The 144,179-nt window shown below is 41.3% G+C and overlaps 4 protein-coding genes, 1 non-coding gene and 1 pseudogene across 9 annotated transcripts; 5 read left to right on the top strand and 1 right to left on the bottom strand.

The window, feature by feature from the left end:
- Nucleotides 1-23,587: 23,587 nt before the first annotated feature.
- Nucleotides 23,588-23,747, bottom strand: LOC119802404. Its single transcript, XR_005283416.1, has one exon. It is a non-coding gene; the product is annotated as a U1 spliceosomal RNA (small nuclear RNA).
- A 4,360-nt stretch (nt 23,748-28,107) lies between these two features.
- Nucleotides 28,108-44,093, top strand: LOC119801935 (zinc finger protein 120-like). The gene is made up of 3 exons (XM_038312720.1): nt 28,108-28,199; nt 43,707-43,833; nt 44,029-44,093. Exons 1-3 carry the CDS (start codon nt 28,173-28,175, stop codon nt 44,091-44,093), a joined length of 219 nt encoding a protein of 72 aa, XP_038168648.1. The 5' UTR covers nt 28,108-28,172.
- A 572-nt stretch (nt 44,094-44,665) lies between these two features.
- Nucleotides 44,666-47,167, top strand: LOC119801752 (annotated as a pseudogene).
- A 7,671-nt stretch (nt 47,168-54,838) lies between these two features.
- On the top strand, nt 54,839-72,266 carry LOC119801885 (zinc finger protein 431-like). Its single transcript, XM_038312624.1, has 4 exons — nt 54,839-54,969; nt 69,459-69,585; nt 69,780-69,840; nt 70,607-72,266. Exons 1-4 carry the CDS (start codon nt 54,967-54,969, stop codon nt 71,901-71,903), a joined length of 1,488 nt encoding a protein of 495 aa, XP_038168552.1. The 5' UTR covers nt 54,839-54,966; the 3' UTR covers nt 71,904-72,266.
- Nucleotides 72,267-80,942: 8,676 nt separating this feature from the next.
- On the top strand, nt 80,943-93,357 carry LOC119801887 (zinc finger protein 431-like). 2 transcript variants are annotated; one of them, XM_038312628.1, is made up of 5 exons: nt 80,943-81,076; nt 89,598-89,724; nt 90,118-90,178; nt 91,490-91,728; nt 93,256-93,357. In XM_038312628.1, exons 1-5 carry the CDS (start codon nt 81,050-81,052, stop codon nt 93,339-93,341), a joined length of 540 nt encoding a protein of 179 aa, XP_038168556.1. In that variant the 5' UTR covers nt 80,943-81,049; the 3' UTR covers nt 93,342-93,357. The 2 variants fall into 2 exon arrangements, with proteins under 2 accessions (XP_038168556.1, XP_038168555.1); XM_038312627.1 differs by lacking the exon at nt 93,256-93,357 and having other exon boundaries at nt 91,490-92,939.
- Nucleotides 93,358-102,753: 9,396 nt separating this feature from the next.
- LOC119801886 (zinc finger protein 431-like) lies at nt 102,754-135,955 on the top strand. Of its 4 annotated transcripts, XR_005283313.1 has the most exons (8): nt 102,754-102,888; nt 116,575-116,701; nt 116,893-116,955; nt 117,841-118,142; nt 124,274-124,400; nt 124,481-124,541; nt 125,442-127,587; nt 135,707-135,955. XR_005283313.1 is itself a non-coding variant. In XM_038312626.1 (6 exons), exons 4-6 carry the CDS (start codon nt 118,041-118,043, stop codon nt 124,543-124,545), a joined length of 294 nt encoding a protein of 97 aa, XP_038168554.1. In that variant the 5' UTR covers nt 102,754-102,888; nt 116,575-116,701; nt 116,893-116,955; nt 117,841-118,040. The 4 variants fall into 4 exon arrangements, 2 of the variants coding, with proteins under 2 accessions (XP_038168554.1, XP_038168553.1); XM_038312626.1 differs by lacking the exons at nt 125,442-127,587; nt 135,707-135,955 and having other exon boundaries at nt 124,481-124,545; XR_005283314.1 differs by lacking the exons at nt 116,575-116,701; nt 116,893-116,955; nt 117,841-118,142 and having other exon boundaries at nt 102,771-102,888.
- Nucleotides 135,956-144,179: the final 8,224 nt, after the last annotated feature.

The following is a 144,179-nucleotide window of genomic DNA, read 5'->3' as shown; positions in this document are numbered from 1 at the left end:
GAGGCTTGCAGTAAGCAGTTGAGGTTTCTCTCCGGCTGGCTAGCCTCTCCAGGTTGAGGTACTTACTAAAGTGACACCAAGAGACCACACAGCCTCAGAGGACAGGAGAAGTCATTTTGGCTCCGGGGACAGTTACAAGAGCCTTTCCCCTGTGCACAGGGTAAACACAGAGAGTTACCCTGTGCCACGACTTTCTGACTGTCCCCACAAAGAGCTTTGTGCAGCTCTGCGGTAGGAGACAGGCAGGCTGGAGGGTTGTCAGAGCAGCCAAACCACAGCACCTTTTCAAACCGGGCACATCAAACATGGATTTCTGACAGGGTAGAGATCTGAAACCTTTGTTCTGGAATTCTCTTGGGGAAGCCATGCTCTACGTCCAGCGCCTGCAGAGGCTGGCTCTTGGCTCCTGTCCCTCCAGCTCTAAGTGCAGTCTGATCCCAGGTCCTGGCCCAGCCCTGGAGATGGGCAGCCTGGACCTTCTCATCTCGGAGAGGAGTGTGAAAATTAGGTCATTCTGTCGAAGGAGAGCTGGAATGTTCTCATGAGCAGAAGGTGAAGACGTTGCTTTCTTCTTAATATCTTTTCCTGATAGATTTCAGGCTGTGCTTGAAGGAAGAAGAAAGAAAAACAAACCAAGATAATAAAAGCACGAAAGGTTCTCAATAATTAAATTGGGAAAAGTAAAATTTTAAAATGAATCATTTGAGCTGATCTCTAGCAGCCTGGAATATAAATACACATGTAAAATATGAACACAGACAGCTCTGGAAACCCCTGATATTTACTTACAGCTTATTGACCACATGATGCCACCACATGAAGGTCTGGTAGCTGACAGAGCCCACGGATCTTACAGAGAAGGTTTACCTTGTGAAATCAAACCCCAGGAACCAGTGAGGAAGAAAAGTCTTTGGTGAGGGAGCCATGCGAGGGCAGTCCCTCCAACTGTCCACATGGTTCTTAGCACAAGGCTATCCAGAGTCTTACCTGGTGTAGTAGGAACTTAACACATATTGAATGGCTTAATGAACTTATTTATTATAGTGAGAAATGACAGAGAATCAGGTAGATAAGAAAAAAAAAGTATTTTCCAGTGTACATTGGGTGAGGTGTGGGAAAAAAAAACTCCAGGAGGGGAAAAATAAACTTCTCAAAACTAAATATTATAAATCCCAAAGAAGTTACTTTTACCCTGAATCACACCAAATCATGGGAAAGAGCACTCTTCCAGAGCAGTGAGTAGGTGATCTGCAAAGAGACATGGGTAAGAGCTCAGGAAATTCTGGAGGCTTCAACATACCACACAGAACAGGACGAGCCAGCAAGCGGGAAACAAAGCAGCAGCATCTGGAGACCCCACCGGGCTGGAAATACTTCTCAAGAAATCAAAAGGTAAGATGACAACAATGACAGCAATTGTTCAGGAAATCACAAATCAAGTTACGAAGAAAATCTCAACAGAAATATTACAACCCGGTCTTTGCTCACCGTATAATAAACCTGGAAATTGCTAACAACTAAAACCAAGAATCCGAGGCTGGAGAGATGGATTGCTGGCTAACGGTCCATACTGCTCTTTTGAAGAACCTGAGTTCAATTCCCAGCACCCACTTCAGGGAGATCATAACAGTCTGTAACTGGCTCCAGAAGATCCGGTGCCCCCTGCTGGTCTCCTCAGGCACTACACTCCCATATATAAACACACACAGACAAACACACATACACATAATTTAAAAAAATAACAAAATATTCAAAAAAACAAGCACACATAAACGTTGTGACAGGTAGAAACGTGAAGGCTGCTACCAAGGACTCATGGACAAAGGGGGAAAGACAGACTAAAGTTAGGAACCTATGTAACACAGTGGCGCGGAGACCACGGCAGCAGGTGGACCGGGTGCAACCGATGACAGGAATCGTCTTGAATACTCATCGTAGTGGGATACGGGAATGTCACTGGGAGTGGACTTTGAGGTTTCAAAAGCCCGTGCCAGGCCTAGGGTGTCTCTTCCTGCTGCCTGCAGATCAGGCTGTAAAGCTCTCAGCTACTGTTCCAATGCCCTGTGTGTCTGCTTCCTGCCATGATGAACATCGGCTAACCCCCTAACATGATGAGCAAGCTCCAATCAGATGCTTTCTTTGATAAGAGCTGCCTTGGACATGGTGACTCTTCACAGCACTAGAGCGGTGGCTAAGACAGTGGGTGTGTACGGGTTACATGGCCAACATTCTGTTTAAAATGTGAAGACTGATGTGCTTAAGAGATCCGTGAGAAAACTGTTTCAACGTGTAAGTTTCTAGCTTCTGAAACGTGCCCTGTCTTCTAACTTGCCCAAGATGGACGACTTCCCAGATTATTTGGGCTATTCTTGAAACTGCCTAGTCTTGTACGCTTTCTTAACTGCCTCTGCGGTTCTTTAAGATAACAGGCTACAAGCTTAACCACTCGTTCTGCTTCTGTAGGAAAACGCTTACTTGCTCACTTCTGAGGCATCTGTAAGACATCTGTTACAAAAGTTTGCTCTATAGCCAGGCAGTGGTGGTGCATGCCTTTAATCCCAGCACTTGGGAGGCAGAGGCAGGCTGATCTCTGTGAGTTCTAGGCCATCCTGGTCTAGTGTGGGAAGCCCTTCTGTATATGTGTTGCTTTTATTGGTTAATGGATAAAGCTGTTTTGACCAGTGGCTTAGCAAAATAGGCTTAGGCGGGAAAAATAAACTGAATACTGGGAGAGAGAGGGCAGAGTCAGTGAGAAGCCATGGAGCTGCCAGAGGAGAAAAATTCAAGCTGCCAACTGGAACCTTGCTGGTAGGCCACAAGCCTCATGGTAAAATATAAAATAATAGAAATAGGTTAATTTAAGATATAAGAGTTAGTCAGAAATACGCTTAAGCTATTGGCCAAACAGTATTGCAAATAAAATAGTTTTTGTGTGATTATTTCGGGAGTCTGGGTGGCCGGGAAATGAACAAGTGGCCTCTGCCAACACTGGTCTACAAATGAGGTCCAGGACAGCCAGGGTTGTTACACAGAGAAACTCTGTCTCAAAAAACAAAATTAAAAAAAAAAGTTAAGTTCTGCCTGCATGTAGGCAGGATATGTATTAACTTGACCCCAAATGTGGTTTTGCCTTTATAAACCCCCAACTAACAATAGCTCAGGGGTTATACTTATAGAATTCCAATTCTCAGAAGTGGACCTGGTGCCAGAAATAAAAAGCATCTTGTTTGTTAATATCATTCCTAGTCAGACTGGTGAATCTCTGAAAGATCGCAGATCTATAACACTGTCTAGACACACATGTGGAGGTCAGAGAACAGCTTACAGGTGATAGGTATATAGCCCTGGTTGCTTTCACCATGTAGTCTCAGCTGGCCTGAATTTAATATGTAGACCAGGCTAGCCTCCAACTCACAGTTTCTGCCTCCCAAGTTCCAGGATTAAAGGTGTGTGCTACTGTACCTAAGAACAATAGTTTTTTTTTTTCTTTCAAGATAGGGTTTCTCTGGATAACAGCCCTGGCTGTTCTGGAACTCACTGTAGACCAGCCTGGTCTCAAACTCATAGAGACAGACCCACCTCTGCCTCCCAAGTGCTGTGATTGAAGGCATGCACCACCACCTGGCCCAAGAGTATTTCTTCTAAGATTAGAAGCTGTCACCTGAAAGCTCTTCCAGAAGCATAAGCCATGCATTTAAACAAGAAGGGGAAGCAACAGACGGTGCAGTAAGAAATGTGAAGTCGCCAAACCGTTGGACAAGATCACAGGTCTGTAAAATTCTAGATGACGAATGATCAAGCTGACTCAAGCAGTAAAATAATCCAGCAAATCACCAGACTATAGGCCACCATAAGCACACAAGCAGCTTCCACACACACAAACAATAGCCAGATAGCTAGCAAAACCATAGCGAAAATCTATTTACAGCAGCAGCAGAGAAGAGAAACTATCCCAGAGTAAATGAAATCCAGAGACGCACAAAACCACTATGAGGAAAACATTTTTAAAAACTCCTCAAAAGAACTAAAGAGGAGTGTGAAGGGTGATGTCATTTGTCCTTACGTAAGAGGACTGGCAACATAAAGATGCAGCGCTTCCTAAGTTATTTTATTAACGAGGGTTTTTTGGTTTGGTTTGGTTTTAGTTTTTGGTTTTCGTGGGAGGGGTTGTTTTGTTTTTTTGATTTTGGTAAGACATTCCCAATGGGAATGCCAACAAAGCTTATTGTTTTTTGAGCTAGACGAGTTTATGCGAAGCCACGCAGAAATAATAAATATGCAAAAACAGACGGGACTCTGAAAAAGCTGCATGGGAAACTAACTGTGCCAAATATTAAAACATCGTTCACAGTCCCTTGAATTAGAACAATATATCTCTGACACACTCACAGACACACTGATCGTAGGAAAGAACACAGTTAGGGAGCAGGCCTTATGCAGTTAGGGAGCAGGCCTTATGCAGTTAGGGAGCAGGCCCTATGCAGTTAGTTAGGGAGCAGGCCCTATGTAGTTAGGGGGCAGGCTCTATGCAGTGAGGGAGCAGGCCCTATGCAGTTAGGGAGCAGGCCTTATGCAGTTAGGGAGCAGGCCCTATGCAGTTAGGGGGCAGGCCTTATGCAGTTAGGGAGCAGGCCCTATGCAGTTAGGGAGCAGGCCCTATGTAGTTAGGGAGCAGGCTCTATGCAGTGAGGGAGCAGGCCCTATGCAGTTAGGGGGCAGGCTCTATGTAGTTAGGGGGCAGGCTCTATGCAGTGAGGGAGCAGGCTCTATGCAGTTAGGGGGCAGGCTCTATGTAGTTAGGGGGCAGGCTCTATGCAGTGAGGGAGCAGGCTCTATGCAGTGAGGGAGCAGGCTCTATGCTTTTAGGGAGCAGGCCCTATGTAGTTAGGGAGCAGGCTCTATGCAGTGAGGGAGCAGGCCCTATGCAGTTAGGGGGCAGGCTCTATGTAGTTAGGGGGCAGGCTCTATGCAGTGAGGGAGCAGGCTCTATGCAGTGAGGGAGCAGGCCCTATGCAGTTAGAGAGCAGGCCCTATGCAGTTAGGGAGCAGGCTCTATGCTTTTAGGGAGCAGGCCCTATGCAGTTAGGGAGCAGGCCCTCTGCAGTTAGGGAGCAGGCTCTATGCTTTTAGGGAGCAGGCCCTATGCAGTTAGGGAGCAGGCCCTATGCAGTTACGGAGCAGGCCCTATGGAAATTTACTGTTATTCCTGTCAGTGGAGGAAAAAAAAAAAAAACAGCTTTTCAATAAACAGCACTGTGACAACCAACTAGTCATTTGGAAATAGATAGATCCTGCTGTTATACTATACACAAGAATAACTTCCCAATGAATCAGGAGACTCAGAAACAAGCAATGAAATGGCCGAAGCTCTCTTTAAGCCGTGTATAGGTGAAAATACTAATTAACTTTGGAACACAATATTTGAAGTATGTGTCCTAGATTATAGTGAGAATGGCTTCCTAGGGGCAGGAGAGATGGCTCAGTGATTAGGAGCACTGGCTGTTCTTCCCTTGTAGTCAGATTGGTGACCACCTTAATTGTCATCATAGAACCTTCAATCAGCAACTGATGGAAGCAGATACAGAGATCTATGGTGAAGCATCGGGCGAACTACCTAAGATCAGTCCAAGAGAGGGAGGAAGAGTAATACAAAGGGGTCAAGACCATGATGGTGATACCTACAGAAACCGCTGACCTTCAGTTAGTGAGAGCTCACTGACTCTAGACTGATAGCAGGGGAACCTGCATAAGACCAAACTAGGCCCACTACTGAATGTGAGGGACAGTTGTGAAGCTTGGGCAGCCTGTGTGGCCACTGGCAGTGGGACCAGGATTCATCCCTAGTGCTGGCGTCTAGGAGCACATTCTCTTTGAGAGAAGCCTTGAAGTGAAGTGTCAGACTTTGTTGACTCCCCATGGGAAGCCTGACCCTTTCTGAGGAGTGGACGGAGGGGTGGTGTGGAGAAAATGTGGGGGGAAGTGGGAGGAGGGGAGAGAGTGGGAACAGGGATAGCTATGTAAAATGATAAAAGACTGTATTTAAAACAATCTTCATCTAAAAAGGAAAAAAAAGAAAAAGAAAAAATAGTCTATATGTTCAAGAAGTAAAGAAGTATGAGCATACTAAAGACATGGAAAAAAAGAAAGTCAACTTGTATAGTTGGACTTTCCTTTATGATCCCCCCAGCCTGTAAATAATGATACAGAGACTTATTATTAATCATGAAAGCTTAGCTTTAGTGTAGGCTTTTCCCCAACTAGTTCCTATAACTTAAATTAACCTGCTTTTATTAATCTGTGTTCTGCCATGTGGCTCAGTTACCTTTCCCCAGTATGGCACGTCCACCTTGCCCCAAGTCTGCGCTGAAATCTGCCTTTCTTCTTTCCAGAGTTTTCTTTCCACCTGGGAGTCTCACCTAAGCTCTTCTGTCTCGCTATTGGCTGTTCAACTTTTTATTACACCAACCACAGCAACACATTCACACAGTGTATGAACATCCCACAACATTTCCCCCTTTTGCCTAAATAAAAAGAAAAGGTTTTAACTCTAGCATAGTAAAACTATACACAATAAGAACAATTATCAGGTAAGAAGTACACTCACAGTGCTAGTCCATTTGTATTTGGCAAAACTGGAGAAAGGACTCTGTTATCTACCATGTCCTGATGAGTTCAAAGTTTATAACTAAACCATTTTCTATCATAATTTGTAATAACAGCCTGAAAATATCTTTTTAGACCTTAAAATATTCTTATATAAACAACTTAAGCTTTTATGTCTCTCAACCTTATATACTTTATGCCTCTTTTGTGAATTTCTTTTCTGAATTCAGTGATAAGGAAAACTAACTATAACTATCTAGGCTTCAACCTTATCTTATTTATGGTTTCTATTGCTGCAATAAAGCACCGTGACCAAAGAGCAGGCTGGGGGAGGAAAGGGTTTACTAGGCTTACACTTCAGCATTACTGTTCATCACTGAAAGAAATCAAGACAGGAACTCAAAATAGGGCAGGATCCCAGAAGCAGGAGCTGATGCAGAGGCCATGGAGGGGAACTGTTTAATGACTCGATTCCCCTGGCTTGCTTTTTATAGAACCCAGGACCAGCAACCCAGGGATGGCACACCCATCAGGGACTGAGCACCCCCTTCATTGATCACTAATCGAGAAAATGTCTTACAGCCGATCTCACGGAGGCATTTCCTCAGCTGATGCTCCTTTCTCTGGCGACTCTACCTTGTGTCAAGTTGACACACAAAACCACCTAGTACAAATTCCATCAGAGACCTGAGAAGGATATACTACTACCTGAATAAAGTGGAAGTACAGAGCAAGCAACTTCCAAAACTGTAGAAGTGACAGAGACATCTGACTGCCTAGACAGTCACCCAAGTTTCCTCTGAAACATTGGGGCATCCATCCTTGGCCTACCAGCCTAGATTGTCTGCCAGACTTTTTTTCTGAAGCAGGAATTTTTAAAGGACTGTCCTATCTTGTCTTGGAAAAGGTTGGTAGTTGCATTCTTTATCAGCCAGCTAAAAGCTAATTGCTAATATGAAATTAGTACGGAACTTTTGTTTATTTGGGTTTTTTTGTTTTTTGCGACAGGGTTTCTCTGTGTACCCCCAATTGTCCTGGAACTCCCTCTGTACACCAGGTTGCCCTCGAACTCACAGAGATCCACCTGCCTCTGCCTCCCAAGTGCCGGGATTAAAGGCGTGCGCCATCACCACCCGGCAGGACACAATTTAGTATTTGAGCTGAGTTCCAATTTTTGCATGAAAATCTGTCAGCGTCTTCCTCCAGCTGTGCTTTAAGTTGAATCCTACCTGAGAACCAAACAGAATGCTAAGGTGTGTTGACATTCTGAAAACACAGTGTGGCAGACAGAGCAGAGAGGAGTGCCACCCACTGTGTGGTGGGGAGACCACAGGAGCTCCTTGTCCCATGTGAGCAGCAAACCCTGGGCCTCCCTGCAGAGGAGCGAGTGAGGCCCACACGGTTGGGGAGCTCCTCCTGAGCATGTGCGGCCAATGTGTCTGAAAATCTGCCCTCTGTGGATTAGTACGTGGAAGATCTGAGAGCCTGGTGTGTCACCAGAGTTCTTTGTGGAAAGCTTTTCACCACAATCCTTTTATAGAAAGACCTAGTTGCTAATTGCTTTGTTCCTGAGGTTTCCTTGAGTCAAAGCATATCCACAAATACTGTAAAGGCCGGTTCTGGAGTCACCAGAAAATGAAAAGCTACCAAAGGCCTGCAAAGCAATGTCTACCGCACATGACACTGGAGGCCGACTTCCAAATAGGTCCCTCTTTCCTTCAACACAGAAACTTTCGTTACTGTGAATTTCCAGGAACAAACCTTTGTACTAATGTGAGAGGGAGGGGTGTGAGAAGGAGCCATGGGATGCAATTGTCTTCTCTTGGTGGCAGAGGCCTGGGTTTTTCACATTATGGAATTTATGATTTTCCAGAATATGTGATCCTTAAGAGTGGCATACCACAAATGTGGCATGGTGGCCGGGGCCTTTAATTTCATTAATTTTAATTTAATTATTTTAATTTGATGTCTTCCCTTTCCTAGGAGGGAAGACAAGAGGGCCAAGAGTTTGAGGTATTGCTTAGCTACATAGGGAGTTCAAGAGCAGCCTGGGCTGCATGACAGTCTGTCTCCAGAGATCAAACAAACACGATGTACCACTGTTTGAGAACATTCATTTTCCGACAGGTGCCACAGTCCGGGCTAGCATGGGCTAGCATGGGCTAGCGTGGGCTAGCTGGGTTGACGATCACTTGTGTCACTGGGATTGCATTCAGGCCAGACTTTCTTATCCCAGCTTCAGCCATTCTAGCTGGAGTTTGAATCACTTCAAACATGACACTGTCAACATCAGCTTGTGGGGGGGGGGGGGTTGAACCTAGGCCTCAGGTAGGTTCTTTAGGGGCACTGAGCAGAGGGGTAGAGTAAAAAGCAGGAAGGTCTATGATATTTCCCTGGATGGGGAGGAGTAAGGCAGGGCATAACAGAAGCAGAGAACCACAGGTGGATCCAGCATATCACGGATTACAGCTCTCGGGAGACAGAGGCAGGAGGATTGCTTGAACTACAAAGAGACCTAGAGTAGGAAAAAGGCCTTAATTCTTAATAGTCGTTTTATTTTTAGTATTTTTGATTAGAACTATGTCTATCTGGGTGTTGCTAGTGCACATGACTGCAGGTGCTCTCAGAGGCAACACATGTTATATGCCCCTGGAGCTGAGTTCCAGGTGACTATGAGCTGCCTGAGATTGGTGCTGGGAACTGAACTCAGGTCCTCTGGAAGAACAGTCCATGCACTTAGCTGCTGGACCATTGCCCCAGTCCTTAGTAATTGAGACACACATGGGGCTCCTCACGGTGTCAGGAATTTCAGTTTTTAAATCCTGTGTGTGTGTGTGTGTGTGTGTGTGTGTGTGAGAGAGAGAGAGAGAGAGGGAGAGAGAGAGAGAGAGAGAGACAGAGAAAGAGACAGAGACAGAGACACACAGAGAGAGACAGAGACAGAGAGAGAGACAAAGAGTTTATGTGCCCTGTGTGTGAGTGCAGGGTCTTGCCAGGCAGAAAAGGGCACTGGACTCCCTAGAACTGGAGTTACAGACAGTTGTGAGCCACTATGTGGGTGTTGGGAATTGAACCCAGGTCCTGTGGAAGAGCAGTCAGTGCTCTTAACATCTGAGCCATCTCTCCGGCCCCAAGGGGGCTGTATTCTTCTTGTCTGCCAGACTCAGTGCTTGCTTGCTTCCGGAATCTAAATTTAAAGTATCCTGAGCATCATGTGACTCAGTCATCACACCCTCCAGAACTGTGCTGTGCAAGCCGTTGATGCACATCTCAGGCCATAATTACACCTAAACTATTTATGGTTTAAAGCAACTCCAGAATGCTTTAAGGTCTCGTGTAATCCAAAGGACTTTGTGACCACGTCGAGCTTGTACTTACTGGGTGCTCACTCTAATCTTGCCAAGTACCATAAACTCTGGATAAAGTGATTAGAGACTTCCGGTCCTTCAACCCTCGTGTTGACTTTGCTAGTGTTTGGACAGTTGTCTCAGAGGGCAGCTCTGCTGCTTGGGATGAATTCTACCAGCTACTGTTCTTGCTGACTGGGGGTTAATTTTTAATACAATGTAACTTGTAAAATGCACACCAGGAGATCTGAGCATGGGTGCTAACGGCAGCTCCACTCATAGTGGTCCAAACTTGGAGCAACCAAAATGGCCTTCCGTAGGAAAATGGAAATTACGCTGTGGTCTTTCCAGATGGTGGAACAGAACTGAGTGTTAAAATAAAATGAGCTACTGAGCCATGAGGACCTCAAGTGGACGTTACTGAAGGAAAGAAGTCACCTGAAATGGACAGACAGCACAGTTCCCACTGTGTGACCTTCTAGAACACAGTTGCCAAGAGTAGAGTTGGGAGGGTGGGGAAAGTTGAGCAGGAGCAGGTGAATCACAGTGGACTCTTGGGGCAGTAAGCCTACTCCATGCCGAGCTTCATCATGGTGATAATAACAAACCATACCACTACAAATCTATAAAACCCCAGATGATGTGCTGCTCCAGGAGTGGTTCCCTCCCTCTCTGCAGGAGGGAAGACAGAGCTCAGGATGCTTCCGCCCCAGCAGGCAGCCAGGACAAAGGAAGAAGGAAAGTTAAAAAATAAAATAGAACCTAACGCTAAGGGAGCGCCAGGTGGAGCTTAGCAGCCCCAAAGCCCTAGCAAGCTGCTCTGCTTCTAGAAACTGAATTTCTTAGCCCACAGACAGCCAGGTCGCAATGCCCCTTGTAGGAAGAAGTTATAGAAGGAGTCAAGGGTCTGTCACCCTGGAGAGAAAGACTTTTTCCAGAGAGCGCTTTAGCAACGGCGCCTTTCACTGAAGCCATGAGAGGTGGCGGAGAGCGGTGGCGGAGAGCGGTGGCGGAGAGCGGAGGAACATGACGGCCGCTGGGTTACAGTCCCAATGTCCAGATGCGCTCCTCTGAACCCTCGGCATCTGCTGATGGACCGTGAATGGGATCTCTGCTCTTGTGTATCATCTGTTCTATGAGGGTGAGAGAGGAAGACAACACCTAATTATCAGGAGGGAAGAGTCCTGGGAAAAGGAAGGGGAGGGAGGAAGAGAGGCCAAGAGTGGAGAAGGGGCATGTTGGAAATGAAATACACTTTTACAGAAATCAAAGCAAGAGGAGGAAGAGGCAGGAGGGGGCAAGTGCAGCCCCCAGGGGAGCTGGGAGTTCTATCGCCCTCATCTCTGTTTTCTTTTCTTTAATAGTAAACAGTGGTCCATCCAAACAGAAAACAACTGAGTGCCCTCTCAATCGGTCAGTTCTTTTGCTATCATTAAATGCCCTTTGCTTATTGATTGTGATTATTATTATATTAGGAACTCGCATTTTTCGAGAGATGCAGCTGCAATGGCAACGTTCGGACACTAGAGGGTGCAATGCTCCCAGGCCAACGGCTGCTACCTTTTTCACAAAGCACCTGCTGCAAAGGGCCGGGCTCTGGGCACGGGCACAATTTAACACTGGCTGTTATTATGCCCACCAGGCTGCCTCCATGCCAGAGCCTGCTGCGATGCCTGCTGTCCTTATTCCTTCCGGAACAACTGAAAATAAATTGAGATACAAGCAGCTAGATCAAGACGCCCACAAGATGAGGTCGGTGGCGGGTGGGGGTGGGGTAGGACTAATGCTCCTGCGGAGGGTTGGTATTCTCATCAGCATGAAGGCTCTCCAAATTAACTGGCCAGAGATTTCTGAGGCTCCACTGCGCAGGTAAGAGTGATTACACCATCGACTGTTGGTTAGTCCCCTCTCATCACAACGTTGACTTCTTTGGCAATCAGGTCCCATCTGAAGCTACTTCAGGGTCCCCAGAAATCACTGGATCACAGGTGTTGCTGGTACAGTTGAAAGAGGCTTATTACAACCTACCAAAGTCTAGGTACCAAAGCTCAGGAACTTCCAAGGGTATAGGAAGTTCTGGGCCAGGAAATGGCGGTGTGTGTGTGTGTGTGTGTGTGTGTGTGTGTGGTGGCGGGAGAACACAAATATTTACTTTTTATTATCTGACAATAACATAGTAACAGTTTACTTGCCACTATTTTGAATGGTCCAATAAAGTGAAGGTCAGTAAAGTAAAACTTACTGTTGACTTTATTGCTTTATTAAAAAAATAGTATAAGCCGGCAGCCCTCGGAGATCCCGTGGATCTGTGTCTTGCTTCAACAGTGTTTGAGCGGAACAGACCCGGGGCCTCCCTTCGTTAGCTTTCACGGCTCCTCATCCTCTCCAGTCGCAGCCTCTGGGACCATCTCCTCGCCGCCTTCAGCTCCCAGGACCAGCCAGCACCGTCTCTTTGCCGGTAGCTCCAGACTACATCTCAGCAGTGACCTCCCAGGTTCGTCAGAATTATTCCACCGAAGTGGAGGCTGACGTGAACCGCCTGGTCAACCTGCACCTGCGGGCCTCCTACACCTACCTCTCTCTGGGCTACTATTTCGATCCGGATGATGTGGTTCTGGAGGGTGTAGGCCACTTCCGTGAATTGGCTGAGAAGCGCGAGGGCGCCAAGCGTCTCTTCAAGTTGCAGAACGATCGCAGAGGCCGTGCATTCTTTCAGGAAGTGCAGAAGCCATCTCAAGATGAGTGGGGTAAAACCCAGGAGGCCATGGAAGCTGCCTTGGAGAAGAACTTGAACCAGGCCCTCTTGGATCTTCATTCTCTGGGCTCTGCTTGCACTGATCCTCATCTCTGTGACTTCCTATAAAACCACTTCTTGGATGAGGAGGTGAAGGTCACCAAGAAGATGGGCAACCACCTGACTGGCTGGGCCCCAGGCGTCTCTGGGTGAGTCCCTCGTTGAGCGGCTCACTCTCAGCATGACTAGGAGGCCTCTCCTTCAGAGGGGCTCCCACCTCTGCTCTACACCAGCCGGCCTCAAGACCTTCACCCGAACCTCTCAAGAAGCCACTAGGCAGATTTGCAACATCCTGGAGGTGCACACCTTTAATCCCAGCACTCAGGAGGCAGGGCAGATATCTGTGTTTGAGGCCAGCCTGGTCTACAGAATGAGTACCAGGACAGCTATGGTTCTGTTACACAGAGAAACCCTCTCTCTCTCTCTCAAAAAAAGAAAGGAAAAGAAAGAAGAAAGAAAAAGAAAAAAGAAAAGTATAAAAATGAATAACATCTATATCTATGGCTCTGGATTCAGCAACCCCTTCCTCTCATCCCCTCACCTGCGACTGAGAAATTTAGAAACTTAAGACAGGAGGGCCTTCCTGGAAGCTCACACACGGCTTTCTCTCTGGTGTGACCAGACTCAGACCCAAGCAGATGGAGGAGCCCCACCTGCTCCCACAGAGCAGCCAAGGCCTTTCCTAAACTGGGTAGACGTCTGTTCAGACTGGTTTGAAAAATCCCAGCTCATGGAAGTCCCAGGGTCCCCCAGAGGGATACAGGGGCTTTGGCAATTTGGAAACCATTATTGTGTTTGATGATATAGCACCATGAAGGAAAAATTCCTTCACAAGAAGTGAAGTGCTACAGAGACACCAGGCGGCAGGGAGAAATGTCATCGTATAACACTTGCTCGTGGGGGCTGTGCTCGATACTTTCCTCATGGCTGTGACTGAATACCTGACAAGGACGGTTAATAACAGAAGGATTTACTTGGGCTCATGGCTTGGTGATGTAGGCAGTTGTAACAGGAAAGGCGTGGTGCTAGGCTCTCTACTGGGTCCACCAGGAGACACAGAAAGGCAGTGAATGAGACTCCCGGTTCACTCTGCACCACTTAATTTTTTTTTTTTTTTTTTAAAGATTTATTTATTTATTTATTATGTATACAACATTCTGCCTCCATGCCAGAAGAGGGCGCCAGATCTCATTACAGATGGTTGTGAGCCACCATGCGGTTGCTGGGAATTGAACTCAGGACCTTTGGAAGAGCAGGCAATGCTCTTAACCACTGAGCCATCTCTCCAGCCCCCTTAATTTTTATTTAGAAACTTTTGTTTATCTATTTATTTATTTTCGAGACAAGGTTTCTCTGTGTAACAGCGCTGGCTGTCCTGGAACTAGCTCTGTAGACCAGGTTGACCTCAAAATCACAGAGTTCTGCCTGTCTCTGCCTCCCAGTGCGCCACTGCCTGGCTTTTATTACGTGTGGTGTGTGTGTGTGTGTGTGTGTGTGTGTGTGTACATTCACGCATGTGCCATGGTGCATTTTTTAGGTTTAAATGACTTGTAGAATTATTTCTCTTCTACCACACGGGCCCGAAGGACTGAAGTCAGGTTGCTAGGTTAACCAAGGCTTTATGCACTGACTTTGCTGCCCACCGCCCTTTACTTAGTCTGAGACTCCAGCCTGTGGAATGGTGCCACTCCCATTTAGAGTGAGTGAAAACTGCCTCACAGACAGATACAGCACAAATGTCATTACTGACTGTCTTAGTCATCTTTCTATGGCTGTGATAAGATACTATGGCCAAGACAACTTCCAGAAGAAAGTGTTTATTGAGGGTTTGCTTACAGTTTCAGAAGGTTAGAGTCCATGACCAACATGTTGGGGGCCAGGGAGTAGCTGGCAGGCATGGCAGCCCAGCAAGCTTGCAGATCGTTAGACCTGGTTTGGAGAAAGGAGTTCGGGAGTTCCCCAGAGGTTAAATAAGCTTCTACAGAGCCTATCATATTCTAACGCTCTTGCTTATGTTGCTGGATAATTAAATGACATATGGGGTAATGCTGCCCCCTCCTGGACTATCTGGAGCATAACTGACAATTTTTTGTCCCTCAGACAATAGGCTTGTTTTCTCTGAGCTCGCTGCCCAACCAACACCTGTGGAACTATTTGGAAACAAATTTTTGCAAAGAAATTGACTCTGTGTGGGAAAGTCTTTGATTACCGCTGTGACCACTTGGCAAGTTATGACTCTATATAGTTTCTATTTCATTGTGCTTGGCAGAGGTTGGGTGTGCATCCCCTCAGGTTCTTCAGTCACTCCCAGTCACCCCCACCCCCTTTCCTGTAGAGTCATTAGTAATAGCTCACCTTGATTCTGATGGTAGCAGTCTGAGGCTTTTTCTTGTGCCAATAAATCTGGCTAAAGGTTAAGCTATTTCTTTTCATCAATAAGCCTCCAGTTCCTTGGAGGTTCTCTGTTTTAGGTGACCCTTGCCCTAACATTTCTTTTTTTTTGTTTTTTTGTTTTTTTGTTTTTCGAGACAGGGTTTCTCTGTGGCTTTGGAGCCTGTCCTGGAACTAGCTCTTGTAGACCAGGCTGGTCTCGAACTCACAGAGATCCGCCTGCCTCTGCCTCCCGAGTGCTGGGATTAAAGGCGTGCGCCACCACCACCCGGCGACCCTAACATTTCTTATTCCCTCTCTCCTGTTAGCTTTCATTTCAATTTATGCTTTTTTTTCTGATTTCGTAGGTTGTAAAGATAACTTGTGGATTTTAAATCTTTCCTGGTTTTTTAATAGAAACACGTTAGGACATAAATTTCTGCTTTTACTGTATCACATAAATCTTGGTACATTGTAGTATGTTTGGCACATCTCTAAGCATTTTATTATGTTCATGTAATTCTCTGATATTTAAATTCTTTACAGGAGGTGGGAAAGTATGTGATTAGTTGTTATTTTCTTGTTTTCTGAGGTAGGATCTTCCTGGGTATCCCAAGTTGGCATTGAACTCATGGTTCTCCGTCATCTGCCTCACGACTGACGTTACAAATCTGTTACTTAAGAGTGTCTTGCCAGGGATAGTGGCACATACCTACAGCCCCAGCACTCAAGAGGCTAAGTCAGGAAGATTACAGGTTTAAAATCCATCTTGGCTACATAGCAAAACCATGTCTCCAAAAATAAATAAAAGTAAATAAGTAAATAACCAGCAAAACAACAACAACAACAACAGAACCAGAAACAGGCACTAAGAGCGTCTTGGTTCATTTAGCTGCAGCAAAACGTGAGACTAATCAAATTACACACAACCCAACTTCATTTATCACAGTTCTCGGGGCTGGGGTTTTGGCATCTGGTGAAGGTCTGTAAGTTTCTTTGTAGTTTCCAAGATGGTTTTGCTACCTCCTCCGGCTGGAAGGAGCACTGTGTCCTTAAGAGGTGGGAGAAGATGATTATGTCCCCCAGGGTCGTAACCTCCTAAAGTCTCCACCTATTAATACTACCATATTGGGGTAGGGAAGATGTAATGGTCTACATAGCTAGTTCTAGAGCAACCAGGAGTACATAGTGAGACCCTGCCTCAAAAGCAAAATGAATAAGTAAATAACTAAATAAAATCCATACTTACAAGGGGGAATGCAGCTCAGTTGAACATACAATTTCTCCTAGAAAATGTCCCACATACTCTTGAGGGAAGCATATTTGTTCAGAAAAGGTTCCCGAGCACTGAACAGACGACTCAGTGGTTAAGCACAGGTTTTTTGCTCTTCAGGAGGATTTGAGTTTGATTCCCAGCCCCCCTGTGGTGGTTACAAACATATACATACATATATATATATATATATCTCCTGGGGAGCTGATGCCCTCTTCTGACCTTCGTGAGCACCAGGCATGCAAGCAGTATACATACGCATATGCAGACAAAACACCACACACACATAAAATGCATAACTCTAACAACAATATAGTTCCATTTTAAGATTTGGGAGTTTTGTGTGTTTCATTTAAAAATAATATATACTTACATTCTAGGATTTGAAATAGTAGTAGGCTTTTGTTAAGATACATACTTATTCATATTAAAACTACTTCATAACCATGAGCTCCTAAAGGTGTGTGTAACCTGGAGCCCTAGAGTGAGGGTTTGTGTGAATCATAATTGCATTTTAATGCTGTTGAATGTGAATAATGGCAAATGGGTTTTCTAAAGCAGTTCCCATAGTACACTATGATATAAACCACATTAATAATTAAAATCAGTGTTTAATTTTTAAAAGAAGAATATAAATGGAAAATATCGTGCATTTATAAATTCCCAAACATAAAAGAAGAGAAAGATTGATTAAATTGGAACTATTAACATTAATAGTCAATCATCTTATGCAGGATTTAGAAGTTTTAAAACATAGTGGATTAAGTTTAGTCCAAATCACAAGACAAGACCAAGATTCCTAGTTCATAATTTTCTTGTATTCTAGGCTAGCATAAATATTTTTGCTCTTTAATGATGTCCTAGTAATTTGTGAACAAAAGGATATTTGAAGATATTTCATTTTTAAATATTAGTGTCTACCCTTTATGTGTCAATACCCTGTGAGAATAAAGAATAAAGTAGTTTTTTTAAATTTTATTTATTTTTTATGTATACAATATTCTGTCTGTGTATGTGCCTGCAGGCCAGAAGAGGGCACCAGACCTCATTACAGATGGTTGTGAGCCACCATGTGGTTGCTGGGAATTGAACTCAGGACCTTTGGAAGAGCAAGCAGTGCTCTTAACCGCCGAGCCATCTCTCCAGCCCCCAGAATAAAGTAGTTTTGAAAACAAGCCCCCAAAACATAAAAGGTAATTTCAGAAGCAAACCAAGAAAGCTAATCCTCTACCCTTCCATTGAAGAAAATATGTAAAGATGCAGAAATGAAGATAAACGACAGAGAATATATCTCTGTGGAAACTTCATCATGGTTTTTATGTTGGAGTAAGCTAGCCAGAAGAGGGGTAAAGAAGAGTGTTCAAAAACTTTTAGGAAGACATGAAGTTGTTTGTCCTCAAGGAGAGCCACTACCTTATACCTCTGAGGGGCAAAAGCCCACAAAGGGAGTTCCCACTAATGTGAAAAGTAAAATATTTGCCCCTGTGTGCTTATGTCTGCAGTTTTGCAGATGGCATCAGGAAAGAGGAATCCAGCCTCAAACATGCCCTGTACCTCCTTCTCCCCCTCACTCCTAGGAACACCTTGCCTGTCGCCTTCTAAGTTGTGCAAATAAATTAGACTATGGAAATAAAATTTCAGAAGGTGTCCATACTTTTAATATAAGTCAGGAGAACTGATCAAGATACAGAGAATAAACAATAAAGGCTCCTGGATTAGTTGCAGACAACATGAATATAAGCAACATGTTTGTGTACTTTAGATTTATTTATTTATTTATATGAGTGTGCTGCCTGCATTTTGTCTTTGCACCATGTGTGCGTGTTGCCCATGGAGATCGAAAGAGGGCATTGAATCCCCTGGAATTGGTCTTACAGATGGTTGTTAGCTACCATGTGGATGCTGTGAATTAAACCTAGTCCTCTGCAAGAGTAACAAATATTCTAAACTGCAGCTCCCTCTCTCCAACCCCCAGAACAAATGTTTGATATACAAATGATTATAGAGTATAAGCCAAGATATCATAAGTTGAAGGAAGTGTTTGCCAACTTCCTGGAGCCCAGGCATCATCAGCCTGCCAGCTCTGTACCCTGAAATTCAGAGACCATATAGGCAGGAAGAAAAGCAATAGGAGGCAGGCATGTTGGCACCTGCCTCTAATCGCGGCCCTGAGGAGAAAGACAGGTGAGCGTCCGAGTACAAGGACACCCGGTCTCAGTTAACTTGGAGGAACGGAAGCCATGCGAGTGTTTTAAACTGGTATGTACTTTTAAGTCTCTTACAAAGATACTTTATATTTAATCCAACCCTCGTTTAAAATAAGTTAAGATGTTCTCTACCATTATCAGTTCTGCCGTTAACCTTCTATTGCAAGCAGCTTTTTCTTCTTTCTGTCTTTTTATGAGTGTAAATCTTACCTGTTGAGTTGAGAGCCAGTGCAGTCAAGCTCAGACCCAGCCCTCCAGGCAGATTCTATACTGTAGTTATAGCTGATAAACAGGCCTCAACTGCTCAGAGATCTGGGGAATATGGCATTTAAATATCTAACTATAAATATAAAAACCTTTTCATAACAAAAAGAGATAGCTTGGCTCCTAATAGCAGCAGCACTCTATATCCTCCAAAGAAGACAGAAGCCAAATGGGCACAGAACAACATCCATCCGCACTTTGCTTCAACTGCCAAGCCCTGACCACTGGGAAAAATTGCCTTTCATCTAAATGGAAGATCTCCAGACAGTGGACAGAATTGCTGGAATTGGCAGCCTAGCTGCTCAGGTCAAGGTAGGTTTGTCTTCCTACAGATTTCTTAGCCCACAAGGATCTTCTGGAGCCTGGCAGACCCTGTGCTAAACAGCAGAAGGCAAATACGACCCTCGGTGACCATGGAGGACCCTGAAGAGTAGCTCTAGGTGCCAACCAAGTAAGTTCTCTGCTGTCTTTTAACCAATAACCCGAGTAAAATTTTATCCTTCTCAAAGATCTCTGATTCAGTTTGACAGCTGAAAGGTTTTGCCATTTAAAAGGACAGCATCACCAAATTTTAATAAGCTGTAAGTTAACAAAATTCTCTCTCTCACGCTGCCTTTCATAGTCTTAAAAATACTTTTTTTTATTATGTAAAAATATCTGTCACAGTCATTCTGCTAGTGTTTAAAACTTATGTTTTCAGAAACCCCCAAAATTCTTGTGGGTTCCAGTGAGCCAAATTAAAAGATCCACCTTAAACAGATCAGATACACCCCCACCCTCAATTCCCTGGTCCTAAAATTATTTTTCCTAAACTTAACTTTGTCCTGTGTTCTATTAATACCTTAAATAAGTCTAAGAGACACCGGACATTTCCATACCACAAACACTGTACAGGAGCAAAGAGACCAGCTACTCCAGGATGTGACCAGCACTCAGCCTTCTCAGGTTTCCCCCAAAGATGACACCTGGTCTAACAGTGAGTTACAGGGCTGTCCAGTTAAACCCTGTCCAGCTTTAATCTGGGTCAAACTGTTGGTAGCAGCCTACAGGGAATACTCAAGAAGTTCTTTGTGACACTCACAAAATAAAACAAAAGGGGGAACCAACACAAAAGCAGGTAAGCTATTGAAAATATTAACAGTAAAAGTCTTAGACGAGGCGGAATAAAAATTCACTGTAAGCCTCTGATTCTTTAGTCTTCATTACAGATACGTCATATTCAACTTTCAAAAGCTAATAAATTATAAACATAATATTAAGAAAAAACTTCCAAATTCCAAATAAAAGCATACATGCTCTCAAAACCAGATGTGAAATGGATATCCTAGGTTTTATGATAAAAGACATAAAAGGGTGGGAAAACATCACCGTATCACAGGGCTCATCTCTGGCACTTCTTTTTCTGTTTTAATTGTTTTCATTGAGCTACGTAATTTTTCTCTACTCTCCTCCCTTCTTTTCCCATACCTAAGACCAGTCCAAGAGAGGGAGAAGTGATAATATGAGCAAGGGGTCAAGACGATGATGGTGATACCCAGAGAAACAGCTGACCTCAGCTAGTCAGAGCTCACTGACTCAGGGCGGATGGCACGGGAACACGCATAGGATCAAACTAGGCCCACTGACTGTGGGTATTCTGTGGGTCACTGGCATTGAGACCAAGATTTATCCCTATTGCTTGAACTGGCATCTCTGAGCACATCTTCTTTGGGGGGATACCTTGCTCAGCCTAGAGACAGGGGTGAGGGGAGGGCCTTGGTCTTTCCTTGATGTGAAGTGGTAGAGGTTGTTGACTGCCCAGGGGAAGCCTTACCCTTTCTGAGGAGTGGATTGGTGGTTGGGAGGGCTGGAGGGAAGGGAGGAGGGGATGAAGTGGCCTGGGGAAAACTATGTAAAATGAGAGACGATTGTATTTTTTAAAAAATTCTTAATAAAGATAGATTCATAACATTCTCATTGTCAGTGTTGTCTAGATCTGAAAGAGCCTATAATTACAGCGTAGGCTGTGCCAATCTATGTCTCCCGTCTGGTTTTCTGATTTTGGAGTATACAAAGACTGTCTGACCTATGCTTATTATTCTGTTTTCTTTGAATTTTTTGCCTGCAGAGAGACATTTGATTCTGGGGGCTGCTGAGCTAAACCAACACTTTAAAGGTATTTAAGAATTTAGTCTAAGGATATGTTGCTTTGGAAAAGAGGCTCTGTTTTTGTTTCCACAGAAGATGAGGACCTGTGGGTTCCTATCAGGCTAGTGTGGTTTGATAGAGCAAAGCTCACCAAAAGGTCTCCATGAATGCTAAAAGTACTTCACCCAACCAACCACAGCAAGCAATTTGAAGAAAACAATGCCCAAATTCCCAAAAGGATTCTTTATAAATGTCTGTTTTCCTTTGCAGGAGGATATGCTATAGGGATGAATATTTTGCATTGGTATGGATCCTGGTCTATATACAGTTTTATTTATTTATTTTTAAAGATTCTCTTGTTTTTTAAAGATTTGTTTATTTATTATGTACATAATGTTCAGCCTCCATGTATGCTATATACAGTTTTACATTTGATTTTGTTACACTGTGTATATGTTTTTCTGTTTTTGCTTAAGGTATTATGTTTGTATAGCTCATTTAAAGACATAATGTATAGTTAAGAAATAGAGATTAATAGATCATCATTTATAAAAAGCAAACTTATAGTCATGTTAGTAAGCTTTTGCAGGTATATAGAGATATATTTCAGTTGAATGGATAATATTCAGCACTCCAAAATCTTCAGAATAAGGCCTTTAAAGGTTTTAAGATAGGCTTATCTGGACAGTGGGACATGTCTGCTTCTGGCAGCACCATTTACTTTAGAGAGGTTGATGTACATTGAAGATGTTCCATGTAGTTGCCTACATTAACTGAATTAGCCATCAAAATTCCAGAGATTTGCCTGGTGGTGGTAGGGCGCTCCTTTAATCCAGCACTCAGGAGGCAGAGGCAGGCGGATCTCTGTGAGTTCAAGACCAGCCTGGTCTATAAGAGCTAATTCCAGGACAGGCTCCAAAGCTATAGAAAAACCTGGTCTCGAAAAACCAAAAAAGCAAAAATATATTCCGGGGATTCCTTCAGCTCTCTGGATTTTGCATCCAGTGTGTGTTGAGCCACGTCATCAGTAGCTATGAGGCAGGTTGCCCCTTGTATATGAGAAACATGTACATTGGTTTGCTAAACATCCATTTTGTGCTTTTTTCCTAATTAATATTTATTGCAATGATAATATAATCACATCATTACTTTCCTTCCCTTTTCTTCTCCAATCTCCTTTCACAGACTCACCTGTTCTCGTGCCCTCCTTTTCATTAATTTTTGTTTTTCTCTCGATATATCCTTAATATAGGAATACAAGCAGCTCAGTATAATTTTACATGTGTCTGTATGATCTCAGGACTGGTCGATGGTATTAGATAATCATTGAGTGAGGTGCTGCCCTGGAAAAGACCGTTTCTCCTCACCTCGGCATTCCCCACTTCCCCATTGTTCTTTACATAGATTTGGGGCCCCAGGAGCTTTGTACCTTGCGTGGTTTTGTGTCTGTTGGTGTCGTCTTTGTTCAGGTCATCTTTAAGCAGTCATGTTAGGATCAATAGATGTAAGTGCTCTCACCTTCCTGGGAGATGCAGCCTCACAAGGAAATGTCATCTCCTTTCCCTCTATAAGTATCGGAATTTAACACTCTTGTATTTCCAAGCTGGTTTATGTGAATTTAGATTAAGAAAATTTATATTAATAAATTTTGAGTCATATGTTAATGCTTGAATATAGGATTTCATACCAGGTGTTGGGGGAGAGAGAGAGAGAGTGATGGGGGAGGACAGGGAGAGAAAGGGAGAGAGATAGAACGGGGAAGAGAGGGAGGTAGTAGTTACCACTTCAGAAGGGGAAGAGAAAGAGAGAGTGTGGATTGAGCATGTCCACGTTTTAAAGGCTGCCTAGGACAAGTGCACAAGGGCTTTCATGGGTTTAGCTGCCTCGTGCAGAGATCACGTGACTATGCTGCAGGTTTGTCACTTAGGGCTCGAGGACCCCAGGTGGCTATGTAAATTGCCTGAGCACTTGATGGCATGTGCTCAGCCAGCATTTGGTGTGGCTAGATATTTTTGCCAAATTGCTGGATGATAGAAATCATAACATACTTGACAGATGTTTATCTCATTAAATCGTTAGCTTTTTACCAAGTGCAGCCTTCTCCCCTGTTGCGGTCAAAGGAAAATGGTGCAGTTCCCAGAGTGGCTGCAGCAGGCCACGAGGAGCTGCGGTGGTAAAACGCTGCATTCCTCCAGTCGCCCATGGGCCACGAGGGCCAGCGGGTCCCTGACAGGGAGCCTCATGATGGATGAGCAACAGAGACATGCCATGCAGAGAAAGTGGGTATCTATTTAGTGGGTTATGGAAGGGAAAAGGGAGAGGGAGGGAGAAGTAGGACAGGGGTGAAGGAAAGAGAGGCAGGAAGAAAGAGAACCGGAAAAAGATGAGGGGGAAAAGAGGAGAGGGGATAGAGGCAGACGCTGCCTAGGGAAACAGACACAAAGGAAGGCGCTCAGGCTGAAAGCTGAAGGAAGATCTGCTTGCCTCCGTGGAAGGGGAGAGGGAGTGGGTGGACTTTCCTCTTAAAGGGACAAGACAGACCATTGCATCCCTCTCCTAATAAATTTATAGAGATCTGTGTTTTTTTTTCTTTATTTATAGTCGAGGGAGATGCTGTCCCACAGGACCACAAATTATGAGTTGAGATTCTTGCATTTTGGGGAAATCATACAGATTAGAACATCTTGGGTGCAATGGATAATAAGCCTTGCCTTTGGAAAATCACCTGTGTGATCACAGTGTCTCCGCTGCCAGATAAGTATTGAGTGCTGTGTGCTGTGTGCTGTGTATTAATCCCACTGGGTATCTGAAAACTATCTGAAATTATTATTTTTTTATTAAAAATTTTATTAAAAATTTCCAGCTCCTCCCCTCCTCCCATCTGTCTGAAATTATTGTGTTCTGTCATTTGTTGCTTTCTTCAATCAGTCAATAGCAAAGACACACTCTTGACCAAGTCATATGGCCTCTGCTACAGGCTAGATCCACAGTGCTCTCTCAAAAGGGATTGCTTACCCCACCTAAGACGGTTTTCTCAATTATGGCTTTCCCCAGACAAGCATAGTCAGCATTGCCATCCTTGCTGAGTGGTACTGGGATAACAGGAATGATGTAAGAAGTAGAAACAGTGAGCACACAGGAGAGGGACCAGGACTGTGTGCAGTGCACTCTATTAAATCAGAACTACTCACAGCCTTGAGTGCTTTGCTAGAACTCACTCGGAGTCCTGCAGCAAATGACTTCCATAGGTCTCCCTGGGGCTAACAAGTTTCAGGAAACCCCAGGTACTTATCATTCCTGAATGAGAGAGCTCTTCCTCATCCTATGTGGTCCTGAAAAACATTTGTGGACATTTTGCTACCAAGAGAACCCTATACTTCTTCATTTTAACTTCCTCTGCCCCTCTCCAGTTATACCCCTCCCCTCTCACCATCTCCATCATGTCTGTCTTCCCAGTGGACAGCATCCTCTCAACACAGGCCTTGGGACTAATGTGACCATCCTGCAGGATCCAGGTAGACTTCTATACCCCGGGGTTGTTCACAGTCTTTAGCCAGGATTAGGTATTTTTCATTTGATGTTATTTCTTTAACAAGAATTAGAGAATAAGTAAGGTTGTGGTGTATCTAGCTTGGAAGTGGTTGAACACACACAGTTTTATTCCCGGCACTCAGGGGGCAGAGCCAGGCGGATCTCTGTGAGTTTGAAGCCAGCCTGGTCTACCGAGTGAGTTCCAAGACAGCCAGAGCTACACAGAGAAACCCTGTCTTGAGAAAAACCGAATAAACAGAAACAAATTAAGAACAGTAACGAAAAACAATGTGAAACAATGTGACATATCTCTAGTTCTTATAACTTCAAGTCTCTGAAAAACAAACAAACCACTAGGGGGTTACAGAGAACGGCAACAAATCTCCCTTAGAGACCCAAGAAAAAAAATAATATTAACTGTGTAAGCAGGAAATGTAAACAAGCAACTTCCAAAAGGTGTGAGTAATGACAGACAGCTGGCTGCCTGGACAGTCACCCAGATTTCCTCTGTAACATTGAGGCATCCATCTTTGGCCTTCAGGCATAACGTATCTGACAGACTTTCTATGAAGCAGGATATTTTGTGTCCTGTTTGTTCAGTTAGGACAGCGTACTGTCAGAAGTTGAGGCAGGGGAATTTTCTTGCCCAGGGGCTTACTTTTGTCACAAAGAAAGTGAATTCCATGTGGAGCTTCTTTGATGCCCATGATCTTCTCTGAAGTAGATTGGTGCTGCCAGGAGCAGATATGTCTTCACTGTCATAACAAAGAAGAACCTAAGTAATTAAAACATCTTAAATGTCACATTCTGTAGATCTCTGAAGTGTTTGAAGATGACGTGTCTATCTAAAATATATCTTTGACCTTGAAAATATACTTAATGTGACTCTATGCTCTATGTGATTAACTACTAATCTGTATTTCTTCATTATCCTATGTACTTGATAATAATAAATTTCAAGGATAACAAGTTTGTATTACATTTTTAAATGAGTTATAGGGGAACAATACTTTGAACAAGAGTAGATATGTATGTACAGTATGTTTTAACAAAATTAATCTCAAATTTGTATTAATATTTATAATTTGTATACAATATACAAAATCCCAATCCAATGTAATTCTTTTTAAAGCAGTTTTGTAGTAGATTCTATGATCTACATTTATATCTTTCCTATATACTCCCTTATTTTTTGAAGTAGTTTCAACAATCTTCTCTTTCATCCTATCATATCTATATCTCTTTTCCTCCTTTTTCCTTTTATTTTATTTATTTATTTATTTATTTATTCATTTATTTACTTATTTTTGAGACAGGGTTTCTCTGTGGCTTTGGAGCCTGTTCTGGAACTAGCTCTTGTAGATCAGGCTGGCCTGAAACTCACAGAGATCCACCTGCCTCTGCCTCCCAAGTGCTGGGATTAAAGATGTGTGCCACCACCACCTGGCTTTTGTGTTTTTTCAAGACAGGGTTTCTCAGTAGCTATGGAGCCAGTCCTGGAACTCACTATGTAGACCAGCCTGACTCAAACTCACAGAGAACCACCTGCATCTGGCTCCTGAGTGCTGGAATTAAAGGAGTGTTCCACCACCACCAGGACTTTTTCCCCCCCAAAACAAGATCATATCTGTATCTTTCCTTTTTTTCTTTTCAAAACAATAACCTTGAATCTAATTTCCTTTGTTTAGCTTTTTCTCTGACCATTACCCATAACAACTTGTAACCAATACATTAAACAAAGACAAACATCCATAATCTATGTTTTGGGAATGTGGGCAGAGTTTTCTGGGCTACATTCTGCTGACTCAGGGCACTGATAATCTTGCGGGAACAAAAAGAAAATTTAAGATTCTGGTCAAGTCCTGACTGGAGTGTTGTGTAAGGCTGGGTCATCCCAGTCAGCAGTCTTGAAGCTCTTCTGGTTGTAGACCTCAGAGGACACTGCAGCGGAGATGCTCTAAAACACTGGATCATCTGGGCCTTCTGCCACCATTATAGATTTTCCAAGGGGTTCTTCTTGATCAAACATTATTTTTCTTAACCAAAAATGAATCCACATCCTCTCATTTCCTGAGGAAACAAAAGTAAAATCTCTTGTCCAAAGTAACATTATCTTTTGACTTAAATTTTGAAGTCAAGACATTTTCAAAATATATAGGTTGGATTAATCCACAAGCATTTATAACCAAATGTCTCTCAGCAGCTGCTTTTCTTTCCCCAGCAGTCAAACAATTCGAAGACAACACAGTAACATAGAGTATCCAGATTCTCTATGTATTTTCCATGTTTACATGGAAGTTAAGCTGGGGTGGATGGGAGCTGGGTACACTAGTTTTTCTCACAAACCCAGATTAGGTTAGGTTTGGTTTCAGCCTTGGCCTGAGCCAGTAGCTAAAATGTCTCAGGCAAATAGTTTTTTGTGAACTCATGCTCCAAAAAGTTTGGTGCCAATTGAAGCACAATTAATCAAAACTCAGAGACAGAAACTGGGGTTCAACCTGAAGACCCAAAAAGCAAAGAAGCCAGCAACTGGCTCTTACCTCAACCTCAGTCCAAAATGGTGATCCTGCCTCCAGAAATCTGAAAATGAGACATTTTGTTGAGAGTTGTTTCCTCCTGTTTTATATTCCTCTCTAGGGCTTAAAAGCAGGTACCACCACTATTAAAGGCATGGATCACCTGGTTTCTATAGCAACTACTGTGGGAACATGTCGTTGTGGATACTGGGATTAAAGGTGTGTGTTACCATTATCTGTTCTGTATGACTGATCAGTGAAGGTGTTTTGTTCTCAGATCATCAGTCAAACTTAATTTATGACAACTGAAATGCCACTACAGTACTCATAAAGACAGGCTTTCTAGCTTCATTTTCTCTAAATATTCAACTTACACTAAGACTACACTTTTTAGAAAAGACTTTGTCCTGAATTATAGAAGAAAACTTCAAAAGCAATGGAGCCATCATCCCGCTTTCTGGTGGGAGGCAGAGCTATCATTTCGTTTTCTTATCTGGTCCCTGCGTTTCTCTCCTGTTCTCTGAAGAGCCTGTGACTCACGGGTAGAAAGTTCCTTCCGTTCACCTGACTTCAGCGTGAAGCCTCAGAACAAACATCTCCTTTTGTGTCCTTAAATCTCTTTTTAAAGTTGTTAATATTCCCGGTACCCCTCCACTCAAGGGACAGGGAATCACTCCACTCCACATTGAGGGAAGGGCTGTGTAAGCTAGTCATATTGTGTCCATGGGGAAGAAGGGGACGTGCCTGTGGATGCGGGAAGATAGCGGGGCCAGCAATTGTAGCCAGGGACAAGTGCCATTGAAATAGACATCTCTATGAATCTGGAAAAGGGCTGGGTCTGGGGTGGAAGGCGGGGTCAAAGACCTTTGCGCTGTGTTTGTAAGCAGTAAGTAACGCTGAGAGTGTTGCTCTTGTCACTCAGGTCTCGCTAGCCAATCAGAGTCTCCAGGCCTAACTGCCAGTCAGAACTGTACACTCTCAAGCCTCACTAGCCAATCAGGGCTTCCAATCCTAACTGCCGGTCAGAACTGGTGTAAGGTTTTCCGGAAGCCGCGTTGCTGCTTGGATTGCAAAGGAGCCGGCGCCAGGGTTTTAGCGTGCTGTTTTGCACGCGCTGATGCCCGGAGCTGTGAGAGGACCATGGGCGAGCAGGAAACCCACGACATGGTGAGCATGGGATTACTGTCCCCAAATGGGGCAGAACGGATGGGGAGGTTCAGGAGCAAGTTAGTCTGGTCTTTCCCAGGGCTGTGTGGAAATCGACATCCCGATTGCCGGCCCTGTTGAGTTCCCACATGGTCCATGCAACTCCCAGGACTCAGACACAGGCCTCCTAATAACTTTGTTCTGTGAGCTACATCTGTTCAGAGCACTGGGAGCAGGGAATTGCATATAGGAGCTTACTTGTCGTCCACAACACCGTGATTTTGATGCATCTGTGAAAGGCAGATTGCCAAGCCGGGAGAGGTTTCTCCAGTATCTTCTAGAAGGACGGCACTTTTCATGTAACTTCCATTTGCGGTTAATTTGGTGGAGGTTGTAAAAGGCATCTCATGTGTTGGGGAGCACTCCACTTCTTAGCTGTGATGTAGAAGAATTGAGTTGGTTGTATAAAGGAGTTACCAATGTTTAGGAGCCAGTAAGTAACAAAAAGTAGAATTTAGCTGAGCGAGGGCTGCCTCTTAAAACACCCCAAAGATAAGTGTATGCTATTCAGACACGAGAGAAATCAGAAATCTAGGGTATTTATTTCTTCCACCTAGATTGTTCAGGTATTTGGCTCCAAACTCTTACAAAGGAGACACCTGTGACTGAAAATCTGCCCATCCCTATCTCAAAAGAACAGGCGTCTAAGAAGCTGCTCAAGGAGGTGTGACAGGGTCGCAACCTAACTGGTGGTGGCTTGGTCTGCCCTACAGGTCCAGTTTTCTCCTTGAGAGAAGCATAGTTCTGAGAGATGGCAGGATGACACCAGGGGACAACTGTTTGAAAAGCAAAGCACTGCTGTGTGAAGGACTGGTCTGGTTGAACAAGACTTTCATTTATGACCTCAGGCAGGGAGGAGAAACATTCTTCCTACAAGGAATAACAGCCTGAGTTCTAGGCCTTGGAAACTTTGCCTAAGGCCTATATATATTGAGAAAAAACAGAGTTTCTTTTCTAAAAATAGGAATTTAGAGCTGGTACTGGTCTGGAGCCAGGGCTTTTGTGGAGGGTTCCTTTAATCCCGAGAGCCAAGGTCTTCCCAGTAAGTGCAGCTGTGGTTGTCAGCCCCAAGGCCACTGTAGTTAGTCAGCAATGTTCTTGAGACCCTCTGCGTTTCCCTCATCCACCAATGTTTGACTCCTTCTCCTGAGTTTGTCTCATTTTCTGCTTTCTGCTGACTTCATAGCAGCTCCCCATTGCCTTCCATTTCCACCCTAGAATAATAGACAAGATGCTCTTCTTTTTAAGGAGCTCACTTGGCATGAGACACAGCTTGTGCCAAACCTTCCTTGCCAGCCCTGCTTTTATCCCTCCCACCTTCTCCTTTTCCTGTCGTTCTCATTCCCTGGCACTTTCCCCTCAGGACCCCATCACTGAAGAATGACGTGCTGTATCAGGTCACTGGTGCACTTCAGAAATATTTCTGATAATGTCTTTCTGTGTAAACCTCCCATCTGCCTAGGTGACTGGACTTGCAGTCTCCTGTCCCTGTCTAAATTGTTCAGAGTGTAACCTGGAGCATGACCCTAAAAGAAACTTAGGGATGACGGCATATGTGGAATGGAAAATCTGTCTATGCTGCTCCTCGTTGAGCATTAGACAGAGATAGATGCAGGCTCTCATTACAGAGAGTTTTCTTTATTAATTTCCTAGTTGTGTGGAGTGATTTCTCCCTGGGAAGACCTAGTAATTCTAGGGCAACTACATTTCCAGCCTTTTACACATGTGTTTCTGTGACAAGAACTATTCCACCGTCTCAGGTCTCCTTGATTTCAGACTGTTGCACTCTAGGGCAATGATCTTATTGTCCTCAATATTAACATCTAGAATTCCTAACTTAAATGCATGCACCACCTCAGAGATTTAATATTATCCATTGAGTCATGTAGTCAACTGTCTGTTGTAATTACAGGAAAAGGGTTTGCCTGTGGAGCATGGCTTCTGCCTTCAGGCAGAATAGGAGAACAGTTTATTGTGTACACCACAGGGAAACCGGGCAGCCAGTCAGCTGCTGGAGTCTCCGTTTTGAAAAAGGCCCTGAGTGTGGCAGGAGGAGTTAACCTGTAATTTCCCAGCACGTGGCACTTCATGTCATGTGAGAAAAGACCGGCCACACTGCTGGGTGTACAGTTTGGGAAAGTTACCTTGAGTCAATGAATATTGAATTTGCAGTTAGGGAACTCTCCTGTGCAGATCTGCTCAGTCCTGCTTCACACATTTACGTCAGCCCAGAGGTTTGAGAAACAAGCCTTGAGTGTTTGTAACTCTGTGTGTCAGGTTACAGATCTCAGCAGCCACCATGTGCGTATATATAGTCAAGAACAATCAGCCCCTTAGTAATGGCCTTCCCTCTACTAGGATAGGACCTACCCCTTTTCAAAGTCAGTATACCTCAGTTTTTAATGTTACAATACACTATTTTATTCTTTAAATAAGTGAATTGACCATTTATTTTTATATGCATTATTGCTTTTATCTCTATTTGTTTCCATTCTCCAACGTTTCTTTTTTTTTTTTATTGGCTTTTGGTTTTTTGAGTCGGGGTTTCTATGTGTAACAGCTCTGGCTGACCTAGATCTAGCTCTGTAGACCAGGCTAGCCTAGAACGCACAGAGATCTGTTTGCCTGTGCCTCCTGAATGCTGGGATTCAAGGCAAACACCACCCCTGCCAAGCACCAAATTTTCTTGATCATTAAAAATTTCATTCCCTGTTTCTTAAGTGCTACTGGTTTGTTTCTTTCTGTTGAAAACATATCTCCTGTAGCCCAGGCTTTCCTGGAGCTATCACGTTGAGAATTTCTTTGAACACTCAATCCTGCCTCTCCTGCCCAGTGCTGGGTATACATTTCTGCAACTCCTTCCAGGCTGGGCCTTGACTGGTCAGTGAGTAGGGTGGGAGACCAGTGAATGAGTGTCCTCCACTCTCTCTGACTTTTCCTGGGGAGTTACAAATGAAGAAGGACCTGTGTAGGAACTGAGTTCACTGATCAGTTTTGAAGCTGATGCAGGCACATCCCAGAAAGGGAATGGCAGGAAGGAGGGGAGAGCTTTCCTGCTTTGGCAGTAGTTGATATTATCAAGGTGGATGCTCTATGATGTCCTGAGTTGCCATTTTTGGGGATACACAGACTAGGGCAATCAGGAATCTGGGTAAAGGACTTCCTTATCGTGTAACCAAATTACTGAAGTTATACGAATTCAACTAAAATAGAGGATCTTGGTAAAAAGTTGTGGCCCTGCCTGATAGGAGTGTTATTTTCCAGGTTTAAGATGCACAGGCTGGGAAGAAGGGTGCTAGTAATCCTTGGTGTGCTCTCATATAATTTGCTAGTCTCTGATCCTAAAGTGTGTTTCAGCTTTTTGAAATAATTATTTATGATCAAACTGCATAACATGCAGAGTATCTTTCTTGCCTCCAAGCCATACAAAGACCCCTCACTGTTTTCTAATCCATGGCCTCTCTTGCTTTGACAATAGTCACTGTTTGAATGGAACCTACGTTTGGCTGCAGGACTTCCCAGTTAAAAAGCAAAGGGTTGGCTGCACTGGACACTGGGTGTGTAATATGATTTGCACACAAAGGACCCTGTGCCCTGAACAAGGAAAGGAAAATGCTCTGGGAGTATAGAAGAATATCTACTTGTTGAACCCAGCCAGGACAAGCTTAAAAGAAAGACCACAAACTGAGACTACCCAGGCACCACCCAGGAACAGGCCATCCAAAGGAAATTCCTAACGTTCCAACCATTGTCCGTAGGATCACCTGCCAGCACACACACACCTCTTTTTCACCAGGACGCCCCTAGACAAATGTCAGCCAATCAGGGGTCCTGAACCTTAGAAATCCCTTGACCACCTTTGCTACTGTAAAAATCCAACTGCAACTGAGCTCAGAGATCTCTGACCACTCCAATACCTTGGACACGGGGAGATGCTGAATTTGCAAACTTGTGTAGAATAAAGGCTCTTTGCTTTTTTTTTTTTTTTTGCTTTGTATTTTTTTTTTATTTTTCCATTCAAAAATTTCCACTTCCCTCCTCCCATTCCCCTCCTGCTCCCCCACTCCCCCTTCTCCCTTCCCCTCCCTCCTTAAGAGAGAGCAGGGAACCCTGCCCTGTGGGAAGTCCAAGGCCCTCCCCGCTACATCCGGGTCTAGGAAGCTGTGCATCCATAGACTCGGGTCCCAAAAAGCCAGTATATGCAGTAGAAACAAGTCCCAGTGCCTTTATCAATGGCTTCTCAGTCAGCCCCCATTGTCAGCTACATTCAGAGTCTGGTTTGATCACATGCTCGTTCAGTCCCAGTCCAGCTGGATTTGGTGAGCTCCCATTAGAACAGGCACACTGTCTCAGTGGGTGGACCAACCCCTCATGGTCCTGACTTCCTTGCTTGTCTTCTCCTTCCTTTGCTTTTACGTGCAAAACTTGGGTCTCCTAGTTGGTTTTGGGAGTTCTCCATGATCTGGACATAACATACTAAAATACAAACTTTCCAGATAGGGCCCTGCCTGCTGGGTTGGGAGGGCAGAGCTGGGAAGACCTGTGCTGTCTGAGCCATTTGATCTCATCCAGTAGGGGAGAGCTGATTATTATGAGACCCAGTTGTGCGGCCCAGCTAATGAGGGACTCTGGCAAGGCTTAGTATTAGGAACATTGGCTTGCAGGTTTTTTCCAGGATTCTGCTGTGCTTTGACTGTAGGGAGTTGTGAGGAGACCGCAGTCACGCCGCGGTGAGTGTGTGGTGCTCAGCACAGGTCTGCTGTTCTGTCATTTCTGCTGGGGCTTGGATGGAACCTGAGTCAGCTTGTGGGTGGGTCTGCTGGTCCTTGTAGAGACCTTGGCAGTGAACCTGCCCTCTGAGCCTCCCTGTGTGGAAAATCCTGGGGAGGGGGAGGCTCTGCAGCCTCGGCATGGGAGGGTCTGATGCTTGTGCTATCACTGTCCAGTGTGCACACAGACACTGCTTGTGATGTGCGGTGGGAAGATGAACTGGAAAAGGTAAAAGCCTGCTTTCTAGAAATTCTGAGTGTTGAATTCCACTTTCAGGTTTGTCCTATACATGATACAAATAATTTAGGAACTGGTAGAAAGAGATGATGTGGATCATCCTTCAGCCGTCCATGATTAGAATGCTTTTGTCTTTCTGCCACCACCAGCCACCATGGTGTGATTTGGTGAAGTTCACTTCCAGTGGACAAAGGGGTTTCTGTTCTGCAGAGATCTCTCAGGTGTCCATGGTATTGTGCAGGTCAATAGAGCAGATTCCACATCTTGTGCCACAATCCCTGTGGCAGGAGGCAGATTTTAAATTTTTCTTCTTTGTTGCTTTGAGATTGGGCATCAGTGGGACGGGGTTTACCTGAAACCACAACAAGCCATAAGGGGCTGCAGAGCCATAGCAGGGGATCACCTCCTGCAGAGAGAGCTTTAGAGCATGGAACAAATATCAATGACTGGAGGTCAGAAACATAACAGTGTAAGGGTCACCTTGAGTTAATTTGTAGAAGTTGTGAACTCTGTATTTATTTAATTTCTATACACATGGACTCACAGAGAGCTGGGTAAGATTGGTCAAGACCACACTTTTCCTGGCTGAGCTTCCTTTGGTCTCTGGATTAAAAAATGACTATATTTCCCTTCCTTTGTTCTTGGCTATTTCTCTCCACCTGCTTTATTCTTTCATAAATATTAAAAACGTTCTTTTTTTTAAAAAAATATTCTTGATAGGTGTAGCTTTGTTGTAAGCATAGAAGTCATATTTGCCAATCTGTGTACTGGTGTTTCATAATCCCATTGAGCACTCTGTTTCCACTGTGAAGGGGCTTCGTAATTAGCTTTCCTGTTATAACTTGTTGGGCATTGTCATTGGATTGTCTTCTCATGAAGGTGCAAACTTATATTGATGGATCGTGCTCTCGATTATCATTTGCTTCTTTTCTTATTTATTTTTGATGTTCTTGTTGTTTTTAATCTGTGAAAGGCTTTGGTTTATTGAATGAAAACTGTTCCGTGTCTTTGAAGGTGACTCAGCACATATTCTCCTCGGGGATGACCTGACCTCAGATACCAACAACCACATTGGGAAGCTCATACTATCTGCTATTCAAGATCCCATTGATGTGACACCACCACTCTTGCAGGTCACCAGTGTATATGTAGAAGATGGTCTGTCTCATACACAGACATACACAGAAAGCAGTAGTAAACTTGTTTTCAAAAAGCGCTTGTGACTTCTAAAGCAATGAGAGTAAAACGAGATGCTTTAAGTGCATACTAATTTTAAAAAAAAAAAAATCTGTTATCTTAAGTTTTGTTTTCAGAAGTTTTCATTTCCTTACTCCGATGCAGGCCACAGGCAATCTGTCTATCGTAGGACACAACATGGTGTCTAAGTGATCCTAACAGACATGCTTTTCTTTATCACAAGAGCATGAGATCCTTTTAGTAGTCAAAACTATTTTCTAGAAACTTAAAGCATGAGAAGGCTTCGAGCAAATCTCCAGTTTTGGTGGGACAACCTCCTTGCCCAACCACTTTTCTATGATTGGTAAAGGAGAGAGAACTGAGTGCACGGGGTGAGTGGTGGCAGTGATTAAGAGTTTGACTTTGATTGGAATCTTACAGTTCTTGTTTAAGGAACCATAATATATATTTGTAGGTCTCTCTATGTCGTTTTGTCTGTGGTACTATATATGTTGTTGATTTTAAATAGTAATATAATTATATATTGTTTGTTTTCTGTAAAATAATATACCTTTACCAATTTTGTAGTCATACTATTTCTTGTTATGAATTTCTTGAGTTTTTGTTGATTTGAGCTCTTTCTGTGGATAGCCAGTTATCTCTTCTTGAACTTAGAGGCATGCATCTTCCCATCTCCTGGCATCTCAGTTGTTGCTATCTTCATGTTTGAGTTTTTGCTGCATAAGTGATTGCTATTATTAATTATTAACACGTGGATTTTGAATCTTTAAAACCTCGTATACTGTTGTCTCTTTGTCCTAATTAGCCTCAGCTGTCAAGAGAACATCAACTGAGCTTGTGCCCAATCAGAATATCTGGTTACAGTGTCTGAGAGAGATTGTGTTCATTCTGATTGATGCAGGAAGGCTCTTCCACTGAGTTGGCAATATCTCTAAGCAAGTGGGTCTGGCTGGATTAGAGAGCTAGCTGAGCTAAGCAAGAGAGAAAGCCAGGAAAGCATGTTTCCTCATGTTTTGCCTTCAGTTATTAGCTTAAGTTTCTATCCTGATCTCCCACAAGGAGGGACTGTGACCTAAGGGTATCAACCACATAAACCTGTTCATTATCTGTGTTGCTTTTGGTTAGAGAATTTAATGATGGCAACGGAGAAGAAAGCTTGAACAAAATGTAGCTAGAGGCCAATTGTGCAATACATTGGCCCAAATATTTCTATTTCTCTCTACATTCTGAGAAAGTGAGTAAGGCAGTATTGAAAAGTAATGGGCTGATTTTTGGATAAAATATTACTTCTATTAGATGGTTATTACTGGTGAGTCATTCAGGTCTCCAATGAAAAACACATGGGCATAGAAAGAAATGAAAAGTCTGCATTTTGAAAGACAAACATGGTATGTATTCACTAATACGTGGATATTAGACACAAAGCAAAAGATAGCCAGCCTACAGTCTTCAACATGAGGACAGGAAGCAAGGAGAACCCTAAGAGACATACATATTCATAGATCCTACCAGGAAGGGAAGTAGACTCGATCTCCTTTGTAAATTGGCACAGTGGGGGAGGAAGGAAGGTAGTAAAGGAGTTGGGAAGGAGGAAAGGGGACCATGGGGAAGAACATGCAAGATTGGAAGTTTGAGTTGGGTGAAGGACAGAGAGGGAGAGCAAGGAGAGAGATACCTTGAAAGAGGGAGCCATTATAGGGTGGACGAGAAGTCAGGCACTAGGGAAACTCCCAAGAAACCACAAAGATGACCCCAGCTAAGAAGGTAAGCAATAGCGGAGAGGGTACCTAAACTGCAGTTTCCTTGTAATTGGATTGATGACGACCTTAATTGTCATCACAGAACCTTCATCCAGTAATGGAGGGAAGCAGATGCAGAGATCCATAGGTAAGCACTGGGCCAAACCTGGAGTCAGCTGATGTAAGCAAGGATATCAACAAAACCCTGCATAAAAAGTTACAATAAGATCGGGACCAAGCCCTTACATAAGCCATGGACAAAGCAACCTAGTATGACAAAGGGATTCCAAGAGTAGGCAAAAAAGTCACAGACAGCCACACCCACTGTTAGGAGTCCTACAAAAACGCCAAACTGATTTGGGATTTCCCTCTGTATGCTGTGAATATCATTGGTTAATAAAGAAGCTTCTTTCAGCCTATCCCAGGGCAGAATATGGCAAAGCAAGAATTGTAAGCAGAGGAGGAGAGAGTAAGTAGGTGGAGGGAAAGAGGAGCCATGTAGCTACTGCCGGAGACCACATCAGATGCCAGAAGGAAACTTACCACTAGGCCACAACCACATGGTGATATACAGATGAATAGAAATGGGTTAATTTAAGATATGAGAGCTAGCTAGAAATATGCATAAGTAATAGGCCAAGCAATGTTTTAATTACTACAGTTTCTGTGTGGTTATTTCAGTTCTGGGTGGCCAGGAACCAATGAGCAGCCTCCACATTCACCGAGCTGCACAACCATAACATAAATGCAGACAACCTTGTTCTGACCCCTGTAGTCTCTGACTGTTTTTTCTTTCTCTGTGAGACTCTATGAGCCCTCCTTTGTTGATTTTTTTCTGTGTTAGAAAAATTTTCAATGATCAATTTTTTTAGAAAATGTTCTCTGGGCCTTTGAGCTGTGATTCTTCTCCTTCTATTTCTATTTTCTTTGGTTTGGTCCTTTCATTTTGTTCCTACAATCATTCTCTACTTCCACAGGATTCCTAGAGCTCGGGCTAATATTTGGGTAAGGGTCTGTGCATGTGCTCCCATCGCTGTCAGAAGAAACTTTTCTTGTGACTGTTGGGCTAGACACCAACATATGATTATAGCAGAATTATCGTTACAGATTGTTTCATTGGTTTTTTTTTTTTCCCCTCGGTCAGTTGTATCTTGCTTCTACCCTGACTCACTGAACCATCCAAAGCCTGGGTCCTGGCCATCCTGGCAGTGTTAGGTATGGGCATTCTCACACGGCTTGTGCATTTGACCAGTCATTGGTTGGCCAGTACAGAAGCTCTGAGCCATCATTGCCCCAATATAACTTGCAGGGAAGACAAGTTAAGTCAAAAGTTTTGTCAATGGCTTGGTATCCAAGTCCCATCACTAGGAGCCTTATGCGGTTACAGAAGAAGGCTGGTTCAGCCTCCATAGTCTTGATTCCTAGGAGTTCTCACTAGGGCCACCCTCATAGCCCCAGATTGTGTGCACTGCACTGGTTCCATGTCCTCCACTGAAAGCTCCACTTCCCAGTCATCTCCCCTGTGCGCTCCACCTCTGTGCCTTTCTTGCTCACCTGACGCCTCAGGTTCCCATCCCCACCTGCTTCTAATGCATCCACACAATTTATTTCCTCTTCCTAGGGAAGCCACACATGTCCCCTATAATCCTTTTTGTTTCTTAGCCTCTCTGATTCTATGGCTTGTACTGTTATCAATGTGATTGTACCTTGTGGCATGAGTTCTAATAGGCCTCAATAATAGTTGATTTATGCTTTGGAATGCCCTGTTTATAACCCCTTTTTGGGTGACCTTGTTTACTGCAATTGAAACATTAACATTTTAGGGTATTTTGTTTTTGGTTTTGTTTTTTTTTTGTTTTTTTTTTTTTTTTTTGCTGTAGATCTGAATGAGTCATCAGTAATACCTTCCAACATATTAACTATTGCATTTAAGAAATTAGTCCATTATTTTTAAGTATGCTCTTTTAATTTCTAGGGGATAGGCAGAATAAGAAAGATTTTGGACCAAAATATCACACAAATGGCCAATAGCTCAAACTTTTATGGAGTCTATCTAGTTCTGACTGAAATCCCATGATTTCTATCTTGACTTTCTGCCATTACTCTCAATTCCCCGCCTTCCTGATCCTGAAAGAACAGTTAATTAAGTTCTGCATGCAGCTTTCTATGGTTTTTGCCACCTAAAGTCTTGATATCTGCTACATTTTTCCAAAAGGCAACATTTGGGAGCTCTACCTAGGAACAAATTCTCTCTCTCTCTCTCTCTCTCTCTCTCTCTCTCTCTCTCTCTCTCTCTCTCTCTCTCTCTCTCTCTCAACTTGCTTCTCTGTTGCTGTGATTAAATCTATTAACCAAAGGATTCTAGGGGAAAAACTGGATTATTTAGCTAATTCTATCAGGTTATAGTCTTCCATTTTGGGAGTTTAGGATATAAATTCAAGCTGGTCACGAAAAGGAGATTCCATGGGCAAAGACTGTTTCCTGGATTTCCTCTTGCCTTCTCTCTGTCTCATGCTCAGATAGCTGCCTTTTCCATTCCAGGCTTGTAGCACAAGGGTCTTCTGTTTTGTTTTGATTTCATTGGTTAAATAAAGAAACTGCCTTGGCTTATTTTTTTTTTGGTTTTTCGAGACAGGGTTTCCCTGTAGTTTCTAGAGCCTGTCCTGGAACTAGCTCTTGTAGACCAGGCTGGCCTCGAACTCAGAGATCCTCCTGCCTCTGCCTCCCGAGTGCTGGGATTAAAGGCGTGCGCCACCGCCGCCCGGCCTGCCTTGGCTTTTTGATAGAGTCAAAAATTAGGTAGGCGGAGTAGACAGAACAGGATGCTGGGTAGAAGGCAGTCTGGCAGACGCCGTGGCTCGGACGCCAGTTAGACTCATCCCGGTAAGCAATAGTCGAGTGGCGATACAGATTATTAAAAATGGGTTGAATCAATATGTAAGAGCTAGCCAATAAGAGGTTAGAACTAATGGGCCAGGCAGTGTTTAAATGAATACAGTTTCTGTGTTATTTCCAGGGCTAAGCTAGCCGTGCGGGAGCTGGGTGGGACGAAAAGCAGGCCTGCTCGCCTCATCACTACGCAAACATTCTCTTTAGATCATTTTCTTGTTGTTCAACCATATTTGGTTGTTCAGGTCTTGCTTTTGTAGGGTTTTTAGGTTTTACTGGTATTGTGTTGCTCTTTGTGGTGTAGCGTGTGATCTTACCTTGTCTACTCATCTTTTCCTCTAGTAGGTGTGGTTGGTGCTGTCTGGGATTCTGTTGAATAATCTTCTAGGTGCCAGTGAATCCACAGCTCAGATGGTTGTTCCTCGTGGTACAGTCAGTGTCACAGTTCTAGTTACCCCGTTAGTTACTCCTGTTCCTGGAGATAGCTCGGTGCGCCTGTACTTTCCTCTGTGATGGAGGAGTGTTTATGTGTTACTTTCATTATTAATAAAGAAAACTGCCTTGGCCCTTTAAGAGAAAATTAGGTAGGTGGAGTAGACAGAACAGAATTGTGGGAACAAGGAAGTAGAGTGGGGGAGACGCTTCAGGCAGTCGCCATAGTGAGTCTCCATGCTTCTCCTCTCCGAGATGGACGCAGGTTAAGATCTCTCCTGGTAAGGCACCCCTCGTGGTGCTATATAAATTACTAAATATGGGTTAAAGCAAGATATGAGTATTAGCCAATAAGAGGCTGAAACTATGGGCCAGGCAGTGTTTTAAAAGAATACAGTTTCCGTGTAATTATTTCGGGTGTAAAGCTAGCCAGCGGCGGGTGGCCGCCACTCCGCCGCTTCCCACTACAGTTTGGCGCGCCAACGTGGTGACCAAATCCACGTAAAAACCTGAAAAAGCTTTAAATAAAGGAGAGAGAGAGTTTAACACGGCTTTTTGCTGTTTGCCTAGACATGCTGTAGAGAGATCTCCTGTTTCCACAATAGCGGCACAAAAAAAAAAAAAAAAAAAAAAAAAAAAGCTGAGTCATTTTAAAATGCAGCTTCCTGCGCTGTGCCCAGTGCAAACTCTGGCTATAAAGCATTTCAGTGGCTTTTATGGACTGGATGTTTGTGTGCCCGCTGGGGATCGGAAAGAAGGTTCTCTGAGACCATGCTCTGAGGCAGGAGTGGCTCCGGCTCTGCTCCGCCACGCTGAATTGTGCTGACCTCAGGCAGGAACTATCGTAATTACCATGATAACAGCGCAGTTAAGGTTTGGACTTGGCTGTAAACAGGCAGTACCGTATTACCCCTACCTGGTGCAACTTAAGTTTTTAAGAAGTGCATAACCTTTTAAGAAGTGCTCCTGGATAGTAAAAGAATTACAGATTCACAAAAGGACAGATTCAGACAGAAAAGACTTTTAAATGGGTCACAATGTTGGATGACTGTACGTAGGCTTGAGAGAGGAAAAAATAAATATATAGAGAATAAAGTTAATGCCTTAAAATAGGGGTAAAGTCTTTAAAGAGACAGAATAAAGTAAGTGATAGAGTAAAAATAAGCCACATAAAAATGGAAAATTCACAGAGAGTCTGGATTATGTATTTTATTGTATTTTCTTTGAAATTTTTGACTGTAAAGGAGCTAAATACAGAGAGACATTTCATTATATGGGCTGCCAGTCTAGACCAGAATGGACATTTTAATGGTATGACTTCAGGATTTGGATCTAAGAACATGATGCTTTGGAAAAGAATTTCTTCTTTTGTTTTCACAGAGGACGAGACTCTGTGGATTGCTTCTATCCCAATATGGTATGATAGACCACGCCCTCCTGAAAGGTTGCTATGAACATCTTCAAAAAATTACTTCGCTCAACTGCCGACTGAGATGAACCTGGCAGACAGGTTATACCATGAAAGACCTAAATAACAACGCCCCCATTCAGCAGGAAGCAGTTTGGAGAGAAATAACTGCGCCCATTTTCCCGAATATTGTTTATAAATGTTCTTTTACATTTAAAGGGGGGGATGATATAGATATGAATAATTTGCATTGGTATAGATTTTAAGGTCAATTTTGTTATATGTATATGTATTTCTGCTTTTGATTAAGGTATTGTGATTGTTCATTTAAGAATGTAATGTATAATTAGGAAATGTAGGTTAATGGATAATCATCAATAATAGTTAAGCTTGTAGTCATGTTATTAGATTTTCTAGATATGTAGAGACATATTTCAGTTAGATAGACATTCTTCATATCTTTCAAAGACTGCAGAATATGGCATTTAATGTTTTAATAACTTAGGGTTTTTCATGACAATGAGACACGTCTGCTCCTGGCAGCACCAATCTACTTTGAGAGGAAGATGGGCATCGAAGAGGCTACTTATGGAGTTTGTTAGCCATTTGGGCAAGAAACTGCTCTTGGCTGGACTGTTCCATAAACTGGACACAAAGAACCCGCAGAGAGAGGACTGCTGAACTTGCCTAAAGGTGAGATGGTCTTTTGGGGTTCCTGATTCATTAAAGAGTCTGCGAGACGTTCTGCAGGACACAGCAGAAAGTGACTGAACTGTCTTTGGAATTTCCTGCTTCATGAAAATGTCTGCTGGATACTTATGGGCCTGTAGGCTGAAGATGGATGCCCCAACAGTACAGAGGAACTTTGGGTGACTGTCCAGGCAGCGAGTTGTCTCTGTCATTTCTAGAGTTTTATAAGTTACTTATTTCTTGTTTACTTAGGTAGCATTATATCCTTCTGGAGTCTTTGATGGAGTTGAAGAATAAATAGATAGTTATAGCTTTCCTTAGTTATGATAAAAGATAAAATAGATTTAAATATTGTAACTGTAATACTTGCTTGATAACTGTTTTGTTACATGTAATTTTACTATGTTAAAGTTAAAGCCTTTCTTTTTTGTTTAAACAGAAAAAGGGGAAATGATGGAGGAGTGTTTATGTGTTACTTTCATTATTAATAAAGAAAACTGCCTTGGCCCTTTAAGAGAAAATTAGGTAGGTGGAGTAGACAGAACAGAATTGTGGGAACAAGGAAGTAGAGTGGGGGAGACGCTTCAGGCAGTCGCCATAGTGAGTCTCCATGCTTCTCCTCTCCGAGATGGACGCAGGTTAAGATCTCTCCTGGTAAGGCACCCCTCGTGGTGCTATATAAATTACTAAATATGGGTTAAAGCAAGATATGAGTATTAGCCAATAAGAGGCTGAAACTATGGGCCAGGCAGTGTTTTAAAAGAATACAGTTTCCGTGTAATTATTTCGGGTGTAAAGCTAGCCAGCAGCGGGTGGCGGGACGCAGCCCCGCCGCTTCCCACTACACCTCTGCTCCCTTGGAGTTTGCTGTTGCAGGCCTACTTTGGCCTAGGCTGCTGGCTTTGATCTGTTTCTGTAAATCTTGGTCTGGATCTCCTCCTGCAGAAGTCCCTGGCTTGAAGTTGGCCTGTTCTGGTGGAGATCGCTGACTCCGGATCTGGTCATTGGCTCAATCCTGATCCGCTGTGTCCTGGGACTGGGTTTGCTCCTGGCTTCTGCTCCTGGTGGAGCTTGTTCTCTCTGTGTCCTACCTGGTTCCGGTAGAGATCGCAGACTCTGGGTCAGGTCGTCGGCTCAATCCTAGTCTGCCAGTTCCAGGACTGGGTTGGCTCCCAGGGCTGGGTTTGCTCCTGGCTTCTGCTCTCGGTGGAGCTTGTTTCTTCTGGCCCTCTCTGTCCCAGGAGTCTCTGTTTCCTAAGGTTTTCATCTGCCCATTTGTAAGTGTTTAAACATGCAGTGACTTCTAGTAAAATCTTAATGATGTTACAGTTAAAAGTAGGGCAGTTAGGGTTTTGGGAAGATGAATATAGAACTCATTGTAGTTACATCAGTAAGACCTTCTGAGTCTTTCTACTTTTTTTTTTTTTTTTTTTTGTTTTTTTTTTTTTTTTGTTTTTCGAGACAGGGTTTCCCTGTAGTTTCTAGAGCCTGTCCTGGAACTAGCTCTTGTAGACCAGGCTGGCCTCAAACTCAGAGATCCACCTGCCTCTGCCTCCCGAGTGCTGGGATTAAAGGCATGCGCCACCACCGCCCAGCAGTCTTTCTACTTTTTGTTTGCCTTTTGACTGACCTTTGCATGGGAGACATGGTCTTAATATGTACTTCTGGCTTTCATAGTACTGACTGCATAGACTATACTGGCATTCATCTCTAAGGCAGATTTACTTGCCTCTGACTTCTGACTGTAGCATTTAAAGGCATGAGCAATATACACAGCCTGTCTATTTTATTTTTCTTTTTTGTAGTTAATAATTGTTTATACAGTGTCTCTAGTACTCTGTACAGTTGATCTGCTTACTTGTCTGCTTACAATTGCTTGTTTAATAGGCATTTCTCTTGCAAGGTGATACCCATTCACAAGATACAGAAATGATACCTTTTATTCAGGTTTCTTCCAAAGTGACTTGGTAATTACATTATAATGTCTATTTAATTGAATAAGTTTAGTGAGTACCAGGATTATATGACTATACTGTCAAAGAAGTGTACATTTTCAGTGTTGTCATTAACATACTTTCTGTTGTACACATGTATGGGTCATTTCAGAATGCAATAACCTATGATGATGTGCATGTTGACTTTACTTGGGAAGAGTGGACATTGCTGGATCCTTCACAGAAGAGTCTCTACAAAGATGTGATGCTGGACACCTACCGTAACCTCACTATCATAGGTAAAACTGAACGTTCTTTCATGTTTTTAAATAAGGGGACAACTGTTCCTTGGTTTTTGAAGTTTTTCTGTAATTTGATTGACAAAGAAGAATGAGGTGCATAAATTAGACATGGTTCTGAGGTACAGTAAAGATAGTAATTTAAATTTTGCACAAATTTCCATAATATATCATACATTTTCTACTATATTGTAGGATACAGTTGGGAAGACCATAATATTGAAGAACATTTCCAAAGCTCTAGAAGACATAAAAGGTAATTATCATGTGCAATCTGATAAAAATATGCCTCAGAAGAAATTGTAATGTGTCCTGGAGTTTTTACACTAACCCATAGTGTAAATAAACTCAGCTTCATGTTGATTGATGTTTATTAAAATCTCACATAACCATAAACCTCAATTTCAAGTAGGTGAATTGCATATCCAAGGCATTCTTTTAAGAAAGAAGACCAGAAACAATAACTTAACAGATATCACCACTCGAATCAGAGCTCTGTAGAACTGCCATACCATTAATTTTCCACCAACCATATTACAAACCTTCTAATAAGCAAACAGTCCATAGTAAAGATAGTGTTACTCATAATCTTGACTGTGGCTGTGCTAGTTTACTGAGATGGGCATTTATAATCAAGAGTCAAGGAGCAGTTGTTAGGAGAAGCTCTCCCTTCTGCAACACATGTCTGGACCTGAATTTTGCCATTTTCCTACAAATACGTGAAAAAATTTCATATAGAAAAAAATCTATAAATGGGAACTCTTTAATAAAGTATCTTTCCATCATAGACATTTTTAAAGGTACAAAACAACCCAAAATTAAGGGTAACAACATGAGTGTAAACCCGGTAATAAAACCTTAAGATCTGATTCCACTTTGTAATTGAACTAAATTGTGAAATTTATTTATAGAGATACAAAGATCAATGGTTTATTGAAAATGGTAAAGCTCTTACGTGTCTCAAATATTTTTGCAGGCCTGAAATAAATCATACCGAAGAGAAACATTCTGTGTATAATCAGTATTTTAAAGCTTTCGCATATGACAGAAATCTGCAACGGACTAAAAGCACACTTATTGGAGAGAAATCCTATGAAGATAATCAATGTGTTAAAGCCTTTGCTTTTAACAAACATCTTCAAAGGCATGAAAGCACACATACTGGAGAGAAAACCTGTGAATTGAATCAATGTGGGAAATCCTTTGCTCATGACAATGCTCTTCAAATACATAAAAGAACGTATCCTGGGGAGAAACCCTATCAATGTAATCAATGTGGTAAATTCTTTGCTTATCACAGTGCTCTTCAAATACATGAAAGAACACATACCGGAGAGAAACCCCATAAATGCAATCAGTGTGGCAAAGCTTTTACACAAAAATGTCATCTTCAGAAACATGAAAGAACACATACTGGAGAGAAAACCTGTGAATTGAATCAATGTGGGAAATCCTTTGCTCATGACAACGCTAATCAAATACATAAAAGAATGCATCCTGGGGAGAAACCCTATCAATGTAATCAATGTGGTAAATTCTTTGCTTATCACAGTGCTCTTCAAATACATGAAAGAACACATACCGGAGAGAAACCCTATAAATGCAATCAGTGTGGCAAAGCTTTTACACAAAAATGTCATCTTCAGAAACACGAAAGAACACATACTGGAGAGAAAGCCTGTGAAATTAATCAATGTGAGAAATCCTTTGCTCATGAAAGTGCTCTTCAAATACATAAAAGAACGCATCCTGGGGAGAAACCCTATAAATGTAATCAATGTGGTAAATTCTTTGCTTATCACAGTGCTCTTCAAATACATGAAAGAACACATACCGGAGAGAAACCCTATAAATGCAATCAGTGTGGCAAAGCTTTTACACAAAAATGTCATCTTCAGAAACATGAAAGAACACATACTGGAGAGAAACCCTATCAATGCAATCAGTGTGGCAAAGCTTTTACACAAAAATATCATCTTCAAAAGCATAAAAGAACTCATACTGGAGAGAAGCCTTATGAATGTAATCAATGTGGTAAAGCTTTTACACGAAATTGGCATCTTCAAAATCATAAAAGAACACATACAGGAGAGAAACCCTATCAATGCAATCAGTGTGGCAAAGCTTTTACACAAAAATATCATCTTCAAAAGCATAAAAGAACACATACTGGAGAGAAGCCTTATGAATGTAATCAATGTGGTAAATCCTATGTTAATCCCAATGTTCTTCAAATGCATAAAAGAACACATACTGGAGAGAAACCCTATGAATGTAATCAATGTGGTAAATCCTTTGCTTATCACAATGTTCTTCAAATACATAAAAGAACACATACTGGAGAGAAACCCTATGACTGTAATCAATGTGGTAAAGCTTTTACACGAAATTGGCATCTTCAAAATCATAAAAGAACACATACTGGAGAGAAACCCTATGTATGTAGTCAATGTGGTAAGTCCTATGCTTATCACAATGCTCTTCAAATTCATAAAAGAACACATACTGGAGAGAAACCTTATGAATGTAATCAATGTGGTAAGTCCTATGCTTATTACAATGCTCTTCAAATGCATAAAATAACAACACATATTGGAGGGAAACTCTATGAATGTTATCAATGTGGTAAAAACTTTGCTTATCAAAATGCTCTTCAAATGCATAAAAGTACATATACTGGAGAGAAACCCTATCCATGTAATCAGTGTGCTAAAGCCTTTACATGTTGCAAGTATCTTCAAATACATAAAAGAATACATACTGGAGAGAAACCCTATGAATGTAATCAATGTGGTAAAGCCTTTACATATCGCAAGTATCTTCAGATACATAAAAGAACACATACTGGAGAGAAACCCTATGAATGTAATCAGTGTGGTAAAGCCTTTACACAACAAGGTAATCTTCAAATACATAAAAGAAAACATACTGGAGAGAAGCCCTATGTATGTAATCATTGTGGTAAATCCTTTGCTTATTACAGTAATCTTCAAATGCATAGAGGAACACACACTGCAGAGAATCCCTATCAATGTAATCAATGTGATAAAGCCTTTGTACAACACAGTAATCTTCATACACATAGAAGAAGATATACTGAAGAGGTACCATATTAATATAGTCCAGTGGTAAAGCCTTTGCATGGCACAGTTAACTTCAAATGCTTACAAGAACATACTGTACTGAAACCCTATGACTATAATCAATGTGGTAAGGCCTTTCCTCCCACAGTGGTCTTCAAGTGCATGAAAGAGCACATACTGGAGAGCCATTGCATTGATAAGCAATCTTCAAAATCATCAGAAAAAAAAGTTGTACTGCAGAGGAACCCTAAAAATATAGTGAGTGTAACAATGTTTTTCACTTTATAAAGCATTAAACCTTTTTGTGTATAATCAATCTGTTCAAGCTTTTGCTTATTACAATAGTCTTTGAGTGCATATAAAAAATTGTAAGCATATTATTGTAAAGTATTTGGTAAGCTCTTTATCCAGCACACTTACACTCTTACACAAAAGCACATTAATTCTTTGGAAGTAGTTGACAGTGTCAGTAATTGTTCAAGTTCATGATGTCATTTTTTATATTTTTATATATTTTTGTAGTTTGCCTCTGAAAACTCATGGAAAAAGTCAATTTATTAATTTATGAAGCTCTGTGTAGGATAAAAGGTCCAACGAAAGAAACATGCCCTGATGCTGAAACTAGAACCAGTGAAAGATATACATATTGACCCTAAAATCAAAGCCAAGAAACCACACTTGACCCCTGAGCTTGAAAACATGCAAACCTTGTGCAGAGAAACCAACCAGGCCCTGAACACAAAACCTATCAATCACAGTATGAAATCCAGCCTATCTCTGAGCTTGTTTTTTCCCTGGAAAATCTCTGCTCTTAAGACTCCCTGTTTCGAGGCCAGCCTGGTCTACAAGAGCTAGTTCCAGGACAGGCTCTAAAAAAGCTGCAGAGAAACCCTGAAACCCTGTCTCGAAAAACCAAAAAAAAAAAAAAAAAAAAAAAAAAAAAAAAAAAAAAAAAAAAAGAAAGAAAGAAAAAAAAAAGACTCCCTGTATAAGCCTAGAGCGTATACATCCTGACATTTTCTAATCTACCAGAGGCAACCACTCCTGCATTCATACCTCCAAAATAAATCCCTTGAGCTAGTTTTGGGTAAAGAACTTTTTCCTGACCAGAACAGAATCCTTGCGTGGTTATCTCCCTTATAGAGCTGAGCAAAGAAACTAGGGACATCTCTGATGGGAAACCCCTTGTGGGGCAGTGCAGAGAAGCAAAGGATACCTCTGCTGGGAAACTCCATTAGGGGAACGCAGCAGACACTGAAACTTTACCCTGGATCCAGAGCAAAGCACTACGTTTCTTGGTTGAGAGAAGCAGAGAAATAACACTTGGGCATAGAACTGAGTAGAAATGAACAACATCTCTGCTGGGATGCTTGCTGGGGAAGCAGATTATAAAAGTGATGGGCAAGCCTTCTAGGAAACTCCGTTAGGGGAGTGGAGCCGTACAGCCATGGAATCTCTGCTGGGGAGTTCTCTTAGCAGAGCGGAGTGGAGCCCAGCTCTCATGGCTCTCTCTCAGAAAGGAGCAAGATTCCCACACGATGCAGGGGAATGTCCCCCATCAGAACACAACTTCAGGTATGGCCTGACTTCCTGACGTCAGTATTCCTTTCTCTGCACAGCTTTAAGTAGCCAGGATTCCTTCCCTTTACAGTTTTATGTACAGCCTGACTTCCCCCAGCCAGGGTACATTTTTTTGTCAGCATTGCAGGTATTTTGGATACTTTCCCTCCATAGCTTCAGTTGTAGCCTGACTTCCCAATATTCCTTTATCCTCACAGCTGGTGCAGAGCAGAAGTAAATGCAGAGATATTCAGAGATGGTAAATATTCTGCTTCCTCCCCTAGGCTGGTGGCTTAGCCACCCTGCCTCTGTTCCCAAAGACACATTTGTCACCAGAACTCTTGTTCATTTAGGGCAGAAGACCAGAGAGGAAAGAGAAACCAAGAAACAAAACACCCATATAATACAGACAATTTCAGAAACTGACACCTGAACCTAAAGTCACCTCAAACCCAGATGGCTAAATGCCAGTGTTAAGAACACAATCAGTAGAAAAAGGCAATATGGCATTGCCAGAGCCTATCTACGCTACAGCAACAAGACCTGAACAACCCAACACAGCTGAGACACAAGAAAACACAAGTAACAGAAATGTAAGAGAAATGAAACAGAAACACAGAACAGTGGTAGGAAGGCCACTTGTTTATTTCTAGCTGCCCGGACTCCCAAAATAACCACACGGAAACTGTATTAATTAAATCACTGCTTGGCCATTAGCTTAAGTGTATTTCTGGCTAACTCACTTCTAAAATAAACCTATCTCTATTAATCTGTGTATCACCACGAGTCTGGTTTACAGGGTAGAGTTCCAGTGTTTCCCTCCAGCAGGGCTACATGGCTTCTCCTGACTCTGCCTGCTTTCTTCCAGCATTCAGTTTAGTTTTCCCCGCCTACCTCTCTGTTCTTCCCTGCTATAGGTCCAAAGCAGTTTATTAATCAATGGTAATAACAGCATACAAGTAGGGAATCCCATATCACAGAACAGCATCAGGAGTGACATTCTGTGAATACTGGACCCAGAATCCTTGATTTTCCACACACTTATATACTTTACTCCAAAGGGAGGGAGGAGGCAACAGACCTCATTAACATGATATAAGGAATAGTCTCGAAGTCTCAGGTTCAGGTGGAATGCATCTACTTCCACACCCAAATTACTGATTAACCACATCCTAGATCAGGATCTCCTGTTTGTAGCCCCGTTTGTTGTCAACAACCTTGAAAGAGTGAGAATCAGTTCACACTCTCTGACCTCCAGTAGATCTGGCTCCCAACTGTGGTCCCTCAAACATATCTTCCTGAGATCTGCCACACTTCCTGCCACACAAGAATGGACCAAACCTCTGAATCTCTCAGCCAGCTCCATTAATTGTTCTGTTTATAAAAGTTGCCATGACTATGTTGTCTGTCACATCAAGAAAACACTACTAAGGCCGTATGTGATCAAAGTCAGTAACTTTTCATCAAAGGAGGACGTAGCAGGGCAGAGGATCTTAACATACCCCTCCATTTCTTTTGTGACGTAGCAGGGCAGAGGATCTTAACATACCCCTCCATTTCTTTTGTGTCTTAACATTTTCATTTTTTATTAACCAGGCCTCTTTGACATATTTGATAGGTTCATTCTTAGATATATTGTTGAAGTAATTTTGAGTAAAATGTTACTATGATGTCTTTCACAGCAAACTTGTTATTGGTATAGAAATGCTACTCTTTTTTAAGAACATTTATTGTATTAGTATTATTATATCTCTGAAGTTTTATTTTTATATATCTTCCTGTTTTTAAAATTTTAGTAATATTGGCTTTACAGATGGAATTTGAAAGGGCTTCTGTAGTTTCTAGTGTTTTCTTTTTTTGTTTTTTGGTTTTTTAATATTTATTTATTTATTATGTATACAATATTCTGTCTGTGTGCATGTCTGAAGGCCAGAAGAGGGCACCAGACCTCTTTACAGATGGTTGTGAGCCACCATGTGGTTGCCGGGAATTGAACTCAGGACCTTTGGAAGAGCAGGCAATGCTCTTAACCACTGAGCCATCTCTCCAGCCCTAGTGTTTTCTTTTTTAATAATTTAAGGATTAACTCTAAATCTTTGAAAGCATGGTGGGATTTGGTGTGATTCTATATGCACCTGGAATTTCTTTAGTCGGAAGACTTTTTGTTACTATTTCAATCTTCTCATTTGTTATGGGTCCATTTTAGGTTGTTGATATCATTTTTGTTTAACGTTTTGGTAGTTTTGATGGATCTGGAAATTGATACATGTCTGTTATTTTTTCCGAGTTTCTAGAAAATATGTTTTTAAGTAATTCTGACCACCTCATTTCTTAGTTATTTTTGTCCTTTCCTGTATGTGTGTCTGTGCAATATGTCTATACAATACCTCAGGAAGCCAGAAGAGGGCACTGAATCTCCAGGGATGGGAGTCACATACTGGCGTGAGCACCATGCAGGTGCTAGGAATTGAAACCCAGATCTTCTGGAAGAGCAGCAGATGTTCTTAACTCTGAGCCACCCCATAATCCTGAGAACAAAGGTTTTGAAGTCATTTGTTTATTGTGTTTTGAAATTCTTGGTGTTTATTGTAAAGATTCCTTGTTCATCTCTTTCCTTCTTTTAGTTTGTTGAACAAAGGTCTGTGCCAAGTTAAACATGACATTATGGTGCCAAATGCATAGCTTGAAGCACAGAGAAGTCAGTCACATTGAGAAGTGGAAGAAGGATTGCTCTCACTGTGAGAACACTCAGGATCAGCAAAGTCATGGGGAATTTAATATCCCCATGTCAGGAGCAGCAAAAGGTACCGTTGCTAAATGCTTGTCAAAAGAAAATGCAGTAACTGCATATCTTTAAAGATGAAAATACAAGATCTCTTGAGACAAAGAATAAAATAGAAAAAGGGAAATTTCCCAGTAGAGAAAAAGGGAAAGTAAGGAAATCTTCCCCATAGAGAAGATGGAAGGAAAGTAAAAAAAAAAAAACTTTCTCAAAGGAAAAAGGAAATGATTAATCAAGAAAAAAGGATTTTCCTGGTAGAAAGGCAGAAAATATTGAATCAAGGCCTAAAGATTAAAAGGCCCAGGAAAAGAAAAATGAATGAAAGAAAAAAGCCTCTTCCCTGTAAAAATAGAGGAAGCAAGCCAGGCGGTGGTGGCGCACGCCTTTAATCCCAGCACTCGGGAGGCAGAGGCAGGCGGATCTCTGAGTTCGAGGCCAGCCTGGTCTACAAGAGCTAGTTCCAGGACTACAGGGAAACCCTGTCTCGAAAAACCAAAAAAAAAAAAAAAATAGAGGAAGCAAAGAGGCTCTTTTTTTATATAAAAAAAAGTGAGAGTAGTTAAGAATCGGAGCTCTAGCTGAGCAGTGGTGGTGCACGCCTTTAAGCTCAGCACTCAGAAGGCAGAGGCAGGCGGATCTCTGAGTTCGAGGCCAGCCTGGTCTACAAGAGCTATTTCCAGGACAGGCTCCAAAGCTAAAGAAAAACCTTGTATCGAAACTCCCCCAGCAACCCAAAAAAAGAAAATATAAAAGCTTTGTCTTTGTTTCTATCTTTGTCTCTGTCTCTATCTTTCTCTCTCTCTCCCTCTCTCTCTCTCTCTCTCTGGCTAGAAAGGTCTGTCAGCAATGAGCTTTGACATCTAAATTAGAAAGACAACAGCTGTACCTTACTGCTGCAGTCTGAGTGAGCTTAGTAAGACAAGAGCATAAAATTCTGTTGTGTTTGCTTAGCTTTGGTTAAAATTTTGTTGCTATTGCTTTTCTTACAGTGGGAATAACTCAATATTAAAGGTCTCTTTATGGGAAATGTTTTTCTTTTTCCCTAATAGTCGGAATAACATATTATCAATGGTCTCTTCATGGAAGTAAAAAGAATTTTAAAGAAGCCCAACTTCTAGGAAGTACAATTGAAGTTGGACATAAAGTATTAAGTCAATGCTATTTACATTTCCAAACATATTAATCATTCATTGTATAGATGATTTTCTCTTTTCATTGTCTAATTAATATTTACATAAACATTTGCTTTTCATAGTATTGAACTAAAAGACCAAGGTTGACAATTTCAAACAATATTATTGGGTGTGATCCTGTCTGTTTGTCATTACTAAAAATTTGACTCTGCTCTTTAAGTTGTTTCCTAAAAATTCATGGTTAAATTCTACAAAAATGTAACACCAAAACATACTGGGTTATGAAGTTATTAGTATGGCTACTAAGTTCAAAGCTCATAGAACTAACCTTTTACTGCTAAAGAAGTTACAGAATTTCTCCATAAAATGAAATACAGGGAAATTGTTTGATACACACTGTTAATAATTGGCAAGTTGAATTAACACATTACATGGGATTTATTTTAAAAATCCTCTTTTTAAAATTTTTATCAAAATGCTCCATAAATTTTGCATAAAGATGCTTCTTACAATTCTATAGAGATTGTTTTAAAGCTAAAGAGTTTACCTAGTGGGTTATGGAGCGGGGAGGGCAGAAGCAGGGGGGACAGAGAGAGAGGCAGAAGCTGCCTCCACAGAAGGCAGACAAGAGAGAACAAGCTGGAGGGGAGGCAGGAGATCTACTTGCCTTGACTGATGATTGGAGGAAGAGGTTGCGAGTGGGCGGGGCTTGTGTCTTAAAGGGACAAGTTACCCAGGTGACAGACCAGGCCAGCAGATTACAACATTCATGATGAAGATCAACAGGGTCACTGAAGTGCTGGAATGATGTCAACGTTCCTGTGAGCATGTGACTTCTGCAACCATTGATAGGTTATTCAATTTCTTAAGATTTCCACAAATCAACATGCCTTCCGATGGTGTAACAAAACTAATGGAAGATCCCTCTGTGTTCAGATTGTTTGGTCTTTTGTGACTCAACTTGACTAATTGTATTCTGATGGTGTGGCAAATACCATGGGCAAATGAAACTTTAGGGGAAGAAATATATTTCACTTTCAGGTTACACTTGCTGTGCTGATAGAAGTCAAGGTAGAAATTCTCACTCAGGGACAAAGAAAGACGGGAAGCATGGAGTTGCTTATAGTTATCCTTCCTTGCCAGACTCAGGTCTAGCCAGGATCCTCATACAGCCCACGTCACTAGCAGGAAGGGAGATGTGTATGGTTAGTACACAAAAGTTGTATTTTATAATGCTCATGGTCTTCACTCAAGGCTCACATCCTACATTCCTAACTATTATTTTAAGCCTGTCTCCCCAAGGTTACTTACCTGTGAAACATATCTTAGCAGAATGTCAGGTCCAGTCTCTAAGAGAAGATGATGTCTAGAATGTTAGGATTCTAGGAGACATGCTCTAGACACAGGGCAGATCAAGCTGGTATATCTCCAGGTGGACATAGCAAAGCACTTTTCTAGGTCTTTGCTTGCCTGAAGACCAGAGTGTGAAGCTAGCCACACTGGTCAGCCATTGAGGCCAAGCAGTGGTGGCACACACCTTTTATCTTAGCAGCCACAATAGTTTGCCATAGAGGCCAGGTGGTGATGGTGCATGACTTTAATCCCAGCCCTTGGCAGGCAGAGTCAGACAGATGTCTATGAGTTCAAGCCTACCCTGGGGTACATGAGGTTGATCCAGTCTAAAAGAGAAACAGAGCTCACACCTCTGATCCCGGCACTTGTGATCAGATGACTTTAGTGCAGTGCAGTGTTTCTGCCTGAGACAGTCAGTCATTTTGTTTTCTTATCTGATTCTTTTGTTTGTTTGTTTGTTTTCGAGACAGGGTTTCCTTGTAGTTTCTAGAGCCTGTCCTGGAACTAGCTCTTGTAGACCAGGCTGGCCTCGAACTCAGAGATCCGCCTGCCTCTGCCTCCCGAGTGCTGGGATTAAAGGTGTGCGCCACCACCGCCCGGCGTTATCTGATTCTTGTGTGTCTCTTCTTGATCTCTGAAGAGCCTGTGTGTCAGGTAAAAGGTACCTTCAGTTCACCTGACCTCATAGTGAAGCCACAGAACAAACATCTCCTTTTGTGTCCTTACATCTCTTTAAAATTGCTAATATTCTGCGCACCATTCCACCTGTGGGACAGGGAATCCCTCCACTCCACCTTGAGGAAGGGCTGTGAAAGCTGTTCCCACAGCACCCGGGAGGAAGAAGCAGACGAGCCTGTGGAGTGCAGGAAGACAGCGGGATTAGCTATTGGAGCCAAGGGCAAGAGTTATTGAAATGAAAATATCTGCCTGTCTGGAAAAGCCTGGGTCTGGGGTGGAAGGTTGGCTGAGGAATCAACTTGCGCTGTGTCTTTAAGCACAGGGTAACCCTAAGGGCGGGGCTCTTGTCACTCAAGCCTCACCAACCAATCAGTGCCCCCAGGCCGAACTGCCAGTCAGAAGTCGTGCAGGGCTCTTCCGTGGCCGCCGCCGCTCCTTTTGGGCTGCAGAGAAGCTGGGGCCCGTGTTTTCTTTCGCCTTTTGTGCTGCGAGCGCCGCTGCAGGAAGCTGTGAGAGAGCCGCGGGCGAGCCGGGAAGCCACGACATGGTGAGCGAGGGGCTGCTGTCCTCAGATGGGGAAGATCGGATGCGGAGATCCAGGATCCAGCGTGGCGGGTCCTCCTCAGGGCCGGGTGGGAATCTGCAGTCATATTCCGTGTCCTGTGAACTCCCATTCTGTCCCTGCTGCTCCCTGGACCCAGGCACAGTCCGGTGAATAACTTTGCTCTGTGGGCTGCAGCCGTGCAGAGCGATGGGCGCAGGGAGCTTTGTGTGGAACCGTGTTTGGAGTCAACAAAACGCGCTTTTGGTGCAGCCATGGAAAGCAGGTTGAATCACTTAGAGAGGCCTGGTTTCCCCAGTATCTTCTAGATATTCAGTACTTTGCGTTTAACCTGTACATGTAAGGCTCATTTACAGTTAATTTTGTGGAGGTTGTAAAAGGCATCTCGTGTGTTGGGTAGCGCTCCACCAGTTAGCTGTGATGTCGAAGAGTAGGATTGGTAACATAGAGGATTTAATCGTCATTAGAGCTAGTAAACCTCAAAAAGCAGGAAATAACTGAGGAAGGGTGCATCTAAAACACCCCAAAGCTAAGTATATGCCAACCAGGCCTGGTAGAGATGAGCATTCTAGGGTATATAATTGTTTTTTAACAGGATTGTCCAGACATTTGGCTCTAAACCGTTACAAAGGAGACACTCCTGACTGTCAATCAGCCTCTAGGCCCAGTCCCACATGAAAGAACAGGCTTCTAACAAGGAGGCGGCACTCCAGGGTGAAAACCTACCTTATGGCCTCATGTGCCTTGAAATTCCAGTTTTCTAGATGAGAAAGGCATAGCTCTGAGAGAGGGGCAGTATGACACCAGGTGACAATTTGAAAAGTAAAACACTGTTAGTTGTGTGGAGTGATTTCTCCCTGGGAAGACGTAGTAATTCTAGAGCAGCTGCATTAGCAGCCTTTCTCTGCTGGTGACTCGGGTGCCTTGATTTCAGACTTGCACTCCAGGGCGATGACTTTGTTGTCCTCTGTTACATCTCCAAAGTTCTTAAATGATTGCACCACCTCAGAATTTTAAAATTATCCATTTGAGTCATGGAGTCGGGGTTGACTGTCCATTGCAGTTAAAGGAAAAGGATTTCCACGTGGAGCCTTCGGACTGGAATAGGAGGAATAGTTTACTGGGTACACCACAGGGGGAAACAGGGCAGGCAGTCAGCTGCTGGAGTCACCAGTATGGAAAAGGCCCTGAACACTTAGGAGGAGTTAATCTGTAATTTCCCAGCAAGTATTAACGCGAATCACGTGAATAAATACATTTTAGAATGGTGGGTGTACAGTTTGAGAAAGTTGCCTTGGGGATGAATATTGAATGTACTCATAAAGACATTCCTCCTAGTTTCAGGATTCTCTAATTTCAATTTTCTGCAAGACTACTTTTTTATCATTATTATTATTATTATTATTATTATTATTATTAATTTGTCATGAGTTCTCCCTGAACTTCGAAAGCAATGAAGCCATCATCCAGCCTTCTGGCAAAAGGGAAATCTATCATTATGTTGGTTTGTTTTTTAATCTCCCTGCATTTCTCTCCTGTCCTCTGAAGAAACTGTGACTCACAGGTAGAAAGTTCCTTCAGTTCACCTGAGCTCAGCGTGTAGCCACAGAAGAAACATCTTCTTTTGTGTTCTTAAATCTCTTGAAATTGTTAATATTGTGGGTACCCTTCCACTCATGGGACAGGGAATCACTCCACTCAAACAATGAGGAAAGGGCTGGGCAAGCTAGTCACATTGTGTCCGGGAGGAAGGGGAAGTGCCTCCTGAGTGCAGGAAGATAGCAGGCTTACCTTGAGGCAAAGAATACTGAATTGTCCTGTTCAGATTTAGTCCTCCTTCACACACACAGGTAAGTCAGCCCAGAGGATTGAGAAACAGGCCATTGGCTGTAACTGTGTCAAGTTACAGTTGTCAGCAGCCAATATGTTTATATAGTCAAGATTAATCAGTCACTTAATGGCCTTTCCTCTACTAGGGAAGGACCTACTCCTTTTCAAAGTCAATATAACTAATTTTTTAAATCTTTAAAATACACTTTTTATTATTTTAAAAGTCACTTAAATTGGTATCATTTTTAACATAATTTCATTTCTTTTGCTCAAATGCTATTGATTTGTTCATTTCTGTTTTTTTTTACTTTTTCCTATTTTTTTCCCTCTGAGACAGTGTGTGTGTGTGTGTGTGTGTGTGTGTGTGTGTGTGTGTGTGTGTGTGTGTAACAGTCCTAGCTGTCTTGGAACTAGCTCTTGTAGACCAGGCCGACCTTGAACTCACAGAGATCTGCCTGCTTCTACTCCCAAGTGCTTGGATTGAAAGTGCTTGCCATCACTGCCTGGCTTCGTTTATTTCTGTTTAGAGCAATATCTCCTGTTGCCCAGGCTTGCCTGGCACCGTGAAGTCGAGAATTGCTTGGAACACCTAACCCTTTCACTGCTGCTCAGTCCTAGGAAGACTGCCACTCATTCCAGCCTGGCCCTTGATTGGTCAATGAGAAGGATAACAGACCAGTGTATGAGAGTCCTCCAGTCTCTCTGATTTTTTTATTGGTGAGTTACAAATGATAAGGACTTGTATAAGACTTGAGTTTATTGATCACCTTTGAATCTGATGTAGTCACAGCCCAGAAAGGGAATGGCAAGAAAGAGCGTGAGAACTTTCCTGCTTTGGCAGTAGTTGATATTAACAGTGTGGAATCAGGTAATCAATTTTAGATGCTTCTAAAATGTCCTGTGTGTCCATTTCTTGATGCAAAATTTAAAGGTCATAAATTCTCTTTCTGTGGTCAGTTCGTCACTATAGTACCCATCTGTGTTTGACAGAGTCGGACCCTCAGTGAGGAGAGTTGAGAGTTCATTGTATGCAGTGGTGAAGATGAAGGCGGGTTGAATTTGAGATCACAGGATGTGGAGATCCCATACCATGAGACTTCTGCCATTGAGAGCTGCGTATGGGGGTTGGAAGTAGCAAAAGACAGAGATTTGTGAGAAGTTATAGGCATAGAGCTATCTATGCCCTTTGAAAATGAAGCCCCATTGCCTGAGACGGAGTCACAGAATTTGGCATTGGCCCTGTATAGGTTTAGTCTTTCCTTGGTCCAGTCGTCCCTCGCTTGTGCATATTCCTCTCCTTTATTTTTTATTTGTTCCTTTCTCATCTCAACTGCAATGTCTACTCATTCCACTCCTCTCAGTCCTCTACCATTTCCCTTTAGAAAAGAGGAGGTCTCTCATCGATAGCCACTAAATATGGTGTCTTAGTTAGGGATTCTATTGCTGTGATGAAAAACCATAACCAAAAAACAACATGGGGAGAAAAGGGTTTATTTAGATTGCACTTTCAGATTGATGTTTACTGTTTTTTTTTGTTTGTTTGTTTGTTTGTTTTTTTTTGTTTTTTGTTTTTTGTTTTTTCGAGACAGGGTTTCCCTGTAGTTTCTAGAGCCTGTCCTGGAGCTAGCTCTTGTAGACCAGGCTGGCCTCGAACTCAGAGATCCGCCTGCCTCTGCCTCCCGAGTGCTGGGATTAAAGGCGTGCGCCACCACCGCCCGGCCGTGATGTTTACTGTTAAAGGATGTCAGAACCGAAACTCAACCAGGGCAGAATCCTGGAGACAGGAGCTGATGCAGATGCCATGGGGGAGTGCTGCTTATTGGCTTGCTTCAAATGACTTGCTCAGCTTCCCTTCTTATTGAACCCAGGGCCACCAGCACAGGGATAGCACCTCTCTCAATGAGCTAGACCATCCTCCATTGATTAATAATTGAAAATATGCCTCACTGATGGATCTCATGGAGGCATTTCATCAATTGAGGCGCCCTCTTTTCTGATGCCTCTAGCTTGGTGTCAAGTAGACACACAAAACCAGCCCATACCCATGGTATAACAAAGTATAATAAGACTGCTCAAACCATCCTATCAAGGCTGGATAAGGCAGCCCAGTTTGAAGACAAGGGTCCCAAGAGCAAGTAAATGAGTCAAGAACACTCCCCCACAAACACCCATTTTTAGAGTCCTACAAAAAGACCAAGGTGAGTAATCAGAACATATATGCAAAGTTAGTAGCACAGACTCTTAAAGGATCCGTGATTGCTATTTCAGTCTGTGCGAGCACCTATGACACTTAGTTATTCTATTCTGTGAGCTGTGTTCTCTTGGTGTTCTCAATCCCTCTGGCTGCCGTCGTTCTTCCTCCCCTTATATGCAGGGGTTCCTGAACTCCTCCTAACATTTGCCTCTGGGTCTCTCTATCTGTTCCCATCATTTTCTGGATTAAGCTTGTCTAGATAAAATTGGACTAGGTACCATCCTATGAGTATAGCAGAATTTCACTGCTTTTTTTTTTTTCTCGTCTTGTTTCATTGTATCCTTGATTGAGGGACTTCTAGGTCGTTTCCAGTTTCTGTCTATTAGAAATAAAGTTGCTATGAACATAGTTGAACAGGTGTCCTTTTGGTAGGATGGATCATCCTTTGGGTATATGCCAAAGAGTACTATAGCAGCATTTTGGGGTAGATCTATTCCCAAATTTCTGAGGAACTGCTGTTTTAATTTCCGTAGCACCCATACAAGTTTGTAAAATTATTTCCCAAGGAGGAACCAGAGTTATGTGGTTAAAATGATGCTCAGCTCATGCCAATCTGAAGTTTATGAGTTTTGCAGCGACTTGAAATTTGTAGGCCAGCTCTTACTATCCTGAATGAAATTTTGTTTTGTTTTGTTTTTTGTTAGCTAGCCCAGACTGGCCAGCAATTCTTGGCAGTTTCCCTCCCAGCTTCTGAGTGCTGAGGATATATGTCATGTAGTCCCGTGACTAGTTAAACGTTTGTGTCAGATCTTACGAGCTGGGTTCACTGCCTCTTGTAGAGTTAGAGAAAGTGGGTTCACCAATGAGAACTGTATAACCAAGGCTGCAGAGACTGGGGGCATTTGCTCACCTCCATTGTGACATCCACACATTGTCAGGGGCTGATATGGAGGATTTAGAAGCAAAATCTCAACAACTGTGGATAATGGTAACCAAATCTGCATGCTTGTCAGGACTGCAAGAAGACTTTCCTACAGCCTCCTCAACACCATCTGAGTTACTCTGAAGCAGTTAGGAGATGGTGCCTAGAGAGTGGAATTCTAAATTAAACAGGTTTGATGTAGCTATTTATAATCTGCAACTCTAAAGACTTTCACAGAAGGAAGAACTCTCTCCTTGGCATGATGAGGAGTCTTCACATTAGAGGGATTATTTGCTAGTATAGGTATTTGTGGAGACTCAAAAATGTGGGTCTGTTTCCACCTTATCTGCCGGTCAGAGAGTTTGAGATTGCTTAAATGGTTGACAAGCTTGGTTGCGTGTCCCAACTCAGGATGTGATTGCCTGATTGTTTTGCAATTTAAATAGCTCATAAAAGCAGGTCTATGCCAATAAGGCAGGTGGTCGGGATATGCGAATATACACTGCCTTCAAGATAGACCTCCTATCTTGCTAATGATTTGATGTCTCAGAGTGTTAGAGTGGTTGACTGTTTGAATTGTCCTTTGTATCAGGTTAATAAAGTCTTTTGTTACATTCTCACTCCCCCCCTTTACATTGGGTATAAAAGTTATAGAAAAATACACGTGGACAGTTTCAGTCGCTGAAATGCCCTCCTGTTGTTATTCTATGGCTTCTGTTCTGTAATTTCACGTGTCTCGCTATTCTTTACTTATATTTTTGAAGTCCCATGCCCCGCATCCTGGTGTTTTTGTTGAGGTCCGTCCTCTACAGGTATTCTGTATTTTTTAAGTTTAAGAACTTCCCTGTCACCTGCCCATACCAATGGGCGGTTTTATAATTTGTAGGCATCTTCACTGCCAACTTTGGCCTGAGGCAAAGACATCTAGCTAATGTTTAGCAATTATCAAGTTTCAAACTAGTGTAAGTATCTTCATAGACCAGTGGATATTGTTTATTTGAGCTATTGTAGCTGCTCTTTCTTTAGATAGAATTAAGCACTAAAATCCCCTACCTCATGAAGTTGATCTAGGATAGTTTATTAAAAATCTTGAGTTTGAGCTGGGTGGTGGTGGCGCACGCCTTTAATCCCAGTACTTGGGAGGCAGAGGCAGGCGGATCTCTGTGAGTTTGTGACCAGCCTGGTCTACAAGAGCTAGTTCCAGGACAGGCTCCAAAGCTACGGAGAAACCATGTCTCAAAAGAGAGAGAGAGAGAGAGAGAGAGAGAGAGAGAGAGAGAGAGAGAGAGAGAGAGAGAGAGAGAGAGAGAGAAAGAGAGAGAGAGAAAGAGAGAGGAAGAAAAAAGAAATCTTGAGTTTGTTCTTGTATGTTTGAAAAAACAATCACACAAGACAGTATATTTACTGGCTTTAGGTGGCAGCAATTATTTTATAAAGTTTATTTACATGTATTTGTGAGATCTTGAGATACTCATCAGCTCCAATCAACTTTGCTGTACAAGCACAATAAATTTGATCCTGGAAACACATGACAGAAAGAAAGAAGTCTTGAACGTTTTCCATTGGCCAGGACCCATGAGGCACAGCATGTGCCTGCATTCACACATCAAAAATAACACACATCACAAACCTCTCTCTCTCTCACACACACACACACACATACAAGTACACATACACAAGTGCACACACATCACACACCTCTCTCACACATACAAATACACATACACAAATGCACACATATCACACACCTGTCTCCCACATACAGATACACGTACACAAATGCACACACATCACACACCTCTCTCTCTCCCACATACAAATACACGTACACAAATGCACACACATCACACACACAAACATACAAACACACATACCCATACAGACACATACACACAAACTCATACATCCACAAAGAAAATTCTCAAAAATAATATTGGTCTTTAGAAAACACTTAAGATCTGTGTGGCGAATAAATTAACACAGGACTGAAATTTTTGTTTAATTTGTTAAATTTTATTTATATGACATAATACTATGTTCTGAAATGTTCTGATATCGTACAACTAGTCTGTTTGGGTAGCCATAATAGAAATATTTGCAAAGTATGATACTTGGAATTCTTGACTACTATGAAGAGAGGATGAATAAAATATTTTTGCATTTAATACTAGTGACTTAATCATTTTTATTCCTCAATAACTTAAAAAGGCTGTGCCTGTTGGGCACACTCAAATTTTAAAAGCCTTGAGGGTTACGTAATAAAGATCTTTAATATTTTGATGTAATAATAAAAGACTTTGCTTTGATTTGGTTTGGTGTTTTGATACATTGTTTCTATACAGTCCTGGCTGTCCTAGATCTTGCTGTGTAAACCAGGCTGGCCTTCAACTCACAGACAGGTCCTTCTTTCTCTGATTCTTTGATACTATCTCAATATGAATCTTTGGTTGATGATTAGGGCAGACTGACTTCAAGCTCAGAGATTTGCTTGCCTCTGGATCCAGGGCCCTAGGTCTAAAGCATGTGCCACAACACCTGGCTGAGATCTTTTTTTATATGACTCAGCTTTCCTTCTACAAAGCTTATTTACTTGTACAATTGTGATGTTTTTGCATATTTAGATTCTCCATTATTCTAGATAATTTTCATGTTGGGGGTGTAATCCCGGCAGGGCTCATGTTAGGGAGGTGCCCTACCACTGAGCTGCTTCCTTCCTTAGAAATACATGTTTGATGTTTGAAAATATTTTTTCTTTGGTCTTATTTTAGTAAATAAATCAAGTGCTTTGCTCAGTAAATCTTTTGCATTAGTTTTTATTCCATGTGTGGTTTTCTTACAGTAGGATAATTGTGTCGTTAGAGGGCTTCATTTATTAGTTTCTAAGGCATTTTTGTTTTGTATATCCTATCTTTGAAGAAAGACTCAAGCTTTTCTTGTGGATACTATTTACACTGAGTCTAAGGAAGTGTCTTTTTGTCACAAAGCTTAATGTATTACCTAAATTCCATTTACCCTGTTTTAAATTTTTTAATTAATGTATTAACTAATATCTTTGAGCTAATTTCTTGGATAGCTCTCCTGGAATTTTCCTGTGTATTATCTGACATGCCATTGGTTGAAAATTTAAGCACAATAAGAAACAAGCAAGGGGCTGGAGAGATGGCTCAGTGGTTAAGAGCATTGCCTGCTCTTCCAAAGGTCCTGAGTTCAATTCCCAGCAACCACATGGTGGCTCACAACCATCTGTAATGAGGTCTGGTGCCCTCTTCTGGCCTGAAGACATACACACAAACAGAATATTGTATACATAATAAATAAATAAATATTTTTTAAAAAAAAGAAACAAGCAATTTAGAACAAAATGTGGTACACCAACAGTTATTATGTTTCCGGGTAAAATATGGAGTGTTGTCTTTTGGAGTAATGTTGACGATATTAAGACTTTAGGTGGCAAAGGCCATAGAAAGCTGCACACAGAGCTTGATCAGCTACTTTTGAAGGGCTAGGGATAAGGAGGTGTTGAAAGTAGCACAGATAGTGAGACTCGACGACGTCATAGCATTTCAGCGGGAAACAGACGCCGTGAAAATTTTACTAGAGGTCATTAGTATAATGTTTTTTTTTCCTCAAATCATCCTTGTTTTTTCCATTCCCTGAGAAACTGAGTAAGGCCAAATTAAAAGTAATTGATTGATGTACTTGACAAAGTATTGATTTTGTTGGGTGTTTATTGCTGATGAATCAACCAGGTCCACAGTTGAAAGGAAATATGTGGTACAGAAAGAAAGAAAGAAAGAAAGAAAGAAAGAAAGAAAGAAAGAAAGAAAGAAAGAAAGAAAGAAAGAGGAAAACAGCATAGATAATTTCAAATGACCTTCTTGGGGTAAAGTAGAGGCAGAAAATTTCAAGAAGGTTAACACACCCGTAAAGGGAAGGCCCTTTTTGGTCTGAAGCCTAGTAAGGTATCCTAAGGGTAAGACTCCATCCATTTAAGCCTTCAATTTATGGGAGGAATAGGCAACTTGGTTCCTGTTCCCAAGAAGCAACTTCATACAGAGCCTGCGGCAACTCTAGTCCAAGCATGGAGGCATGCATCCCTAACTCTGGTCCAAGCATGGAGGCATGCATCCCTAACTCTGGTCCAAGCATGGAGGCATGCATCCCTAACTCTGGTCCAAGCATGGAGGCAGGCATCCCTAACTCTGGTCCAAGCATGGAGGCATGCATCCCTAACTCTGGTCCAAGCATGGAGGCAGGCATCCCTAACTCTGGTCCAAGCATGGAGGCATGCATCCCTAACTCTGGTCCAAGCATGGAGGCATGCATCCCTAACTCTGGTCCAAGCATGGAGGCATGCATCCCTATATAGAAGCCAAATTTGGGGGGGGAAACCCTTGTTCTGCATAAAAGAAAGATATAAAATTTATAGGTCCTATTTCTACCTCTGTAGTTTTATTAAGTTCAGCCCTTTTGCACATATCTATGTTTGGCAGAGTTAAAAAAAAATTCAGTGAGGAGACTGTGAGAGTTCCTCGCGTGAATCTGTGGAGATGAAGGCAGGGTTGTATTATGTTGAGATGATGGGATATTGAGATACCCAAGCTATGAGACATCTGCTATGGAGAGCTGCATACAGGGAGTAGAAGTAGCAAAGGAGAGACATGTCAGAAAATCTGTACTGTGATCAATGTGATTTTACCTTGTGGCATGAGTCCTAATAGGTTCTAATAATAACCGCCTGGAGTGAGATTATGAGTAAATGCTGAAGGATCAGCGAGGCAAAGGACCCCGTCACAGTCGCCCTTTACCTAGCTGGCTCCTCCGCTGAAGAGAGAGGAGTCCTGTCTCCTCTCGCTGCCCAGCCGAGTTGCTTCCTTTCTCTTTTTTTTTTTTTTTTTTTGGTTTTTCGAGACAGGGTTTCTCTGCAGCTTTAGAGCCTGTCCTGGAACTAGCTCTTGTAGACCAGGCTGGTCTCGAACTCACAGAGATCCGCCTGCCTCTGCCTCCCGAGTGCTGGGATTAAAGGCCTGCGCCACCACCACCCAGCTGAGTCGCTTCCTTTCTGTTTGCACATTCTTCCAGACTGCTTTGGTCAACGAGTGGGTAGCTACACCCTCCGATCTTCAGGCAAGCTTTATTTGTTAGAATACAAATGATATATCACCACATTTCCCCTTTTTTGTCTTAAAATAAAAAACAAAGGTCATAAATAATATTAGAAAGTCTATACACAATAAGTACAATAATTATACACTATATAATTATACGTTATATGTGTGTATGTATATATACATATATATAAACAATAAATACATCAATAATGTCTGGTATATAGTAATTGACAAATTTAGTGAAAATACTCCATATCCTATCTTGGTAAGTCCAAAATTTGTACCTATTTCACTTTCTGTTCTAACTTGCACTACCAAAACTGTCTTTCAGTGTCTGTCAACCTTACATTCTTTATACCTCTTTAGTGAATTTCTTTGCTGAATCTGGTAACAAGGAAAAGTATAACTATAAAGTCTTCAGCTCTGTCAGAGGCTAAAGAAGGAAATGCTATTACTCAAGTAAGCTGGAAATGCAAGCAAGCGACATCCAAAAAAATGTGAAAAATGACAGGAACAGTTGGCTACATGGACAGTCACCTGTAGGTGGTGGCTGCTTGTCGATTTTCCGGCCTCCCAGACTCAAAATAATCATACAGAACATATATTTATTACAGTATTGTTTGACCAATAGCTTAAGTTTCTTATGAACTAACTCTTACATCTTAAATTAGCCCACCTCTATTATTCTGTGTATTTACCACGAGGCTCCTGGTTAACTGGCAAGGTTCTGACTGGTGGCTGGTGTCTTTCTCCTTCAGACTACCTACTCTCTCTGTATAGCAGATTCCCCACCTGGTTATATTGTGCCCTGCTATAGGCCCAAAATAGCCTCTTTATTAACCAATGGTAATAAAATATATTTACAGCATGCAGAGGGGAATCCCACATCAGTGACCCAAGGTTCCTCTGCAATGTTGGGTCACCCATCTTCGACCTACAGGCCTTGCATATGGGACAGATGTTTCTGTGAAGCAGGTATTCTAAAGACCTTTCGTACCTTCTTAAATGCCATATGCTCAGATCTGTGTAGTATTTGAAGACAACCTGTCTATCTAAAATATATCTCTGTTTGATCTTGAATACATACTTAATATGCCTATCAGTTCAATTGTAATAAGAGACTAATTGCTAACATGCATTTCCTTATTGTCCTAAATAGTTGGTAATCATAACTTTCAAGGGCTAAAAATATACATTGTTAAATGACTTGCATAGTAACAAATCCTTGAATAACCCTAGAAATGTATATACCGTGTGTTCTGAAGAAAACCTTCAAATTTATATCAATATACAAAAAAATCCAAGGCAGCCGGGCGGTGGTGGCGCACGCCTTTAATCCCAGCACTCGGGAGGCAGAGGTAGGCGGATCTCTGTGAGTTCGAGACCAGCCTGGTCTACAAGAGCTAGTTCCAGGACAGGCTCCAAAGCCACAGAGAAACCCTGTCTTGAAAAACCAAAAAAAAAAAAAAAATCCAAGGCAATGTAAAATATTGAAAAGAAGTAGTTGCTTTTTTGTTTGAAAGGTAGATTCACTAATCTCCCTTTTATCCTATATCCATATCCCCTTTGTTTTCAGAGTAGATCCAATAATCTATCTTTATATCCTATTATATCTATTTCCCCATTTTTCTTTTGAAAACAAGAACTCTGAATCTAAAGTCCTTTTTTCAATTTTTTTTTTCCTTACAGTTACCAATAACAACTTGTAACCAGCCCCCATAAACAATGAGAAATATCCATAACCCACTAAATGACCAAAAACCACCCACTCCCATCTCTGGGGATGTTGGCATGGTGTCCTCAAAATTACTTCCTGTTGCCTGGGGGTGACAGCGTCTTTCAGTGATCCCGAAAAGTAAAATTTGAGTTGTCAATACTAAGTGAAGTAGCTGTGTAATAGAAAGTCCAGGGCTTGTCTCAATTCCTAGGTCGAGTAGTTTGAGTCAGGATTATCTCAGGTAGCCACTTCAAAATTGTCCTGAGCAGTTTGTAGTCCAAAGTCAATGTTTAGGTGGTGTTTTTCGGCTTAGTGTGGTTATCATAGTCCTGGTGGAATCATCAGTGTGGGGCCCATCCTCCTTTTGGAACCTTCAGAAGTTATTGTTATACATGGTCATGGTTCACTGCAGGAAACATGAATATTTTAAATATTTCATGCAGCAGATCTCAAAGAGGTTAAAGGATCAATATTTGTTATATATATCCAGAGTACAAAAATGTAATTCCTACTTTCCTGATAGGAACTCAAAGCTGAAACCGTGTACAGGAATCTAGATGAAGCCTTTTAAAGAATTAGTTAGTACTGCATTTGATCTCAAGAAAAGCTGGTAAGAAGTCAAAAAATTTAAAGGAGGGCTGGAGAGATGGTTCAGCGATTAAGAGCACTGGCTGCTCTTCCAAAGGTCCTGAGTTCAATTCCCAGTAACCACATGGTGGCTCACAACCATCTGTAATGAGGTCTGGTGCCCTCTTCTGACCTGCAGACATACATGCAGGCAGAACATTGCATACATAATAAAGAAATAAATCTTTTTTTAAAAAAATTAAAGGGTTGAGAGTAGTGGCAATACAATAGTCTTTTTTTTGTATTTTTCCTTAATTGTTTTTCTTCTGTCCCATTCCACACGCCTCTTCTGACAGGAGACAGAGATTTTGGATTTTAACAAACATGCTAGGGTTTAAGGAAGGAGAGAGAGGAACACTCCAAATCCAAAGCCACATTTAATTTATGAGAATCATTGTAGTAACTAAGTGCATTTTCTTTATGGATGCCCATTAATTAGCCTATAGTGACCTGGATCAGTATGTAGTTTATTAGATATAAAACCTCCCAGATAGTGATGACTTTGAACACTTGTCTCTTTGGTGACTTTTTTTCAGTTGCCTGTGAAACTTTTATTAAGAAGAGACTTTACGGATGGTTTTCCTCATTGGGGATGTGATATGAGTCTCTATATCCTCAGCCCGTTTCCTGTTCTTTGTGTCTCCTGCGTTGTAGTTGAACCTACTTAGGCAGCTTCCTTCTTGTGCTGCCGTGCCTTCACCACCATTAAAGACTCTATCACTAAATCACATGACATGCGGTCGAAGCAACTGCTGTTCAGTGCTAACCCAGTTTCCTACCCTTCTGTTTTGTAATAATTTGTCTGTGAAAATAGCGTTCTTATTCATAGCCCTGGCTCTCCCAAAAGTAGCTCTGTCCACCTGTCTGGTGTCAAGAGTGGCCTCAAACTCAGAGATCCCCTTGACTCCATATTCCAAGTGCAGGGATTAAAAGAGGGCCAACAATCCCGGCTTTTGTGTTTTCATATTATTGTGCTGTGCCTGGAGTGAAGGGTTTTGACCATGACAAGTGTATGCTGTTGTTCTGAGATTCACTTACACCTTAAATTTTAAAATTCGGCAGAGGATATCATTCGGTTTCCCAGGATGGCAGGGATTCATGACATTAATACTGTCCGAGCCTTCTGATTCACTAGATTGCATGTACATCACCTTCTTCTTGCCTGTTGGGTTTCTTTGAATTTTTTAATAAAAATGCATGTTTTACCTGTAAGTATGTAAGTGCAGAACATGGGTACCTGGTCCTCACGTGATCAAAAGATGTTCTCAAAAACCCTGAACTTGGAGAAATGGATAGTTGTGTTCTCTGAGGTAAAAACTGGGAATTTAGCCCAACTATATGTAAGACCACCAAGAACACTTTACTAATGAAATATTCCTTCTACTCTGTGTTGATTATTTATGATCAGCATTGAATTTGCTAAGGTTTTCATTTGTGTATTCGTAACTGTTTAAACAGTCAGTGTCTTGTGGTGATATCTCATTGACGTTACAGTTTAAACTGGGCCACTGGGTCTCTGGAAGATGAGTACAGATCTCTTCATAGTAACATCAATAGGAGCCTCTGAGTTCCTTCTGTTTTTTTGTTTGACCGAATTTTGCCTGAGAGACAGGGTCTTAAATGTACTTCTGGTTGTGCTGGATCTGACACATAGACTAGGCTGCCGTTCATTTCCAGGGCAGATGTTCTTCCCTCTGACTTCTGATTGCAGTGCTTAAATGTGTGAGTCAACATACCCAGCCTATGCATTTTATTTCTGTAGTTGATAATTGTTCATGCAGTTCCTCTCCTGTGTACTCTGTGCTGCTGATCTTTCTTACTTGTCTCTCTGTGTGTTTTTAATAGGCCTTTCTGTTGCAAGGTGTTATCCTATTTACAGGGTACAGAAATGAGAGGGGTTAAGCTCCTGTTCATTTTCCTTCCAACGTGACTTGGCGATTACATTGTAATGTCTGTATAATGGAATAAGTGTAGGGAGTACCAGAATTATATGACTATATTGTCAAAGAAGTGTACATTTACAATGTTGTCATTCTCATGCTTTCTATTGTACACATGTATGGGACATTTCAGAATGCAGTGACCTATGATGATGTGCATGTTGACTTTACTTGGGAAGAGTGGACATTGCTGGATCCTTCCCAGAGGAATCTCTACAAAGATGTGATGCTGGACACCTACAGGAACCTCACTATCATAGGTAAACCTGAATTTACCATCATGTTTTTAAAAAGGGGGACAATTGTTCTTTGATTTTTGATGTTCTTCTGTAATTTGATTGAGAAAGAAGAATGAGGTGAATAAATCAGACATGGTTCTAAGGTTCACTGAAGATAGTAATTTAAATTTTGCACACTTTCAATAATAAACCTTATATTTTCTGCTATATTGTAGGATACAGTTGGAAGGACCATAATATTGAAGAACATTGTCAAAATTCTAGAAGATATGAAAGGTAATTATCATGTGCAAACCTGATACAAATGTGCCTCTGAAGAAATTGTAATGTGTCCTGGAATTTTTACACAAAAGCAAACAGTGTTAATAAGCGCAGCTTCATGTGCATTGATGATTAAATTCCCATTAAATCATGTACCTCAGTTTCAAGTAGGTGAATTACATCTGTAAGTCATTCTTTTAACAAACAAGGAAACAAGGCCTTAACAGATACCACCATTTGAATCATAGCTAAATGAGAGCTATGCTGTAGAACTGCTCATCTATTTAGTTTCATATCACTTACATTAGGAAATGTATACATGTTGAAGAGGTGGTAAGTGCAGCTCTAAAGCCTTCTAGTAAGCAAACAGTCCATAGTAAATTAGTGTGACTAATTAGCTTGCTGTGACTGTGCTGAGTTTAGTGAGATGGCAGTTAGAGTCAAGAGCCAAGGGGCAGTTGTTATGGAGAAACGTTACTCTATACCACATCTATATCTGAATTTTTCTGTTTTTCTGCAAATACGTGAAAAATCTCATACACAAAGATTCTGTAAATGTGAACTCTTTAATAAAGTATCTTGCCATCACAGGTATCTTCAAAGGTAAAAACAACCTGAAGTGAAGGGGAACAACATGAGTGTAAACCCAGTAATAAAAACCTTAAGATCTTATTCCCCTTTATAGTTGGACTACATAGTAAAATTTATTCATATAGATATGAAGATTCAACTGTGGTTTGAACATGATAAATCTTTTTACATGTGTCAATTATCCTTGCAGGCCTGAAAGAAATCATACTGGAGAGAAACCTTCTGTATATACTCAATATGTTAAAGTCTTTGCTTATGACAGACATCTTCAAAGGCATGAAAGCACACATATTGGGGAGAAACTGTATGAAGTTAGTCTATGTGGTAGAGCCTGTGAACGTGATAGAAATCTTCAAATGAATGAAAGAGCACATACTGAAGAGAAACCCTATGAATATAGTCCATGGGGTAGAGCCTTTACTCTTCACAGTCGTCTCCGAAGGCATGAAAGGACACAAACTGAAGAGAAACCCTATGGATGTGATCAATGTGGTAAAGCCTTTGCACATCCTAGAAATCTTCAAATACATAAAAAAACACATAGTGGAGAGAAACCCTATAGATGTGATCAGTGTGGTAAAGCCTTTGCACATCATAGAAATCTTCAGTTACATAAAAGAACACATACCGGGGAGAAACCCTATGGATGTGATCAGTGTGGTAAAGCCTTTGCACATCATAGTAATCTTCAAATACATAAAAGAATACATACTGGAGAGAAGCCCTATGGATGTGATCAATGTGGTAAAGCCTTTGCACATCCTAGAAATCTTCAGGTACATAAAAGAACACATACTGGGGAGAAACCCTATGAATGCAATCAGTGTACTAAAGCCTTTGCACAGCAAAGTCATCTTAAATGCCATAAAAGAACACATACTGGAGAGAGACCGTATGAATGTAATCAATGTGGTAAAGCCTTTACATGTCACAGTAGTCTTCAAATACATAAAAGAATACATACTGGAGAGAAACCCTATGAATGTAACCAATGTGAAAAAGCATTTGGTGATTTCAAATCTTTTCAAATTCATAAAAGAAGCCATACTGGAGAGAAACCATATGAATGCAATCAATGTGGTAAAGCCTTTACACAACACACTAATCTTCAAACACATAGAAGAAGACATACTGGAGAGAAACCCTATGAATGTAGTCAATGTGGTAAAGCTTTTGCATGTCACAGTAGTCTTCAGATACATAAAAGAACACATACTGGAGAGAAACCCTATGAATGCAATCAGTGTGCTAAAACCTTTGCACAAATTGGTCACCTCCAAACACATAAAAGAACACATACTGGAGAGAAACCCTATGAATGTAATCAATGTGGTAAAGCCTTTACTTCTCACAATGCTCTTCAAATGCATAAAAGAACACATACTGGAGAGAAACCCTATGAATGTAATCAGTGTGGTAAAGCCTTTACACAACATGGTAATCTTCAAACACACAGAAGAAGACATACTGGAGAGAAACCCTACTAATATAGTCAATATCATAAAGCCTTTGAATGTCACACTAATCTTCAAATGTATACAGAACACATACTGGAGAGAATCCCTACCAACAGTGTGATAAAGCCTTTGCGTTGATCAGCAATCTTCGAACTTATCAGAAAAAGATGTACTGCAGATAAACCCTAAAAATATAGTCAGTGTGGCAAAATTTTGCAGTTTATACAGGAGTAAACCTTTTTGTGTGCAATCAATCTGTGAAAGCCTTTGCTTAATGCAATAGTCTTTGAGTGCCTATAAAATATTCTGAGAGTGTATTATTTGTAAAGTATTTGGTAAGCTCTCTATCCAACACATATTCTTACATAAAAGAGCATTTACTCTGGAAAAATTTGACAGTGTCAAGCATCTGTTCAAGATTTATGATGTCAATTTTTATATTGTTTGCCTCTGCAAATCATGGGGAAAAAAATCAGTTAAAGAATTTATGAAGCCCTATGTGAAGGGAAAAAGTTCGAGCCAAAAAACACACCCTCAGCAGAGAAGTGAGTCTCGAATCTGGGATGTCTGGAAGATGAAATGAGTATATGAACACAATATTCCGATGCAAGCTGACAGGCTATCAGCTGCAGGGCAAGTTCTTCTTCCTCTTCCTCTGCTCCTTCTTGCCCCGAGCTTCAAACCTCAGTCTTTTATTGTAAATTTTACACAAGGAGAATGATTCTTTTTTTTTCTTGCCACAGGTTAATCATTAACTGGACAAAGCAGTTCACAAGAAGTATAAAGATTCTTTGATATCAGAACACAATTGTTCATTATGACATTTTCCCGGTTCCCAAACCCCATGCCAGTCACTATATTCTTGATTCTTAGCTGAGTTAATCACAAAACAACTTCTGAGGATTTTACCTCCGAGGCTAACTGTAGTTTACAGAAGCATAGTTCAGTGGGTTTTACTCCATTGTCATAACTTTTCCATTGTTCCTCACAATTCCAATACATAACAATTTGATTTATAAGGCCATAGGCAGTCAGCCCTAAAGCCCTAGGTTCTTCAGGAACTTTGTTGATCATAACCAAGTTCTTTTCTGTTTCAGTATAATTCTTTTGCCAAGTTTTATAATCAGGTAAACAAAACAATTTCTGCATTTTCCCAAATTTCCCCAATTCTTACATCAGTCAGGTTTGTTTCCATAACGTGCTTTATAGATTTAATGCCTGCCCACTCTGTCTGATCAGAAAGACTCATATTATTGTACAGCACATCCATATTTTTGGAAGCTACTAGTGTGGAAAGAGAAAAAGAACACGAAGAACAAGTACACTAGCAGAATTGCCATAATCAGAATCATCTCAGATTCCATAATAGTGGTCCTTGGGGCACATAGATGTTTTCTCCTTGGTACTCAAGTAGCACGCTCATTTAGCTGCCATTAGGTTACCTGGAGGGAACTGCTTTCTGCATCTCAGGAACCGCACATGGAAGGGAGCTATGCTTTTCAATCTCTCAGCACAGGTCTGACAACAGAACCAGTGAAAGACACATTGAGCCTAAAATCAAAGTAAAAAACTCACACTCTACCCCTGACCTACTGCTGAGCTTGAAATCATCCAATCCCTGTGCAGGAAAACCAACCAATCCCTGAGCACAAAACCAACCAATCACAGCATGAAAGTCACCATATCCTGAGCTTGAAATTGAAATCCAATTCTTACCCTCGAAATATTCTTCCTGGAAAACTCTGCCTCTAAGGGGCCCCATATAATCTCCATGCCTAACAGAAGGCAGCTGCCATTTCTACTCTGCCAGAGGCAACCACTCTCCTGGATTCATACCTCCTAAATAAATCCTTTGAGCCAGATTTTGGTGGAGAACTTCCACTCAAGCAGAGCAGAAACCTTGCATGCAATCTCCCTAGTGGAGCAGAGCAGAGAAGCAAAGGATACCTCTGCTGAGAAACTCCATCACGGGAGCACAGCAAATGTGGCAACATTTCTTAGGTGAGAGAAGCAGAGAAGTAACAATTTGGGCCAGAGATAAGTAGAAATGAACATCTCTGCTGGGAAATTCCCTAGTGGAGCGGAGCAGAGAGGTGATGGGCATCACAGCTGTGATAGTCACTAGTGGAGCAGGGAAGTGATGGGCATCAAGTCTTCTGGGAAACTCCCTTAGGGGGTGGAGCAGTGTGGTGACGGGCATCTCTGCTGGGAAGTTCTATTGGCAGAGTGGAGTGGAGCCCAGCTCTAATGACTCAGAGGAGCAACATTGCCACAGCATGCTGGGGACCGTACCCCCATCAGAACACAGCTGCAGGTATGGCAGTCAGTATTGCTTTCTCCTCACAGCGTTAGGTACCCAGCTAGGGTAACATTTTTTTTTGTTTGTTTGTTTTTCGAGACAGGGTTTCTCTGCAGCTTTTTTAGAGCCTGTCCTGGAACTAGCTCTTGTAGACCAGGCTGGTCTCGAACTCACAGAGATCCGCCTGCCTCTGCCTCCCGAGTGCTGGAATTAAAGGCATGCGCCACCACCGCCCGGCTAGGGTAACATTTTTTGACAGTGCTGCAGGTAATTTGGATACTTTCCCTCCATTGCTTCAGTTGTAGTCTGACTTCCCAATATTCAGGATTCCTTTATCCTCACAGCTGTAGATACCTTTAATATCTTCCCTTTACAGTTGTAGGTATTGCCTGACTTCTGACAGAGTACCTTTCTCTTCAGAGCTGTACGTATCCAGGATACCTCCCTCCACAATTTCAGATATAGCCTGACTTCCCAGCAGTCAGGACACCTTTCTCCTCAGCTGTAGGTACCCAGGATAACGTCCTTTCACAGATACAGGTATAGCCTTCTTCGACAGTCATGGTACATTTTCCTCCAGACCTGTAACACTTGCGCTATGGGTATAAACACTTTTAGATTGTATATTTCTTCTTAATTATATGAAATAACTTATTCAGGTGTAAAATTTATGTATTATTGTATTGGTTTCTGTTCTGTTATTGTAATAAAGTGTCTTTTTCAACTTATAAACGAGTTTAATTTGGCCCTTGGTTCCAGAGGAATACATGATCACCATGAAAGTTGCATGGCAACAAAGTCTAGACATGGCAGCTAAAGCAGTGTGCTAAGAACTCACATCCTTAACCTGTAGCATGAAGCAGAGAATAGGAACTGGAAATGGTGTGTGGATATAAATTCTCTGAACCTACTCCCAGTGACATATTTTCTTCAGCAGGACAGCATTTCCTAAATCTTCCCAAATGATACCACCAATTTAGAAGGATTGATTTCTCTGAGTTGAAACTTACATGCTTGCTTCCTGTTACATGAACCAGTCCATGATGAAGAAAAACTCTATAAGTAAGCCATTAGATGCTGCAATGCCTGTGTTATGGGAATATATGCAGGAGAAAAAACTTTCATCTGTGAAAAATTATTGTTTAAGGAGTTAATTTAATTTTAATTACATGATGTCATGTGGGTATGTGAATGTTCGTGCTGGTTCCCGAGAATGTTAGACCCTTAGATCTTCTTAGAGCAAGAATTAGCAGGAAGTTGTGAAAAATCAGGCGTTGGTCCTGGGAATAAATTTTCTTAACTGCCCAGCTCTGCGTCTAACCCTGTCAATGTTTTAAAGCCTGTTTATATTATTTTGAAGTCAGGAAATAAGAACAAACTCACACAAGAGAAAAACCCTATTCATGTAAATATTTGTTAAGTAGTTTAGACATCACAGTAGTCTTCAGCAACCAGAGAAAGAAATATTGTTTTTTTTTAACTTTTTTTATCACACTCTTGAAGGAAGTAAATTAATTGCCATGTTCACTCAGGACTGATAATGCAGAGCACTGGATTTGTCCTTTCTATTTTGAAATACTAAAGTTTGCTCTATGTGCGACAAATCCTTTTAGTGAAAATTATTTTTGTGTTCCTTATATTTTTCTATGACTTTTATTCATCTTCTATTATCCTTTTACTCAGTGATTGGTACGTTTCTGCTGTAATATGTAGGATGAGACCCCATCATCTAAGGGGTCCATTGTGTATTTAAAAATCAGGCAGTATGTGGTCACACTATTCCAGTAAGGGTGTCTGTGAAGGGTGAAGTTCAGAAATTCTTTTGGTGTTCATGGTGTTAGACAGGTAGATAGGGCAGATGCCACACCTTGTGCCATAATCCATGTGGCAGGAAGTAGCTATTATTTTTCAGCATTGTATTGTGTGTGGTTATCACTCAGACTGGGTTTTCATAAGATCTCAAGGGTTAATGAGGGAATGTATAGCCATAGCCAATGGGAATCATTGTGTGTCAACACCCAGCAATACCATTCTCGGGCCTCTCTACCCAAAGGATGCATGCCCTTAGCACAAAAACATTTGCACAACTGTTCATTGCAGCATCATTTGTAACAGCCAGAACCTGGAAACAAGCTAGGTGTTCCGCACCCTAAGAATGGATAACAAAAATGTGGTACATTTACACAATGGAGCACTACTCAGCAATAAAAAACAATGACATCTTGAAATTTGCTTGTAAATAGATGGAACTAGAAAATACCATCCCGAGTGAGGTAATGCAGACCCAGATTGACAGACATAGTAAGTACTCACATAAGCGGATATTAGACATAAAGCAACGGGTTACCCATGAGCCCAGAGAATCTAAGTAACAAGGAATTTCCTAACAAAGACATGGATCCCCCTGGTAAGAGGAAACAGGAAAGAGCTCCTGAGCATGCGCACGCCCTGCCTTCTACAGGAGCTGCTGACTAGCTATGGGCCAGAGAACAAGAGAGGGAGGTGACCCTTGCTATGCCTCTCCTTTGAGAAGTTCTCTCAGGACCTAACGACCTGGAACTGACCCAATAAAAATGCACAGGAGGCTGGAGGCAGAGGCTACCAGGTTTATCTCCTCCAGGACTACAAAGAAGGTCAGTAAACCGGGCGGTGGTGGCGCACGCCTTTAATCCCAGCACTCGGGAGGCAGAGGCAGGCGGATCTCTGAGTTCGAGGCCAGCCTGGTCTACGAGAGCTAGTTCCAGGACAGGCTCTAGAAACTACAGGGAAACCCTGTCTCGAAAAACCAAAAAAAAAAAAAAAAAAAAAAAAAAAAAAAGGTCAGTAGACAAAAATGGACAATAAAGACAGACAAACGGGTACCAGTACCACATAAAACAGATCATAGTAACAGTCTAAACTCAGACCAAGACAAAGAGCGCTCATTCATTCACACACCTTTTTAAATCTCTAGACTCACACTCCCTTCCACAGGGAGCCTGGGGCACACATCCTTTACACATTTCAAAAACTGAAGCAGTTGCTGTTATTCTTCCTTTTTACCCCTAACATTTAGCCCCATGCTTGGTGACACTCTGTCAGAGCCCACTCTGGCAGAAATCAGCTGGGGGTTCCCTGGGAGGGGTCACTGAGGTTGGGGGAAAGATAGATGAAGAGAAATTAAGACAGAAATGTGGGATAGACCAGGAGGACCGAAGGCTAATATCAAACAGCCCCAAGTTCATTTTTCAGGCAGCATCTATACTACAGGCAAAAGGCAGAAAGAACAAAGAGCAGCACAGTCAGCTGACCACCTCCCTGCACTGTCCTTGGGAGGAAGCTCAAGCAGGAGCATCTCTATGAGTTCAAGCCTTCTCTGGGGTACATGAGGTTGATCCAGTCTAAAAGAGAAACTGAGCTCACGCCTTTGATCCAAGCACTTGTGATCACATGACTTTAATCCCAGAAGTAGGGAGGTGGAGACAGGAATACAGTGCAGTCTGTCTGTCTGAGGTAGTCAGTCTGGCAGTCAGTCTGAGGAGGCAGTCTGAGGACAGGATTGCCCCTTTGGCCTGAGCCTTAGTAGATGTAGATAAGAGTCTTGGTTGATTGCTTTGCTCCTCAATTTCAATTTTCCCCTTAATATCTGACTCCAGGTTTTGATTATTAAGACCTATTAGAGCTCAAGCTACAACTTCTGCTTTGCAGTACTAGTCATCTTCAATGCCTTAAGTCAGCTTTCAACAGTTCAGGTAGAGTGGGGTAAACTCTTTTAATGCAAGGATTGCTTTTCTACATTAAAAATCATCTAATTCATTTTGTATTGAAAACTTAATGCATACTTAGGTGTGTTTATTGCAATCCCACTAAGTTATGTTTGTTGGGTTGTGTTTTGCTCCTTTTCCACGCTGATATAAATTATTCTGACTTCTAAATGAGAGTCTCATGTGAATAGCAAAGCATATGCAGAGATGTTTAGCTGTTAAATACTAATTTCTTTCTATTTTTGATCTGATCATACCTCATGACTCCGAAGGATTAAGTCATTTTGAAGACAAGTATTCCTAAATCAAAAAAATAGAATGCTTGGCAATGAAATTAAAAAAAAAAACTAATCATCCACCTTCTCATCTGTAGAATGTATATCTAGACCCAGCAATAAAAATACTTGATAGACAAAAAAAAAATACTTGATAGACAATCTGTACCTCCACGTCTTTTTCCTGAGGACAGAAGATAGGATATGTAGGTGGGGCAAAGGTGTACGCAGGGTGACAGCCCCATCAACAAAGAAACAGCAAAGACAGAAGTGGGCTTTCTAAAAAAAAAAAAAAAAAAAAAAAAAAAAAAAAAAAAAAACTGACCGGGTGGTGGTGGCGCAAGCCTTTAATCCCAGCACTCGGGAGGCAGAGGCAGGCGGATCTCTGTGAGTTCGAGACCAGCCTGGTCTACAAGAGCTAGTTCCAGGACAGGCTCTAAAAAGCTGCAGAGAAACCCTGTCTCGAAAAATCCAAAAAAAAAAAAAAAAAAAAAAAACCAACTGAAGTTAATGTTGTTCTTGTGGAAGAGTCACTATCTAGTGCTTCCAAAGGAAAAACAAAATACACGGTAATTTCCACTAATTTAAAATGTACTATTCTATATGAACAAGCATAAATATTTCAAAAGAACATGTTCATTTAGCAAGACAACATTATTAACTTCCTCCCTAGGGTCTGAGAGTTCCCAAGCTTTGGGCCTGATTTACAATATGTGACATTAATTCCCACCTATGTAACAGAACTCAGATCTTACTGAAAACTGATTGGTTACATATGCCCTTAACCTTAGGGCCACTTTTATACTAATGTGTATTTTTGGTGTCTTGGTTGAACAGCACGTGTCTTAACTTGCATGGCCTGATAGCCAGGCTCTCTCTTCTATTCCTGTGATCTCTGAGTTTGCTTCTGGGGTGGTACCATGCTGGCTTGATTACCATGGCTCTGTGGCACAACTTGAAATCAAATATAGTGATATCTCTGGCATTAGCCTTTTTACTTTGGATTATCTTAGTTGCTCAGGTTAGGTTCTTGTGTACTTCTATATGAATATTAAAATTCTTCCTCCCATTTCTCTGAGGCATGCCACTGGAATTTCAACTGAAATTACATTGAATCTCTAGATTGCTTCTGGTAAAAATGTAATTCCTCACAATATTGAATTGTTCCAATTCATGACCACGAGTGATATTGCAAGTTCTAGTATCTTCTTGAGATTTTTTCATTTGGTGCCATTTTCTATTGTTAAAACAATCTTATTTTACATACCAATTTCAGTTCCCTATCCCTGCAATCCTCAGTTTTGGAAGTTGCTTATTTCTTTTTTACTTAGGTAATATTATATCCTTCTGGAGTCTTTAATGGAGTTGAAAAATAGATAGTTATAGTTTTCCTTAATTATGATAAAAGATAAAATAAATATAAATATTGTAACTGTAATTCTTGCTTGATAACTGTTTTGTTATATGTAACTTTACTATGTTAAAGTGAAAGCCTTTCTTTTTTGTTTCAACAGAAAAGGGGGAAATGGTGTAGGAGGTTTTTCTGTTTGTGTATTGCTTTCATTGGTTGAATAAAGAGATTGCCTTGGCCTTTAGATAGGGCAGCCCTTAAGTGGGTGGAGTAGACAGAACAGAAGGCTGGGAAGAAGGGGAGTGTGGCAGATGCCATGAGTCTCCGGCCTGAGACGGACGGACGTAGGTTAGAATCTCTCCCACTAAGCCATGATGTTGTAGTGACATACAGATTATTAGAAATGGGTTGAATCAAGATGTGAGAGGTAGCCAATAAGAGGCTAGAACTAATGGCCAGGCAGTGATTTAATTAATACAGTTTCTGTGTGATTATTTCAGGGGCTAAGCTAGCTGGGTGGTGGGACGCAGCCTGCTCCTCCTTACAACTGAAGTGCATCTGAGACATCCAGCCTCATGGACAGAGGAACTACTGGAGTCTTCAACTTCCCCTGGGTAGACGCCATTGTTGGACAAGCTGGCCCACAGCTTGTGAGACATTCTCATAAATCCACTTTCTACACGCATGGAGAGATAGATTTTTACCAGTCCTGCTCATGTAGCCAGCCCGAGTTGTGCAACCATGGTTTTTTTCACTTGCCCATTGATGGAGGTGAGCTGGCTAACATTCATAAAGTGCTGGCTAGTACTCATAAAGACAGTATTCCTAACTTCATTATTTTTTAAATATTCAATTTATCCTAAGGGTACACTTTTTATTATTATCCATTTATGAAGAGTACGCCCTGAATTCCGGAAGAAAATTTTGACAAAAATGAAGCCATCATCCAGCCCTGTGGTGGAAGACAAACCTATAATTTTGTTTTCTTATCTGATTCTTGTAAGTCTCTTCTCCACCTCTGAAGTGCCCGTGTGTCAGGTAAAAAGTACCTTTACTTCACCTGACATCATAGTGGAGACACAGAACAAACATCTCCTTTTGTGTTCTTAAATTTCTCTTTAACACTGCTATTATTCTGGGCACCGTTCCACCTGTGGGATAGGGAATCACTCCACTCCACATTGAGGAAAGTGTGGAATGCAGGGAGGTGGCAGGATTAGCTACGGGAGCCAAAGGCAACAATTATTGAAATGCAAATCTCTGCTCAGGAATCAACAACGAGCCCTGTGTCTTTAAGCACTGGGTAACTCTAAGGGCGGGACTCTTGTCACTCAAGTCTCACCAACCAATCAGTGCCTCCAGGCCGAACTGCCAGTCAGAAGTCGTGCAGGGCTCTTCCGTGAGCATTGCTGCTACTTTTGGTTTGAGGAGGAGGTGGGACCAGTGTTTTTGCGTGTTGTGCTGCGTGTTGTGCTGACCGTGCCGCTGCAGGGAGCTGGGAGAGGAGCATGGGCGAGCCGGGAAGCCACGACGTGGTAAGCGAGGGGCTGCTTTCCCAGATGGGGAAGATCAGATGCAGAGATCCAGGATCCAGCGTGGCGGGTCCTCAGGGCTGGGTGGGAATCTGCAGTCATATTCCCTGTCCTGTGAACTCCCATGCTGTCCCTGCTGCTCCCTGGACCCAGGCACAGTCCGGTGAATAACTTTGCTCTGTGGGCTGCAGCCGTGCAGAGCGATGGGCGCAGGAAGCTGTGTGTGGGAACGGTGTTTGTAGTTAACAACGATGCGCTTTTGGTGCAGCCATGGAAGGCAGGTTGAATAACTTGGAGAGGCCTGGTTTCTCCACTATCTTCTAGAAGGACAGCACTTTGCATTTAACCTTTACTTGTAAAATCCGTTTACAGTTAATTTTGTGGAGGTTGTAAAAGGTATCTCGTGTGTCGGGTAGCTCTCCACTGTTTTGTTGTGATGTCCTAAGAGTAGGATTTGGTGACATTAAGGACTTAATAATGCTGGCTACGTAGTAAGTCTCAAAATAGAATTTAGCTGCGGGAGGGCTGCTTCTGAAATACCTTAAAAATAAGTATCTGTTAACCAGGCCTGGTAAATGTTGTGCCCAGATTACGACCTCCAGAGGGAGACCACCAGAGAGGCCCAGACTGTAATAAGCAAGGTTTAATCAGCATAATACAAACATGTTTGGAACTCATCTCCATCCCCGTTACAAGAAGGTAGAGAGGAGTTGTATCTCCTCTGTGGGGTAAGCTTTTAAAGGCATAACTACAAAGAGAATCTTTGAAGATGCTTTGGCACAGGTACAAGGACTTTTGCTCCCTCCCATTCTGTTAAGTCAGCTTTTTCCTTGTTCTTAGAGCAAGGCCACTGTTCTTGAGTTAGGCCATCTTTATCAGCCTGTACCAGGTGTCTGGCTGGGCTGAGCTAAGTGACCTTGTGCTGGGAACCTCCCGGGTGGGAGAGGGGAAGGCCACTATCTTCCTGGGAAAGCATTCTGCTAGGAAATTTCTTCTTACCCCTTTGAGAATAAGGGGTGAAGGTCCCACAGTAAAGATAAGGATACTAGCGTACTTATTATTTTTTCACGAGATTATCCAGACATTTAGCTCTTTACAAAGAAGACATCCCTGACTGACAACCAGCCTCTAGGCCCATTCTTCTAACAAGATGCTCAGGGAGGCATTCCAGAGTCAGCCGACCTTACGTCCTGGTCTGCCTTAAAGTTCCAGTTTTCTTGAGAAAAGCATTGTTCTGAGAGGTGGGGCAATATGGCTCCAGGTGACAACTATTTGAAAAGTAAAACTGTTGCGTTAAGGACTGGTCTGGTCAACCAAGGCTTTCATTTAGGTCCTCAGGCAGAGAGGAGGAACATTCTTGGGAAGAGGGAGAAACAGCCTGGAGCCTAGGCCTTTTTAGCTTTGTATAGGTGGCTTTTATGTATTGAGAATAAAACAGAACTCCTTTTCTAAAACCACGAATATTCAGCAGGTAATGGTCTGGGTCCAGGGCCTTTGTGGAGGGCTTCCTTCAGATCCTAAGAGCCCAACTCTTCCCACCACCAGGAGCTATGGTCTCAAGAGCACTGTAGGCTTAGTCAGTGCTGTTCCTGAGATGCCCTGTGTCCCCCTGTGCAGCACTGCTGGATTAGCCTCCTCCGGAATTTGTTCCATTGTAGGGTAGTTTCTGCTGATTTCATAGAAGCTCCCCATTTCTTTCCTTCCCCCCTGTAAGTAGTAGACAAGATGCTATTCTTCTTAAGAAGCTTACTTGGCAGGAGACACAGCTTGTGCAAGACCTCCCCACCCCAGCTTTTACCTTTTCTACCCTCTACTTTTCCTATCGTTCTCATTCCCTGGCACTTTCCCCTCAGGACCCCGTCACTGAAGAATGACCTGCTGCATCAGGTCACTGGTGGAAGTCTCCCATCTGTCTAAGTGTCCACTCTTGCTGTCTCCAGGCCCTATTTAAATTGTTCAGAGTGTAACCCGACACATGACCCTAAAAGAAACTTAGGGATGACAGCATATGTGGAATGCAAAGTCTGTCTATGCTGCTCCTCATTGAGCATTAGACACAGATACATGCATGTGCTCATTAAAGACGTTTTTCTCTATTAATATGCCAATTGTGTGGAGTGATTTCTCCCTGGGAGGACATAGTAATTCTAGAGCAGCTGCATTTGCAGCCTTTTAGAAAACTGTTTCTGAGACACGTTCTCTGCTGGTGACTCGGGTGCCTTGATTTCAGACTTGCACTCCAGGGCGATGACTTTATTGTCCTCTGTTACATCTCCAAAGTTCTTAAATGATTGCACCACCTCAGAACTTTAAAATTATCCATTTGAGCCGGGCGGTGGTGGCGCACGCCTTTAATCCCAGCACTCGGGAGGCAGAGGCAGGCGGATCTCTGTGAGTTCGAGGCCAGCCTGGTTTACAAGAGCTAGTTCTAGGACAGGCTCTAAGAAAGCTGCAGAGAAACCCTGTCTCGAAAAACCAAAAAAAAAGAAAAAAAAAGAAATAAAATTATCCATTTGAGTCATGGAGTCGGGGTTGACTGTCCATTGCAGTTAAAGGAAAAGGATTTCCACGTGGAGCCTTCGGACCGGAATAGGAGGAATAGTTTATTGTGTACACCGCAGGGGGAAACAGGGCAGGCAGTCAGCTGCTGGGGTTACCAGTGTGAAAAAGGCCCTGGGTGTGGAAGGAGGAGTAAGTCTGTAATTGCCCAGCATGGAACTCATGTCCTGTGGATAAACACTGGCCACATTGGTGGTGTACAATGTGAGAGACATACCTTGAGGTGATGAATGTTTGGGAGCTCTCTATGCAGACCGCTCAGTCCCGCTTCACACATTTAAGTCAGCTTAGAGGTTTGAGAAACACGCCATTTTCTGTGTGTCATGTTACAGATTTCAGCAGCCAACTTGTGCACATAGGCAAGATCAATCAGTTGGAACACCCCTCCACGCCCAATCCATTTCTGTTACTAGCAAAGTTGAGAACTCCAGTGCCTAAGATGAGCACTGGCCAGCAAAGGCCCTTTTCAATCTATGAAGCCTAGAAAGGCACCCTCAGGGTAAGATTCCATCCATTAAATCCTTCAATTTATGGAAGGAATAGGCAACTTGATTCCTAATCCCCAAAGGCAACTTCATACAGAGCCTGGCTGCAACTCTAGACCAGGCATGGTAGCTTCCATCACTACTCAGAAGCCAAATTTGGTGGCTTAACCCATGTTGTACTAGTTCTGGATACAAGAAAGATACAAAATTTATTGGTCATAGGTTCTTCCTCTGTGGTTTTATTTAGTTCACCCCTATTTTGTGCCTATCAAGTTTGGAATAGAAATTCAGTGAGGAGACTTAGAGTTCATTGCATGAAGCTGTGGAGATGAAGGCAGGGTTGTATTATGTTGAGATGATGGGATATTGAGATACCCAAGCTATGAGACATCTGCTGTGGAGAGCTGCATACAGGGAGTAGAAGTAGCAAAGGAGAGACACGTATGAAAATTTTCAGGGACAGTTATCTAAGCCCTTTGAGAATGAAGCCCCTCCTGTCTGAGACAGAGCTACAGGATTTGTCGTTTGCCCTGATGAGTTTTAATCTTGCCTGGGTCCAGTCTTCCCTCACTGTGTCCACATTCCTTTCTTTCTTTTTATTTAAATTTATTCTCATTCAATACATCCCAAATGGAATTTCCCCTCCCTCCACTACTCCCCGTCCTCTCCACTGCTCCTCTTTCCACCAGATCCACTTCTAAATTTCTCTTCAGAATGTGACAGAAATCCCAAGGATATCAACAATAAGACCAGGCCTAAGCCCTTATATCAAGGATGGACGAAGCAACCTAGTAGGAGGAAAAGATTTCCAAGACTAAGCAAAAGAGTCAGAGACACCCCCTCACCCACTGTTAGGAGTCCCACAAAGTAACAAACTGATGTGGGATTCCCCTCTGTATGCTGTAAATACCATTGGTTAATAAAGAAGCTGCTTTTGGCCTCTCACAGGGCCAAATAGGACAAAGTGGGCATTCAAGGCAGAGAGGAAATGAGAGTAGGCGGAGTCAAAAACAATCGTGTAACTGCCACAGGAGACATACACCAGACAGGACCTTACCATTGGTCGGCCATAACCGTGTGGCGATATACAGATTCATAGACATGGATAAACTTAAGATATGAGAGCTGGCTAAAAATGTGCATAATAAGCCAAGCAGTGTTTTAATTAATACAGTTTCTTTCTTTCTTTTTTTTTTTTTTTTTTTTTTTTTTTTTGGTTTTTCGAGACAGGGTTTCTCTGTGGCTTTGGAGCCTGTCCTGGAACTAGCTCTTGTAGACCAGGCTGGTCTCGAACTCACAGAGAATTAATACAGTTTCTATGTGGCTATTTCTTGTGGAAGACCAAATGAACAGCCTCCACCTACACTAAGCTGTTGAACTGTAACATGTATGCAGAGATCCATGTTCCCATGCCTGCAGTCTCTGTGATTACTGTTTCTGTTTCTGTAAGACTCTATGAGCTCTGCTTAGTTGATTTTGTGGGCTGTGTTAGGAAAATTTTTGATTATCAATTTTTTTAAATATTTATTTATTATGCATACAATATTCTGTCTGTGTGTATGTCTGCAGGCCAGAAGAAGGCACCAGGCCTCATTACAGATGGTTGTGAGCCACCATGTGGTTGCCGGGAATTGAACTCAGGACCTCTGGAAGAACAGTCAGTGCTCTTAACCTCTGAGCCATCTCTCCAGCCCGATTATCAATTTTTTTGAAAATGTTTTCTGGGCCTTTGAACTGAGATTCTTCTCCTTTTATTTCTATTATTATTAGGCTTGGTCCTTTCATTTTGTTCCTACAATCATTCTCTACTTCCACAGGATTCCTAGAGCCCGGGCTTGGGCAAGGGTCTGTGCATGTGCTCCCATCGCTGTCAGAAGAAGCCTCTCTGACGACTGTTGGGCTAGACACCAACATATGATTACAGGAGAATTTAGGCGCACACCATTTCATTGATTTTTTTTTTCCCTCAGTTGTATCTTGGTTCTACCCTAATTCTCTGAACATCCAAGGTCTGGGTGCTGGCCATCCTGGCAGTGTTAGGTATGGGCTTCCTCTCACAGTTTCTGCATTAGACCAATCACTGGTTGGCCAGTACAGAAGCTCTGAGCCACCATTGACCTAATATGTCCTGCAGGCAGGACAAGTGTGAGTCAAATGTTTTGCCGATGGCTTGCTATCCCAATGGCATCACTAGGAGCCTTATGTGGCTGCAGAAGGTGTCTGGTTCAGCCTCCATAGTCTTGATTCCTAGGAGTTCTCACTGGGGCCACCCTTATTATCCCAGGAAGCTTGCGCTGCACTGTCTCCATGTCCTTCACTAAAAACTCCACTTCCCACTCCTCTCCCCTGTGCGCTCCACCTCTGTCCTTTTCTTACTCACCTGACCCCTCAGGTTCCCGTGTCCACCTGCTTCTAATGCAACCTCACAATCTGTTTCCTCTTTCTAGGGAGATCCATACATCTCCCCTATAACCATTCTTGTTACTAAGCCTACTGCTTCTCTGGGTTGTACTGTAATCAACATGATTGTACCTCGTAGCATGAGTTCTAGCAGGCCTCAGTAATGTTTGACTCATGCTCAGGAACGTCCTCTTCATAGCCCCTTTTTAGATGACCTTGTTTACCACAATTGAAACACTTGACATTTCCAACATTTTTCACTGTAGATCTGAATGAGTCATCAGTTATAACCATCCAACAGATTCACTATTGCATTTAAGAAATTAGCCCACTACTTTTTAAGTATGCTCTATTAGTTTCTAGGACATAGGCAGAATTTAAGAAAAAACTTTGGAGCCAAAATAATTACACAAATAACCTCTAGTTCAAACTTTTATGGAGTCTGTCTAGATCTGACTAAAACCCTATCACCTCTGTCCCCACTTTCTGCCATTACTCTCAATATCCCCATCTTCCTGGTCCAGAAAGAACAGGTAATTAAGTTCTGTGCACAGCTTTCTATGGTTTTCACCAACTAAAGTCTTGATATCTCCTACATTCTTCTGAAAGACAACATTTCCTGGTTTTTCCTAGGAACAAATTCAGTTTGGGTGTCCTGGTTTTGTTCTAACTTGCATCTCTGTTGCTGTGATTAAATCGATTAACCAAAGGATTCCAGGAAAAAATAGGATTATTTGGCTGATTCTTTCGGGTTATAGTCTGCCATTTGGGGAGTTTAGGATAGAAATTCAAGCTGGTCACGAAAAGGAGATTCCATGGGCAAAGACTGTTTCCTGGATTTCCTCTTGCCTTCTCTCTGTCTCATGCTCAGATAGCTGCCTTATCCATAACAGGCCTGTAGCACAATTAATAGGAAAACAGAGATAGATAGTGGGGTTCAACCTGAAGGTCAAAAAAAGCAAAGCAGTCAGTCACTGGCTCTTACCTCTACCTCAGTCTGAAATGGCGATCCTGCCTCCAGGAATTCCAGAATGACACTGTCTGAAAGCTGTCTCATCTCATTATATCTTCCTCTCTAGGACTGGGATTAAAGGCGTGCAGCACTATAGCCAGGTTTTTATGGCAAACTAGTGAGGCTACTATGCTTTGGTCTTGCCTTGGGCCTGTCTCCCCCCCTCATTGTATCTCCATTAATGTCTTTCAGAATATGAATGGTGTGCTGTGCTGTTGTATGTAGGAAAGATGTAACCTGTTTACAAGATGTTACTCTCAAGAGATTGTCTTGTGTGTCTGGAGAGACTTCGGACATTGGAGCGGTGTAAGGGTTGTTGCAGATTGTGAGGATCGTTCAAGTGACTAAATGAATTTTCATCATGGATGACCATTCGCCTATAATGAGCCTATGTGGTTGACTGAATCTAAAACTTATCAGATGGTGATATATGTGAACATATGGGGTTTTTTTTGTGACTTTCTTTCAATCGCTTGTGAACCTTTTATTAGGAAGAGACTTTCTGGATGGTTTTCCTCATGGGGGATGGGATATATATGGGTCTATAACATCAATTCATTTCCTGTCCTTTGTGCCTGCTGTGTTGACACTAATCAGCCAGCTTCCTTCTTGTGCTGCCATGCCTTCACCACCATTAAAGACTCTACCTCTACATCACGTAAGATATAGGAGAAGCAACTGCTATTCAGTGCTAAGCCAGTTTGCTCCCTTTCTGTTTTTTAATTGTTTGTTTGTTTGTCAAAACAAGGATTTTCTTTGTAGCCCTAGCTGTCTTGAAAGTAGCTCTGCCCACCCAGCTGGCTCCAGAATGACCTCAAACTCACCGATCCCATTGACTTGGTATCTCAAATGCTGAGATTAAAAGTGGGCCAGCATTCCTGGCTTTTTGTTTTCATCTTATTGTGTGATGTGCCTGGAATGTAGGTGTTTGATCATGCCAAGCATTCGCTGTTAAACTGAGCTTCACTTATACTTTGAATTTTCAAATTTGGCAGAAGTTATCATTCGGTTTCCCAGGATGGCATGCATTTGTGACAAAAATGGCAATTTTTAATAAAAAATAAATAAACTGGAAAAAAATACTGCCTGTGCCTTCTGATTCACTGCATTGCACATACATCACCTTCTTCCTGGCTGTTGCTGTTGTTTTTAATTTTTTAATGAAAATTCATATTTCACCTATAAGCATGGACATGCACCACACAGGTACCTGATCCTCACAGTGATCAAAGATGTTTTCAAAATCCCTGGACTTGAATAGTTGATAGTTATGTTCTGTGAAGGAAATAGTAGTAACTGAGCCTCCTCGATGCAGGACGAGCAAGAGCTCTTTACTAATGAGAGATCTCTTTGACTCTGTATTAATTATTTACTATCCACATTTAATTTGCTAATGTTTCCATCTGTCCACTTGTAACTGTTTAAAACACATAGTGCCTTTTAGTAAAATCTTACTGATGTTACAGCTTAAAGTGGAGAAGTTTAGGTTTCTGGAAGATGAATACAAAACTCTTTGTAGCAATGTCAGAAGATACTACTGAGTTCTTTCTATTTTTTCTTTGCTTGACTGATTTTTGCATGGGAGATGGGGTTGTAATATGTACTTCTGACTGTCCTGGAACTGACTGCATAGACTAGGCTGGCATTAAACTCCAAGGCAGATTTTCCTCCCTCTGACTTCTGATTGCAGTGTTTAAAGGCATGAGCCAGTATACACAGCCTGTCCCTTTTATTTTTTATTTATTTTTTTTTATTTACCAATTGTTGATACAATTTCTCTCCTGTGTCTGCTGTACTGTTGATCTATTTACTGGTCTCTCTCTGTTTTTTTTTTATAGTCATTTCTCTTGCAAGGTGATATCCCCTTCACAGGGTACAGCAATGAGAGAGATGAACCTTCCATTCAGTTTTTTTTTCCAAAGTGACTTGGTGATTACAAAGTAACGTCTATTTAATGGGATAAGTGTAGGGAGTACCAGAATTATATGACTATATTGCTAAAGAAGTGTACATTTACAATGTTGTCAGTATCATGCTCTCTGTTGTACACATGTGTGGGTCATTTCAGAATACACTGACCTATGATGATGTGCATGTTGACTTCACTTGGAAAGAGTGGACATTGCTGGATCTTTCCCAGAGGAATCTCTACAAAGATGTGATGCTGGACACCTACTATAACCTCACTCTCATAGGTAAAACTGAATGTTCCTTCATGTTTTTAAATAAGGAGACAACTGTTCCTTGGGTTTTTTTTGTTTTTTTTTTTTATTATGTGTACAGCATTCCTTCCATGTGTGCCCGCAAGCCAGAAGGGGGCGCCAGGTCTCATTATAGATGGCTGTGAGCCACCATGTAGTTGCTGGGAATTGAACTCAGGACCTCTGGATGAGCAGTCAGTGCTCTTAACCACTGAGCCATCTCTCCACCCCTGTTCCTTGGTTTTTTTTCATGTTCTTCTGTAATTTGATTGAGAAAGAAGAATGAGGTGAATAAATCCGTCATGGTTCTAAGATTCACTGAGGATAATAATTTAAATGTTGCACAGTTTTTAATAATAATATCATATGTTTTCAACTCTGTTGTAGGATACACTTGGGAAGACCGTAATATTGAGGAACATTGTCAAAGTTCTAAAAGACATGAAAGGTAATTATCATTCCCAAACTGATACAAATGTTCCTCTGAAGAAATTGTAGTGTGTCCTGGGGATTTTACACTAAAGAACAGTATAAATAAGAACAGCTTCGTGTGGATTACTGATCATTAAATTCTCACAAAACCATATACCTCAATTTCAAGTAGGTGAATTGCATTTGCAAGGCATTCTTTCAAGAAAGAAGAAACCGGGCTGGGGAGATGGCTCAGTGGTTGGGAGCATTGCCTGTTCTTCCGAGGGTCCTGAGTTCAATTCCCAGCAGCCACATGGTGGCTCACAACCATCTGTAATGAGATCTGATGCCGTCTTCTGGCCTGCAGGCATACATGTAGACAGAATATTGTATACATAATAAACAAATAAATATTTTTTAAAAAAAAAAAAAGAGAGAAAGAAAGAAGAAACCATGCCTTAACAGATATCTCCATTTGAATCACAGCTCAACGAGAGCTGTCCTTTAATTTCATAGCACTCATATTACAAAAGGTAAACTTTTTTTTAAAGATTTATTTATTTAGTATAGTGTTCTGTCTGTCTATATGCTTGCTGGCCAGAAGAGGGCACCAGATCTCATTACAGATGGCTGTGAGCCACCATGTGGTTGCTGGGAATTGAATTCTAGAAGAATAGCAGTCAGTGCTCTTAATCTCTGAGCCATCTCTCCAGCCCCACAAAAGGTAAACATTTTGAAGAGGTAATGAGTCCATCCCTCAAACAGTAAGCAAACAGTCCATAGTAAACTAGTGTTACTCATAATCTTGCTGAGTCTGTGCTGAGTTTCGTGAGATGGGCATTTAGAGTCTAGAGCCAAGGGGCAGTTGTTATGTGCATTGGTGTTTTACCTGGTGTATGTCTGTGTGAACGTGTTGGATCCCCTAGGCAGGAGTTACAGATAGATGTGAGGTAGGTGCTGGGAATCGAACTAGGGTCTTCTGGAAGAGCAGTCAGTGCTCTTAATCCCTGAGTCGTCTCTCCAGCTCCCAAGAAACCTCACTTTCTATACCATATGTCTTTATATGAATTTTTCCATTTTTCTACAAATATGTGAAAAATCTCATATTGTAAAGATTCTATAAATGTGAACTCTTTATTAAAATATCTTTCCATCACAGGCATCTTCAAAGATGCAAAACAACCCAAAATGAAGGGGAACAACATGAGTCCAAACCTAGTAATAGAACCCTAAGATCTGAGTCCTCTTTACAATTGGACTAAATTATAAAATTTATTCATAGAGATACAAAGATTCAATGGTGTATTGAACGTGGTTAAATTTTTACATGTGTCAATTATCCTTACAGACCTGAAAGAAATCATCCTGGAGAGAAATTTTCTGTTTATAATCAATATGTTAAAGCCTTTGCATATGACAGACATCTTCAAAGGCATGAGAGCACACTTATTGGAGAGAAACCTTTTGAATGTCATCAGTGTGGTAAAGCCTTTGCTTACCACAGCTATCTCCAAAGGCATGGAAGAACACATACTGGAGAGAAACCCTATGAATGTAATCAGTGTGGTAAAGCCTTTACAGAACAAGGTAATCTTCGAAGGCATAAAAGAATACATACTGGAGAGAAACCCTATGAATGTAATCAATGTGGTAAAGCCTTTGCCTATAAGATAGGTCTTCAAATGCATAAACGAACACATACTGGAGAGAAACCCTATCTATGTAATCAGTGTGGTAAAGCCTTTACAATACAAGGTAATCTTAAAAAGCATAAAAGAACACATACTGGGGAGAAGCCCTATGAATGTAATCAATGTGGTAAAGCCTTTGCTTGTCATAGTGCTCTTCAAATGCATAAAAGGATACATACTGGAGAGAAACCTTATGAATGCAATGAATGTGGTAAAGCTTTTATTCAACATAGTCATCTCCTAATACATAAAAGAACACACACTGGAGAGAAACCCTATGAATGTATTCAGTGTGGTAAAAGCTTTGCTCATCACAATGTTCTTCAAATGCATAAAAGTACACATACTGGAGAGAAACCCTATCCATGTAATCAATGTGATAAAGCCTTTACATGTCACAATCATCTTCAAATACATAAAAGAAAACATACCGGAGAGAAACCCTATCAATGTAATCAATGTAGTAAAGCCTTTACATACCACAATAATCTTCAAATACATAAAAGGACACATACTGGAGAGAAACCTTATGGATGTGATCAGTGTGGTAAAACCTTTTCTCATCACAATGCACTTCAGATACATAAAAGAACACATACTGGAGAGAAACCCTATGAATGCAATCAGTGTGGTAAAGCCTTTGCACAACAAGGTAATCTTCAAATGCATAAAAGAACACATACCAGAGAGAAACCCTATGGATGTGATCAATGTGGCGAAGCGTTTAAACAACAACGTAGCCTTCAAATGCATAAAAGAACACATACTGGAGAGAAACCCTGAGAATGTAACCAGTGTGCTAAAACCTTTGCATTATTAATAAGCAATCTTTGAAATCACCTGAAAAAGATGTACTGCAGAAATACCCTAAAAATATAGTCAGTGTCGTGAAGTTGTGCACTTTATACAGGAGTTAACCTTTTTGTGTGCAATCAATCTGTTAAAGCCTTTGTTTTTTACAGTAGTCTTTGAGTGCCTATAAAAAATTCTGAGAGTATATTATTGTAAAGTATTTGGTAAGCTCTTTATCCAACACACTTTACATCCTTACATAAAAGAGCATTCATTCTGTGGAAAATTTTGACAGTGTCAACAATCTGTTCAAGATTCATGATGTTATATTTTATATTGTTTCCATCTGAAAACTCATAGACAAAATCAGTTTATGAATTTATGAAGCTCTATGTGAAGTTGTCAAAAATCAGACCTCGGTCCTGGTAATAAACTTTTCTAAACTGTCCAGCTCTGTGTCTAGCCCCGTCAATGTTTTAAAGTCTGTTTACATCATTTTGAAGTCAGGAAAGAAGAACAAACTCACAAGAGAAAGACCCTATTCATGTGATTATTTGGTAAGCACTTTAGACATCACGGTAGACTTCAGCAGCAAGAAACATACCTTGTATCTTTTATGTTTCCCTCACAGCCTTGAAGGAAGTAAATGAATTGCTGTGGTTACTCAGGACCAATCATGGTGAGCCCTGCATTGTGCTTCCTATTTTGAAATACTAAAGTTTGCTCTATGTGTGACAAATCCTTTTAGTGAAAATTATTTTGTGTTCCTTATATTTCTTCTGCCACTTTTGTTCATCTTCTCTTGTGCTTTTACTTAGTGATTGGTATGTTTCTGCTGTAGTGTATAGAATGGGATACCCGTCATCTAAGTGGTCCATTGTTTATTTAAAAATCAGGCAGCATGTGTTCATACTGTTTTAGTACGGGTGTCTGTCAAAGGGGGAGCTGCAGAAATTCTTTTGGTGTTCATGGTATTAGACAGGTGGATAGGGCAGATTCCACACCTTGTGACATAATCCGTGTGGCAGAAGGCAGACATTATAGGTCTACTTAATTTGCTTATCTGGTTTTGATTTAATTTTGGTAAGTGATATTTATCCAGAAAGTTGTCCATTTCAAGTTTTCCAATTTTGTGGAGGACAGGCTTTTGAAATATGATCAAATGATTCTCTCGATTTCCTCCACATCTGTTGTTATGTCCCCCTTTTCATTTCTGATTTTGTTAGATTTTCTGATTTTTATCTTTACTGATTTCTCATTTGTCAGATGACTGTGAGAACTCCACCCTTCTTGTCTACGCTACATGTAGCAATAGAAAATGAAGGGTAGCCGGGCAGTGGTGGCGCACGCCTTTAATCCCAGCACTCGGGAGGCAGAGGCAGGCGGATCTCTGAGTTCGAGGCCAGCCTGGTCTACAAGAGCTAGTTCCAGGACTGGCTCTAGAAACTATGGGGAAACCCTGTCTCGAAAAAAACAAAAAAACAAAAAAAAAGAAAATGAAGGGTAGAAAGAACACAGAAATAATGAAAGCCATGACCATCAGAGGGCTTTTCTTTTTCTTTCTTTCTTTCTTTCTTTCTTTCTTTCTTTCTTTCTTTCTTTCTTTCTTTTTCTTTTCTCTCTCTCTCTCTCTCTCTCTCTCTCTCTCTCTCTCTCTCTCTCTTTCTTTTTAAAAAAGAAAGGTTTCTAAAACATGTAGTTTTAGAGCCTGTCCTGGAACTCGCTCTTGTAGACCAGGCTGGCCTCGAACTCACAGAGATCCGCCTGCCTCTGCCTCCCAAGTGCTAGGATTAAAGGCATGCACTACCACAGGTCAGCCAGAGGGCTTTTCTAATGTTCATTTGTTTGCTATGTGGAGAAGAAAAATTTAAATCCCAAGCTTTTTGTAGCTAGAATTGTTACAATTGTTTCTGCTTTCTCTGTGTCTTGTAAAGTTACAGTCACTTTAAAACACAAGCTCTCAAATAAAGGAACTGAGGCTAAGACAAATCAAATGGATCTTCCATCTTCTCCTCAGCAGAAAATGTTTCATAAACAAGAAGGAAGGAATAAATGCAGCATAGAGTACACATCCGCAGAATCGGAACATCTCTACAATAAAAAAAAAGGAGGGAGGAGGAGTGGGTTCCGCTGAGAGCATTCCACTGTGCATGTCTTAGCAAACTTCTCAGGCAAGATTTAAAGGAGAAAACATAGAACATGTATGAAAAGGCTCAAAGTAATGTCTGTTCTGACTCCGAACAAACCTAAAGGGTGAGCACACTTACAAGTAAATCTATTCCCACAGATCTGAGAAAAATGCCGATTTGATTGTGTAGGAGAGATGCCTCTGGACTGCTGTCAGAGGCCACATGGCAGAAATCAGCTGGGGGGGTTCCCTGGGAGGGGGCGCTGAGGCTGAGGAAATGTTAGATGAAGAGAAATGAAGACAGAAACATAGGATAGACCAGGAGGACTGAAGGTCAATACCAAACAGCCCCGAGTTCATTTTTCAGGCAACATATATACTACAGGCAAAAGGCAGAACAAAGAACAGTACAGTCAGCTAACTGCCTCCCCGCACTGTCCTTGGGAGGAAGCTCAAGCAGGTGCATTATCTCAATCCGAGAATTCAGCTAGTAACATAATAAATCTAAAAAAAAAACCTACACTGTAGGTCTGCATCTGAATCTTCAAAGAAGGTCAAGGAAGGGCCTAAGGACATGGTGCTGAGAACCTGTGACTGGACCATTAATGAGGGCCCCTGGGTGCAGAGAAGTTAGGTGATTAGGTGGAAGAGAAGGAGGAGGCTGAGGCAGGGTTGGGAACCTGGTTGTGTCTCAAAGCTTTCCCTCTGTGCCTCCTTCCCAAAATTCCCTTTGTCATTGCATGTAGAAGGAAAGTCACTGAGCACCCAATGGCTCTGAAAACTTTATCACCTCAACCTGCATAACTGCAGTCTGTGCCTGCTGCCTCTCTTCACCCTGGCCAGCCTTCTGGATAGAGGATGAGCTTAGTGACTGAATGAAATAAACGCAACAGTAAAGACACTAAATAGCAGCTCTGCACAGTGGGTAAAATGGGGGAACCATTGGTTTAACAAGTACATGTGAGCAGGGACTGTAGGCGCCTAGAAACTCGCTCAGACCTTGGTATGTTAATAGGTGGTCTCTGTACTAAAGAGCCAAAGGTCCTTTTAATAAAAAATAGGAGAAAAGACCTTTTAGGAAGTAGGAAATACTTTCTCAAGAAATGTTGGCTTGGGCCGGGCGGTGGTGGCGCACGCCTTTAATCCCAGCACTCGGGAGGCAGAGGCAGGCGGATCTCTGTGAGTTCGAGGCCAGCCTGGTCTACAAGAGCTAGCTCCAGGACAGGCTCTAAAGCTGCAGAGAAACCCTGTCTCGAAAAACAAAAAAAGAAATGTTGACTTGTCTAAATGTCAGAATAAAAAAAGTAACTTCTTTTCCTAAACCTGATGCTGACCTGTCCCTCTTCCCCACCCCCATCCCAGAGCCCACTGTGCTGTCTGGGTAAGGGAGCTGATGACCGGAGAGAGGTTAGTCCAGCCCTCAAACTATTTGAAGAAGCACCCCCTCCGATTATCCTACTGCCCCTAATCTAATGTCTCCCAAGAATTACAAACCATGGATACAATAAAAACCACAACCCCTTAGACATCTCCAGTTTAAAAACGTCACCAGCATCAGTGTGAGTTCCAAGAATTTCTCACAAAGAAAATCTTCCAACAAAATCTCCAAACCTGCTGAACAGATAATAATAGCATCCTGCTCACCTGTATCCGAGCCCCCGAGTCAAAGGCAGTTGGGTGTTTGCAGGAGTCAGGATGTGCATAAAGAGCTTTTGCTGTGGCTCTTACAGACTTCTGGCCAGAAAAGTGCTCTCCCCCAGAAGGCATTGTGAGTTGTACTAAATCGCAGAGTTACCCTGCTTCCCTTAATGACTTCAGAAGCACTTAACCAGGCTTCCAGACCAAGGACACCTACCTTCACTGACTGCCCTATGTGCACACTACTTACCCATGACAGAATCCAGAGCAACCGCTCTCAGCAACCTCCACACTCCTGCTGTGGATCTGCATCCCTGGAAACACTGCAAACACCTGCATTGCAACCACTGGCTCTCTTGCTAAGACTGTTGAAGAAGCATTTTCTATGCTTTTGCTGTCACTCAAAGCAAATGCATCTTAAATTTCCCAATTCTTACTGGAAAATTCTTATTGAGAAAATCCTTATTGTTGGGGACCAGCCTCAAGAAAAATACCTCTTGCTGGGGTAAAGGCGTGGGAATTTAGAAATATTAGTAAAGAATATGAAGATGCGAATGAAAATAATAAAATGGAGGAACACATAGGATAGCATCAGGAGGGAATTACAGTGAGTACAGAAATTTGCCAGTCTTTAATTTAGAACTGCTTGAAATATCCCTGACCCCAAAAGGTAGGAGTAAGACAAAACAAAACAAAACAAACAAACAAAAAAAAAAAACAACCTTAACAAGGTACGAGGAAGTGCAAACACCAATTGAAGGTCATGGGCTACACCCATGGTGAAGCATTCAGTTACTAGAACAAAACAAGTCACGCTCACACCCTAGACCAAAACATTCTGTATGCAAACCACTCCCTGGGTGGAATCCAAAGTTATCTCCTTAAAGGAACTGGACCTTAGTTGGATCCTTAGACTTTTGTTTGAGGTAGGAACACACCAACTTCTCTATTTCAGAAGTACGGTGGCTGGCGATAAGCCACACCTGTTGACAATAACCTTGAGAGCAAAACCTCTGTTCTAAATCTAGGTGGGAGCTTTCTTTGGGGTAGAAATACAATAACCTTGAAGGAGTAGAGGTAAGTTCCAATTCTCTGACCTTTGGTCAGCGAGGAAATAGACTCACATTTTCGGGCCTCCACACCTTGTGAACTTAGTACCTGATTCATTACCCTTCAGAAAGGAAATCTTATGAGAAACAATTCAAATTTTACTTTGGACACAACGAACAAAGAATCCTACTATGCACAGGCTTATGTAGCTTGTACTCATGTGTGGTTAATAGAAAGCCAGGACTCCAGTATATTCATTCTGTACATCATGTAACCATAATTACTACTATTGAACTCAAATTGTTGTTAGTACGAGAAATAACACAATAGTTGTGTTTCAATGACTTCCTTTTCTCTTTTGGATCCTAGTAAAATAAGAAAAAGAGTGATCTTCCAAAGCCTTGAATGCAATGCTTAGAAAATTTCTAACATTTTTTTTTAAAAAAAACATTCTTTTGGTTTTCCTTTGCTACTTAATTTTTTATTTTTTATTTAATTTTTTTTCATTTATTTCACATCCCGCCTGCTGTTTCCCCTCACTCCTCTCCTCCTGTTGGCTCCACCCACCTCGACTCTACCCCTTCCCCTCTGTCCTCTCCATTCAGAAAGGGGCAGGTCTCCCACGGTGTCAGCACAGAATGGCACATCCAGTTGAGGTACCAAGATTCCCCCCCCACACACACACTGTTTAGGGCTGTGAGAGGCAACCAATTTGAGGAACACTTTCCCAAAATTCAGCTCCATGCCGGGGACAGGTCGTGACCCCTCAGCTAGAATCTGCACAAACATACAAGCTATACAACTGCCAAGCGCATGCTCCCTAATGTGTGGTCCAGCGTCCATGAGTTCCTAAGAGCCCTGGTCAGCTGTCTCTGTGTGATCCTGTCATGACCTTGACTTCCCCTCGCCTGTACAGCCCTCCTTACTCCCTTCAGTGGGACTCCTGGAAGCTCTGGCTAGTACTTGCCTATGGATCTCTGTCTGCTTCTGCTAGAAAAACATTCTCAAAAAGTCATTGGTTTTACTCATAGCTGGAATATTTATGTCAATTGTTTCAGCTTCCATAGTTGGAGTCTCAGCATTAACACAAAATGGGCAGACAGCACAATTTACAAACCAACTAGTTAAATGTTTCTAAAATCGAAAGAATTCAAGAAAATGATTATTGATTTCATAGAATGATTGGATGAAGGAAAACAACCTATAGGCATGTAATGAGTGTCAGTTCTTCTCCACTTCCAGTTCTCTTGAAATAGAAGTAAATTTCAAGATTATTCCTTGGAAACTCCCTCTTGTATAGAAAACTGTCATGATTTCGATAATAAGCCAGTGGTGGAGGATAAAATATTTATCCGATTTGTTGTATAAGATTCAATATAAATACTGTTCATTAAACTACATAGTGAGTTCAAGGCTAGCTAGAGCTTGTCTCAAACAACAAGGCAAAATTATATTCAAATAGGTATATTTATGGATGTATTATCACGTAAAATTTAGAGATATCTTGCTATCATACTCACTATGTAAGCTAAGCAGCCTTGAATGCATGTAGATCAGCCTGGCTCTGCTACTAAGCTCGGATATATTCACTTTTGAGAATGATTTAATAGGGGCCAATGGCTGACAGCTGAAAAGACTTTAAGACATATTGTCCTGAACCTTTTGTGCTCTTTGTTATTCAATTTTTTAACATAGTGTATATGGTGTATGTGTGTGTAGCTTTCGTCTATATAGTTCATGTTTTAAAACTCATCTTTATCTTCCTGTCTCTGTGTCTGGAGTTTTGTATTAAAAGAATTCACTACCACACACAGTGTGAAAAAGAAATCTTATGGTGCAAGTCATCTCTTTTTTATGTTTTTGTTGTTGTCATTGTGGTGATGGTGGGTTTTTTATTTTTGTTTTTCACAAATCTAATATCAGTCACTATTTTATGTACATGTTTTTTTCTGTACGCATGTCTTTGTACACCATTCATGGCAGGTGACCAGGGAGGCCAGGAGATGGTGTCAGAACCACTGAAACTGGAGTTGTATATAGTAGTGAGTTTCTATATGTACTGGGAATGGAAGCTGGGTGCTCTGGAAGATTCTTCAGTACTCTTAACTGCTAAAGTATTCTGCAATCCATACATTCTGGGTTTTTTTTTTGTTTTTTGTTTTTTTTTTTTTGTAGACCAGGCTGGCCTTGAACTCAGAGAGATCCACCTGCCTCTGCCTCCCAAGTGCTGGGATTAAAGGCGTGCGCCACCACCGCCCGACCTACATTCTGTTCTTGATTGTGTTTCCTGTGCAGGACAGCCTACTTAGCATTAGACCCTCCATGCTGAATGAAAAGTAGAATTCTCTTTCAGGTGAGAGGATTATCCTCAGGCAGGGATGAGCTCCCTAAGTGTACAACATGGTCAGCCCTTAAACCATATACATACAAATAACAAAAACAGACTCAGCAGGGTGTATTCATATATATAAGTACACTTATTCATATATCCATAACAAGGAAGAAGTCAGAAGGGAAGAATGTGGAAAGGAATGGCGGGAGGGCCAAAAGGGAAAATTGATGTAATATGTTTTAGTTAGAGAAAGCATTAAATAATTCAATAAAAAAAAAGAGGGGCTGGAGAGACCATTGGGTGTTGTTCCTGAGGTTCCATTCCCAGAACCCACATGGTAGCTAACCATTTGCTGTAACTCCAGTCACAGGCATCTCCTGCTGTCTTCTGGCCTCTGTAGGTGTTGTGTACAGACATATTCAATAAAAACACCATATAACTAAAATTAGAAAAAAAATTTAAAAAGGAGGGGCTGGAGAGATGGCTCAGAGGTTAAGAGCATTGCCTGCTCTTCCAAAGGTCCTGAGTTCAATTCCCAGCAACCACATGGTGGCTCACAACCATCTGTAATGAGGTCTGGTGTCCTCTTCTGGCCTGCAGGCATACACACAGATGGAATATTGTATACATAATAAATAAACAAATTTAAAAAAATTTAAAAAGGAAAGAATGGAATTTTCTACAGTGATCCACAACTCTGAGACAGACAGCAGACAGGGATAGTTAAAATGAACTCCTTCTGGTCTTGTATAGAAGCAGCTCTGGCCTTCCTCCAAGCAAGCCTGCTCAAGAGGAAGAACAACTTTGTTCTGAGGTTATTAGAGCTCAGCATACCCACACATCTAAGAGCAATGGCCACAGTGCTGTAGGTGACTTTTCCTTAAATTCCTGTATTTGTGTTGGATAACTTTTGTATCAGTGAGAGCTGTGGCATTGATACAGATACAGCTGTCATGTAGATCAAAGTACATATAGTACAGGCTTCAAAGCAATCTGATTTTCTAGTGTCATTTACTTGATTTTCAGCTAATACCTTGTGGTATGAGATGAACATGTTAGAGGCACTTTTTTCCATTTTTTTTTATAATTTATACATGTTCCCACATGACTTTGAGGTAAGAAAGTCCCTACATGTCCCTGCTTTTATATCGTGATCATGTCCCGATGTGGATTTGGCAAGTGAGAATGCTTAGGAATAGCAGAACTCTACATGCACATGTCCAGACTCCTAAGTGAAATCCCCCTTTGTGTAGGGAAAGCAGTGCTTTGGAATTGACTCCCATGCTTTCCTTGCCTTCTGGTAAGGTAAGAAGTCTGGTAAGGTAAGAAGTCTTTCTCGGTTTTGTGACTTGCCTGTCCTGATGGTTATTATTGGTAATCTAACTGACTAACTCTGGAATAACTGAAAAGCATTGGGTGGGTACACCTGTGTGGGAGTTTTCTTAAAGATTTTGAAATAAATGTCCATTTTTAATCTACATCATTGGAGTTGATGAGATTCACCTTTAGCACCTTGGTGGCAGGGCACACTTTTCCCCCAGCACTCAAGAGGCAGAGGCAGTCGACTTTTCTAAGTTTGAGGCCAGTCTGAACTACAGAGTGAGTTTCAAGTCTACAAAGATAAACCTTGTCATAAACACGCGCGCGCGCGCGCGCGCACACACACACACACACACACACACACACACAAAGATCAAACAAAGAATAAGATTGGCATTTAATCTGGATCACACGTTATGGTAGCAGCCTACATATATAAAGAATATTGAAGAAAAAAGCTCTCTCTCTTTACTGCTTGCCCTAGCTCTGGGTACCAAGTTCATCCCTTTACTAGGAGGAGAGCCTACTCTTTGGAACTTTGGTGCATAGTGAAGAGCAGCTGACATCCAGCCTCATGGGCTGAAGAACTACTGGAGTCTTCAACTTCCCCTTGGTAGATGCCATTGTTGGACAAGCTGGACCACAGCTTGTGAGACATTCTCATAAATCCACTTTCTATATACATGGAGAGATTGATTTTTACCAGTCCTGCTCATGTAGAGAATCTGAATTGTGTTTCTCTTTGACCTGCCCATTGATGAAGATGAGCTGGCTAACACTCAAAGTGCTGGCTAGTACTCATAAAGACAATAATCCTAACTTCATTTTCTTTTCTTTTTTCTTTTCATTTTTTTTTTTTTTTTTTTTTTTTTTTTGGTTTTTCGAGACAGGGTTTCTCTGCAGCTTTTTTAGAGCCTGTCCTGGAACTAGCTCTTGTAGACCAGGCTGGCCTCGAACTCACAGAGATCCGCCTGCCTCTGCCTCCCGAGTGCTGGGATTAAAGGCGTGCGCCACCACCGCCCGGCTAACTTCATTTTCTAAATATTCAATTTACCCTAAGACTATACTTCATTTATTAAGTGTTTGCCCTGAATTCCGGAAGAAAACTTTGAAAACAATGGAGCCATCATCCAGCCCTGTGGTGGAAGACTTTTTTTTTTTCCCTTATCTGATTCTTGTTCATCTCTTCTGGATCTCTGAAGTGCTTGTGTGTCAGGTAAAAAGAACCTTCAGTTCACCTGACCTCTTAGTGAAGCCACAGAACAAGCATCTCCTTTTGTGTCCTTAAATTTCTCTTTAAAATTGCTAATAGTCTGGCCTGGCACCCTTCCGTCTGTGGGACAGGGAATCACTCCACCCCACCTTGAAGAAAGGGCTTTAAAACCTGTTCACGCAGCACCCAGGAGGAAGAAGGGGGTGTGCCTGTGGAGTTCAGAGAGATAGCAGAGTCAGCAATTGGAGCCTAAGGCAACAGTTATTGAAATGCAAATCTCTGCCGGCCTGGGGTGGTCTGAGGTCTGAGTCGGGGGTGGAAGGTAGCCTGAGGAATCTACGGAGCTGTGTCTTTAAGCACTAGATAACCCTAAGGGCGGGACTCTTGTCACTCAAGCCTCACCAACCAATCAGGGCGTCCAGGCCGAACTGCCAGTCAGAAGTCGTGTGGAGCCCTTCCGGGAGCGACGGCGCTCGCCTAGGTCTGCAGAGAGCCTGGGGCCAGAGTTTTTGCGTGCTGTGCTGCCAGTGCTGCTGCAGGGAGCCGTGAGAGGAGCATGGGCGAGCCGGGAAGCCACGACATGGTGAGCGAGGGGCTGCTTTCCCAGATGGGGAAGATCAGATGCAGAGATCCAGGATCCAGCGTGGCGGGTCCTCAGGGCCGGGTGGGAATCTGCAGTCATATTCCCTGTCCTGTGAGCTCCCATGCGGTCCCTGCTGCTCCCTGGACCCAGGCACAGTCTTGTGAATAACTGTGCTCTGTGGGCTGCAGCCGTGCAGAACAATGGGCGCAGGGAGCTGTGTGTGGAACCGTGTTTGGAGTCAACAACAATGGGCTGTTGGTGCAGCCAGGGAAGGCGGGTTGCCTAACTCGGAGAGGCCTGGTTTCTCCAGTATCTTCTAGACGTTCATCACTTCGCATTTAATCTTTACGTGTACGGTCCACTTACAGTTAATTTTGTGGAGGTTGTAAAAGGCATCTGGTGTGTCGGGTAGCTCTCCACTACGTCGCTGTGATGTCCTAAGAGTGGGATTTGGTGACATTTTAAGGACTTAATAATGCTGGCTAGGTAGTAAGTCTCAAGTAGACTTTAGCTGAGCTGCTTCTAAAACACCCCAAACATAAGTATATACTAACCAGGCCTGGGAGAGATGAACATACTGTTTTAACAGGATGAACCAGACTTCTGGCTCTATACCATTACAAAGGAGACACCCCTGACTGTTAACCAACCTCTAGGCCCATTTCCATCTCAAAGAGGATTCTAACAAGCTGCTTAAGGCGGCACCACGGGTCACAGCCGACCTGGGGCCTGGAGTGCCTTAAACTTCCAGCTTTGTCCTTGAGAAAAGCACTGTTCAGACGGATGAAATATGACCCCAGCGGACAGCAGTTTGAAAAGTAAAACAGTCTTGAGTCTTGTGTTAAAGACTGGCCTGGTCAAGCAAGGCTTTCATTTAGCCCTCAGGATGGGAGAAGGAGCATTCTTTCCTTTCTCTCTCTCTCTCTCTCTCTCTCTCTCTCTCTCTCTCTCTCTCTCTCTCTCTCTCTCTCTCTCTCTCTCTCTCTCTCTCTCTTTCTTGATTTATTTATTACATATACAATGTTCTGCCTGCATGTATTTCTGTATGCCAGAAGAGGGCATCAGATCTCATTACAGATGGTTGTAAGCCACCATGTGGGTGCTGGGAACTGACCTCAGGACCTCTGGAAGAGCAGCTAGTGCTCTTAACCTCTGAGCCACCTCTCCAGCCCCTAGAAGGAACATTCTTGAATGAGGGACTGACTGCCTGGGGCCTAGGTATTGGGAACTTTACTTTACCTAAGGCCTTGATGTATTGGTAGTGGTCTGGGACCTTTGTGGAGGGAGGGGTTCCTCCAGATCCTGAGAACCCGACTCTTCTTACTGCCGGGAGCTGTGGTTATCACTCCCAAGGCCAGTTTAGGCTTCATCAGTAACATTCTTGACATCCTCTGTGTTCTTGTGGAACACTGCTGGATTAGCCTCCTGGATTTGTCCCATTTGTAGGATAGTTTCTGCTGACTTCATAGAAGTTCCCCATTTCTTTCCACCCCCCCTCCCCAGTAGTTCTGCTTGCCATTTCTTTATTTTTTCCAGAATTCATTCATTCTTTCTGTCCTCCTTCCCTACTTCTTTCCCTCCTCCCCTCCTTTCTTTCAAACAGTCTTATTTTACATTCCAATCCCGGAAGTTTCCCCTCCCTAGCCTACTCCCACTCCTTCCACCTTCTCCCCCTCACATCCGCTCCTCAGCAAGGACAAGAACTCTTGCCAGTCTTCCCACAGCTGCCCCTGCTACACAACTGTCACCTCCATGCAGAGGGCACAATGTGGTCCATGCTGGTTCCCCAGGTATCCATCTGGGGTCATTGAGCTCCCACCAGCTCGAGGTAGCTGCTTCTGTGGGTGTCCTTATGGTCTTGACCACCCTGCCTGTAACATTGCTCCTCCCTCACTATGACTGGACTCCAGGAGTTTGGCCTAGTGCTTAGCTGTGGATCTCTGCATCCGCCCCCATTAGCCACTGGATATGGGTTCCCTGATGACAGTTAAGGCAGTCATCAATCTGATTACATGGGCAGAGTAGTTGAGTGGTTCAGTTTAGGTATCCTCTCCATGATTCCTTAGATACTTAGCTGGGGTCACCCTTGTCTCCTGGGAGTTTCCCTAATGCCTGGTCTTTCCCTCACCCTACAATAACCCCCTCTTTCAAGATATCTCCTTCCTTCCTTTTTCCCTCCTGTTCTCCTCCCTGCTGCCCCTCCCCTCCCTATTTCCTCCCCTACTCCCCATGCTGCCAATTTACTTAGGAGATCTTGTCTGCTTCCCCTCCTTGTTTCTCTGGGGTTGTGGCCAATAGGCTGGTTATCCTTTGATTTATGTCTAATATCCACTTAGGAATGAGTACATACTATTTTTGTCTTTCTGGGTCTGGGTTACCTCATTCAGGATGTTTTTTTTCTTTTTTTTTCTTTTCTTTTCTTTTTTTTTTTTTTCTGACACAGGGTTTCTCTGTAGTTTTGGAGCCTGTCCTGGAACTTGCTTTTGTAGACCAGGTTAGCCTCAAGCTCACAGAAATTCACCTGCCTCTGCCTCCCCAAGTGCTGGGATTAAAGGAGTGCACCACCACTGCTGGGCCAGGATGGTTTTTTTCTAGTTCCATCCATTTGCCTGTAAATTTCAAGATGTCATTGTTTTTTACTGCTGAGTAGTCCTCTGTTGTGTAAATGTACTATATTTTCTTTATCCATTCTTCAGCTGAGGGGCATCTAGGTTGTTTCCAGGTTCTGACTATTACAAATAATGCTGCTATGAACACAGTTGAGCAAATGTCCTCGTGGTATCCATATACATTGGTATATGCCCAAGAGTGGTATTGCTAGGTTGAGGTGGATTGATTCCCAGTTTTCTGTACTCCCACGGGCAGTGGAGGAGTGTTCCCTTACTCCACAATGTCTCCAGCATAAGCTGTCATTGGGGTTTTGATGTTGTAAGATGGTCTCTCATTTCATTTCAATTTGCATTTTCCTGAGGGCAAAGGTTGTTGAGCAGTTCTTTAAATGTCTTTCAGCCATTTGAGATTCTTCTGTTGAGAATTCTCTGTTTAGATTTGTACCCCTTTTTAAAATTGGATTATTTGGTATTTTGATGTCTGGTTTCTTGGGTTCTTTATACATTTTGGATATCAGTCCTTTGTCCAATGTGGGGTTGGTGAAGATCTTTTCCCATTCTGTAGGCTGCTGTTTTGTCTTATTGACTGTGCCCTTTGCCCTACAGAAGCCCCTCCCTTTCAGGAGGTCCCCTTTCTTAATTGATGCTCTGAGTATCTGTGCTACTGCAGTGATATTTAAGAAGTGGTCTCTTGTGGCCATGCATTCAAGGCTACTTCCCACTTTCTCTTCTCTGAGGTTCATGGTTGGATTTATGTTGAGACCTTTGATTCATTGGACTTGAGTTTTGTACATGGTGATAAATATAGATCTATTTACATTCTTCTGTATATAGATATCCAGTTATGCCAACAGCATATGTTGAAGATGTTTTCTTTTTTCTATTGTATAATTTTAGCTTCATTGTCAAAAATTGGGTGTTCATGGCTGCATGGATTAATATTAGGGTCTTCGATTCAATTCCATTGGTCCATGTTTCTGTTTTTATGCCAGTACCAAGCTGCTTTCATTACTGTAGCTCTATAATAGAGCTTTAGGTCAGAGATTGTGTGTGGCACCTCTGGAAGTTCCTTTCAGAATGTAGCTTTATTATCAGCTTTCCTATTATAAATTGCTTGATGTTGTCATTGGATTCTGCTCACTTTATGATGCAAATGTACCATATATAGCATATTATATTGATGCATCATGCCCCCAAGGATCATTTCTTTCTTTTTTTTTTTATTTAGGTTTTTGGATGATCTGAGTTCAGATACCAACACTCATGTTGGGAGACTCATAGCTATCTACTATTTGAGAGCCAGTTGATCTGATACACTCTCTTTTTGTATATCGCCTATTATATACATATAGAAGACATTCTCTCTCATACACTAACATATACAAAAATTGTAATAAAATTGTTTTCAAATTTCTTGTGACTTATTAAGCAGTTAGACAAACCAGTTGCTTTACGGGTGTACTGGTTCTTTAAAAATCCGTTATCTTGCATTTTGTTTTTAAAACCTTTCATTTCCTCTCTGATGCAGGCTTACAGGCAATCATCTATCATAGAAGACAAAGTGGTGTCTAAGTGATCCTAACAGACATCCATTTCTTTGTCATAAGAGCATGAGATCCTTTTAGTAGTCAAATCCATTTTCTACAAAGTTAAAACATCAGAAGGCTTCAGGGGAATCTCTCCAGTTTGGGTGGGAAAACCTCCTTGTCCAACCAATTTTTTGTGATTGGCAAAAGAGAGAACTGAGTGCACAGGAGATGAAGGTGGCTGTGGTTTCTCGGAGTCTGATTTTGGTTAGACTCTTAGAGTTCCTGTTTAAGGGACCATGATATATATATTTATACATCTGTCTTTGTGTTCCGTTTCACCAGTAGTGCCATCTACGCTGTTGATTTCATTAATTGTAATCTGTTCATATTGATTTTTCTGGAAAATGACGGAGCTTCATCAATTTTGTATTTGTGAAATTTCTTGTTATGATTTCCTTGAGTTTTTATTCATTTGGGGACTTTCTGTAGAGAGACAGTTTTAGTTTTCTCTTTTTGACCTTAGAGGTTTGCCCCTTCCCATTTCCTGGTTTTATTGTGTTTTCCAGTTGTTGCTATCTTCATGTTGGAGTGTTTGCTGCTTAAATGATTGGTATGATTAATACATGGACTTTGGATCTTAAAAACAAACCGTTCTGTATATTATCGTCAGTTTTTCCTATTTAGCCTCAGTTGTCAACATGACATAGAGTCATCTGAGAGAACGTCATTTGCGGGTTGTACCAAATCAGAACATCTGGTTACTGTGTCTGAGATTGTGTCGATTCCGATTGATGTGTTCTTCCACTGAGTTGTCAGTATCTCTAAACTGACTTTTTTTTTCCTGGTCTTGCGTAGTTCTAACCCAGATCTCTGGGCTATTGAACTTCAAGTTCTTAGACATCCAAGCAGTGCTTGGCATGGGCTCTCTCACATGGAATGGGCCTAAAGTTAGAGCAGACATTGGTTGTCCAGTCCCTCAAGTTCTGAGCCACCAGTAATCCAGCATTTTGCAAGTAGGACTAATTGTAGGTCAAAGGTTTTGTGGCTGGGTTGGTGCTCCAGTCCCAATCCTGAGAGCAATGCCTGGTTTTACAAAGCTGTTCAGGCTTCTTATCCCCGCATTCCTATGAGTCCTCTCTAGGGTCATTTTCATATAATCCAAGGAATATCCAAAGAGCTATTTTACTGCTTCTTTTAGAGTTAGAAAGGAAAATGGTTCAACCAATAAGAGCTATATAACAGAGACTGCACTAAGTTTTCATATTGACTCCCAAATGTCCCCCAGTTCTCCTGCCGCCATCTATACCTACTCCCAGTCTATCCAGAAAAATCTATTCTATTTCTTTTTTCCAGGGAGTTCCATGTGGTTGTGTTCACCCTTGAGCCCTCTTTGTTAATTAGCTTCTCTGTATCTATAATTGTAGCAAGAATATGCTTTACAGCTAATACCCACTTAGAAGTAAGTTAATACCATGTTTGTCTTCTTGGTCTTGGTTACTTCACTCAGGATGATTTTTTTTCTAGTTCCATCCAAGTTTTAATATGTCCTTGTTTTAATAACTGAGCAATACTCCATTGTATCAATGTAACACATTCTCCCTCTCTCTCTCTCTCTCTCTCTCTCTCTCTCTCTCTCCTCTCTCTCTCTCATCTCTCTCTCTCTCTCTCTGTGTGTGTGTGTGTGTGTGTGTGTGTGTCTTTTTCTTGATGCAGGGTTTCTCTGTAGTTTTGGAGCTTGTCCTGGAATTTACTCTGTAGACCAGGCTGGCCTCGAACTTAAAGTTATCAGCTTCTCTCTGCCTCCTGAGTGCTGGGATCAAGGGTGTGCACAAACAAAAATAACACATCTTTAAATAATAGTCTAGATCAGGGTCTCCCTGTTTGGGCAGTCAGAAACATAACAGTTTAAGGATCACTGTGAGTTAATTTGGTGGGAATTGTGAGGTTTGTTAATTTCTGTATACACAGAATTATAGGAAGTTTAGCCGGGCAATGGTGGTGCATTTGGGAGGCAGAGACAGGTGTATCTCTGGTAAGATCTAGTTCTAGGATCTAGTTCTAGATCTCTGTAAGATCTAGTTCTAGGATCTACTTCTAGATCTAGGATCTAGTTCTAGGACAGGTGTGTATCTCTGTAAGATCTAGTTCTAGGGCCGGGCGGTGGTGGCGCACGCCTTTAATCCCAGCACTCAGGAGGCAGAGGCAGACGGATCTCTGTGAGTTCGAGGCCAGCCTGGTCTACAAGAGCTAGTTCCAGGACAGGCTCCAAAGCCACAGAGAAACTCTGTCTCGAAAACCCCCCCCAAAAAAAAAAAAGATCTAGTTCTAGGATCTAGTTCTAGATCTAGGATCTAGTTCTAGATCTCTGTAAGATCTAGTTCTAGGACAGTCAGGAATACACAGAGAAACCCTATCTAGAAAAACTAAAATTAAATAAATATAAAATGAATTAGAGTAAATTTAGTAACATTGGTCAAGACCACACTTTTCCTGACTGAATTTCCTTTGCTCTTTTGATTAAAAGTCAGCTATACTTTTCTGCTTTTGTTTTTTAGATTGAGCATATTCTTGAATATCGTAGCTTTGTGATAGTGTAGAAGTCACATTGTGTCAATACGTGTATTTTTTTTTTTTTATGATCCTATTGAACATTCTGAGTGTTTCCATTTTGCAGGTAGTTTTGGAATAAGGTATCCTGTTACAAATTGTCCGGAAATTTCTTTGAATTGTATTCAGTTCATGCTGCTAAGTTACTGTACACAAAATCTTAATATTGATTCTTTATGTTCCCATGGGTTCTTTATTTACCTCTGTGTTTACTTAGGTTTTATTGCTATTGTTGTTATTGTTAATCTGTGGAAGACTTATTTGCTTGGGTAAAGCATTCCACACAGCTGGGCAGACGGCACAGTATGTATTCTTCCTGCGGATGACCTGAGTTCAGGCTCATAACCACCTGCTACTCCAGATCCAGGGAACCTGACACTTTCTTTTCTTGTGTGACACCTGTATACACATGGAACACATTCTGTCCCACAACAAACATAGACAAAATGTCGAGATAGACTTTTTTCAGAAGTTCTTATGATTCCTGAAGCAATCAGCAAAACATGTTGCTTTAGGTGAATAATACAGGTCATACACTGTTTCTATAAAAATCTGCTATCTTGCATTGCCTTGGAAAAATTTTCATTTCCTGACTCTGATGCAGACTCACAGGCAATTATCAGTTATAAGATAATTTTAGGATGCTCAAGGGATCACAAAAAATACCTTTATTGGGCCAGGTGGTGGTGGCGCACGCCTTTAATCCCAGCACTCGGGAGGCAGAGGCAGGCGGATCTCTGTGAGTTCGAGACCACCCTGGTCTACAAGAGCTAGTTCCAGGACAGGCTCTAGAAACTACAGGGAAACCCTGTCTCGAAAAACCAAAAAAAAAAAAAAAAAAAAAGAAAATACCTTTATCTTTTATAATTAAATCCTTTTAGTAATCAAAACTTTTCTACAAAGTTAAAACGTTAGATGACTTCAAGAGAATGTCTTCAATTTTGTTGGAACAGCTCTCCTTAACCATTGCATTTTCTATTATTAGCAAAAAAAAAAAAAAAACAAAAAACAAAAAAAATCCAAAGCCACAGAGAAACTGTCTCGAAAAACAAAAAAAAAAAAAAAAAAAAAAAAACCAAACAAACAAAACCAGAACCTGAGTGCACAGGATGAGAGTTGGCCAGTGATTTCTTGTGATTAATATTGATTAGACTCTTGTTGTTCCTGTTTTGAGGATTATGATACATATTTGTAGATAGGTCTTTTTGTCTTGTTAGTCAGTGGTGTCATCTATGTCATTGATTTTATTACTTGTCATCTAAATTTATTGTTTCTCTGGGAAATGATGGAACTTCAAATTTTTTTTTCAGAAATTTTACTATTTTATGTTTTGAGTTCCTTGAGTTTTTATTGGTTTGGGAGCTTTCTGCAAGAGACAGTTTTAGTTTCCTCTTCTTTTTTTTAAAAAAAGATTTATTTATTAAGCATACAAAATACTGCTGGCAAGGAAGGAACCAGACCTCATTACAGATGGTTGTGAGCCACCATGTGGTTGCTGGGAATTGAACTCGGGACCTCTGGAAGAGCAGCCAGTGCTCTTACCCTCTGAGCCATCTCTCCAGCCCCTAGTTTCCTCTTCTTGATCTCAGAGGCTCACTTCTCATTTCTCGACATATCTGTGTTTTCCAGTTGTTGTTATCTTTATGTTTGGCTTATTCCTGCTTCAGTGATTGATATGGTTAATGTATTCAATTTGTGTTGTTAAAACCTTTTCATATATTATTGTCTCTTCTAATTGGCTTCAGCTATCAACATGTTGTAGCCCAGTATCATCTGAGAGAACATCAATTGAGGCTATGTACAGATCAGAATCACTAGTTACTTTCCTTGTGGGAAACTATTGTTGGATGATGTGGAAAGGCTCTTACACTGAGGTTGCAATACCCTAAGCAAGTGGACCTGAGATGCGTAAGAAAACTATCTGAGCTTGTGACAGTGACCAAGCAAGAGAGAAAGCCAGTAAGCAAAATTTCTCTGATTTTTAAATCTTCAGTTCCTAGCTTGAGTCTCTTTCCGAAGCCCCCAGTTATGGGTTGTGATCAGGCAATATCAGCCAAGTAAGCCTGTTCATTTTTGAGATGCTTTGGTTAGAGAATTTAATCACAGCAAGAAACAAGCAAGTTATAACAAAATATAGTACACCAAAGTTATTTTGTTGCCAGGTAGAACATGGAATGTTCTCTTTTGGAGTAATGTTGAAGATATTAGGACTTTAGATGGCAAAGGCTGCACACCGAGCTTAATTGGCTATTCTTGTAGGATTATGAAACTAGGATTTTAGTGGGAAATATACTATTGCAGATAGTAGAGCTTGAGGTTGTAGGATTTCAGTGGGAAATAGACTCCATGAAAAATTTAGCTAGAGGTAATTTATATAATATTTTGTCCCTAAATCATTCTTATTTTCTTCATTCCCTGAGAAATTGAGTAAGGCAGAATTAAAAAGTAATTGGCTGATTTCCTGGACAAGGTTTTGATTCTGTTGGTGTTTATTACTGATGAATCAATCAAGTCTATAATAAAAAAGTAACAATGTGTGCAGAAAGAAATAAAAAGTCATTTTCATGAAGGAAAACGGCACTAGGTAGTTTCAAGTGGCAGTCCTGTGCTGTGATGAAGAAGATGCAGAAAATTTCCAGAAGTTTAGCACCGTTAAAGAGAATGTCCCTGGCCTGGGAAGTTATCCTCAGGATGAGGCTCCTCCCATCAGTGCCCTCAGGGTGAGGCTCCTCCCATCAGTGCCCTCAGGATGAGGCTCCTCCCATCAGTGCCCTCAGGGTGAGGCTCCTCCCATCAGTGCCCTCAGGATGAGGCTCCTCCCATCAGTGCCCTCAGGATGAGGCTCCTTCCATCAGTGCCCTCAGGATGAGGCTCCTCCCATCAGTGCCCTCAGGATGCGGCTCCTCCCATCAGTGCCTTCAATTTCTGGAAGGAATAGGCAGCTTGATTCCTAATCCCAAGAAACAACTTCATAGAGAACCTTCTCCAACACTGGTCCATGCATGGTAGCATCCGTCACAACTTAGAAGCTAAATTTGGGGCCATAATCCAGGTTGTACTGGTTCTGGAAACAAGATAGATAGAAAATTGATAGGTCCTAGGTTCTTCCTCTGTGGCTTGATTGAATTCTGCACTGTTGCGCCCATCTATGTTTGACAGAGTCAGAAACCCTGTTAGGACCCTGCGAGAGTTCATTGCTTGAAGCTGTGAAAATGAAGTCAGTGTTGTATTATTTTGAGATGAGGATATTGAGGTACCAGGCTATGAGACATCTGTCACGGAGAGCTGCACATAGGCAGTGGAAGTAGCAAACGGGAGACGTGGAAACAGCGATGGAGTTAGCAAGGCCTGTGAGAGTGGAACCCCACCTGTGTGAGACAGCGCCACAGCCCTCTTGAGCTTTAGTCTTGTCTTGGTCCTTCTTCCCTCACAGTGTCCACATTCCTTTCTCTTCTTAAAAATTTATTCTTCTCTCATTCAATATATTCCAACTACAGTTTCCCCTCTAGCCCAGTCTTCTCCATTTCTTCGGAATATCCCTTCAGAATAGAGCACATATCCCAGGGACATCAACAAAACCCTGCATAACAAGTTACAATAAGACCAGGCATAAGTCCTTATATTAAGGCTGGATGAAGCAGTGGGGGGAAAAGGGTTCCAAGATCAGACAAAAGAGCCGAGCGGTGGTGGCGCACGCCTTTAATCCCAGCACTCCGGAGGTAGAGGCAGGCCGATCTCTGAGTTCGAGGCCAGCCTGGTCTACAAGAGCTAGTTCCAGGACAGGCTCTAGAAACTACAGGGAAACCCTGTCTCGAAAAACCAAAAAAAAAAAAAAAAAAAAAAAAAAAAAAAAAAAAAAAAAAAAAAAAAGATCAGGCAAAAGAGTAAGAGACACTCCCCACCCCACTGTTAGCAGTCCCACAAAAACACCAAGCTATACAACCGTAACATACATGCCGAGAACCTGGTGCGGATCCCTGCAGGCTCAGTGATTGCTGTTTCACTCTCTGGGAGGCACTATGAGTCCTGCTTAGTTGTTTCCATGGGCTGTGTCCTCCTGTGTCTATGTTCTTCTGTGAGTTAGGAAAAATTTTGACTATTAATTTTTAGAAAATATTTTCTGGACCTTTGAGCTGAGATTCTTCTCCTTTTCCTATTCTAAGGTTTGATCTTTTCATAGTATCCCAGATTTGCTATATTTATGTTCCAGGAAATTTTTATATTTAACATTTTCTTTACCTGATATATTCATTTCTTCTATCATATCTTCAAATCCTGAAATCCTCTGTTCCATGAGTTGTATTCTTTTGGTTAAGTTTGCCTCTGTAGCTTCTGCTTGATTACCTCGTTCTTCATTTCCAGAATTCCTTCAGTTTAGGTTTTTTAAATTGCTTCTATTTAAACTTCCAGGTCTTGAAAGATTCATTCATTCATTTCCTTCACATTTTCTTGGACTTTCTATAGGGATTTATTCATTTTCTCCAATAGTTCACTCGTCCTTTCCCTGCTTTCTTCCAGGGATTCTTTCCCTTCTTTAAGCACTTCTACCATCTTTATAAAGTTGGTCTTAAGGTCTCTTACTTGTGCTTCAACTGTGTTAGAATTCTCAGGGCTTGCAGTTCTAGGATAGCTGGAACCCAGTATGACATTGCTTTGTCCGTTGATGATTGTGCTGTTACGCTGCTGTCCAAGTGATTGAGGTAATTGTGGGTCTAGGCGCGAGTTTCTCAGTTTGTCTTTGTCTTATACTGCCTATGGTCTAGAAACATAGCATGGCAGAATTAAAAAAAATAGAAGGCTACTTTCTTAAATGGAATGTCGAATCTGTTGGATGGTAATTACTGATGACTCATTCAGGTCTACAGTGAAGAAAAGTAACTGGGGCGGAAGTCAATGAGAATGACAGGGTTACTTTCAGGTGGCAGTCAAGTGCTGAATCAGACAGGAATTTTCAAGGAGTTTAGTACCATTATAGACAAGGCCCTTGTGCTGGAATTGAAGCCTAGCAAGGTGCCCTAGTGGAACCTTCAATTTATGAAAGGGGTAAAGAAAACGTGATTCCTAGTCCCTGGAAGCAACTTCATAAAAACCTGCTACGCCTGCCCTCCAAGCGTGTAGTGTCTGTCTCAGTTAGGAAGTCAAAGTTTGCAGGATCATCCATCATGTGCTGGCCCTGGGAACAAGACAGAATCAAAATGTAAGGTTATGGATTCTTACGCTGTGGTTGCAGGTCAGCACTGTTGCAGGCATTTTTGTTTGGCAGTCAGAAACTCAGTGAGGAAAAAGGAAGGGAGTGGGAACTGGGATTGCTATGTAAAATGAGAAAAGATAGTCTTTAAATTAATTAGTTAATTAATTAATTAATCTAAAAAAACCAAAATGTTCCAAGAACAGAAAACAAACCAAAAAGAAAAACAAACAAACAAAAAAAGAACAAAAAACAAAACAGAAGAAAGACACCAGGAGAAATTAATATTACCTAACAATAGATACATTTGCCTGGAAAGTCACCCAAAATTCCTCTGCAGAAGTGGGGCCTCCATCTTCATCCTCGACCTAGTGTATCTGACAGACTTTTCAGTGAAGCAGGAAATTTAAAGAACTTCCCTGCCTTGCATTGGCAAAGTTTATTAGCTGCTTTCTTCTGTATCCTGCAGAATGTTGGCAGACTCGTTCTGAGGCAGGAATTTCAACAGACTGTCCTGCCTTGCTTTGGCAAAGTTCAGCAGCAGTCACTTCCCTATATTCCTTATAATCTACCAAATAAGCAAAAGCCTCCCAGACCCCTATTGGGAATGTGGGTGTTATGTTTTCTAAACTGCTTCACTCTAGGTGAAGGCATCTTTAGGTTCTCATAGAGAAAATTTAAAAAATCATCAAGGGGGCTGGAGAGATGGCTCAGTGGTTATGAGCATTGCCTGCTCTTCCAAAGGTCCTGAGTTCAATTCCCAGCAACCACATGGTGGCTCACAACCATCTGTAATGAGGTCTGGTGCCCTCTTCTGGCCTTCAGGCATGCACATAGACAGAACATTGTATACATAATAAATAAATAAATAAATAAATATTTTAAAAAATCATCAAGGGCTGGGAAGTTCAGCTATAATCTTTGTTGATAGACATCGCCTGTGAAGATACAGGAGGTCTTCTCTGATCAAAACTGATCCATCTCATTACTGAACTCATGGCCTCTAATTTCCTGTGGGAAAAGAAGCAGAAACTCTTATCCAAATCACTTTTTGATTTCCACTTACAAAAATATTTTTTGATTTCCATTTTAGAGTTAAGATGCTTCTAACAGTCTTGTTCACAATCCCATGTATGTCAGTAGCTGTGTACTCATCGCCGTTCAAAATATTGAAAATCCACATAATACTATATAGGATCCAAACTCCCTGTGTATTTCCCAACTTTACATGACTTTTCTTTTATATTACTTTTACTGTCTCTTTAAAGACTTTCTTTGTTATTTTTAATCTATTTGTTTTATGACTGCCTGTACCCATTTTCTTTTTCTTTCTTTCTTTTTTTTTTTTTTTTTGGTTTTTTCAAGACAGGGTTTCTCTGTGGCTTTGGAGCCTGTCCTGGAGCTAGCTCTTGTAGACCAGACTGGCCTCAAACTCACAGATCCGCCTGCCTCTGCCTCCCGAGTGCTGGGATTAAAGGCGTGTGCCACCACCGCCCGGCTAGGCCTCGAAGTTTTTAATAGACATTTCTTTTTTAAGGCAATATCCTTAAATATCCCAGGATACAGAAATGACAGAGGTGAAGCTCCTATTCAGTTTCCTTCCAAAGTGACTTGGTAATTACCTTGTACTGTATATATCGTGGAATAAGTGTGGAGAGAACCAGAATTATATGACTATACTGTTAAAGAAGTATGCATTTACCGTGTTGTCAGTATCATGCTTTCTGTTGTACACATGTGTGGGATACTATAGCATGCAGTGACCTATGATGATGTGCGTGTTGACTTCACTTGGGAAGAGTGGACTTTACTGGATCCTTTGCAGAAGAATCTTTACAAAAATGTGATGCTGGAGACCTACAGGAACCTCACTGCCACAGGTAAGACTGGGTTTTCCTTCACGTTTTAAAATAAGGGGATAACTGTTCCTTGGTTTTTGATGCTCTCTTGCAATTTGATCGAGAAGGAAGAATGAGGTGAAGAAATGAGGCACGTTTTTACTGAAGATAATAACTTAAATTTTGTACAGTTTTCAATAATATTTCATACATTTTCTGGTACTATATTTTAGGGTACAGGTGGGAAGACCACACAGTATTGAGGAACACCGTCAAAGTTCTCAAAAACATGGAAGGTAAGTATCCTGTGCAAGCTCACACAAATGTGCCACTGAAGAAACTGTAATGTGCCCTGGAAGTTGCAAACAAAAGCAAGAGTGTAAATTAGCACAGTTTCAAGTGCATTGATGATTAAGCTAATGTTACTCATATGTTAGTTGTGACTGTGCTAATTTTAGTGAGAGGGGCAGAGTCAATGAGCAGTTGGTGTGGAAAACCTTAATTTCTATACCACATCTCTATGAGAAGCTGAAAGTCAAACTATGTTAATTCAATATGGAAACCTTTTGTTATTTTTCCATTACTAGGTAGATCATTTATCACTCTTAACTACAAGCCATAAGAACATAGGGATATAGATAAACATAACATATTTCCTTCTCAGAAAAATTAGAAGATACATAGCAGGGCCCACGTTAAGAATACTTGTTGAATTTGTTTCAAATGTACAAGTAATTGTTTTTCAACGTCATTGTTAATATATTAAGAAATTCATCCTGCAGAAAAGCCCTATGAGTACTAGGACTGTGTAAATATTTCTCTTTATCCTAGTTCAATCAAAAATATATTATGACTCATTTATAAAAATTTATAAGTGCAATAAGAGAGGTAAAGGTCTGAGTTTTTCCAGCTTTCTTCAAATATATGAAAAATCTCATAGAAAAAAAGATTCTGCAAATGTTAAGTATGTAACAAGGGATCTTACCATCACAAGACTCTTCAAGGATGCAAAATAACTTGTAATGAAGGGGAACAACGTGAGTGTAAACACAGTGATAAAACTTTAAAATGTGATTCCTCTTCACAGTGGACCAAATTGTAAAATTTATTTATAGAGATATAAGTATTCAACAGTGTGTTGAGTGTGGTGAAGGTCTTAAATGTGCCATTTATCCTTGCAGGCATGAAAGAAGTCATACTGGGAAGAAACCTTCTGTATATCCTCAATCTTTTAAAACCTTTGCATATGACAGTCATCTTCAAATGCATGAAAGAACACATGGTTGTGAGAAACTCTATAAATGTAATCAATGTGGGAAAGTCTTTGAGCGACACTCTGGTCTCCTAAGGCATGAAATAACACATACTGGAGAGAAACCCTATGAATGCAATCAATGTGGTAAAGCCTTTCCCCACTCCAGTCATCTTCAAACACATAAAAGAACGCATACTGGAGAGAAACCCTACGAATGCAATCAATGTGGTAAGGCCTTTGCATAACAAATTACTCTTCAAATACATAAAAGAACACATACTGGAGAGAAGCCCTATGAATGCAATCACTATGGTAAAGCCTTTGCAGACCATAGCCATCTCCGAACACATAGAGGAACACATACTGGAGAGAAACCCTACAAATGTAGTCAGTGTAGTAAAGCCTTTTTATGTGATACGTATCTTAAAAGGCATGAAAAAAGACATGCTGGAGAGAAAGTATAAATCAGCATGGTAAAGGTTTTGTTCATCACAATGCTCTTTGAAATGCATTAAAGAACACATACTGGAGAGAAACCCTATGAATGTAATCAGTGGCAAAGCCTTTACACAACAAGGCCATCTTCAAATGCATACAAGAACACATACTAGAGTGAAACCCTATGAATATAATCAGCGTGGTAAAAACCTGTGCATATTTCATTATTCTTTGAAATCGTGAGAAAAAGTAATACTGCAGAGAAACCCTAAAAATATACTGTTTGTTAAAATTTTAGACTGTACAGCAATAAAACTTTTTATATGCAATCCATCTGTTAAAGCCTTTGTATATTAAAAGATTCTTTGAGTACATGTAAACAATACTGGGGGCTTATAAAATATTGGTTAGATCTTTATTTAACACACTTGTATTTGGTAGAAGAGTATTCTGTAGTCAAAAATTGATATGTCAACAATCTGTTCAAGCTTTTTTTAAAATTATGTATACAATTTCTGTCTGCATGTATGCCTACAGGCCAGATGAGGGCACCAGATCTCATCACAGATGGTTGTGTGCCACCATGTGGTTGCTGAGAATTGAACTCAGGTTCTTTGGAAGAGCAGGCAATGCTTTTAACCACTGAGCCATCTCTCCAGCCCTCTGTTCAAGCTTTATGATGTCTGTTTCTATAGTTTGCCCCTGCAAACTCATGGAAAAATGAATTTACTAATTTATAAAGCCCTGTGTGCTGGGAAAAAGGGCCAGGCAAAGAAGCACATCCTGGTCCTGAAACCAGAGCCAGTGAAAGATATGCCCTTTGTTTCTGTAACCAGAGCCAAAGGAACACACTCTAATTCTGACCAACTGAGCACGAAACCAACCAGTCTCTGAGCAGGAAAACTAACCAGTCCCTGAGCACAAAATCCAATCAATCTTTGAGCTTGAAAAACTTTAGGGATTGAAATCAGACCAAGTCCCACCCTGAAAATCTCCCTGAACAAACTGTGCACCTAATAAGACCCATATAAGCCCTGTGCCGGTTCTGGTGACAACTGCCCTCTCTCACGCTGCAAGTCAGCCCCTCTCCTGGATTCCTTCCTTTAAAATACATCTCTTGAATGCATTTTGGTTGAAGACTTTTCACCAGAGCAAAGCAGAATCTCTGCTGGGAAATTCTCTTAGGAGAGCAAAGTAGAACAGCAATGGATGTCTTTTCTGGGAAGTTCTCTTAGGAGAGTAGAGGAGAGTTCAGCTGTAATGACTCTCGGAGTGGAGCAGAATGACAACATCCTTCAGAGGACCATTCCCCACCAGAACACAGGTTCAGGCTTAGCCTGACTTCCCTATGGTTAGTATTCCAATCTCCTCACAGCTTTAAGTATGTGCATACCTTCCCTTCACAGCTGTATGTATACCCAGACTTCCGACAGTTTAGGGTACCTACCTTTCCTCTACAGCTACAGCTATAGTTTGACTTCCCAATAATACTTTTCTCCCACAACTGTAGATACCCAGGATAACTTCCTTTCACTGCTGTATGTAGAGCTTGATTTCCAACAACCTTTCCCTTCAGAGTTCTAATACTTGTACTATGAATTTAAATGATAATGTTACCCTCTTAGATTTTATACTTCAATTACGTAAAATAACTGATTCAGGGGCTGGAGAGATGGCTCAGCGGTTAAGAGCATTGCCTGCTCTTCCAAAGGTCCTGAGTTCAATTCCCAGCAACCACATGGTGGCTCACAACCATCTGTAATGAGGTCTGGTGCCCTCTTCTGGCCTTCAGACATACATGCAGAGAGAATATTGTAAACATAATAAATAAATATTTAAAAAAAGAAATAACTGATTCAGTTATAAAATTTTGTGGATTTTATTCCTTTTCTGTGGTTGTGTTTTAATAATCTATTTCTAGGATCTTTACAACCCCATTTTGTTCATTTAGCATGTCGTTTAGAGTTAAATTTGATCTTTATATAACTGCCTATCCTGTAGGATTGTGTGGTATACCTGTAATATGCTTTATAGGTTAATAAACAAAAGTGTTTCATCGTACTAAAGACATATGCTAGAGCACTGTTGGTCTTAATTTGTACAGGTATTCCCATGATGGCCATAGCCTCTAATAATTGTGTGTTTACAGAATCAGCTTTTTCAGAACTCAAGGCAGTTGCACATTGAAATTCTGAATAGGTATCAATGGTGTGTATATATTTTTCCAAATTCTACCATTTGAAAGGCTTCCATTTGCGAGAGTACCATCCATCCTTTGAGTCCATCTGAGATACTTCCTGCCAGTAGTGGAATTTGGTTGTACAAAGAACCAGGAGGGCATTTCCTAATAATTACCTTGGCTTGTGGCAAAGTGATTGAAAAATCTTTCTTTCAAACGTTTTGGGTTTTTTTGTTTGTTTTGTTTTTTGTGACAGGGTTTCTCTATAGCCTTTGGAGCCTGTTCTAGAACAACCTCTTGTATACCAGTCTGGCCTCGAACTCACAGAGATCTGCCTGCCTCTGCCTCCCAAGTCCTTGGATTAAAGGCGTGCGCCATCACCACCCGGCTGTATTTTTAAAGAAATTGAGGTCTTGAGCATACTTCCTATCAATACCTTATCAATTTCGACCTTACCTTCTGCTAGAGGATCTGACAAACTTGTATGGGATCAAATGTATGTTTTGTTATATGTGTGTGTGTGTGTGTGTGTGTGTACTGAATAACTGAATAAATAATAACTGAATAATAGTAAATAACTGAATACATAATTAATTATGCATCATCTACTATGAATTCAGTTTCTATATGCAAAACACTCTGAATATTGTAAAACAATAACTGTTGAGGGGTTCCTTGAAATCCGTTAATACCTTGAGAACAGCATATAATTCCGACTTTTGGGCAGAATCACAAGATCTTTGAGACACATTAGTTAATTTTACTAATTTGTAACCTGCTTTTCCTGATTTATTTGCATCAGTATAGAATGTAGGGGCACCAGATGTTGGTGTTACCAATACAGTGTGATGAAGGATCTAGTTAGTTCTGTTTATAAATTGAATTCTCTTGCTTTTGGTGTATTTATTGTTAATCTTTCCCAAAAAGTTTCTGAAGGTTCTTTGCCAAGATTTATTTTCTTCCCATAATTTCATCATTAGTAAAAGGTAGTAGTACAATTTCTGTTGGGTCTATTCCTGTTCCTTGAAAAAGTCTCAACTTTCCTTTTAGAATGTTCTCGCGACACTTTTTCCGCATATGTTTTTGGTATTTTATTTGTTTGTTTATGTGGTAAAAAGATCCATTCTAAGGTAATATTTTCCCTCTGCATTGATAGTCCTACAGGAAAATGCTTGGGGGAAATAACAAAAATACAATCGAGCTTTGAATCCTAGGGTCCAAAGGATGCATCCTGTAATTTCAACCAAAGCCAATTATCTCTCAGCTTCAGCTGATAAATCTTTTGGATGATTAAAGTCCTTGTCACTTTCCAAGGATTTGAGCAAATTGCTCAGTTCTTCATTTTTACCCCAATGGTTGGCCATAGATATGAATCTTTGAAAGTAATTAAGAGTCAGCAATCAGTCTCTGATTATTTGCATCTTTTGGGATCTAATTTTCTGTGGTCTTAAATAACTATTAAATTCTCTTCTTTGAACTTTTTAGGAGCAATTTGTAATCCTGAACAAGTCAAAGTTTTGTTTTTGTTTGTTTCTTCTTTAAGTGAATGTTCTTTCTAAAATCAGCTACATTTCATTTCCAATGTCTGATGTACAAAATATTGGCACAGGGTGGGGCTACTTCACAGTTCCTGTGGGAGAATCTTCCATTGCTATCTCTTAACAGTCTGGGAATTATAAGTAGTCACTGTAAAGGTAATTTTTCTATCTTTTTCTTGTACAAAGTATAGTGAAGGGCTGGAGAAACGGTTCAGGTTAAGACCATTGCCTGCTCTTCCAAAGGTCCTGAGTTCAATTCCCAGCAACCACATGGTAGCTCACAACTATCTATAATGGGGTCTGGTGTCCTCTTCTGGCCTGCAGGCATATACACAGACAGAATATTGTGTACATAATAAATAAATAAATAAATAAATAAATAAATAAATAAATAAATATTTTTTTTAAAGAAGCTATTTTTAAAAAGTATAGTGAAGCATTTTTAAAAAGCAATAACTGTAAGAGGCTAATCTTTGAGTAATAAAGAAGGCAAAGGAACTCCAAACAGAGAGCCCATTTTCTAAATCACCTTCAGCCTGTTACCATTCCCCATTTTCCAGGTTTCTCTTTAATAAATATAAGAGAATTCTAAGGGCTGGTTGATTTTTTTTCAATATTCTGAGCATCTAGCTGCTCCTGTACCAGCTGTTCTAGAACTAGCAGTTTCTCTCTTATAAAAGGCCATTGCTTAACCCATAGAAGTTTATCTGTCAGCCATTTTAAAGGTAGGATTTGTTGGTGCCTATCAAAGATGAGCAGCAACATAGATGGTCAGTGATTGTTCTTTATAATACCTTCTAATATTTTTCCTAGAAACATGTTTGTTTATGGTTTATTTATAAGATTGGGGAAATGTTAATCTGAGTATTCCATTGCTGTAACAAATAGCATCTCCATGAATTCATTGCTATGTTAGCCACATATGGCTTTAATTTTCTTCTCTGTCCTTCTGGCCCTGTATATTCAACCTATCTGATGCTCTGTTTTACCTGATATAATGTTTCAGTTCATAAAAGCTGAACATTTATCTCCTGAACAGACCAATTCAGATGCCATGATCTTGATGCAGTTATTGTCACATCACATCTGTGTCTAGGAGACCTTCAATGACAATGTTTTTTATTTGTATTTTTAACTTTGGTGGTCTTTTTTCATTTATAGACGTGCACAATATTGGGTACCTGGTCCTCACAGTGATCAAAACATGGTCCCCCAAAAAATCTGAACTTGAAAAATGGATGGTTGTGTTCCCTGAAGTAAATACTAGTAATTGAACCCATCTATATGCAAGACTAACAAGAGCTCTTTACTAATGAGAGATCTTTTCTACCCTGTGTTGAATATGTGTGATCACCATTTAAATTGCTAATGTTTTCATCTGTCCATTTGTAACTGCTTAAAGATGCAGTACCTTTTAGAAAAATCTTGTTGATGTTCTGTTTCAAAGTGGGGACACTTTAGGTTTCTGGAAGATAAATGCAAAACTATAATACATCCAGTAAGAATCTCTGAGTTCTTTTTATCTTTTGGTTGTTTGAATGATTTTGCATGGGAGACAGGATCTTAATATCTACCTCTGACTCTCCTGGAACTTACTTCATAGACTAGGCTGGCATTCAACTCTGAGGCAGATATGCCTGTCTCTGACTTTTAATTTCCCCATTTAAAGGTGTAATTCAATATGCCCAGCCTGTCCATATTATTTTTCTCTTTGATTTTTTTTTTTTGATTTTTTGAGACAGGGTTTCTCTGTGGCTTTGGAGCCTGTCCTGGAACTAGCTCTTGTAGACCAGGCTGGTCTCGAACTCACAGAGATCCATCTGCCTCTGCCTCCCGAGTGCTGGGATTAAAGGCGTGTGCCACCACTGCCCGGCTTTATTTTTCTCTTTGTTCTTAACAATTGTTCATACAATTTCTGTCCTGTGTAGTCTGTACTGTTGATCTGTGTTTCTATGATACAAGTGTCTATGTTTTATTAGACATTTTTCTTGCAAAGTGATATCCCATTCACAGGGTACCGAAATGACAGGTGAACCTCCTATTCAGTTTCCTTCCAAGGAGACTTGGTGATTACATTATAATGTCTATATAATGGAATAAGCATAGGGGTATTAGAATTATGACTATATTTCCAAAGAAGTAAACATTTACAATGTTGTCAGAATCATGCTTTCTGTTGTAAAACATGTATGTGTCAATTTCAGAATACACTGACCTATGATGATGTGCATGTTGACTTCACTTGGGAAGAGTGGACTTTGCTGGATCCTTCCCAGAAGAATCTCTATAAAGATGTGATGCTGGAGACCTACAGGAACCTCACTATCATAGGTAATATTGAATTTCCTTCATGTAATTTAAATTTTACCCAATTTACAATAATATTTCATACATTTTCTACTATATTTTAGGATACAGTTGGGAAGACCATAATATTGAAGAACATTGTCAAAGTTCTCAAAGACATGAAAGGTAATTATCATGTGCAAACTGATACAAATGAGCCTCTGAAGAAATTGTAATGTGTCCAGGAAGTTTTAAGCAAAAGCAACCGTATAAATAAGTACAGTTTCATGTGACTTGATGATTATGAAATTCTCACAAAACCACATACCTCAGTTTCAAATAGATGAATTATATTTGCAAGGCATTCTTTTAAGAAAGAAGACAAGGAAAGAATGCCTTAGCATATATCACCATTTGTAGCATAGCTCCATGAGGGCTATGCTTTAGAACTGCCAATTCATTAATTTCATACCACTCATATTATAAAAGGTTTACATGCTGAAGAGGTGATAAGTACATCTTCACAACCTGCTAATAAACAAATAGGTCATAGTAAAGCTAGTGTTCCTCATATTCTGCTGTGAGTATGCTAAGTTTAGTGAGAAGGGCAGTTAGAGTCAAGTGTCAAGGAGCATTTGTTGTCGGGAAAACCTTACTCTTCATACCTCATATCTATATCTGAAATTTTCCAATTGTCTTTTAGTATGTGCAAACTCTCATAGAAAGAAAGATTAAGTGTGAACTATTTAACAGAGGATCGTAGCATCACAGGTAATGTTTAAACATGGAAAACAGGCTTTTAATCCCAGCAGTTGGGAGGCAGAGGCAGGCAGATTGAGTTTGAGGCCAGCCTGGTCTACAAGACTGAGTTCCAGGACAGGTTCCAAAGTTACACAGAAACTCTGTCTTAAAAAAATATATGCAAACTATCCTAAATGAAGGGTAGTAGCATGAATGTAAATGCGATATAAAACCTTAAGATGTAATTCATCTTTATATTTGGACCAAATTGTAAAACTCATTCATACAGGTAATAAAGTGCATTGAATGTGATGAGGGATTTACATGTGCCAATTATCCTTGCAGGCCTGAAAGAAGTCAAACTGGAGATAATCCTGTATATGTTCAATGTATTAAAGCCTTTGCATATGACAGTCATCTTCAAAGGCATCAAAGAATATATATTGGAGAGAAACCCTATCAATGCAATCAATGTGGTAAAGGCTTTGCACGTAATAAAAATCTTCAAATACATAAAAGAACACATACTGGAGAGAAACCCTATAAATGTCATCAATGTGGTAAAGCCTTTGTGCGATACAATCACCTCCAAACGCATAAAAGAACACATACTGGAGAGAGACCCTATGAATGTATTCAATGTGGTAAAGCCTTTGCACAACAAAGTCATCTTCAAATGCATGAAAGAACACATACTGGAGAGAAACCGTATGAATGTAATCAGTGTGGTAAATCCTTTGCTTATCCCCATGTTCTTCAAATGCATAAAAGAACACATACTGGAGAGAGACCCTATGAATGTAATCAATGTGGTAAAACCTTTGCACGTCAAAATAATCTTCAGATGCATACAAGAACACATACTGGAGAGAAGCCCTATGAATGTTACCTATGTTCTAAAGCCTTTGTACAACAAGGTCATCTCCAAATACATGAAAGAACACATACTGGAGAGAAGCCCTATAAATGTAATCACTGTGGCAAAGCCTTTGCTTATCACAATGCTCTTAAAACGCATATAAGAATACACACCGGAGAGAAACCCTATGAATGTAATCACTGTGGTAAAGCCTTTGCTCATCACAGTCATCTCCGAGTACATAAAAGAACACATACTGGAGAGAAACCCTATGAATGTAAGGAATGTGGTAAAGCCTTTGCACAACACAGTGTTCTCCAAACACATAAAAGAAGACATACTGGAGAGAAACCCTATGTATGTAATCATTGTGGTAAATTCTTCGCTCATCATAGTGGTCTTCAAATGCATGAAAGAACACATACTGGAGAGAAACCCTATGTATGTAATCTGTGTGGTAAAGACTTTGCATATATAAGCAATCTTCGAAATCATCAGAAAAAGGCACATTGCCGAGAAACCCTAAAAATAAAGTCAGTGTAACAAAGTTTTACACTTTAAAGGAGTAAAATATTTTGTGTGCCTTTGCTAATTACAATCGTTTTTGAGTACCTGAAAAAAATCTGAGGGTATATTATAAAGAATTTGGTAAGCTCTTAATCCAACACACTTACATACATTCATTCAAGACTATTCAAGAATATTGTCTAGAAAAAAATTGGATGGTGTCAACAATCTTTTCAAGATTCAAGATGTCCATTTTGTATTATTTGCCTCTACAAACTCATGTGAAAATTGAATTTATGGAGCCCTATATGTAGGGTAAAAGGACCAGCCAAAGAATACGCTCGATCCTGAACCAGAGCCAGTGAAAGACACACACAATGGCTTTGAAACCAAAGCCAAAGAAACACATTCTTCCCTGACCAACTGAACATGAAACCAACCAATCTCTGGTAACTGAAACCAACCAGTCCTTGAGGATAGAACTAACCAGCAAATGAGCTTGAAATCTAGCCAGTCTGCCAGCTCAGGGGTTGAAACCTGACCATTTTCCACTCTGAAAGTCTCGCTCAATCTCTGTCCATGAGAGGCCCCGTATAAGCCCTGTGCCTTTTTAGTTGGCATCTGCCCTATACAGTCTCCTACAGCTCTCACTTTCAAATAAATACCTTTAGCGAGTTTGGGGGTGATGAAAGATCTTTCGGCAGATCAGGGTCGAATCCTTTCCGCAAATCTCCCTGGTGGAGCAGAGCTTAGGAGCAATGGACGTTTCTGGTGGGAAACCCCAAGTGGAACAGAGCCGAGAAGGAAATGGCACAGCTGCTGGGAAACTCCATGGGGCGTGGAGCAGATTTGGAAACAGCTCACAGGAGTCAGAGCAGGCTGACACATATCTTAGTTGAGTGAAGCAAAGAAGTAACAACTGAGAAGAAACGGACATCTCTGCTGTGTAACTCCGTGGTGTCAGAGCAACTCCTCTAGGGAACTCCCTTAGGGGAGCAGCAATTCTCATCTCTGCTGGGAAGTTCTCTTAGCAAAGAGGAGTGTATCCCAGGTATAGTGGCTCTCAGAGGAACAAGATTGCCAAATCCTGCTGGGACACATTTTCCCACCAGAGGACAACTTCAGGTATGTTCTGACGTCACGACTGTTAGTATTTCTTTCTCCTCATAGTTTTAGTTGCCTAGGATACCTTCCCCTCACAGCCGCATGTATAGCGTGACTTCTGCCAGCCAGGGGACCTTCTCCTTCTGTGCTGTAGGTATCCAGGATACCTTCCCTCCACAGCTTCAGCAAGATGCCTTTATCATCACCGCTGTAGGTACCCTTAATGCCTTCCCTCGTAGCTGTAGGTATAGCCTGATTTTGACAAAGTACCTTTCTCTTCAGAGCTGTAGGTATCCAGGATATCTTCCTTCTGCAGCTTCAGGTATAGGATGACTTCTCAACAGCCAGGACACCTTTCTGCTCACAACTGTAGCTATCCAGGATAACTTCCTTTCACAGCTGCAGGTATAGCCTTCTTACAGCATCATTGTGCATCTTCCTCCAGAGCTGTAACACTTGTACTGTGAATACAAATGATATTGTAACCCTTTTAATTACATGAAGTAACTGACTCGGATGTCAAACTTTATGAATTTGTATTCATTCCTTCTCTGTTGTTGTGATACAATGTCCTTGTATAAATGAGTTTAATTTGACCCTCCCTTCCAGAGACATACCTGGTCACCATGAAAGTTGCCTGGCAACAAATGCCAGACATGGCAGTTACAGCAGGAGGCTAAGAACTCACATCCTTAACAGTGGGAACTGGGAATGGTGTGTGGATGTGAATTCTCAAAGCCTACCCCCCAGTACCATATTTCCTTTAGTAGGACATTTCTAAAATCCTTCCAATGATGCCACCAGTTTAGAAGGGTTGATTTCTCTGACTTCTAGCCTACGTGCTTGCTTTCTGCTATCTGAACCAGGTCATGTGGGAGAAAAGCTGTGAAGACAGTTAAACCTTTAGAGGCCACACACCCGGGTCACAGGAAGGTCATCAGTGAAAAGTTGTTTGTTTGGAGGGTTGGTTTAATTTTAATTATGTGATGACACTGTGTTTTTGTGGGTATATGAATGTGCATGCTGGTTCCTCAGAATGCTAGACCCTTGAATTACAGGAGGTTTTCAAAAAATCAGATCTCAATCCTGGGAATGAACATTTCTCAACTGCCCAGTTCTGTGTCTCTCCTATAGATGTTGTAAAGCCTATTTATATAATTTTGAAATCAGAAAATTGGGACAAACTCATACAAGAGGAAATCCCTATCGATGTCAATGATTTGGTAAAGGACTCCAGTTCACAGCAGTCTTCAGCAACCAGAAAAATGTCTTGTTGCATTTATCCGTCAGTCACAGCCCTGAAGGAAGGAAATTATTTACCTTCTTTACTCAAGATTGGTAGTCGAGATCATTGTGCTTTTTATCTGAAACTTTTGAGGTAATACTAAAGTGTGCCATATGTGGAGCAAATCCATCTGGTGAAGTTTATTTTGTGGCCCTTGGAGTTTTATGACTTGTTCATCTTCTACTGTGGTTTTCCTTAGTGATTGGTGTGTTTCTGCTGTAATGTATCGGCTGGGACACCCATCATTTAAGTGGCTTATTGTTTATTTAAAAATCAGGCAGGACGTCATCATACTTTTCCAATACGGGTTTCTGTGAAAAGGTGGTGGTCTGTTGTTTCTGGTTTTGTTTTTCATATTTTCGCAGATTCCTTTTAGATTTTGTTGTTTTTTTATTCAGCCTGTGTTGGATGTTAGCTATGACCCAAGGATATATTTGGACTCATGATCCTCATGAGTCCACCTCCTGAGTACAAGGGAAGATGATGAACTCCCATGTGTACTGCTTTGTCAACAGAGTTTAACAGTGCTGATGTTACAAGGCTTCATAGAAAAGAATACAATAAACATTAACTACCTCGTGTGTATTCAAAGCAGTATTTTCGTTTATCTAGTAGAGATACAATAACCTTGAAAGAACGAGAAACAAGTCCCAACTCTCTGACCTCTGGTCAAAGTGGAAATAGGCGTTTCGGGGTCTCCACAGTCTCCCCACAAGCAAATCAAGCATCTGATGGGTTGGCCTGCTGAACATTAACTGTCACCTGCTGTATACTCCCATGGAAGCTCTCAGCACTTGTCTGTCCCGGAACTATCTCTGTAGATGAGGCTGGCCTTGAAATTACAGGAATCTAGCTGCATCTGCCTCCCAAGTGTTAGGGTTAAAGGCAAATACCATCACCACTTAGTATAACTTGGTTCTTTTAATTGGCTTAATTAGGATAGGTGGCTGAGCCTGGCTGGTAAAGCTAAGCAGGACACAGGCTCTGGTCCTAACTCCATAAGAGAAGGCAGCTCTCATCAAATGCAGTCCTCATGCCTCAGAGTCCACTGTCTTCCAACTACGAGCAATATTGGTTTTTATCTTTAGTCTGTTATAATTCATCAAGGGACTAGGGCAAAGCGCTATCCTTATTCTACAGATGATGAAAGCCAGGCACACTGAGATATGTGGTTTTTGAATATTCTTAAGAGTACCTGCTCATCTTACTCATCCCGTCATTATAACGAGTCACTAAATGAAGCTGCAGCTACCTAAGCTAGGTGTAGCGGCATAGACCTTAAGTCATGGTATTTAGAAAGTGGAGGGAGGAATTTCTGAATTTCAAAGTCATCCAAGAGGCCAGCCTGGTCTACAAGAGCTAGTTCCAGGACAGGCTCTAAAAAAAGCTGCAGAGAAACCCTGTCTCGAAAAACCAAAAAAAAAAAAAAAAAAAAAAGTCATCCAAGATGAGAATGATCCCATTGGGTATTTTCAGAGGGCCTTGGAACCTAGGGAGGCAGTAATTGGCTCAGGACAGTGTCCATAATCTTCCCAGCATTTCCACAACTTAACATCCATGACACCAGCAAGTGTTAGCTTGTGTTAACCACTCAAAGTTTTCTATTCTTGATAATGTTTTCTGTCTAAGGCAGCCTATGTCACATGAGGGCAGACTTATTATAAAGAGTAAAATTCCCCTGTAAGTGGGTGAATTAGCCTCAGGCAAGGAAGAGCTTGTGATTTGTTTATCCAAAACAGCATGTTCAGTCCTGAAGACATAAAACACAACCAACAGAGATGGATCCAGCTGATTTTATTCATATATGTACACATTCTTATTCACATGCTCTTAACAAGGAAGAAATTGGAAGGAAAGAATTTGGGAAGGAATGGAGAGAGGACAAAGAAGGTGGAAAGTGTTGTAGTATACTTTAATTAAATGTATAAAATACATTTTAAATAAAAAATGTGACTTGAGAGATAGCTTAGCAATTAAGAGCACTGGGAGTTGTTGCAGAGGACACAGGTTCCATTGCCAGAAGCCATGGTTGCTAATCCTGTCCTGTAACTCCAGTTCTAAGGTATCTGGTTCTCTCTTCTGACCTCTACGGGTACTGCACCCAGACACATGCAGGCACGCACCCATATAAAGCTTCAAAATGATATTCTGCGGAGTAATGTCAGCCTTGAGTCAGATAGCACTCATGAATAGTTAAAATGAACTCTTTCTGGTCCTTCATGGAAGCAACTAGAGTGTTCCTGTGAGCCAGCTTGCTCAGAGGCAAAATAAGTCTTATTCTGGGGTTAGAATAGCTCAGCATTGCTGTTTATTCAAGGACATCCTTTACAGTGCAGATAGGTAGCTTCCCCGTGATTTTCTTTTCATTTCCATTCTATATCCATTGTGTTTAAGGAATGTGGCATTGATACATCTTTTAAATTTATCTTTTATCATATATAATGGTCTATTTCTCTTTTAGATCATACCTTGTGATATAGTTTATATTTAGATCATAGTGCATGGTTTAAAAGATAGTTTTGTAAATCTCCATATGCCTAAGTGGCTAGATTTTCCTTCCTCTGAATTTTTTTAAATTGTTCAAAGTCTAACCTCGGGCCTGAACCTAAAAGGGACTTAGGGGTGACGGCAGGGATGGAATGCAAAGTCTGTGCCAGGGCACCCACTGCAGGTCCTGGCTCCCACTGTGTCCCAGAGGAAGGGGCACAGAAGAGGATATGCACCAAATAAAATCCATCAAAAATGCCGGGGACAGACTTCTGTTTATTGCCACTTAAAATATATGAATTCTGCTGGGTTTAGGATGGAAACAGCCAGGCATGGGTTGTATCACAAGAAAAGGCTAACACAGCTTAGAAAAAGTAACAAAAGGAGAACGAGACGGTCAGAGGGTCTCAAAGCATGGCTAAATTCTGTGAGGTCAGTGTGTCCTGGGGTGATGTCCACTGTAGGAAGTAGTTCAAAGTGGCCTACTGTTACTGTGTACTGGACCCTGACATCCATAACATGAGTTTCCGTACAGGAAGAAGACATTCAGGAAATTTCATTACAGGTCTTCCGTGTATAAGAGCATCCAGCCTACAGTCTCATTGGAGACTATAGAATCAAAGCACAAAGCTATTCTAAGCCTGGAAATTATGCTGGGGCAGTGGGCATGTTAGACTTTATTATCAGACCGACAAAACTTAGAACCACTTAGTTTTCACAATGAGGAATTATTTTGATCAGGTTTACCCTGGCCATGTCTGTAGGTTTTATAGATTGTTCATTGAGATGGGCAGAATCATTTCATTACCTGGGACCTGAGCCGTTTAAAAGTGCAGAAGCCTGGAGAATGGACAGGCCAGCAGGCAGCATGGACACATTCAGTCTCTGCTCTTCACTGTGGATGTGATGTGAATTGCTGATTAAGTTTCTGCCTTCACTTCCCCAAGACTGACTCTAACCTGGAACTCTGGGCTAAAATCAGTTCTTCCCTAAGGTGTTGGGCATGTGAACTCAATGTAATGAAGATCCTAAGATATCACTTTGGGACTCTGGAGTTGCCACAATTCAGGGAGGTGTGAAAGTAATTAATAGCATGTTAACCACAGCATATCAGTACCCCAGGGCTCCTGCTTGCCCTGACCCCACACTGTGGTTCTCCATACACAGTATTACAAGACAAATTGACACCCATTGACACACATTGTGTCACCCTGTCCCGAAATGGCTCCAGGTACTGTCTTGCCATAACAAGTGCTATCCTAATTCTTTTCTATATACTAAATGAAAGTTTGACTTCATTGGAAAGTATTTTTCTATGGCTTTCCTGACCTTTAGAATCTAGAAATATGGGGAAATGGATCTGAAGTCACAGCCCTGAAGATGAATCTCAGCCTTATGACGCACATCTCCTTAGAGGTCAGGAGAAGCACCTTAAAGGTGAAACCAGAGAAGCACTTTACCTGGCAGGTGTAGTGGGTGGACATATGAACTGACAGTCTGTCCGTTTCTTTCTTTAGTCCAGATAATAATCCTAGGGCTGATGCACACACATCCCTGTAAGGACTTCTTGGCTGCCCTCTAACTTCTGTGCTTCCTGAGAAAGATTTCTGGGAACAGATCTGAAACAAACTTCCCACCTCAAAAATCAATAAAAGTAGTAGAAGGAAAAAGGTACTCTGAGGAAGTTTTTATCCACCTAGGTGGGACACATAACAGCCCCTTCTGAGCAACATCAAAGGGCTAAGCAAGAAGGACCTCAAGCTGTGCAGGAACTCCAATAACCACATCAACAAGGATAGCATCCATTTCTAAGGAAGAGGGTGCAAAAGCCAGAAGTCCAAGGGGGAGTTAGCAGGGACACCCGTGAAATGCTCTGTTATGTGGCTGGCAGATTAACCTCTCTGTATGTCAGTTTCCTCTAGCTTGAGAAGGGAAGGTTGGATGGACCATGGAGATGAGCAATGCCACCAGGGATACCTTATAAAATCACTCCCTTCATAAGAGGGAAATTTAACAGCAACAGAAATGGGTCTTCTCAACCAGTGGCACTCAAGTTGCTGAAGGAATTATTTTTTTGCTGTCTTGTTTTTTGTTTTTACATCTTCCTCATTCTCTTTCCTTTACATGCTTGTGTTCTATGAGATCATCCCTTTTCTAAGCTCCTCAGCATTTGTTAGACCTTTGGGAGCCAGAGTTCCAAAGGGCACCACTCACAGGAATCAATCACCAACTCTCCTTTGGAAGGAAATCAGCTCTCAGCTGAGCCTCACCAACCACAGCTAGGATTTTCACTGGTTCGTTGTAACTTCCTTAACTTTTCTGGGCCATTAGTTTCTAAAGGAGAATGGGGAAGGTATTCTGCATAATTCATAGCTCATCTGGGCCAGCTAGAGACTGGGCTCCAGGAAGCAAGAAGGAAATAGCCACAAAGTGAGAAGGCACTAGTTGTCCTAGAACAAGGTGGTAGTGTTCAAACTTAGGCTTGCTGCCCTGCCTTTCTTCCCTTCTTGCTAATTTCAACCTCTGGCTCCCAAAGGGCTAACAAATGCTAAGGAGCTTAGAGAAGGGATGATCTCATAGAACCTACATCCAGTAACTAATGCAAGCAGATGCAGTGACCCACAGCTAAGCACTGGGCTGAACTCCTGGAGTTCAGTTGAAGAGAGGGAGGAGAGATTACATGGACAAGGAGGGGGGGGGTGTCAAGATCATGATGGGAAAACCAGCAGAGACACCTGACCCCAGCTCATGGACTCTGGGCCGACAGCTGCGACAGTTCTGGGACTGAACTAGGTGCTCTGAGTGTGAGTGACAGTTGTGGGGTATTGTCTCTTGATGGGGCTCCTAGCAGTCACACCAGAATTTAACCCGGGTGCATGAACTGGCTTTTTGGAGCCCATTTCCATTTGATGGGATACTTTGCTTAGCCTTGATGCCGGAAAAGGGGGCTTGGTCCTGCCTCAACTTGGTATGCCAGACTTTTGTTGACTCCCCATGGGAGGCTCTATCCTCTCTGGGGAGTGGATGGGGATTAGGTTGGGGAGAGGTGGGATGGGAATGGGAGACATGGAGGGAGGGAAAACTGTGGTTGGTACGTAAAAAGAAAAATTAAATAAAGTATTTGGTTAAAAAAAAGAAAGGGCATGAGTCACATACTTCTCAGGTGTTCTCCCACCTCCACCTTGACACAGGATATGATGTCTTTCTGAGGACCCTAAAACAGCGCTCCTGTTATGGTTATGTTATTGTTCATAGAGACAAGCAGGAGAGAGGCAGGGAGTTTGAATTGGTATTCAGGCATTGGTCCCTTTTATGGTGGGCTAAGAGAAAAGCTGTCACCCTTTTCAGGAAAGCAGTAGCCACTACCAGATCCGGGACCCACTCGGTAAGCTGCAAGAGAGGTGGAGCTGCATGGGACCGATCCTCACTAGTGCCCTCAGTGCACTGTAGCGGCCTAATGATGCCACTCGGTAGACAATGGGCAGGAGGTGAGGCTGCTTCTCCATGGCTAAGAGCGCTGGTCCTGGACATTGTCCTGCTCCTTAGCCAGGAGCAGCTGGAGCAGCAGATCCTCCATGGCGCCTCCTGCCTTCACTTGGGCTCTGCAGCAAGCATGGCCTTCACCTCTCCCAGGACTTGACAATTAATCCAAATTTTTCTTTTCAGGATCCCCTAATTACTTCTTGCCTCCAGACAGCAAGAAGTAACTTTAAGAACATGATGCCTACATTCTCAAGATGTGGGGTGGTTGGGTTTTGGTCTTTAATTGGGTTATGGATATTTGTCATTGTTTGGGAGGGTTACAAGTTGTTATTGGTAATGGTCAGGAAAAAAGCTGAACAAAGAAATTTAGATTCAGTGCTCTTGTTTTGAGAAGAGAAATGGGGGATATAAATATGATAGGGTAGATTAAATTAAATCTACTCTGAAGAGGAAAAGGGGGGTATAGATATAATAGGATAAACAGGGTAGATTATTGACTCCACTTTTAAGCCAAGAGAGCAACTACTAGTTTTAAATATTTTACATAGATACGGATCTTTGTATATTGATACAAATTTGAGATTAATTTTGTTAGAACGTATGGATATACTGTATATACATTTTTAATCTCGTTCAAGATATTGTACATATACAGCTCAATTAATGAAAATTTCTAGTACTATTATCACCAACTAATTAGAATACAAAGGAATGCAAGTTAGTAGTTATTCATTACCATCAAATGTGTAGTCATATCAGGTATGGTTTCAAGGTTAGACAGATATATTTTAGGCAGACAGGTTATCTTCACAAACTTCATAAATCTACAGAATATGGCATTTAAGCTGTTTTAATAACATAAGCTTTGTTCTTTTTTTATAACAGTGAGATATATCTGCTCCTGGCCACACTAATCTTCAAAGAAAACAATGGACACTGAGAAGCTCCACAAGGAGTTGACTTTTTTGGTGACAAAAGTTAAGTCACTAGGCAAGGACGTGCTCTTGCCTCGACTGCCAGCAATATGCTGTCCAAATTGGAAAAGCAAGGGCAGGGCGGCGGTGGCGCACGCCTTTAATCCCAGCACTCGGGAGGCAGAGGCGGGCGGATCTCTGTGAGTTCGAGGCCAGCCTGGTCTACAAGAGCTAGTTCCAGGACAGGCTCCAAAGCTACAGAGAAACCCTGTCTCGAAAAACCAAAAAAAAAAAAAAAAAACAAAACAAATTGGAAAAGCAAGACACGCAAAGAAAGGACTGCTGAACCTTTCCAAGACGAGGTAGGACAGCCCTTCTGAATATCCTCCTTCACAGAAAAGTCTGTCACACTTGCTAGTCGTGTAGGCTCAAGATGGATGCCTCAATGTTGCAGAGGTATATTGATTTTTTTGGGGGGTGCCTATCCAGGCAGCCAGCTGTTTCTGTCATTTCTCACATTTTTTGAATGTTGCTTACTTGGGTAATATTATTTCCTTCTCAGGTCTCTCACGGAATTGAAGACTTTATAGTTATAGTTTTCCTTGTTACCAGATTCAGCGAAGAAATTCTCTAAAAAAGTTATGAAGTGTATAAGGTTGAGAGACATTAAAAGATAGTCTTGGTGATGCAAATTAGAAAAAAGTCAGTTAGGTACAACCTTTTGGACTCATCAAGATAGGATAAATATAGAGTATTTTCTCTGAATTTGTCAACTGTTAATGGACTAGATATCATTAATGTATTTATTGCCTGTATATATTGTATATAGTTATTGTACTTATTGTATATAGTTTTTTTTACATGGTAACCCACTTTTATATTTTAGACAAAAAAAGGGGGAAATCTGATGATATTTCTTTGTACTCTAACAAATAAAGCTTGCGTGGAGATCTGAAGTTGGAACTAGTCACTATTTAACCATAGAGGTCTGAAGGTCTGACAGACAGACAGGAAGTGATGTGGCTGGGTGAAGAGAAGACTAAGGTGGGAGGAGAGAGACCATCAGCCCTTATCAGCTGAAGAGTTAGCGAGATAAGAGTTGGTTGTGACTTGCTCTTTTCTCTCTCAGATATTTCAGCAGTTGCCCCAATATATGAGTTCAGGTTTTTATTATTCAGACCAATTAGAACTCATGCAACACTCAAGGGTTTCCTTCCTTAGTTGCTTTTCTTGGGAATTTGAGGGATTTCATAATAAGCCAGCGCATTAGTGCAAATTTTTTAGCAGGGCACAATATCTCATCACAATGATGGGGAAAGGGAGGGGAGAAAGACAGACACTTCCCACATGCTTCTCACTAGATTTCATGTTTCATGTAGTCAGCTCTCAGAGATGCTAGCTGAGAATGAAGCTATTAACACATGACATCTGGATACATAATATTCCAAATACGGTATACATTCCATGGATTGTTCAACACAACTGAGAAACATTTTATTGATGCTAACTTTTATTCATTGCTTTCAAACTTCCAGGGGTAGTGGATAGTTTCTTAATTCAAACACAAAGTAATGGAGTTAAATATCAAATCACAGTAAAGAGCTAAGACCATGAATGAAAGAATGGTCACATAATGAGTAAGCCTTAGGTCTACAATAAATCATGCCAACAGCTAGGGAAAGGTTGCTATGAAAAACCATTTTTTAGAACCCATTTTCAGAAGAGACTGCTGACTTCAGACTGTGGTGTGTCAGTTTCATGATCGTGATTATGGTCTTCCCGTGTTACATTCATGAACTCTCATCAGATACAGTGATTTCTCAAACCCCGTATAAGATATGGGTAATATCAACCCCCATGAACATCTTTTCACAAAAGAATGAGGGACTCATGGGATCGGACTCATTCTTGAGGATATATGCAGTTATTGGTGTGGGAGGGTGACTCACTTTTTTCATTGATGCAGAAATTTCTAGGGTGTTGAAGAAGATCCGTTAATGATTCTGGAAACATATCCCCACTCTATTTAAATCCATTATTTCACCATCAACAAAACAAGATGTCAAAGTGGAACAGGAGGTTAGTTAAAAAAGAAAACCTAGCCGGGCGGTGGTGGCGCACGCCTTTAATCCCAGCACTCGGGAGGCAGAGGCAGACGGATCTCTGTGAGTTCGAGGCCAGCCTGGTCTACAAGAGCTAGTTTCCAGGACAGGCTCCAAAGCCACAGAGAAACTCTGTCTCAAAAAAAACCAAAAAAAAAATAAAAAAGAAGAAGAAGAAAAAGAAAACCTATCAGAGAAAATGGGAGGAATACAACAGGAATATGACAAGGAGTGGTCAAAAATGTGATGAAATTCATTACAGCCAGATAGGTAACTTCTCTTATGCGTTATTAAGATAGGTTAACAATACAAATTAAGAGTGAAGTATAAGAGTGAATTATGTGAGAGAAATGTGCAATGATAACTGTCATGGAGATGATTGCAAAGCCTTTTACTAGTTAATAGATTTCAAATATTAGCTTCTGGAAATCATCACATCAGTAAGAAAGTCTTCAATAAATATGATTTGTTTACTTTCTTAAGTAATAAGCTGTAATGTTGAAATATTTTTTTCTTCATAATTTACTGGTTATTAAATTCAGCTTTCATAAAATTTTGGTCAAAATGGGCATATTCACCTCATAAGAAATATACAAACAGCGCCAGGCAGTGGTGGCCCATGCCTTTAATCCCAGCACTTGGGAGGCAAAGGCAGGCGGATCTCTGTGAGTTCGAGGCCAGCCTGGTCTAAAGAGCTAGTTCCAGGACAGGCTCCAAAGCTACAGAGAAACTCTGTCTCTTAAGAAGAAAAAGAAAGAAGGAAAAGAAAAAGAAAAGAAATATACAAATAGCAATACTAAGCTCCATTAAGAGAAAGCCCAAGTGGAAAATCATTAAGGTTTCCTAGTGCTGACGTTTAGGGTTAAACATCTCTGGATAGCACAAATGCAAAGGACTTGTTCCCAAGGAGTGGACTCTAGGAGGTTGGGAGGGCATCAGGTGGCTAGGGATGTGTCCCCAATGGAGATTTGGAGATCTCAACATGAACAGACTTTCCATTTGGCTTCTTAGCTTACAAGGATAGAAGTTTTGCACTGCCAGGCATGCCTGACATAATGTGCTGACTCGTCACAGGTTCAAATCCATAGGGCAGTTTATCATGGATTAAATCTCTGGAACTTTAATCCAAAATAAAACTTTCCTCTTCATGAAAAAAAGAATAATTTTCATTGTTAATGAATGTAACAGGATCTTGTTAAAAAAACAATATACAATAAAATCTTTGTTATGAGTAATAATAAATACGATTCAGAGAACCCTTGATTGCTTCTTTTTGAATGTCATTCTGTGTCAGAGATTCTCAATCTTCCTGATGCTGTGACTCTAATATAATTCCCCATGCGGTGGATACCCCCAAACATAAAATTATTTTTCTTGCAACTTTATAACTGTAATTTTGCTACTGCTATGAAATGTATTATAAATAACTGATCATTTCAATGGTCCTAGGATCATTCGACTCCCCCCAAAGGGTCTCAACCCATAGTTTGAGAATCATTTCTCAGTATCCTTAGTGTAAATAAATTTAAGTGTTTGAAAGCATGCATTTGATATAGCATTCACTTCTCTAGATGTTTGGATTATGGATGTGAAACCAGAGGCGGATGAATATTCAGAAGGCCAAGGACAGTTTGCTACATACATGCCACCAATATAGTTCTGACTAAACAAATATGAGGTTGGAGGACATTATATTCACCTTTAAATAATGAAATAATGGTATCTACTATCTGAGGTTCAGATATGTTCATAGTGTCTACTTCACAAAGTAATTCAAATATGAACTATATATAATTTTCATCTGGCAGTTAAAATTAATTTTAAAAACCAAACTAACATTCTTTCACAGAGATCCTCACCCAAACACCCAGGCAAATTCATGTGTTTTGCCTTGAAAGAAAGTGGCCCCCAAAGGGATTGGCACTACTGTTAGGCATTCATTTCACATGGGGATCCTACCCTCCTGTACCAGCTTTTTTCTACCTGTAGCAAATCTGTTTTTCCTTTCATTCAGTACCGGCAGCTGGGTATGTAATGTGGGCATCAGAGAGCGAGAAGCAACCTTCCTCTCTCCCAGCACACATCAATTTTCCCTTTCTTCTTATTTAACTTCTGTTTACTATATGGCTGTGTGTATACATATGGCTTTTGATTGAACCCTATATGTGTGAATATAATCTAGCTTTAATTCTGGATATGTGTATGTGTGAATGTAACTTAAATTCAACTGTGAATATATGTTCATATAATTACTGTGTTAAAATGTTTTAATCAGTTCTAATGAGCTCTGTTCGTTGTATCTCCTTCAGGATTGAAAAAACAAGTCTCAGATATTATAAATTTATATGTACTTTTAAACAATTGTGATAAATATTTAAGGTTATAAAGATCTATTTCAGATTAACAAGAGCTAACTTAGCGAGACATCTCCGCTTGGATCCAGCTCTCCAGAAAGATAATATACTATAGTCATAACTCAGATATATCCAATATACAGAAGTATTCAAAAGCTTAGAAATCTGGAAAATATGGCATTTAAAATGTCTAATTATTTTTTAAAAAAAGGCTCTTTGTAACAGAGAGATGGGTTAGCTCGTGGCACTACCCCCATTTCCTCCAAATAAGACAAGGGAACAAAAGAACCTCCACCCAGAGCTTGCTTCATAGGTGGCAGTGCTAGTCACTGAGTAAAACCTTCCCTTCACATCAACTGCTGCAAAGACCCTCTTCAGACAGAGGACACTGGGGGATCGACCACTGCAAAGACCCTCTTCAGACAGAGCACACTGGGGGATTGACTGCCTCAGGTGGCCAAGGGCAAGGCAGGCTGGTCTTCCTACCAACTCCTAATCCACAGGATTGACTGAAGCCTGGCAGGTCTAGACCTCTTCCACTCAAAGACAAATATTGCCCTGAAACCTAACCCTAACCCTAACTGTAGAGGACCATGGGTATTGGCTATCTAGGCAGCCAATCAGGTAAGTCTGTCATTTGTAAGCCTTAACTCAGGTAAGTCCTATCCTCAGAATCTCTGGTGCAGTTTGATGACTGGTGGGTGTGCCAACTTAGAAGCAGGAACCAAGGCTTCAACTGCCTTCCCAGTTCTATGGGGGAAAAGTTCAGATAAACACACCTCACTCTCCTAGAGCCAGTACTAAGCCTAGACACAATTTACCTCATTACCAGACTCAGAACAGAGATAAACTCATGATACAGATTTCTCCTGCATGTTAAGGTGATGGTGTAATGATGGGGAAGAAACAGGTACTTTCAGGGTCACTCAGCTAAAGACAAAAAGCATAAGATGTGAGGATCCAAGAATGGTTTAGGGTCTAAGAAGGTGTTTCATGGTATGTAAATAGTTTTAACGTTAATCAATAAAATTCTGATAAGCTATTAATCTAGCTCTGGCAGAATATTGCCACTATCCTAACTGCAAGATCAAGATTTTAAATTCCCTTTGGTCATTTTCCAACTATAGACTTAAAAGGTGCTTTTTATTGCATGAACAATATCTGTCACAGTTTTCCAGAAGAGTGTGAATGCTTTTAACCATGAAAGCTCTGTCTGATGGCACATTTGTCCCTTGCCATGGGATCCACAGTCCTACCCCATGCTGAATATCATTATAACTACTAAGAGGTATGGCCTTGTTGGAGGAAGTGTGTCTCTGGGGGTTGACTTTGTGGTTTCTTCTGTTCAAGCGTCCCTCAGTGTTACTTTCAGTCAATTTCCTGTTCTCTCTAAGTCAATATGTAGAACTCTCAGCCTCCAATACCAGTCTGCCTGGATGTTGCTGCCATGTTCCCAATCATGAACTGAACCTCTAAAACTGTAAGTGAGCCACCCCAATTAAATGTTTTCTTTATAAGAGTTGCTGTGGTCATGGTATCTCTTCACAGCAATAAGAACTCAAACTAAGACATTTATGCAAAACTCAAAGAATAGAAAGAAGATCACTGTCCTATGAGGTATTTCTCTGCACTGGTTTCCCTACTTCCATGAAGTTCTAGAATGCATCATGATATGAAGTCCAGTATTAATGCAGTAGTTTTGCCAGCTCTGACTTGAGAGTGCTCATAGACTCACTAGGTTATAGTCTATCAGATCAGATCAGAGTACTTTTCCACAGAGTAACTACTTGCTAGATTTCTGAAAAATCTAAGCAATTATATATGAATTATCAGATGAAAAGAATAGAGACAGGTGTGCAGGATGCATTATTTTGCAGAAGACAGGCTTGCTTAATAAAGAGTCAATAAAAGCAGACAAAATATGAAAAAAGCCAACCAAATATGAACTTGAAAAGTCTCATTAACATAAATAATATGAATGTTATGCTGCCATGCTCATATGAAATATACTGGTTTAAATATGTATAAATATTAATAGGCTTCACAATATCTGATGTGGTTATTTCTGGAAAACAACACCATAAAAGGAAATATACAAACAGTAAAATATTATTGCATATGGTAAATATGTTCATATTCACTAAAATTTTGTCCAACTTGGATTTAACAGCCTGTAAATTATAAGGCCATGAAATACCTTTCATAGTCCATGTCAATTGTATTTTATTATATTCAAAATACAAATAATACTTCAAAATGGATTAAAATACTTTATGTATTTCACATTAAAGGAATGATGACTTTTTATGCAATAACTACAGGTGTAAAGACATGATATTTCAGCACAACAATATCATATATATATAATGCTTTATGAATCAGTGAAATAGATATTTCATCATTGAAAAGAATAAAATTACTATTCTTCATGGCACTGGGAAAATTAACAGAGAACCATAGCATTTGTATAAAACAGACAAGTTTGATAGAGTACTTAGAAATACTTATTTGCATTTATTGCCAATAGACACTCAAAAAAACTTTCAAATATGTATAGGTTTAATAAGACACTGATTGGCCAGTAGCCGGGCAGGAAGTATAGGCAGGGTGATCAGAATGGGAGAATTTTAGGAAGAGGAAAGTCTCAGTCTGCAGTCATCTCCCAGATGCAGAGGACACAAGGTAAGAATGCCTCACTGATACAAGATACCCAGCCACGTGGCTAACACAGACAAGAATTATGGGTTAAGGTAAGATGTAAGAGTTAACTAATAAGAAGGCTGAGCTAACAGGCCAACCAGTTTATAGTTAATGTAGGTTTCTGTGTGTTTCTTTGGGACTGAAGGACTATGGGACCAAGGGGACAGTCTGTCAACACAGAGATTTCAGTTTAAAAAAAAAAAACTGATTAGATTTTACATTAAGTGGTAATAGATACCCCAATTTCTGAAGCCCCTACATTCTATACTGATGCAAATAAATCAGGAAAGGTAGGTTACAAGTCAGAAAAAAAAATAAGTGTCTTAAAGTTCTTATGATTCTGTTCAGAAATCAGAACTATATCCTATTCTCATGGTATCATAGAGTTTCCAGAACCTCTTAATGTATTTACTGACTCTCAATATGCAGAAAGAGATGTCTTACATATTGAAACTGCTGAATTTATTTCTGATAAGTCAGAATTAATTTCACTTTTATACAGTTACAGGAAATAGCCAGGAATAAGAATCATCCTGTATTTATATATAACACCTATCAGATCCCATACAGGTCTGTCAGGCTCTCTAGCACACGGTGATAATGAAATTGATCAGCTATTAATAGGAAATGTGCTGGGACCCTCAGAGTTTCATTTTTAAAAAAGGCACCATGTCAATAGCAAAGGTTTAATAAGGGATTTTTCATCACTTAGCAACAAGCCAAGAAAAGTGTAAAAAAATGTCCTGTGTGCTCCTTGTATTACCAAACTCCACTACCTGCCAGAAATAGCCCAAAGGAAACTCAAAGAAATGAAATTTAGCAAATGGATGTGTTTCATTTAGCAAAATTTGGAAAGTTAAAATTTGTAAACCATACGATACATATTCAGGATTTCAATAGACAACTGCTTGAGTTCTAAAAAGGCTGATCCTGTAATTACATGTTTTTTAGAAGTTATGGTCGTTAAGTGGATACCTGTACAGATTATGACTGACAATATTCTAGCATATGTGTCTAGTAAAATGAAACAGTTTTTGCATATTATAATATAAAGCATATTACACAGAACTGCTCCAGGATGTTGACAAACTTGCTGCTGCTGCTGCATCTTTTGTAACCAGGAAGATTGTGAATTAGGAACGCAGCTCCTGCCTGGGGTTGTTCTGGGGATTTGGTGTATTTGGGAACTTTGACAATCAAACTTTAAAAGAAATGCTTAATAAACAGGAGGGAGTAATAAAGACACCCAGAGATAGACTATACAATGTTTAATTGACTTTAAATTTCT

Source organism: Arvicola amphibius, chromosome 15 (genome assembly GCF_903992535.2).
Source record: "Arvicola amphibius chromosome 15, mArvAmp1.2, whole genome shotgun sequence".
Classification (NCBI taxonomy): domain Eukaryota; kingdom Metazoa; phylum Chordata; class Mammalia; order Rodentia; family Cricetidae; genus Arvicola; species Arvicola amphibius.
Note: the sequence above shows the minus strand (reverse complement) of the source record. Positions and strands in the feature narration are given on the sequence as shown.

What these genes read in the sequence shown, in the direction of transcription:
- LOC119801886 (XM_038312625.1), top strand. Translation starts at nt 102,862, where the DNA reads ATGGGCGAGCCGGGAAGCCACGACATG. An exon ending in AGCCGGGAAGCCACGACATG is followed by an intron (nt 102,889 to 116,574) that starts GTGAGCGAGGGG and finishes GGGATACTATAG; the next exon opens with CATGCAGTGACCTATGATGA. An exon ending in AGTTCTCAAAAACATGGAAG is followed by an intron (nt 116,956 to 117,840) that starts GTAAGTATCCTG and finishes TTATCCTTGCAG; the next exon opens with GCATGAAAGAAGTCATACTG.
- LOC119801887 (XM_038312627.1), top strand. Translation starts at nt 81,050, where the DNA reads ATGGGCGAGCCGGGAAGCCACGACGTG. An exon ending in AGCCGGGAAGCCACGACGTG is followed by an intron (nt 81,077 to 89,597) that starts GTAAGCGAGGGG and finishes GGGTCATTTCAG; the next exon opens with AATACACTGACCTATGATGA. An exon ending in AGTTCTAAAAGACATGAAAG is followed by an intron (nt 90,179 to 91,489) that starts GTAATTATCATT and finishes TTATCCTTACAG; the next exon opens with ACCTGAAAGAAATCATCCTG.
- LOC119801935 (XM_038312720.1), top strand. Translation starts at nt 28,173, where the DNA reads ATGGGCGAGCAGGAAACCCACGACATG. An exon ending in AGCAGGAAACCCACGACATG is followed by an intron (nt 28,200 to 43,706) that starts GTGAGCATGGGA and finishes GGGTCATTTCAG; the next exon opens with AATGCAATAACCTATGATGA. An exon ending in CCGTAACCTCACTATCATAG is followed by an intron (nt 43,834 to 44,028) that starts GTAAAACTGAAC and finishes ACTATATTGTAG; the next exon opens with GATACAGTTGGGAAGACCAT.
- LOC119801885 (XM_038312624.1), top strand. An exon ending in CAGGAACCTCACTATCATAG is followed by an intron (nt 69,586 to 69,779) that starts GTAAACCTGAAT and finishes GCTATATTGTAG; the next exon opens with GATACAGTTGGAAGGACCAT. An exon ending in AATTCTAGAAGATATGAAAG is followed by an intron (nt 69,841 to 70,606) that starts GTAATTATCATG and finishes TTATCCTTGCAG; the next exon opens with GCCTGAAAGAAATCATACTG.